The 126,310-nt window shown below is 42.2% G+C and overlaps 4 protein-coding genes and 5 non-coding genes across 11 annotated transcripts; 6 read left to right on the top strand and 3 right to left on the bottom strand.

The window, feature by feature from the left end:
- The first annotated feature begins 14,252 nt into the window (after positions 1–14,252).
- On the top strand, positions 14,253–36,920 carry PER1 (period circadian regulator 1). Of its 3 annotated transcripts, none has more exons than XM_074225558.1 (23): positions 14,253–14,357; positions 23,018–23,472; positions 23,705–23,803; positions 23,952–24,106; positions 24,378–24,499; positions 24,928–25,129; positions 25,385–25,436; positions 25,635–25,777; positions 26,488–26,566; positions 26,887–26,993; positions 27,269–27,422; positions 29,117–29,231; positions 29,355–29,486; positions 29,731–29,833; positions 29,928–30,096; positions 30,259–30,386; positions 30,891–31,067; positions 31,968–32,201; positions 33,854–34,461; positions 34,936–35,101; positions 35,302–35,503; positions 35,751–35,901; positions 36,011–36,920. In XM_074225558.1, the coding sequence occupies exons 2-23, from the start codon at positions 23,192–23,194 to the stop codon at positions 36,206–36,208; spliced, it is 3,777 nt and encodes a 1,258-aa protein (XP_074081659.1). In that variant the 5' UTR covers positions 14,253–14,357; positions 23,018–23,191; the 3' UTR covers positions 36,209–36,920. The 3 variants fall into 3 exon arrangements, with proteins under 3 accessions (XP_074081659.1, XP_074081658.1, XP_074081657.1); XM_074225557.1 differs by lacking the exon at positions 14,253–14,357 and adding an exon at positions 17,396–19,287; XM_074225556.1 differs by lacking the exon at positions 14,253–14,357 and having other exon boundaries at positions 17,396–23,472.
- Positions 36,921–39,084: 2,164 nt separating this feature from the next.
- TRNAS-CGA (transfer RNA serine (anticodon CGA)) lies at positions 39,085–39,166 on the top strand. The gene has a single exon. It is a non-coding gene; the product is annotated as a tRNA-Ser (tRNA).
- Positions 39,167–48,671: 9,505 nt separating this feature from the next.
- HES7 (hes family bHLH transcription factor 7) lies at positions 48,672–51,801 on the top strand. The gene is made up of 4 exons (XM_074221011.1): positions 48,672–48,713; positions 49,784–49,879; positions 50,203–50,299; positions 50,862–51,801. Exons 1-4 carry the CDS (start codon positions 48,672–48,674, stop codon positions 51,311–51,313), a joined length of 687 nt encoding a protein of 228 aa, XP_074077112.1. The 3' UTR covers positions 51,314–51,801.
- On the bottom strand, positions 51,721–51,807 carry TRNAR-UCU (transfer RNA arginine (anticodon UCU)). Its single transcript is given in 2 exon segments — positions 51,721–51,756; positions 51,771–51,807. It is a non-coding gene; the product is annotated as a tRNA-Arg (tRNA).
- Positions 51,808–52,390: 583 nt separating this feature from the next.
- On the top strand, positions 52,391–52,472 carry TRNAL-UAG (transfer RNA leucine (anticodon UAG)). Its single transcript has one exon. It is a non-coding gene; the product is annotated as a tRNA-Leu (tRNA).
- A 4,385-nt stretch (positions 52,473–56,857) lies between these two features.
- On the bottom strand, positions 56,858–56,929 carry TRNAQ-CUG (transfer RNA glutamine (anticodon CUG)). The gene has a single exon. It is a non-coding gene; the product is annotated as a tRNA-Gln (tRNA).
- A 479-nt stretch (positions 56,930–57,408) lies between these two features.
- TRNAK-UUU (transfer RNA lysine (anticodon UUU)) lies at positions 57,409–57,481 on the bottom strand. The gene has a single exon. It is a non-coding gene; the product is annotated as a tRNA-Lys (tRNA).
- Positions 57,482–57,621: 140 nt separating this feature from the next.
- Positions 57,622–82,165, top strand: ALOXE3 (arachidonate epidermal lipoxygenase 3). The gene is made up of 15 exons (XM_074225555.1): positions 57,622–58,955; positions 59,297–59,501; positions 62,338–62,419; positions 63,159–63,278; positions 63,847–63,972; positions 69,714–69,817; positions 70,358–70,530; positions 73,225–73,368; positions 73,580–73,783; positions 73,870–73,956; positions 74,397–74,566; positions 75,061–75,182; positions 78,946–79,046; positions 79,814–79,984; positions 80,258–82,165. The coding sequence occupies exons 1-15, from the start codon at positions 58,809–58,811 to the stop codon at positions 80,435–80,437; spliced, it is 2,136 nt and encodes a 711-aa protein (XP_074081656.1). The 5' UTR covers positions 57,622–58,808; the 3' UTR covers positions 80,438–82,165.
- A 6,498-nt stretch (positions 82,166–88,663) lies between these two features.
- Positions 88,664–111,043, top strand: ALOX12B (arachidonate 12-lipoxygenase, 12R type). The gene is made up of 15 exons (XM_074225554.1): positions 88,664–89,179; positions 90,030–90,234; positions 93,003–93,084; positions 93,245–93,334; positions 93,578–93,700; positions 94,021–94,124; positions 94,656–94,828; positions 95,162–95,305; positions 95,478–95,681; positions 101,538–101,624; positions 102,106–102,275; positions 103,467–103,588; positions 104,257–104,357; positions 104,535–104,705; positions 105,289–111,043. The coding sequence occupies exons 1-15, from the start codon at positions 89,033–89,035 to the stop codon at positions 105,466–105,468; spliced, it is 2,103 nt and encodes a 700-aa protein (XP_074081655.1). The 5' UTR covers positions 88,664–89,032; the 3' UTR covers positions 105,469–111,043.
- The last annotated feature ends 15,267 nt before the right edge of the window (positions 111,044–126,310 follow it).

The raw sequence follows: 126,310 nt of genomic DNA, 5'->3' as shown, positions 1-126,310 counted from the left end.
ATCTCACATAGTTTCTAAGTTTTGTTGTTCAGTTGTTTCCTGACCCCATTTGGAGTAGTTTGCCATTTCTTTCTCCAGCTCATTTTACTTGAGGAGACTTGGGTTCTGTGACTTGTCCAGGGTCACCCACCTGGTATCTAAGACCAGATTTGAACCCAGGAAGATGAATCTGACTTCAAATCGAGTATTTTATCCACCACTCCACCTAGCTGCCCAGTTTCTAGGTTATTGGGCCATACTATATAGATACATATTTATCTATTGTTGAGAGTATCTCAGGTCCATTTAGTTTACCTTTAGCAGACACCTATATGCACACTACTAGGTGGTCAGATACTTACCCTGTGTTCAAGGGCCTACTGATATCATCAGGGAGGCAACAGAAATCCAACTGACTTTAATACAAAACAATATAGCAAACACAATAAGGCAGAATATCACAGTGGATCAGAGGAGAGAACACTTTTTTGTTATTTGACTTAGGGAAGGGTTTGTGGCATCAGAGGAGTTAAAATTGGTAGAATTTTTACAAGCAGAAATTTGGGAGGGAAGGATGGGAAAGTGGGAAGAATGTTATAAGAGTAAGAAATCATTTAGCAAAGTTTTTTCTACACAGGTAGAAAAATGCTAAACCAGACTATATGTAAGTCCTGTTTCACTAATGCAAAGATATGGGAAAAGGAGGTCAGGTTGGAAAAATAGATTGGAGGTAAATAGTGATGGACCACAAATGTCACAAGGAGCTTAGGTTTGAATCTGTAGGCAATAGTGAGTCCAATGTTTTAATCAGTGGAGTGCTCTGATCAGAGCTCTGCACAAGGAAGACTAATGTATAGGCAACATAGGGTAAAGTGGAGCTAGTTTTGGTTCTGGAGTAAGAAGAGAAATAGTTTGGAATCCCATTCTCACACTAACTGTGTGACTATGGGCAAATAAATCACTTAACCTCTCATCTGCAAAATAGAAAATAATACTTATGGGGCTGTTGTGAAGATCAAATTATGCTTTATAAATATCAGTTTTTATCACTTTCTCCTTAGGATTGCCTCTTAGAATTCTTAGCTTTGTTATAAGAGATCTTTAGTGGAGTTGGAGTAATACATACATTTTTGTGTTGTAAAAACAAAATAAGACTCTCAAAAAAAAGAATTCTTGGCTTTCTTTGACCATTAACTCAGATACTATCTCCTTTGGAAATATTTCCTGATAATCCCAGTTAGTGTTCTTTTCCCTTCAAAAATTAATTTGTATTTACTTATCTATGTCCATGTTGAATAAATATGTGTTCATAAAACAAAATTCCTTGATGCACGAAAATTCATTGGGAAACAGGGAAACAGACATCTTTCCCCTCCTTTTCATGCTATGGCCACCAACCTAGTTCAAACCTTTATCACTTTTATCTCAGCCATATCCTTACTTGGGGGAAGGGGGGAAATCCCACCACAAGGAAACTATTCCACAGTATAATACTGTTTACATGTCTCAGATGAAACTCATTCACTCATTAAACATTAAACATTTACTATATATTCAGTGTGAGGCAATACAGCAAAAACAACATTCCTTGCTGTTGTTGTTAAGGAGCTTAGCATCCTATTCAACCTGGCTGCTTTTCTTTTTCTCCACAATGAATAATTTGCTTTTTCTATATAATTTTTTTCTATATAATCTTTTACATAGTTGAAGTTCCTACATATCATAACCTGTATGATAGAAACATTGTAGGGATGGGAGAGATATCTAAAGACCCCATTACAATTCTCTTCATTACAAGTATCTTAATCCAACTAGTCTCCCAAAGCACCCAAACAATATACAAAATGAATCAGGAACTAAGTGGATCTGGGAAAAAGGTTCAGGTTCTGGAGATCTTCTCCTATTAGATACAAAGCACTTTTTTTTTTTTTACTAAAGAGGTAAGAAAACCTCAAATAGGTGAATGAATGATATCAGCGGTTGAATTCTGCCTCAGAACTTCAAAGTTGTATGGGTAAGTCATTTAAATTCTCAGATTCTCAGTTTTGTCATCTGTAAACTGGAGAAAATGCTTGTACCCCTCTGGACTAGTGCTTGCACCAGATGACCAGATGATCAGCATCCTCCATAGTCCTTCCTCTATAGTTCAGGGTCTGAACCTATTATCATTATCTATGAAATCCCAAATCTCAGGGCATCAAAAGTATTATTGACTTGTATTTCTAGATTTAAATGGTGTAAGGGTGTACAGAGGTCATTTAATCCAACTCTTTGCATTTTGCAAATGAGGAAATTATATTACTAATGGTAAGTGATTTGCCCAATTTGATCATAAGTGGCAAAGCTTGGATTCCAACATGTTTTTTTATTCCAAATCCAATCCTGTTTTATATCCTGATATTTCAGAGTGATTGAGTTGTTAAGTTTGGTCTAGTTTTGGAACCCAATAACCATATCCATATTTGATGATATATGAGTCTCAACTAATAAGGAGATCTTAAGTCTCAAGGAGGACTTTCACTGAAGAGAAGTCATCCATTTGAAATATTTAACAGGTCCATCAAAGATACTGGCTCTTAGGGCATCAAAGATATTAGAGGATCACCAGAAAGAGATTCCAGGAGTACCTCATCTCTTTCACTTTAGGAATGAGGCTGTCAACTGAATTTATATTCAGTCTTCCCTGGGATACCCATATACCAATGATTTATTGTCACAGAGAATCAAAGAATCTTCTATTGTCTCTCATCACTTACAATACTGACTCCCCTGTGTCTGGGATAACTGATCTTGGAAGTAAATGCTGCTGTTTTCACACCGGAGTTAGGATCATCATAGGACCCTTGAGGATGATTAACTCAATTGCTGCTTCTCCAATCTTTTTTGGGGGGGCGGGGCTTGCAAGGCAAATGGGGTTAAGTGGCTTGCCCAAGGCCATACAGCTAGGTAACTATTAAATGTCTGAGACTGGATTTGAACCCAGGTACTCCTGGCTCCAAGGCCAGTGCTTTATCCACTACGCCACCTAGCTGTCCCTGAATCTCCAATCTTGAAGCAAGCAGACTCCAGTCTTCTGCTCCCTTTTGATTCTGAATTTGCTATTTGATGAGGAAATTACAACCTAGCTCTGTTTAGAAGACACTATATCTTTCAAAGAAATCTATCACCTTGAGAGCTTGAGAGCTCCCTAGGGCACTGTTCAGCAAATATTAGGTGCTTAATAAGTGTTTGTTGACTGATCCCTGACCATTCTTTCTAGTATCAAATGCACCTCTCATGTTGGCACAATGGGTCAAGAAGAACAAAGTGCATTATATACATGTTATCTCATTTGATCCTTATTCTACAAGGGAGGTGTTATTAAGAGAGGAAAATATGACTGAGAAAAGTTATTTTCCCAGGGAAACCGGTAATAAGCAACTAAGTCAGAATTTGAACTCAGATCTAGCGTGACTCCAAATTTAATGTTCAATGAAAGCCACCACTTTCTAATTCATTCTCTTTTCTCAAGGAACTTAGTCCCCGGCTCAGTCTTCCTCTTTATAATGACTACTGTTCTAATATTGGTGGCCTTCAATATACATGATGGTATCCTTCTAAACACCTCAGTCTTCCAGTTCATCAGGCTCTTCAACTTCTGTAACATAGATTAGACCCAATCTCCTATACATGATCATTTTCAATGTCACTATTAAGCATATCTGTGGTGCCATCATAATTATGAACTCTGAAAATCCTTGTGATCATAACATCCCATCTTTTTTTTTTTTTCCTCCCTTAACTGGCTTTTTAACTTCATTTAAACTTCTAGTCTCTCTGCCTCTCCCTCTTCTCTCAATCCATTACACTTGTTTTAACCTTTATCTCCTTCATAGACTTAAGGGTTTTAACTATTTGATGGCCTCTGTTTATAAATGCCTTGGGTCCTTCTTCCTGTTAATACACCTTGTCAATCCCTACCCCTAGGTTACCCCCACCTCCCCCAAACAACTCTTATCACAAATGGGTTCATTACAAATTTATGTTTATCTGATTTCATCTGGTCTCTCATTGCTTCATGGAAATCTTTTTATTCTTTCCTGGTTGAATGTCATAACTATTTCAAACCTCCTTTTAAGTCCCCAGTATCAACAATGTCCCCTCACTCCAAAAGGAGAGCTTCACATTACTGAAAAGTTTTAGATCTCAGGCCATTTTTCCTCATCTACCTTATCTCACATTATAAAACCTTTTTTACATCATACCTCATTCTTTCCTATTTTCCTGAATTTAGTCTTCTCCTTTTGTCTCCCCTTGCTGCCTATGAACATTTCATGTACCCCCCATTATTAGAAAAACAATAACGACTTCCCCTTGTATGTACGGTCAGACACTGTGTTTTGCTTTCCTCTTCTTTTTTTAGTCATTCCTTTTATTTTTTCTCAATTAAATGAAAGTCAATTTTTTAAATATTTGGTCTTTAAAACTTTTGAGTTCCAAATTCTCTTCCTCCTTTTCTCTATTTCCCCCACACTCCTCCCTGAGGAAGCAATTTGATTTAGACTGTACATGTATAGTCATGCAAAACATTTCCATATTAGTCACATTGAAAGAGAAAACATAGACCAAAATACTCAAAAATCATAAAATTTAAAAAGTATGCTTAAATATGCATTCAGACTCAATTAGATTTTTCTCTGGAGGTGGATAATATTTTTCATGACAAGTCCTGTAGCATTATCTTGGATCATTGTATTGTTCAGGATGGCTAAGTCATTCACAATTAGTCATTACACATCATTATTACTGTGTACACTCTTCTCATTCTGCTAACTCTGCTTTGTATCAGGTCATTTTAGTCTTTTCAGGTTTTTCTGAAAGCATCCTAATTATTTTTTTTTAGGTTTTTTGCAAGGCAAGTGGGGTTAAGTGGCTTGCCCAAGGCCACGCAGCTAGGTAATTAAGTGTCTGAGACCGAATTTGAACCCAGGCACTCCTGACTCCAGGGCCAGTGCTTTATCCACTATGCCACCTAGCTGTCCCCTGCTAATAATTTCTTATAGCGCAAAAGTATTCCATTATAATTACATTTCAAAACTTGTTCAGTCGTTTTCCAGGTAAAGTGCATCCCCTCAATTTCCAGTTCTTTGCCATCACAAAAAGAACTATTATAAATATTTTTGTATATATAGTACCTTTTCATTTTTTTTTTTATCTCTTTGGGGTATAGACCTAGTAGTAGTATTATTGGTTCAAAAGGGATGCATGGTTTTATAGCCCTTTGGACATAGTTCCAAATAGCTCTCCAGAATGGTTGGAACAGTTCATAATTCGAACAGTGCATTAGTGTCCCTATTTTTTCACATCTCCTCCAGCATTTGTCACTTCACTTTTCTGTCATATTAGGTAATCTGACAAGTGTGAAGTGGTACCTCAGAGTTGCTTTAATTTGCATTTCTCTAATCAATAACAATTTAGAGCATTTTCCCCATATTATAGCTTTGATTTGTTCTTCTGAAAATCACCTGTTAATATCCTTTGTCAATTGAAGAATAACTCTGTTCTTCTGAATTTGAGTCACTTCTCTCTCTGTATATTATATATATCTATATATACATATACATATATATGTATAATTTTTCCCTCAGTTTCTTGCTTTCCTTCTAATCTTGGCTGCAATGGTTTTGTTTAATTTGATATTATCAAAATCATCCACTTTACATTCCATAATGATCTCTATCTTGTTCACTCATAAATTCTTCCCAATTCATAAATCTGACAGGCATTCCATGATACCCCAATTTGCTTATATAACACTTTATTTTGATTTAATCTAGATATACAGGTGAGATGTTAGCCATAGTGCTTTCCTGTTCTCCCAGTAATTTTTGTCAAATAGTGACAAATCTTGAATCTTTGGGTCTGTCAAATACTAAAGTCATTTACTACAGTGTATTATATAGCTAATCTTTTTTTCTTTTTCAATATTTGTTTCAAAGGCTAGCTTGATACAGGTAAAAGAAGAAGAGAGCCATGTATTTGGGAAAGAATGTGCAAAAACAAAAGGGATTAATAAAAATAAGATAATTTAAAAAACCACTCTCCCTTTGAATCTATTATTGTTTGGTTGGTTCCAACTCATTGTGAACCCAAGTGGCAAACAGTGGAATGGTTTACCATTTCCTTCTCCAGCTCATTTTACAGACCAGAAAACTGAGGCAAACAGAGTTAATTGACATGCCAGGGTCACTTAATTAGTGACTGAATCAATTTTGAACTCAGGAAAATGAATCTTTCTGACTCCAGATCTGGCACTATAACCTGGGGTCCCACCTAGCTGCTCTAAATCTACAATTACCACAAAATATTGTCCTATATCTCTCCTCCCTTTAACAAACTCCTAAAAGTTCTTCATTGGCTTACACAGACCTTGCAATGTCTTCCAAACTTCACCACTCTACTGCAATTGCTTTTTCAAACTTAAAAATAATCTTTTTTCTCAGTCCTCATTCTACTTGACTTCTTAGAAGCATATGCCATTATTGACCATTTACTACCTCTCTTTCCTTGGTTTCAGTGACACTGCTCTCTTGCTTTTCTTGCTCAACTTCTTTTGCTGAATTATCATTCATTTCTTTCTGCCAAAGATTCTACCTTTGGTATATTTATCTAGGTGCTCTCTCAGTGATCTCATTAGCTTCCTTAGTTTCAAATATTTTCTCAAAAGGTTGACTCCTAAAGGTATATGTCCATTTTTTTTTTTTTGGTTTTTGCTAGGCAATGGGGTTAAGTGGCTTGCCCAAGGCCATACAGCTAGGTAATTATTGTCTGAGACTGGATTTGAACCCAGGTACTCCTGACTCCAAGTGCCTTATCCACTATGCCACCTAGCCACCCATCAGTTAACCAAATTTGTAACCTTGGAGTCATTCTTCACCTTTCTTTCTATCTCACTCAGAATACTCAATAAATTCTAATGACTTGTAGATTTTACTTTTACGTTTCTCCCCATCTCTCCTCTTCATTCATAGAACCAGCACCCTAGTGTCAGGCTTTTTATCACCCTTCACAAATCACCACCAGTATTTCCTTTCTTTATTCTATCTTCCAATCTATCCCTTATCTAATAAGTTAATGTTCTGTGAGGGAAATAATTTAAAATAGAGCACATTATTCTGTGGACAAGATACCAGAAGAGGATATAAGAGAAATATGTTGGAAAATTGTGGAAGGAGACCTTAAGATATTACCTACACTACTGAAGAATTGACTCAGAACTTACTATGTCTAACTTAACTAAGTCATTGGGAAGGAAAGTTACTGTAGTACAAAGTTAACTGAGAGGGGTTGAGTACACAAGAGATTGATAAGAATTTATAAAGCTGAAAGAATCAGTAAGTGGTTGAAAGAATCAGTTAGTGGCTAAATGGATTTTGGGAGAAAAATTTTGAGCAAGATAAAATTAATACTTATAGGGGCGGTTAGGTGGCGCAGTGGATAGAGCACCAGCCCTGGAGTCAGAAGTACTTGAGTTCAAATCCGGCCTCAAGACACTTAATTACCTAGCTGTGTGGCCTTGGGCAAGCAAACCACTTAACCCCATTGCCTTGCAAAAAAAAAAAACCCTAAAAAAAAACTTTTATAACAAGTTGATCAGGTGCTTTGTCATTTTCTGCCTAGAGTCTTAAGTTACTTTCCCATGAGAAATAAATTTCTCTTATTCATAGTTTCTTCAGCTTAGCAATGACTAGTCTACCCACAGGCCTTTACAGTTATATGGGGCTCTCTAGAGGAACATCAAAATAAGACAGGCCTAGCTCACTATTTCCATCCTTTGTTTGGAGACAAAAGATGAATGGATCATCATCCAGAAGAGGGGACGGAAGGTAAAACAAGACTAGAGCCACTGCAGAGGAGGAGAGAGCATTCAAGATCAATAAATGGACAGTAGTTCCAAAGCTTCTGTGGGGTCAATTCATCTTGATGATAGGCCTTTGAGGGCACTCTGAAGATCTCTCAATTTGACTCCTGTAGCTCACTTCCTGAGCGATAATATGATAAGGCCCCAGAACTGCTCCTTTTGCTTGTGTCACTGTTGATTCTCTTATTTTAGGTGAAGGAAGGTAGAGGCTATGATCTTTTGAGTTTCAAAATGTCAAGAAATTGAGTCTAAGAGGTTGAGAGTTCATAGTCCATGCTGGGTTTTTCAGCCAGCCTTCAGGACTTGCAGGGAAGCAATATTTATAGGTGAATTTAGTGGTCATTATACATAACTGCTATTACTGTGTACAATGTTCTTTTCATTCTGCTCACTTCACTTTGTATCAGGTATTTCCTGATAATCCCATGTAGTGGTCCCATATCTAGTAAGTGCAGAAACTGAATTAAGTTTGAGACTGTTCTCCCCTGAGAGCAACATAGCATGTGTTCCCTTAAGGGGTTGGGTAGAAATGTTTGCACTTATGTTTTTTTTTTCTCTATCTTCCAAGTTAATATCCTTTTGAAAAAAAATTAAGAAAAAAAAGATATCATGAATGAATTCAAACATCGATTAGGTTCAGCCATAAAGATGGGAGGCAAATATAATGATCATTAGACCATCCATCACCCTTTTACTTCAGAGGACAAATTATCTGTCACTTAGAGTTAACCAATTAGTATCAGTTTGAGATCTGATGCCCTAAGATTATGGTCTTTGAGTATAGATTCTCAGGTGCAGATAATTGTATAGGGAAAAGTTAAAAATTCAGATTTTCTAGGAGAATCTGAGAGTATAAATCTACATTTAGATTTTATTCAGTAATTAAATCCCAATATGCATAAACAAGCAATCTTAGCAAATCATTGGACCTTGGGAAGGAGATTCAAATCTCAACAAGATGGGGATAAATTTTCCACCTTCCTTCCCCTATTAGAACAAGTGAAAGTTCTCTGGAATATAGAAAGTACGGTCATCAGTGGATATCAGTGGATAGAGCACTTGCCTTGGAGGATGGGAGTTTGAATCTGACCTCAGATACTTAACACCTACTAGCTGTGTGACCTTGGGCAGGTCACTTAACTCTGATTGCCTTGCATACATGATCATTTCCAGCTGTCCTGATTCATGTCAGGCCACTGGATCCAGATGGCTCTAGAGAAGAAAGCAACTACCCTCTCTCACTAAAATCCAATTCATGTGCTGCTCCCTTGATATCATGGCCTTCTTTGAGAACAAAGGACAAACATCATCATCTATGAACCTGAGCCAAATACTACAAATTATTTTTATTTAATTCATACACTAAAACTAATCTGCATTGGAATAAGGACAGGAATTTGAAATCTGCCATCCCTATATGCAGACCAACTGAAAGGGTACCCTGCATCTAGAGTAGTGAGGTCCTAACTTTGGCCTGTACAGATTGAAGTCAGGAAGTCTAACCTTGGATTGTCATCTAGTGGCTGATGCAAATATAGCACATCTAGTAGCTTTTTGAACTTAGGTTCTTGCTATTATAATGCAGAGCACTTGAGGATAGAAATACCACTCTTTTGTAATTTTTCTGTTCCAATGGCCTATAGCATGCAACAATAAGGACTATATTTCTGTCACCTTTTTATCTGTACCTAAATGTTTTTGCATGATAAGCTATTGTTTTGTTTCCCACTAATATTGAGTACCTAGAACAAAATTCCCTTTCTTTTTGGGGGAAGGGAAGTCAGGTGGCTATATCCCTTTTTTGGAGTGTAAGCTCCTTGAGGGCAGGTTCTGTTGCACTTTTTAAAATTTCTACCCTACTCACTAACAGTGCTTTGGCACCCACAATATATGCGTACATTAACTTTCTTCCCTCTTTGGTTACTGTATTTTCTCATATAAATTCTTAAAAGATAATGCTACTGTCTCCCTTACACGTCCGCAATTTTAATAAAGTATGAGTCCACTAAGTTCTATTAATATTTTGTGCATTTACATATAGATATTTGATACTGAAGATTTTATTGCTTTCTAATTTTGTCTCCTGTGAACTTTTGCCTGTCTCTACTTTTTTTCTACATTGTGGCTTCTTTCTAGTTTGATAAGATTACATTAGAAGGTTTTCTATGTCACCTCCCTTTTCAATGTAAACACCTCCCCTTGGTTACTCCCTCAACTTGTACTCCCACTCAAGGCTGGGTCTTCAGGAAGTAGCTGCTATTTCAACTTATAGGGATAACCCTCTGGCATGACTATGCTCCTAACATCATAAGTCCCTTCTAGTGCGCTTCTAGTAACAATCAGCCAGTTAGTTCTTGGCAAAGATATTTATTCAGATGGCATGTAAATATTTCCCCTACAAATGGGGAATACTCTTTCACAAATACAAGAGAAGAGTGGACTCAAACTTCAGTACAATGGCAAGAAGCACACCTGCAGGATTCACATGTAGCAAATGTAACTCACAACTCCTGGTGTTGCAAGATTTGGAAAACCTTTTTTTTCTTCATAGAGTCCACATGACACAGCCAGTTTCTCTCTTCAGGTTGTTAGATGTCTTCCTGCTTGATGCTCTCTATATTTCTGTGGGTATGAAATATATTTCTTTGTTCTCTGACAGATGCAGAATTGAATTCATCCCTTCTTGACTTAGAGAGGCCTTGTTACCAACTAAAGGAACCAGAGTAAAAAGGAATCATTTACAGTTAAAACACCTCATTTATACCTTGTGAATACATTTTGGGCCTTCTCTGACTATACTAGTTGAAGAAGGGAGGTTTTATTTCCCTCTTCCTTAACATTAGTTTTAAACTCTTTTAATAGATGTTTAATGAATAAAAATGAATGATGAATAGAAATCCGGGCAAATATATCCTGAACATAACACTTGTTATGTGCACAAAATCCAATCATTTTTATAATAAATCTCCCAAGCTGTGCTTGTGTACCCTTTCATATTCTATCCTACTTACTCTTTTGTCTCATCACAAATTAATCAAATATTTGTTAAATGTCATACATATGTACACGCATATATCTGTGTGTGTATTCATAAACACCCATACTCTAATAAATGTGATAGAGACTGGAGATAGCTAAAAACAAAACAAAACAGACTCTGCCCTCATGTACCTTACATTCTATTAGGGCACATACTATGATAAACAAAAGGTAATGGGGAGAAGCACTAGAAACTGAAGTGGAAAAAAATCCATTCATTAATTGGTAATTATATGCCTGTCACTTTGCTATTATCCCCGTTTTTTATAATGAAGAAACTGAGGCAGATAGTGGGGAAGTGACTTACCTAGGGTCATACAACTATAGTGTCTGAGACTGGATTCCCAACTCTAGGTCCTGTGCTCTATCCAGTGTACAACCTAGCTGCCACTAAAAAAAATTTCATATAGAAGATAGCTTTCAAGCTGTTCTTTGAAAAAAGTTAGGAGGTGAAGCTCAAATAAAAAGACACTAGGTGTTCTTATCCCAACTCCCACTAACCAGGAAGCTAGCTAACATCTATTCTTTCAGAGTTTGAGAGCTACCTTGAAGAGAAATGAAATTTTTCGAAAATGTTATCAACTTAAATTCTAGGTTGTTTCTCCCTCTATCAATTTCCAGTTACAATGAACATCTTCCCTTTATCACTGGTTGACCCATTTATTAGCATCCCACAATTAATTTTTTAACAAAAGAATTATTTAATGAAAAGGTAATAACTGAATTTATAAAACATTTCCCCAAAACACCTGAGGAACACTTCTTCTAAGATTAGGGAGGAATATTCTTCCTTCTATTATCTCAGACCTTGAGGAAAATAAGTTCAACTCCAAGTTGCTATAAAGCATTGACCCCCATTACATTTATTTCTTAATTTGTCATCACTGTTCTAATTACTCTCTTGCTGTAGGATGGGACAAATCTTGAGTTGCTCCACTGCTGGGACTGAGTCAGACAGGTTGCTCCTCAGGGTGGTACTAGTATTTCATTAGATTCAGTTACTGGCAAACTCTGGACCTCTGGTGACTGCTCCAAAGGTTGTAGTCATCCCTGATATATATTTTTTTAAATCTAGGAACAGATAAAATTAGACACAAGACAGATGTGCTCCTGGCTTCTTAGCAGCTCCAGAGATACCTGAAGATTAGCAATCTCCAGCACCTGAAGCTGCCATGAAACCAGGACTTCCAAGGTAATTTATCTTCCTTGTTCATTGCCAGGTAAAAGAAAAAGATCAATTTGGCCAGATAGCATATTTTGCATAACTACCAAATTCTGGCACAGCACAAAATCAAAAGGCATCTCTCTTCACCATACAGTCAATGGAAAAAAAAAACATTCATGAAGATGCAGACATGATCTAGTATGGCCTTCCATTACAGATGCCCGAGAGCTGGTTCACTAAGCATCTACTCAGGTGATTTACATCAGGTATGCCATGCTCCTGATATATACAAATTTTTCTATCATGTACCAAAAGTTTAGTATTTTAAACACATTACAATCTGGCTCTAGCCAAAATCCCAAAATCACTATTGTTACTCCCTTTCCCTTGTCCTGTCAAACAGACATACTTGATATTCTTCACAACATCCTAAGCTCCTACCTCTGACCCTGGTGCCTCATTCGAGCTTTCTGATCAGAGTAACTTTGGCAGCTATGTGTAAAAATGGACTAGAAAGAGAAGAGACTTGAGGCAGGGAGACAAATCAAGTTATTTCAGTAGCCCAGGTAAGAGATAAGGAGAGACTAGAGTGGTTGTGGTATGAATGGGAATATTGATGAGACAAATTTTGTAGTAAAAATCAGGATTTGGCAAGTGATTGGGGATTGGGGAGAGTAAGAAGTTTAAATTAACAAGGTGACCTCAACACTCCAACCCCTTCTTCCTTGCACATCTTGGTCATTATCACTTTAGAATCTGATCTTTCCAAACTCCATATTCTGAGTTCCGATACCCCTCTTCAAAAATCCGGTTCAGCACATCTCACTCCAGCTTAATTATCACTCTGTAAAGGTAACACGCTTCTGACAAATACTGACTATATGACCCCTGGGCACAATCATATTTGTTTCAGCGTGGGCTGCTGTGCAATTCTGAGTCTATGATGCAGTTAAGTATTATTAGAAAGAAGTATTTTCATTAGTAAAGGGAATTTGCTCAATTACAGGTTAAAAAAAATTCTATTCCTAAAAACGTCATCACACTTTCCTAATAATCACATTGCTCCTACCAAGCCAGCGTCCCCCATTCCCCCCATATCCCTCAGGGTCCTATCGTCTCACTGCTTTATTCACACAGTTCTGGAGAGCTGCGACTTCTGTCTTTCCAATGTGAGGGAGTCACTTCATCTCAATGACAGTTGTGCTCTGAAGGTTTATAAGCGGTTTTTCTCAACTGTGAAGCATCCCTTCAAACTCGGGCCCTGACATGATCCTCAATTTATTTGAAGCGCATAGTCTGTGCTCCCGTGATTTGGAGCGGTGGAGTGGGGCGGCCCTGGCTTCTCCGCATCCTTAGTGCACAGCAGGCTGTGTGGCTCCACAGCAAGCACTTAATAAAGGCTCGTTCACTGACTGATCTATACGTGGCGGTCGCGGAATCCTCCACGACTTGCAAAGCGCTTGCCATCCAGTTCACCAGGCCTGGTCCTGTCTCCCATCTCTGCACCCTTGCCGCGGGTCGGGTCAGGGAGAAGCTGCCACGCCACGCCGCCAGCCGCCCGTCCCCTGTGCCGCCTCCCTCTATGCCCTTCCAATTATGCCACCAAATAGCTTTCTTCATCTAAAAACTTTCTGCCCGTCCCGTCCCGTCCTCTGGCTCCCCTTCCCTCCTCCACCCCTGCACTCCGAGCGGCTGCTTCGGCACCCATTCTAGCGCCAGTTGGTGCCGGTGACGTCACGGAAAAATTCAGCTGAGTACTGGTAAACAAGCGGCCGCGTGAGGCGCTCTGCACGTGTCCCCTCCAGCTCCTTCCACAGATGGCCAATGAGAATCGCCTGGGGGCGGGACAAGCTCACGCGGTAAGGGACAAGACTAGTCAAAGGAATGTCCATTTGCCAATGGCCATTGAGAAAGTAGAAACTACGCGATTTCCTGTCGGGAAACTAGCAATCAACGTGAGGGGGTGGGGCCCGACAGCACGTGGAGCCTACGCAGCTCGGCTTCTTCGGGACCAATGAGGAGTCGGTGGGGGCGGACGTGACCAAAGGAAAGCGGAGCGTGGACGAAACGGGGCGGGGGAGCGCTGGAGGGCGGGGCGGCGGCACGAGGACCGGGGCATGGCTGGGCCCTCCCCGGCCAATGAGCGCGGCGAGGGCGTGACGTCCGGCCGCGGGGCGGGGCCGTCCCGCGCCGGCTCGGGCAGGGGGGAAGCGCCCCGGACCGGACGGGCGGGAGTACTAGCCTCGGAGCGCCGGGGTCTGAAGGCGGGCAGCGGTGAGTGAGCGGGGCGCGGGCCGGCTGGGGGCGCAGAGAGGGAGGTCACGCTTCGGGAGCCCGTCCCCAGACCCGCGGAGTCCCCCGAGCCGCTCGGGGAGGGAGGAAGCCAGGCACCGAGCAGCCGAGCGACCTGTGGGGGGTAGCCGCAGCTTGGGGGGATGACTTGGGAGAAGGGGTGGCGGCGGGGAGAGAGGCGGGAGAAGGCGTCCAGAGCCGGACACCGCAGCCCCGGCCACCACCAGGCTGCAGCAAGGGGCAAGCCGGGCCAGGTGAGGAGCTGCTAGTGCCATAACACCGGCGGGGAAATCATTCCTGTCAGAAGCGAGGAAGCTGCGAGGAGCTGGTGAAGGGTGAGGGTGGGTGACCAGTTCTCTGGGATTTGGTGATTCAGGTGTGTGGCCCTGGTTTGGAGGAGCGCTTTTAGTACTTTGTTGAGAGAGGGAGAAGGGAAGGACTCGGGGCAGCTTGTGAACTGCATGCAAGACTGATTAAAGAAGAGATTTAGGAAATAGTGCCTTGTAGAGCTGGGCGAGTCAGCATCGAGCTGAAGGGTGTGATAATTATGGTAATTGAGTTCTGTAGGCTTTAAGGTTTGTGAATGAAAATTATCCCATTTGATAAAATAAAATATTTGAAAAGCACTTTGAAACGTTACAAATCACTATATAAATGCCAGCTAATATTCTCCCAACGGCTCCTTGTGATAGATGATATAGAAGAAATTATTCTCATTTTATTAACAAGGAAACTGAAGGTCAGAGACATTATGATTTTCCTAAATGATCACACACAGCTAAAAGCCTTGGGGATAGAATTCAAACCAAGGACTCTCCTGACTCCCAAGTCTAGTACTCTTTCCAGGAGATCATACTGTCTCATATATGTGTATAATCACATGTGTGTATTTGTATCATAGGAGGTAGGTAGCCCTTTAGTCATACACATGTATAAATGCATACACACCTCCTGTGCAATGAACAGATAATACTGAAACATGGAAAACGTGCTAATACATCATTAGATTTGGAACCATTGGAAATGATCTGATGGGATGCATGTTTGCATGCAAGCTTTAAATGAAATGGGGTTCTTGAGCAAGTATCAGGAACTGATTAGTATAATCTCAGGATCTTTGGGACCAAGTGGGGAAAAATGGGAATATGAAAGATATGATTAGAAAACAGAAGGAAAATACCTTTTCAGGTTAAATAATTTTTTTACCCCAATTCCCGGATAATTATGGAATTAGGAGAATTTGCCAGGTGAAATGTTGTGGTGTTTAGAAGCAAAGGTAATAATAGAGTCAATAGAATATAATACCTAGAAGGAGAATTAAAAATATTTCACTTATATATATATTTTATAGATCAGGAAATTGAGGCCTACAGAAAGTCACTTGACCCTGGCCACAAAACTGATTTTTGGCACTACTTTGGCTAAAAACCAGATCTTGACTCTTAATCCAATAAACTACTTTGCTTTTTTGGGGGGAGGGGTGATGATAAAGATATCAAGATCCCAGAGTTTGAGCATGCATTTGAAGGGGTCTAGACTTATTATCAATGTATAGAAAGTTATAATAATAGTTCTGGGTTACAGATAAAGGGGGAATAATGATTATAGATGTAGAGAAGAGACTGAACAGTTTAGTTCCTTAATAGAGTGGAGTCTGGTAGAAGGTAGCAGAAAATTTCTTGGGTCCTTTGGAACCTGATAAGGAAGAAATAGATGCTAAAGGACCAGATTTCTGAGTCTGAGGAAGAATGGAGGAAAAGTATCATATTGTACTGTCTTAGACTAGGAGGGACTGGATTCCAGGAATTAGGCCAAAAAATTAGGCAGGTGGTAAAGAGTCTCAGGTATAATATACCAGGGATAGAGTTGAGTGACATCTTCCATGGACACTAGAGCTGAGAACTTTTGTCCATAACAGAGAGTATTAGCTATGGAACTGAACCAAAGATAGGCTGGTAAAACTCCCTTTTGGCCCTCCACCTTGGAAGGAAATCCTCATTGTTTCCATTTATAAACAAACATGATAAAGGTGCAAAAGTGAGGAACTTAGTTCAAAGTATTTGTTTACTTTGATCCAAATGTCTAAAAGTCTGATGAACTCAGCCCCATTCCCAACTAATTGTCTTCTTCTAGGTTTCTAATTAACAGTTTCAATCTAACACTACCTTTGATCAAATCTCTCCTCCAGCATGGCCCAGCTTACTTCCAACTAGAATATTAAATGATCCTTCAGTCCTTCTCCTGGGTCCCTCCAATTGCTTTGTCTGCCCTTTGCTTTGGTTTTCTTATCTTGTACCTGTACCTCTGTTTTGTAACCTTTGATTGCCACTGTAACCAAGATGGGGGGGGGCATATTTGGAGGCCTTATTATAGGACCAGCTTTCCACACCCAAGCTTTTTATGACCATGTGAGCAAATTTGGGGTACAATTTAGAGGCAGTGATGAAAGAACTTGAAGGTTTAGAGCTGGGGTGTGTGTGGGGGGGAGGTTGGTATATTCAGTGGGAGAAAAAAGTTGGACTACTGGGTCCTGTAGCTGGCCTCCCATTTCTCCCAATTCTGTCTCTCCAGGAACACCTGGCTTTGGGACAGGAAGGGGGTGGGGTGAGGGTAGGGAGGGGTGAGGAGTGAGCCGAGCCGGGATGGTTGCATGTCCTAGGCTGACTGCCAAAAGAACAAGATGTTCTCACTGTGCTGGCCTCCACCCTCCTACTGGCTGCCTCCCAAACCGCTGCTTCTCCAGGCTTCCAGCTCCCTGCCCCACATTCTCCAAGCCTTCTTTGCCCCGCCTGCAGTCTGCCCCCCTTCCTCCACTTTGACGTCACTCCTTTACCTGCCCCTTCTCCTTCCATTGACGGCAGCAGGGCTCTGTTACTGTGGGAACAATGAGACTGAATAGAAGTAAAGGGGGTGTGGAGGAGGAGGAGGAGGAGGAGGAGGAGGAGGAGGAGGTGGGAAGAGAAGAGAATCAGCATTTATATATGTGCCTGCACTGTGCTAAGCACTTTACAAAAATTTGATAACAGTTGGGTCACTGAGGAGGCTATATTATTGGGGGTGGGGTGGGGAAATGTGTGGAGTGGGAATCTGGAATTCAATTTGGAAGGTATAGGATTCCTAAAATCAGTATTCCTGAAGAGAGCAGAGACAAGGAGGGAAGAAATAGAGACTCAGATTGGGATCAAAATACCTGGGTCTCAAGAGACAAGGAACAGTAATGAGGAATTGTTGTAGGGGATTTCTTTAAGAGGAGACCAAACCTCTAGGATCCTTAGTTCTCTTTGTTCTTTTCTGATCACAGGATTATTTCATAATTTATAAACCTCAGTTATTTTTTTTCTTAAAAGAGACCTCAAAACTCCTGTATCCCTTCTCACCATCATTATTAAAAAGGAGACCATTGTTAAGGAAAGCTCAGCACATGTGACAGGGAAGGATTGATGCACCCCAGGCTTAGTCATGTCAGCAATTATGAGGCCTTCTTCCCTTATGACTATGCTTCCATTGGGTAGGTGTGCTTTCAATCCTTAAAAGCAGATTTCCTAGCACTTGTAGTTATACTCATCTCCCCATCTTTACATCTGCATTTCTCACAACCTTTCAAATTCTGAATTCATTCCTTGTACCCTAAAAAACAGTATCTTCTATTTCTAGTATCCAAACTCCTGGTCTCTTTTTCTTGGGTCTTATTTAGTCTCCTCATTTTGTAGCTTCAAGGACCCAGACGTGTGTTGCCACTGACTTCTCCCCTTTTTTAAAAATTAAATATTGATATCTTTTTGTTTTCAATGTGTTTTGTATTCCTTTCCCCCTTCCCAGAGAACCATTCCATAAAGCAAAGAATATTTTTAAAAAGAGGAAGAGGGGGAAAAACACATCAATAAAACCAATCAATACATTTTTTAAAAAAATCTGAAAAGATGCAATATTTTCCCCTTCTTGGTTACTTCCAGTCCCTATTCACTCTCCCCTGTCCTGGATCCATTCTGTCAGATTTCACCCTGCTCTTAACCTGGAAGCCTCCATTTGGTATCCCAGGGAACCAAAGAACAGAAGTCACTGAGTGGGCAGCCAGAGAGACCTTTTCTCTGATTGGCCATTGGGACACTTGCCTTTCCTGGGGGGGGGGGGGGGGTTAGGGAGGGCTGGTTTTACCACATTATTCTGATTGGTTTTCATTGCCCCTCACCATTCACCTTTCTCCCCCTTCCACACACGTACAGTAAACTCTGATTGGTTCTATCCCCGATTGGCTTAAGATGCCCCTTACTTTGTGTCTGCTCTGCCCATGGCTATGCATCAGAATGGAGATGACTCAGGGGTCTCACTCCCCCAGGCCTCTCCAGTAGCTGAAACTGCTGGAAGAGTTCAGCCTTATTAGTACAACAAGGGATGTATTCTCTCCTATACTCCCCAGAATCAGTACCTTATCCTTTCTGATTCTGATTCTCTCTATTCCTCCCAAAGTGTCTAGCTAATCTTGTAAAACCACGATTATTTGTGCCTGTGTGTGCACACACATAAACACACACGCCTTGTTTTATAAAACCCTGTTATTCCCATGTACTGGGCCTGTCCACCCAAGCACCAGCGCCCAGATCCACGTGCAGCCGTGTGTGTAACAGCCCTGACCTCAGTGGGGGTGGCTGGCCAACCAGGCACCTTGCCGGGCTCCTCAGCCAATCAGAGGTAGGTCTTGTGCATCAGCAGGCAGGAAGCCAATGATGGCCAATGTCTGTCATTATGCAACCCGCCTCTCTGCTTCTAGAGAAGTTCTTCCCCCAGTCTGGGAAACCGCCTGGCCAGGTAGGGGCTCTAGAGATCAGACCCACCCAGAAGCACCCTTGCAGCCTCCCTCAGGGCCTCTGCTCCCAGGCTGCTTCCGGGATCTCTCAGGGTTTCTATCTCACAAGTAAGTCTTGATTTTTTTTTCTTTTTCTTCTCTGAACCCCTCGGCATCTCCCCGCTCCCAATCCCTGGCAAGCTTCCTTCACCCCCAGAACTTATGCATGACTCACCTGTGCCTAGTAGCCCTCATCCCCCCAACATTTTACTATCCTTCTGACTGACTATATCCCACATGTTCCTGCTAGACTCTTAAGACCGTGATATCCATTGCCCTCCAGCACCAGTTTTTTAGCAGTTACAACTCCTTTATTCAGGAATCTAGTCTCTCAGTCTCCACCGCATCCTCTTGACCCCCATCCCCGCCTTTTTCTTAATCACCCTTGTTACCCTGTAGGAAGCCCATTTATCCCAGGCTCACAGCTGTCTTTATGAGAGTCTCAGCTTTTCTGAGGACCCCCAGAAGTAGATTCCTCCATTGGATTCTTTCTCTTCTGCACCCTGGCTTTGTTACCACACCAGGAACTCCCTTTGGCAGTTTCTCCCCCATCCCTGGCCCAGTGCCGGTTGTGATGTCAGCCCAGGCTAAGGCAAGAACATCCCGTTCCCAGACCTAGTTCTTGCTGTTGGCTGCAGCCTTCTTCCTTCTCCTGGCTCTGGTTTCGAAAATACTTGGGGTTGAGAGAGAAACTTGGTTAGAAGACAAAAAGGTGGGGGCGGGGGAAGTGGGATTAGAGTGCAGAAAGGAAGGCTAGACAGACATGAACTTTGGCTATATTATTCCCCACCTCAGACTTAAAACCAAAATGACATTTAATGTCTTGGTTTTAAAAGAGGCTGAGAAATGTAAGAGGGGAAATTTGCAGGGGTAAGAAAATAGAAGCTGAATTCTTAGGAGATAGAAGAAAACCACAAACACATGAATCTATGGTGGTTTGGGATTGAGGATTTTGTGGAGGAGGGATAGGGGGTCATCTTCTTTAGGTCAAGATTAAACTCAGTTTCTTGGAACCCAAGAATTCATCCTGTCCCTTTCCACTCTTGTCCAAGTCTTTCCCTTCCAACCTGCATTATTTCTGCTTTATAGAGACTCAGGCAAGAGTCCGTCATAGTTCTTATTTCCCATTTGAAATGGTGTGTATGCTAAGGTGGTTTAGGGATTTGGGAAGAAAGGGTTGTGTTCAAGGTCCTTTCCTAATTGTTACTTGGGAATGCTTTGGGGTCTTATCTGTATTTGGATCACATCTCTTACTCGTGTTTCTACTCCTACACATGTTTGCAGCAGGCACATGGGTTGGGGGTGTGATCCCCTCTATCCCACAAAATGGGGGGGAAGAAGAAAAAGCAATCACCCTGATCTTCCTCCTCCCTTCCCTCTTCCAGTCCTTCTTCAGGGCCTCTGGGTTCCTCCAGCAACCGCTGAGCTCAGCCATTGACGTAGGTTGCCCCGGCTACAATAGAGCCTTTAGCTGAAGTATGTGGCTGGCGTAGTGAGCGCATGTGCAGTGGAGGTGGGCCCTCCTCCAGCCCCACCCCCAACCTCCTTCCCTCTCACAAGATAAAATTAGCCCATGAGTCCTATATATAGGAGCTATTCTCCCAGTTTCACTCCCCTTTCAAATAAAGGTGGATTCTTCTCCACAGGTAGCCCAGTCACAAAATCAGTACCTTAATGAGAATTGAAGGGAGAAGCTCACATTCAACTCCCTTATCTATGCCAGGCTTACTGTCTCAGGAAGCTCAGGAGAAGGGATCATAGGATCCCAGATTTGGGAATGGAAGGACTTAAGTGATCATCTGGTCCAACCCCCTCTACTCAGAAAACTGAGGCCTAAGGAGGTTAAATGGCTTGCCTTTAGCAAGTAATTTATGAAGTGCCTGCTATTTGCATGTCCTCCAGGAGCTCAGTCTTATGTGGAAGAAAATCTGTAAAGAACTGGATAGATATGAGATTATATAGAGTAGATGGAAGGGAATGTGAGTAGCCAGGAGGTGGGGGAGAGAGATCTCCCTCTGAAGGATTTGAGCTGAGCCTTGGAGGAGAAGAAAAAGAACATCCTTCTCATAGAGTAGATGGAAGGGAATATTGAATAGGCATGAGACAGCTAGTGCAAAGACCAGTACACTCACTAGGCCAGCATAGCTAGAGCATCAGGAAGAGTAACAAGACTAGGATGGGAGAAAGGAGCTTTGGGAGAGTTTTACATGTTGAACAGATAATTTTACATTGGTTTCAGGAGCTAATAGGAAGGGAGTAGAGCAGGGTAATAGGGTCAGGCTTATTTTTTAGAAGAATCACTTTTGGCAGCTGAATGGAAGGTGTCTTGGAGTGAGAAGAGGCTCAAGACAACTGAGTAGTCCAGAGAATTGGTGAAGAGAATGACTGCAGAATGAGTAGAGATTTTATGAAGATAAGAACAAAATTTAGCTATGGATTGTTTATGTGGGCTGAGTGTGAGTGAGGAGTTGAGAGTTATGAGAATTATGAACCTGGGTGATTGGGAAGATGATATTTCCCAAGATTGGAAAGAAGGGAGGATTTGGGGATAAAGAGAAGTCATTTAGTTTTGGACATATTAAGTTTGAAATGCCTGAGAAATACCAGTTCAGGATGACCAAAAGGTAGCTGAAGTTCAGGGAAAAGACTCAGCCTGGATATATGGATCTGGGAATCATCTTCATAGAAATGTTAATCAAACCCTTTGGAACTGATAAGATCCCTAAATAAGATAGTATAGAGGGAGAAGAAGAGATAATTGGGGGACATCTGTGATCAGCAGGAGTGACCTAGATGAATCTCTAGCAAAGGAGATGAGTAAGAGTTGTCAAAGAGGTCAGAGAAGAAGAAGAGCAGTATCAGGAAAACCTGGAGGAGAGAGTATTTAAGAGGAGGAGGGAATCATCAGTGTCAGTAAATGCAGAGAAGTAAGAGAAATGGAGGGGCAGTTAGTGGTGAAGTGAATAGAACACTGGCTCTAGAGTCAGGAGGACCTGAGTTCAAATCTGATCTCAGACACTTAAGACTTACTAGCAGTGTGACCTTGGGCAAGTCACTTAACTCCATTGCTTTGCAAATATACACATATAAATGTCATTCATACACAGGTTATAAGTGTCAGAGGTGAGGATCTGAAATCCAACTGCTCTAACTCCAGAGTCACTTTACATTGTGCCACACTGACTCCTTTCTGACACCTTTAACCCACCAGCTTTCTGCTTCCCTTCCCTGTCTCCCTTTGTCTCAGTCTGTTTTCAAGCATTACTGGAAATCAGGAGGGAAAGATTTGTATAGTATTTTATGGTTCACAAAATTAATTATGGTTAATAGAATCTTTCTTGGGGCATTATATACTTATGTGCATATGATAGTTTTATGTTGTATAGAATTTGGAGTTAGAAGACCTGTGTTCAAATATAGCCTGGAGCAAATTGTTTAAACTTTTCCATTTCCTCATTTATAAAATTAGGATATTGAATTAGTACTCTAAGGTTTTTTTTTCTAGTGATCTATATATGTTCAAAGAACCTTTCCTGGAATCCGGAGTGAAATCTGTTGCTATACTAGTAAAGAAAATAGAGTCAGAAGGGAAGACTAGGAGCTTGGGCCCCAGGTTTGTTGAGGAGGACCTGAGTTCATGTGTGGCTTAAGGGTAGCTACCCCAACTGAGGTTGACCTAAGTTTATGTGTTAGTGGTGGGAAGAGTGATCAGCGGCCAACAGAGTGGAAAAAAATAAATGCCAGAGAGTGAGAAGCCTTCTTTCTCTCCTTCTTTTCCCCTTCTTTCTCCATCCTCCAGGTTCCAGCAGTGATCCCTTCCCACAGTCCTCACTGACTTCACTTTTTTGCCACTTCTTCCCTCCTCTCTCCCTGACCAAGGAAACTCCTGCCCTTAAGGGCCTGGTTGTATTACCTCGTGGTGGCCTCTCCCCCTTCACTGATTTTCTCCCACTGTCCTCCCCATGGTACCACCATGAATGGCGCCGTTGAGGGAGGCAGTGGGGCAGGGGGTCCAGACCCTGGGCTTAGTGAAGGGTTTGATTCAGGGGGATCCCAATCCCTTGGGCCCCCCGAACACAGACCCTGCCCTGGTCCTGGCCTAGCGGATGATACGGATGCAAACAGCAATGGTTCAAGTGGCAATGAGTCCAATGGACCGGAGTCCCAGGGTACTTCCCAGCATAGTTCTCACAGCTCTTCTTCTGGCCATGGGAAGGACTCTGCCCTGCTGGAGACGACAGAAAGCAGCAAGAGGTAAGAGGAAGGGTGATGGGGTGATGGAATTTAGGAATAGGGAGAGATGTGAATGATGGATTTGGAAGCAGCTTAGGGGGTCTAGGGACTTGAAGTAATCAGAGAAAGTGGGAGTCAGATACCTTTGGGGGCAGAAGCTGACCATTGTTGGTATGTTCTTGAGATGCCAGGATGCTACCCACTGTGTAATGGTGACTGAATTCTTATTTTTATTTTCTTGATTTTTCTCCAGCACCAACTCTCAGAGCCTATCCCCTCCAAGCAGCTCCATTGCCTACAGCCTCCTGAGTGCCAGCTCGGAGCAGGATAATCCATCAACCAGTGGCTGCAGGTAATGGTGGGGAGAGGGTTGACTATATCTGGGTTCCTGGAGAACATTTGTCAGGAGGAAGAGCTTTATGTTTACTCGTGAAGATAATAGAGTGAATATTCTGGTAGCTGATATCTTGTTCCCTCTGCCACTTTTTCTCCCTCTGCAGCAGTGAGCAGTCAGCCCGAGCTCGCACACAGAAGGAGCTGATGACGGCACTCCGAGAGCTGAAGCGGAGACTTCCACCAGAACGTCGAGGGAAGGGCCGATCAGGGACTTTGGCCACCCTGCAGTATGCACTTGCCTGTGTTAAACAAGTCCAGGGTAAGCTCTTCCTTGGGGTGTAATGCTAGACTGGAAAGTAGTACTTGGGTTGTAAAGAGTCCTGGGCTTTGGAAGGAAGCCAGGGACATAGAGGGGAATAGAGAGAAAATGGGCTCAAGAGGAGCCTGGCTTGGAAAGAACGGGTTGGATGTCGGGGATAAGGGATTCAACAACAGTGTGGGGCCCATCTTGAGCACTGTATAAATGTCAGTAATTATTTTGTTACAATGGGAAGGGGGTGCTCTTAACCCTAACCCCACCTCCTCTACAGCCAATCAGGATTACTACCAGCAGTGGAGCTTAGAGGAGGGGCAGCCTTGTGCCATGGACATGTCCAGCTATACCTTGGAGGAGTTAGAACATATCACCTCTGAGTATACTCTCCGAAATCAGGTCAGCTCTGGACTCAGTTTTTTTCCTTCTCATTCTTCCCTCTGTCTTTCTTCCAGTCCTTTTTCCTCTCCTCTGACCTTCGTTTCTTTTTCTTTCTTCTACTTTTCTACCTTCCTTGCCTTGACTTTCTCTTTCTCACACAATTTTGTTCCCTTTTCTCTGGTATCTTTCATCATTATAAAGTGGGGATGACAACCCCCTATCACCCAGGTTTGTTATGAGGATCAGGTATGGCAACATTGGCACTATGCCTAGTACAGTGCTGGGCCCATAGTAGATGCTATAGGAATGCTTGTTTTCTCTGTCTTTCCCTTCCTTAGCTCTGCTCCCTACACTTTCTTCCCTTTATTGGGCAACTTTCTATTGATGACTGCTCAGACCAGCTCCTGACATTAGTCTTTTTTGTTTTTGCCCTCTTTTCTTCCCAGGATACCTTCTCTGTTGCTGTTTCTTTTCTCACCGGCCGGATTGTCTATATTTCGGATCAAGCAGCTGTTCTTTTGCGCTGTAAGAGAGAAGTTTTCCGGGGTGCCCGGTTCTCAGAGCTCTTGGCTCCCCAGGATGTGGCTGTCTTCTATGGCTCCACAACTCCCTCTCGTCTGCCCACATGGGGTTCCAGGGCCTCTGCTGGTGAGGACTGGGGAAAGAAAACTTGGAGGTTGGGCTGGTATGAGATGGGCAATAAAATAATAGAAAAGGGGTAAGAAATTATAGTAGGAGTGAGGGTGAATACCCTCTGATTTCTAGCCATGGAGGTAAGGAGCCTCAGACATGAAAGAACAATGGAGAACTCAGCATCCCTGGCCTTGGAGATCTCTTAATATAGGGAAATGGTCTAGAAGTTGGAGGCATGATGATACTGACCTACATCGTTGTCTTCCCCAGGTTCGGGCCCCATGGATTTCACACAAGAGAAATCAGTCTTCTGCAGGATCAGGTAAGCTGGAGGAAAAAAATAGAGCAAATTGGGAAGAACAGGAAGGTGTCTGTTTGTCTTTGCTTTAAGCATTCACTTCACATCTGTCTTGTGGTCTGAGGTGGTTGGGTAGACAAGTATCATGGATAGAGAGTAGGGAGAGAAAGGTATTCATTCATTCCCCCCTATTCCCTGTTACATCTCTCCTTCCAAAACCAGGGGTGGCCCAGATCGGGAACAAAGTCCCCGCTACCAGCCATTTCGACTGACTCCTTATGTGACTAAGATCCAGCTCTCAGATGGATCCCCTGCGCAGCCATGCTGTCTGCTAATTGCTGAACGCATTCACTCTGGCTACGAGGGTAAGTAGAAAGAAAAACTGAGGGGGTTGAAACAGGGAGGGAAAGAGGTAAAAGAATGGGGAAATCAAGAAAGAATTGGGTAATAAAGATGAGGAGCATAAAATATGACCAAGGAGATCCAGATATGCATGACAAAAGAAAATGAATCAGATTTTTACTAGTGAAGGAACCGTTGAAAATGGTGAATTTGGCTCCCAATAGTTATTTTCTTTTTCTTTAAGAGTGATTGGGGGGTGGCTAGGTGGTGTAGTGGATAAAGCACTGGCCTTGGAGTCAGGAGTAACTGGGTTCAAATCCGGTCTCAGACACTTAGTAATTACCTGTGTGGCCTTGGGCAAGCCACTTAACCCCATTTGCCTTGCAAAAAAAAAAACAACCTAAAAAAAAAGAATGATTGGAATACTGAATTAGAAGACTGGAGGTCTGGTTTTCTAATCTTCCTCTCTCGCTTATTAGCTTCTTTTAGACCTTGGGAAAGTTCCATAGCCTCTTGTATCTCAGTGGCCTCATCTATCCAGTGAGCATTCCTAGCTTCAAGGTAAAGGACTGGAACAGTTATCTTCTAGTTCTAAGATGTGATTCTAGTAAGAGAGAACAGAGACTAGAAGAGATAATATAGGATTAGCAAGGCTAGAGTTGTTTGGTAAGAGAGGTTGTTGTTGGAGTTATTGTCAAAGATTCCAAGTGATGATCACGCCTGCTTTTTCCAGCTCCCAGGATTCCCCCAGACAAGAGGATCTTCACAACACGGCACACACCCAGCTGTCTGTTCCAAGATGTAGATGAAAGGTGAAGCCTGAGAAGAGGGACTTTGTGCCAAGATTTTTTTAATAGTGTTTTATTTTTCCAATTACATATACAGATAGTTTTCAGTATTCATTTTCTTATAAGATTTTTTTCCAAAACTTTTTTTCCCCTCCCAACCCCTCTTGCCATGGTGGCAAACAATTTGATATAAAATGTTTGAAGATAAATGGGGCTAAAATGATAATGAAAGATTCTGGGGCTAAGAAGGATTGAACAGTAGGATCCTTTAGGAATATGGGAAATCAAGTGATTGGGAGCATGAGGTCTTGAGGACTGAGGTCTCTTTCAATGATATCTTCTAGGGCTGCCCCCTTGCTGGGATACTTGCCCCAGGACCTACTGGGGGCACCAGTGCTCCTTTTCTTGCACCCAGAAGACCGACCTCTCATGTTGGCAATCCACAAGAAGAGTAAGTCCCCTAAAGAGGGCTATCCCTTTCTTGCCCCTTGTTAGAGCTCTCCTGCATGATGCCATTTTTATTTCCTGTCTCCTTCAGACCTTATTCTCTGACTGCTTTGGCTGTTTGCTGCCTAGCTCTCTGCTTTTTCTTCTTTCTTCCAGCAGCTCCTCTCCCTGCATATCTCTGCTTCTGATGTACCTTTTCCCCCTAGACTGAAGTCCCCAGCTAACTATTTTCCTGTATTGCTTCCACTAACCTATTTTCCCCTCTTAATTATCCTACAGTATTGCAGCTATCGGGCCAACCTTTTGACCACTCCCCCATCCGCTTTTGTGCTCGAAATGGGGAATATGTCACCATGGATACCAGTTGGGCTGGCTTCGTCCATCCCTGGAGCCGAAAAGTGGCCTTCGTTTTGGGTAGACACAAAGTTAGAACGTGAGTATCCTGTTAGGGTGAAGGCTTGATGGAGTGGGGAGAGGGAGTTTAGAGAACTGGAGGGAGCAGTCTAGTAAACAGAAGATCCAAAAGTTTGCCAGGGTTGGAGAATTTGGGAAGCAAGGATTGAGAGGTGGAATCAAGAGAACTTCCCAGCATTCTAATATCATGATCTCTCCACCTTTCCCTGTCCTTCATCCTTTCTAAGATCAGTCTCTATCTACAACTTACTTCTAATGAGTATACCTCATGCTGTCATCCCTGCTCTAGTCTCACTTCCTCCTCTTCAAAATCTGGGCCACTTAATTTAGCAGTTCAACTTTATGATGACTTCTTTTTTTTTTTTAAAGATTTTATTTTAAGGGGCGGCTAGGTGGCATAGTGGATAAAGCACTGGCCTTGGAGTCAGGAGTACCTGGGTTCAAATCTGGCCTGAGGCACTTAATAATTACCTAGCTGTGTGGCCTTGGGCAAGCCACTTAACCCCATCTGCCTTGCAAAAACCTAAAAAAAAAAAAAGATTTTATTTTAAGTTTTACAATTTTGCCCCTAATCTTACTTCCCTCCCCCCACCCCCTACAGAAGGAAATTTGCCAGTTCTTACACTGTTTTCATGGTATACATTGATCTAAATTGAATGTGATGAGAGAGAAATCATGTCCTTAAGGAAGAAACATAAAGTAAAGAGATAGTAAGATCAGACAATAAGATATCAGGTTTTTTCCTAAATTAAAGGAGTTCTCTCTCTGGATACAGATGGTATTCTTCATATGATGACTTCTTGAATCTCTTGTAGATTATCCTATCACTCCCCATCCCCAACTCAAACTCTGCCAACTCTCATTATCAGTCCTCTTAATCTAGCATTCCTAATTTCCACATATCACATCAAGTGTACTATTATTTTCAATCTCTAGAAGTCATCCTTAACTCCTTTTTTTGTACTCATTCTCTCTCCATTTGCATCTGATCATTTACTAAATGTTTTTGATTTTATCTCTACAACATCTCTTTCATCCATCTCCTTTTCTCTACCTGTACCATAGCCACCCTAATTCAGACCCTCATCACTGGGACTAATCCTCCTGATTGACTTCCTTGTTTCCAAACACTTGTCAGATTAATATTTCTCAGATGAGGGGCTGACCATGTCACTCTCTTGCTTAATAAGCTTGTGACTGGTCCATTACCTATGGGGTCAAGTACGAATGCATTGGTTTTAAACCAAGGGTCTTAATCTCTAAAGCCTTTTTCATCCTATATCTACTTTATCTTTTCCATGATAATTGCACATTGTTCCCCTTCACATACCTGGTGCACTGGCAAAACTATTTGCTGTTCCCTCATTGTGACATTTCTATTTCCCATCTCTATGCCTGGGTTATCTTCCTTATCTGGAATCTAATCCTTCCTCATATGTGTCTGATTGCCATTTATTCTTTGTATTTGTGTATGTTTATAGATAGAATCTTCAAACTTGGGGTGGCTAGGTGGCGCAGTGGATAAAACACCGGCCCTGGAGTCAGGGGTACCTGGGTTCAAATCCGGTCTCAGACACTTGATAATTATCTAGCTGTGTGGCCTTGGGCAAGCCACTTAACCCCATTTGCCTTGCAAAAACCTTTAAAAAAAAAAAAGAATCTTCAAACTTGTATTTCCCCCAATAGGTTGATTCTCTGCTTACTCCTCCCTAGGGCTCCCCTAAATGAGGATGTATTCACTCCCCCAGCCCCTGTTCCAGTCCCCTCAAGAGCTATGGATCCAGACATCCAGGAGCTCTCAGAACAGATCCACCGGCTACTACTACAGGTGAGAGAAAATAGAAGGAATTATAATAAAAGGGCTGCCTCAGGCTTAGATTCCCATCCCCACCAATCAGTGGTTTGAAAATTTTAAGCTTTCTTATTATTTTATTCTCTTTTTCCTCTTCAGCCAGTCCATAGTGTGAGTCCCACAGGAATGTGTGGATTAGGTCCTCCAACCTCTCCAGGTCCTTTTTTAAGCCCTGGCTCATCCAGTGACAGCAATGGTGGAGATACTGACCATCCTGGACCACCTGCTCCAGTGAGTACCCTCCTTGCTCCTTTCTCAGTGTTGATGATGATGATGATGATGATGATGATATTGATAATAAAATCATTGGTGTTGCCATTCTTGTTTGGCCATTCCCTCTTTCTAGCCCTTTTCTGTTTTCTTATCAACTGCCTTTCCCGGGCTACCTTTCTTTATGTCACTCTCTTTTTTTCCACAGTGTATTTCTTCTTTTTTATACCTCAAATAATCCCAGTTCTATGATCCTCCCCTCCAGGTGACATTCCAGCAGATCTGTAAAGATGTGCATCTTGTGAAGCACCAGGGTCAGCAAGTTTTCATTGATTCTCGGTCCCAACCCAACTGGCCCCCATGCTCAGGTGAGAAAATGACTAGATAGGGCCCAGAAACCAAAAAGGAACAATATCCAAGGAACAATCACATCTCATAATATTCTACTTTTGCTGTTCCCAGCCCCAGATACTTTCAAGACCAGGAACCTCCCAGGCAGACCCTTGGAACCAGCCCCTAGGCTGAACCAGGTCCAGCCTCTTGTGGTCAATACTGCACCAGAGGATTCAGAGAGAAAAGAGCCATCCAATTGTTCCTACCAGCAGATCAATTGCCTGGACAGCATCATCCGGTATGGATACCACATGTCTTGGTTCTTCTACCTCCTCTGGGGTGATTTACCTTTTCCCATTTCCCCTTCCTCACTCTGTATCCTTATATCATTCTATTAAGTTGTTCATCAAGTTGTTCACTCCTCCAGTTTGGTTCATTTTCTCTCTCTCCATCTCCTCAGTTACCTGGAGAGCTGCAATGTCCCCAACACAGTAAAGAGGAAATGTGCCTCTTCTTCCCACACAGCATCCTCCACCTCCGATGATGACCGACACAAAGCAGGCCAGGGTTCTGGAGTGCCCAAGAAAGGTAAAGAAGCCAAATACTTAAGCTTTGCCCTTCCTCATGTCCCTTGCCATTCTCTTCCCTCCCCCATCCCCCAGTTTTCTCTTGGGGTTTTTCTTTCTACTTAGTGTTTCTCTATCTTGTTTCTTCTTATCTTCCCCTAACCCCAACCACTCACCTGTCCAATACTTGTCTCCCTGCCCAGTCTTTTTCTTTTTCTTACTCGCTTCCTAGCAGCATATTCTCTCTGATCCGTAGCCATGTTTTTTCCTTTTCTTTTCTTGCTCCTTTCCCTGGTTTCCCTTTCTGCTCCTTGATGTTCTTTACTTTCTTTATGGTCTACTTCTTTTCCCTTCCTCATATTCTCATGGAAATGGTTTTCCTGTATCCTTTTGTTGTTTCCTTTATATTTCTAGTTTTGGATCTACTCTCTAGTTCCTTTTTGCCTCTTCCATTAATGCATTTCCCTTTCCCATACTCACTTTCATCACACTGCACCTCCTAACTGGTGCTTGTCTCTTTGCACAGATCTACCAGAAGAGCTGTCTCGGGAGGGGGCCCCCCTCCAGAAGGAGCCAGTGGTGGGAGGTCCACTGACTCCGCTCACCCTTGCCAATAAGGCGGAGAGTGTGGTATCCATCACCAGTCAGTGTAGCTTCAGCTCTACTATCGTCCATGTAGGAGACAAGAAGCCCCCGGAGTCGGGTATGGGGGGTGTGTGGTATTGGAGGGAGGGGTGGGCTAAAGCCATGGGTTGGCTGGTCAAGTGCTGTTGCTTTTGGAGTGAAGTATTGCCCCCCCCTTTTTTTGGCCTTTTTCACCCTCATGTGTTTTGATAATCTCTAATACAATTTTGAGTCAATTTATTGGAATGGGGATCTTCTGGGGTTCTGACTGGCATTTCCCCTGAACTTTTACCTTTTTTTGAACCTCTCAGTTAATCCTTGCTCTTCCTTTCCTCTCATCAATTTAAAATTTCTCCTTCATTCTTTCAACCCCAGAACTTAACTGTGTTGTGCTGTGCTTCTTATCTGTGATCTCTTCCTCCTCCCAATCTTTTCCCCTTACCCATTGTATTTGCTATTCTCTTTTTTCCTGAATTTATTATCCATTAAAACTCCTGAGATAGAGAACAGGGAGAGGAAAGATCAGAGAAATAACAATGGTTAGAACTGGAGAGGAGATAATGGAATGATGATGTCCCTTCCAATGATGATCTGAAAAAATATATATAACTCCATAATGAGATGGAAAAAGAGGTCATAAGGAGGCCTTCTCAATAGGATAAAAACTGCTAGAATGGGTTAGAACATTTATTTTTCCCCTAAAGAGCTCTGCATGGGCAAGGAACCCTCCCCCACAGGACTATTCATTATCCCTCATATGACCAATATAAACACTCAGACTGAAACTATTTGGGGGAGGGAAGGTGATAATTTTTGTGGGTAAAGGAAGACTCTTTGAAGCAAGGAGGATGGACAGGTAAGAGGACTGGGACATATGAGAAATGAGGAGAGAGGGGGCTAATGTCAAAATGATGAATGAATATGTAAGGAATGAATCCTGTTTTAACTTTTTTCCTCTACTTCTTTTTACCTCTTACAGATATTGTCATGATGGAGGAGTTGCCTGGCCTAACCTCTATTCCAGTTCCCAGTCCAACGATGGTTACTCCTGACCCCATTCCTGATGCTTACCGCCCTGTGGGGTTGACCAAAGCTGTATTGTCACTTCATACACAGAAAGAGGAGCAGGCCTTTCTCACCCGATTTCGGGATCTCAGCAAACTCCGTGTCTTTGATACCCTTTCCATGGGACCTTCACCCCCTGTCAATCGAGGTAATTTCACCCCTAGGCCTCTCCCCACTACCAACTCTTGAATTTGTCCTAGAAAGAGGAGATATTTAAAATAGTGATGTTGCCTGTAGTAGTGGAGTAGGAAGAGAGACAGGGTTAGTTCAGGAAAAGAAGAAAAATGTTATATGGATTTGAAGGAGAAGTTAGGACTTCAACCTGTGAGAGTGTGTGGTTTGAGCAAAGAGCAATCCCACTCCCAGTCCTTTCCTGCCAGAGATAATGGAAGATTTTTTTATTAGTAGAGGAAAAACCCAAGAAGATGTATAAAATCCTTATTTAGTTTCCTTTGAACAATATTATTACTATTTACAGTATTTTTGCTCATTTTACTCTTCATTATTTTCTACAAGGCTTTCATGATTTTCTAAAATCAATCAATTCATCGTTTCTCATGGCACAATAGTATACCATTATATTAGTGATTTAGAGCATTTTTTTCATACAATTATAGATGACTGATTTCTTCATCCAGAAACATCCTGTTCATATCCTTTAATCATTTATCAACTGGGGAATGATTAATATTCTTATAAATTTGACAAAGTTCTCTGTATATTTGAGATATGAGCCCTTTATCCAAGAAACTGTCTATAACATTTTCTTTTTTTCTTCCAATCTTGGCTACATTGGTTTTATTTGTATATAAACTTTTCAATTTAATGTAATCAAAATTATCCATTTTAAATGGCTGAACAAATTGTGCTGTGTGATTATGATGAAATACTATTGTGCTATAAGAAATGACAAGCAGGATGCTCTAAGAAAAACCTGGAAAAATTTAACCTGAGCTGATGAAAAGTGAAATATACTGTATACAAAGTAACGGCAATATTGTAAAATGGTCAGCTGTGACTTAGCTATTCCCAGCAATACAATGATCCAAGACATCTCTGAAGGACTTAGGATGAAAAGTGCCATCCATCCCCAGAGAAAGAACTGATGGGGTCAGAATACAGATTGAAGCATAACTTTTTAAATTTTATCTTTGACTAATATGAAAATATGTTTTGCGTGACTATACATATATAATCTATATCAAATTGTTTGCCTCCTTCACTGGGGTGATGGGTTAGAAGGAAGGGAATGAATTAAGTTTTAAAAATGAATGTTAAAATTGTTTTTACATGTAACTGGGGAGAAATAAAATACTAAATAAATTTTTTAAAAACCCAAAAAAAATATCCATTTTACACCTCATAATTCTTACTCTTTCTTAATGAACCCCCATTCACGTCTCTCTTCCCTGCCTCCTGTGACTATTCCTGAAGCCTCCTCCTAATTCAGCCCCCTCATATCCCCAGAACTGCTCCCATCTATCTAGGCAAGAAAGTGATGTGTCTTTGAACTTTCCTAAGGTGTGTCCCCCATTGCATTTTTATGGCTTTAGTTTGTCAGACCAGTGGCAGTGGGTTATAGTGGAAAGAACACTGAACTTCAAGCTTGGAGATCAGTATCCACATAATGGATTTCAATATTTACTCCTCCTTAGCCTCAATTTCCCAATTCTGCACAAGTGCTTTGTAAACATCAAGTTCTGTATGAATGAATCGTCATTGTAATGGTGGTAGTGGGTGAGGGGGCATTTATTGGAAGATGTGGCCAAGTCCACTAACCTCTCTCTTGCCCTCTCACAGGCTGCTGCCATGGTCCCACTCCTTCTGGTCGCCGCCACCATGGCAAATCAAAAGCTAAACGTTCAAGGCACCATCAGCTTCCTCTGACTGAGGCCCCTGGTTATACCTCTCATCCTTCCCCAACCCCTACAACCACTCCATGGCCCCCTCAACCCAACCCACCCACCACTGCTGCTTTCCCAACAGTGGTGCCAACTTACCCTCTCCCCATTTTTTCAACCAGAGGTTGCCCTCAACCTTCAGCTCCTACTCCATCTCCTTCACCCTTTTCTTCTCCCTTGGTAACCCCTATGGTGGCCTTGGTCCTACCCAACTATTTGTTCCCTTCTCCCCCTACCAGTTATCCTTGTGGAGTTCCTCAGGCTCTATCAGATAGGCCTCTCACCCCTGTACCCTGTTCTCCTTCCCCAACTTTACCTCCTATACCTCCTAGCCCTCCCCAATGCCCTGATTCACCCCTGTTCAACTCACGCTGCAGTTCCCCACTCCAACTGAATCTGCTGCAGCTTGAGGAGACTTCCCGGGGCGAAGGAGGAGTTGGGGATCCTGGGAATAATTCTAGGCCCCCTCCTCCAGTAGAGGAGACCACACAGCCAGAGACTGGACTGGTAAGCATCTTCATACCCCCACAGACTTTCCACATTGTCCCTTTTAGTATTTCTATCTCCCTGCTGATAGCTAGCTCTTGGGGTTTTTGGATCTATTTCTATCTTTTGTTTTCCATCCTTCTTCCATTTTTTACCCCCTTCTACTCTTATGTCAGTCTGTAACTCCTCCTGTGTCTCTCCCACCATGCACCTCCTCTTTCTCAACCCTGTCTTTCTCCTCTTCCTCTGATTTCTGTTTCTTGTCTTTCTGCTCAGCCTGAGAATTTGAAGGAAGTAGACTACAGAGGGTCAATTCCTCAAGGCTGTGAACTATTTCTCTTTTATGACGTTAAGACAAGCTTCTTAATTGTGGAGGGGGCTACTGAGTTTGGGGACATGGGTATTCAGAGGGAGAGGAGCAGCATGAAGGGGAAGAGCTTGACTCTTTCCAAGCTTGAGCCTCTGATTCCCGGTCCCATCCTCATACCTGCCTAGGTGGAAATGAATGAATCTTCTAACCAAGATGCACTGTCAGGCTCCAGTGACCTTTTGGAGCTATTGCTCCAAGAGGACTCCAGATCTGGCACTGGCTCAGCTGCATCAGGCTCCCTGGCTTCTGGCTCTGGCTCCCATGGTGGAAGCACCTCGGCTAGCATCACTCGTGAGTACCTGGGGCTTCTTTTCCTACAAGTCCTTTTTTTAGGAGGAGGACATCATTTGATCATCTTCCTTTAAGATGAACAATCCTGGCTCCCCACCCACATCTCTCCACTTCCCCTGAAGCCATCTCTTCTTTTCTTTCCCTTTTAAAACAGGAAGACAGTTCTTTGACTCTTTTTTTTTTCCTCCTCTTTTCCTCAGGCAGCAGCCAAAGCAGCCACACCAGCAAGTACTTTGGGAGTATAGACTCCTCTGAGGCTGAGCCAACAGGGACCCAGGTTGGGGTGGACCCAGGGACAGGACCTGGGGAACAGGTCATTAAGTATGTGCTGCAGGATCCCATCTGGCTACTCATGGCTAATGCTGACCATAGGGTCATGATGACTTATCAAGTGCCCTCCAGGTAAGAAACCTGAAAGGAGGAAGGGTAGTGTCAGGATGAGTTGAGGAGAAAGAGTAAAAAGCTATGAAGAAGGAAAAGTTAAGAGGATGGTGAGGGCAGAGGCAAGTGGCATTTTATGATAGAAAGTTGGTAAGGTCCTAGGGGAGGGAATACCCACATATTCCTAAATACTGGAAACCGGGAATGAGGCTGGCTTCTAGACCCTCCACTTACAACCTACTCTGTCTATTCTTTCCTGTCCTTGTAGGGATATGGCTTCAGTGCTGCAACAGGACCGAGAGAGGCTGCGTGCCATGCAGAAACAGCAGCCTCGGTTTTCCGAAGAGCAGCGTCGGGAGCTGGGTGCTGTGCATTCCTGGGTGCGGAAGGGCCGGCTGCCCCAGGCCCTGGATGTGATGGTGAGTACTTCAGGGTTTAGGGAAATGGGTAATACCTCTAGGAGTGGGAAGTGAAGGAGACTAGTGAGTTGTTTTGGTAGATCCTGATGCTGTGTTCTTTCCTCTCCAGGCTTGTGTAGACTGTGGCAGCAGCACCCCAGATCCCCAGTTCCCGGACGACACACTCTTTCCTGAACTGGATGGACTGGGGTTAGAGCCAATGGAAGAGGATGGGGATGGGGCCTCCCCAGACACAGCCATGGAGGAAGAGGAGCAAGGTGGGGAGCTGTCTACTTCCGAATTACCTGCTCCAAAAACCACCAGCTAAACTCTCGCTTCGGAGTCATTCAAAGAGTCCTGGCCTTACCTCTGTCAATGAAATAGGGGAAGGAACAAATGAAAAGTTTCATCCTCTCAAGACAACAACAAATTCCAATTTTGAGATTTGCTTTTGCCTTTCAGGCAGCCAGGGACAGGTACCCCTGAGTATTGGCCCTTTCTAGTTGAACAATCACAATCCTGCCTCTTCCTTAGGGTACCTGAGGGTAAGCAGTTAAGCAGTCAGGGCTTCTTAGGGACCAACCAGAATAGGGGTCTCCCTCTTCATCTTCTTGGAGATGATTCTACCACCAAAAGATGAAATCCTACTTAAAGAGAAGAATAACTTTGTCAATTCCAACTGAGCAAGAACACTGCTGCTTCAGGTGTGGAAACTCTTAACAATACTTATTTATTGGGGAACTCTCCCTTTGTTTTTCTCCTCAAAGGTCTGATTCCCTTCTCATCTCCCATCCTTGGCAGGGAAGGGAAGAGGTTAGGCATCAGGGATTGTGTACCTGAGGTCCAAGCAGACCCTAGGTATCCAGATCCCTATCTCCTTTGGGTTGGGGAGAGTAGAGGACTATGGGTCCCTGGTGCTGCTGCCCCTTAGGGTGGGACTCGGGTGTCTTCAGCTATGCCCCACCATCTTTAGTAATATTTTTGTGTTTTTGATAGACGTGTCTTGTCTCTTTTGATATAAAACAGAAAACCTGAAACTAGACATTGTGGCATGAAGTCTGTTGGGAACCAGGGCTTTTCTGTTATCACTTTGGTTGTCTTCAAGATTGTTTCAGGATTTTAATCAAATTGGGGGAGGAGCGTATGCAGGGGTGCACCAGTCCTGGGCTGGGAGGCTTGTGGAGTTTAGCTGCACAGAGAAGCCTATTTTAATGGGAGGGGAAGAGGGGCCCAGTATGTGGAAAAGAGTGGATTCTAACATTCAGTGGGAAATTGGAAGAACCCTTGAGATGCCGCCTGTCTCTTTGCCCTCCTCTACTGAGACCCAGGGAGTGATTTCTTCAAGGCCATGTAGCTTATGAGGGGCAGAAGCAGAACTCGGTCCAACTGCCTTCATCCAGTGCCCCCTCCTCGCTCAGGCTGTTTGCTTTGCACGGGGTGCAATGTAGAAGAATAGGCACTGCAGGCCGCAAGAAGCTGGTGAGCTGGCCTGGCCTCAGGCGGCCTCCTACGGTCCTTCCCCATAGGACCTGGATTCTGGTGTTTAACGTCCTCCTTCCCAGAATCCGGGAAGTCAGGGTGCAGGTCTCTGTTATAAGGTGGAGGAAGTGCCCAGATTGTAGTCTCCACTGCTACGCCACGTGTCTCTCTGAATCAGTTGTGCAAATGTGAGAAGTGCATAATCCTCACTTCCTTGGCACCACCACCACCACCCTTGTCCTCTCAGGACTGGCACCTGCTGATGGTGGAGAGGAGCGGGGTGGACTTCAGGCTAGTGCCTGGACCAAAGGGGGGGAGGTTGGAGTCTGCCAGACTGCACAGTTTGTGGCTGTGAGCCTTGGAAGAGGAGAGCAGGGAGGGAAGAGAGGGTATGTATGTGTGTGTGTGTGTGTGTGTGTGTGCGTGTGCATGTGTCTGTGGTGTGTGCATGTGTGTGTGTAGAAGTTGGAGATACATGTGTGTGTAAGAGGGAGAAGTTGGAGATATGTGTGTGGTGTGTGTGTGTAGAAGTTGGAGGTACATGTGTGTGTGTAAGAGGGAGAAGTTGGAGATATGTGTGTGTAGCAGTTGGAGATACATGTGTGTGTGTAAGGGAGAAGTTGGAGATACATGTGTGGAGAAGTTGGAGATATGTGTATATGTGTGGTGTGCATCTAGAAGTTGGAGGTGTGTGTGTGTGTAAGAGGGAGAAGTTGGACATACGTGTGTGGTGTGTGTGTAGAAGCTGGAGGTATGTGTGTGTAAGAGGGAGAAGTTGGACATATGTGTGTGGCGTGTGTGTGTAGAAGTTGGAGGTACATGTATGTATGTAAGAGGGAGAAGTTGACATACGTGTGTGGTGTGTGTGTAGAAGCTGGAGGTACATGTGTGTGTAAGAGGGAGAAGTTGGACATACGTGTGTGGTGTGTGTGTAGAAGCTGGAGGTACATGTGTGTGTAAGAGGGAGAAGTTGGACATATGTGTGTGGTGTGTGTGTGTAGAAGTTGGAGGTACATGTATGTATGTAAGAGGGAGAAGTTGACATACGTGTGTGGTGTGTGTGTAGAAGCTGGAGGTACATGTGTGTGTGTAAGAGGGAGAAGTTGGACATACGTGTGTGGTGTGTGTGTAGAAGCTGGAGATCCATGACCTGTGGAGAGCTTGGGGCGGGCAGGGCGGGCCAGCTGCCCTCGAGGTCCCCAAATGCCCGGTGAATGCCGGCCGCGTGCCAGGCCTTCCGGACTCCCCGAGCCCTGCACCTCCTGCAGCTCAGCAGCCCCTAAGCACCCGGCCCTGGGCACGAGTTCGGTGCCGCCGCTGTGGCTTGTGGCGCGTGGCTAAGGATCCCGGCCTCGCTGCCCCGGGGCGGCGCGAGTGGGCAGGGCTCCCCGCGGGGGAGTTGGTCTGTGCCAAGTCCTGCCCTTCTCACGGCCCCGCGCCGGGCGGGGGGAAGAGGCGAGTGCAGGCGCCGTGCGTGTGTGTGTGTGTGTGTGTGTGTGTGTGTGTGTGTGTGTGTGTGTGTGTGTGTACGCGTGTGTCCGTGTGTGAGTGTGTGTGCGCGTGCATGTGTCCGTGCGTCCGTGCGTGCCAGCGAGCGGCGGGCAGGCGGGCGGGCGGGCGGGCGGGCGGGCGCTGCTGAGGCCCGGCGCCTGCGCGGAGCCGGCCGGGCCGGGCACTGAGGCTTGCGGAGAGCCTGGTAGGGCCGGGCGGGCGCGGCCCCGCGCAGCTGTGATGGCCGAGTGGTGAAGGCGTTGGACTCGAAATCCAATGGGGTCTCCCCGCGCAGGTTCGAATCCTGCTCACAGCGGCCGCCGCGCTTTTGGCGCTCCGCCCCGGGAGGCCCCGAGGCTGAAGGGTGGGCACCAAGCTTCTGCCGCACCCCTCCGTGCCCGCTCCGGGCCCCGCCGCCCCGACCACACCAAGACCTCGCACCACGCGAAAGCGTTTTATTGAAGCTCTCTGGTTGCTTTGTTCTTCACCACACGGTCATTGGCAGGTAAATGCTGTCACCCATCCCAGCCTTGGGGGAAAAAGTTATTAAACCAACCTCCGGGGTCACTAGATCAACGCCACATTTTGTTCCCGTAGTCCCCCACCTCTCTGCCAGGAGGATCATTCCCTTAGAGCCGGAAAGGACGCCCGGTCTCGTAGTCTGACCCTTATATTTGCCCAGAGGAAGATTTGAGGAATGAGGTTCACTCATTTGCCCGAGTCACGCAGGTTGTTGGTTGTACTTCGTCCTTGAAGAGGCCCATGACATCAGGAAGGTGATGCCCTGACATCCAAGTAAGTAACAAAGACACGAACCCCTGTCTTCCGAAAACAAATCTAGTATTTTCTTGTTCCTTTTTTTTTACAATTAAATTTTTTTCAAACAACAAAATTCTGCTTTCTCTCCCTCCTTTCTCTCTGAACCCTTGCAAAAAGAAAAAAACCTTATAACAAATATGCATAGTAAAACAATGCAAATCCCTCAATTGACATTAACAAAAAATACATATATCTCATTCTGAGCCCTGAGTCCATCATTCCTCTGTCAAGAAAGAGACAGTACGGGCGGCTAGGTGGCGCAGTGGATAGCGCACCGGCCCTGCAGTCAGGAGGACCTGAGTTCAAGTCGACCTCAAATAATAATTACCTAGCTGTGTGGCCTCGAGCAAACTACTTAACCCCATTTCCCTTACAAAAACCTAAAATAAAAAAAAAGTAGATGGCATGTTGCAGCATCAATCCTCAGGAATTACAATTGATCGTTGCATCACTCAGTTTTTAAGTCTTTCGATGTTGTCTGTCTTTACAATGTTTTCATTGCATTAATTGTTCTATTTTTGCCCACTTCACTCTGCATTTGATCGTATCAACCTACCCAGATTTCTGTGAAACCACCCCTTTCCTCGTTTTTTAAAATGTTTTTAAAATAGCATATATTACTTACACTCACATACCATAATTTGACCATTCCCTAGTTGATGAACACCCTTTTATTATCTCTCTGCCACTACCAAAAAAAAAAAGAGATGCTATATTTTTGCACAACCCTTTAATTTTACAAAGAAGGAAACTACATACCTAGTTCCTCAATCCATCTTCCCAGAGCCTTAGAATATCAGAGTTGGAAAGAATTCAGAATCTATCTTGTTTAACCTGGACATGAACAGGAATCCCTTCTACAAAGTTTACAAGTAGTTATCCAGTCTCAATTTGAAGTCTTCCAGTGGGGAGAACCTTCTGAGGGTCTGAGAAAGCCCCTTTTCCTCTCATGTAGCTATAATTGTTAGGAACTTTCCTCCAATAACTTGGAGTCCTCTGTGGATAAATTAGCCAAGTCTAATCCCTTTATTCCATAAAGGCCCATCAGATTTTTAAAGACAGCTATCATGTTCCCCCTAAATCATTGCTTCAATTTTTGTACCACTATACCAATTTCTCTCCTTTTAAAATGTGCTCCCCCAGAACTGAGGACAACAGTTCAAATATGATCTGATCCTAGAAGGCATGTTTGCCTTGACATAAAAGTGCAGTGTTTTTTTTTTTGTCCTATCACAATATTGACTCAGATCTTCATAGCCCTCTTAACTTTCTACCCTAATCTTTTCCATAGACCCTGTTCCTGTATATGTGACTGATATTCTGAATCCAAGATTTACTGGTTGGGTGGGAAGGGTTGGACTTGTGATTTCTTCAGTATAGAGACCTCTCATTGAGGAAACACCCTTTACCAATGTAGATTGGCAAGTAACCTGTGATTTATATCCTGCAGAGTTGTCTGATTTCATTGATTCGGATTTAGGTTATCAAGATAACTTTGGATCTGAATTGTCATTAAATGTGTTAGCTATTGTCAGTTTTCTGTGTCCTACAAATTTGACAAGCATCTAAGTCATTGTTAAAAATATTGAGCAACACCAGACCGATTCCTTGAGGCATATCATTATTTATACCTGCCTTTGATTAGGAATCTGTCCTGAATCTTAATTGTAATCTGGCCCATACTGCTCTAGCTTGTCCTTAAAGATAGTTTGAGAGATCAATTAATTAATTGTTTTTAAGTACTTTCCATGTGCTAAACACTGGGAATACAAACACAAAGTCAAAAACAGTCCCTGACCTCAAAAAGTATAATGAGGCAGAGAATACAAATAGGAGACTGGTAGGAAGAGGTTCCTATTTTTTTTTTGGGGGGGGGGACAGTTATAGAAATGGTAACTGGACCATAGGGGAGTAAAATGACAAACCACTTCCAAGATAAGATTTGATCTGATTATAGTCCAGGATTAAGAAAGCAGGGTGATGTGGTAGGGATTGGGGGTGTTTACTGGGCAGCAAGACATCTAGTGAGAAAATGGTCAGAGAGTAAAGTGGAACATTAAAAAAACACACAACAACAACAACAACAAAAGAATCTGTCTATAATTTCCTATTCTAGCAGCTTCTTGTGTATCAATATCTTGATTGTAGTCACATACATGCCAAATAAGTACAAAATTTGTGCAGTAGTCTTTTCAAAAAGATTTCTGGTCTTGGAGTGGCTAGGTGGCGTAGTGGATAAAGCACTAGCCCTCAATTCAAGAGTACCCGGGTTCAAATCTGATCCCAGACACTTAATAATTACCTAGCTGTGTGGCCTTGGGCAAGCCACTTAACCTTGTTTTCCGTGCAAAAACCTAAAAAAAGAGATCAAAGAAAGATATCTGATTTTGTTAGCAATCTGCAGATTTCATTGGAAAGAATGAGATTTTTAAATACCTGAGCTTTGTGCCAAGCTTCTAATCTTAGTAGAAGAGTATTAAGGATAAACTCTTATTTACTACTTTATTAACCCTGTTGGGTGGGGGGGTGGGGAGAGAGAAATCAGGCTACTCTAGCATTGACATTTAATGAAGCCAACTTTTAATGATTCCTGCTTCTGTTTCTAAATGCTTGTAACCATCTTTTTGATAATGTTCCAAAATTTTGCCAGAATCATTATCAGACTTTTGGGTCTTTTAGTTTCCAAATTACACCCTATTCCCTCTTTTGAAAATTTGGATATTTAACTTTATCTTTAAAGATATAGATTGTTAGATGGAGAAGTTGATAGGTCACTGGACCTGCAGTTAGGAAGACCTGAGTTTGAATCTGAATCTGAATCCTCACAGGTCATGAGCAAGTCACTTATTTGACACTGCCTGCCTTAGTTTCCTCATCTATAAAAATAGGGAAAATAACAGTACTTTACAACCTAGGGTTGTTGTGAGGATAAAATGGGATATTTGTAAAGTGCTATGAAAACTTTGAAACTTTCATTATCTTGTCTTTTAGTATTCTCCAGTCCAGTGATACCTCCATTCAGTGCCTACATTTCTGCCTTACTAACATATTGAATATAAAGTCTTCCCGTGTCCTATCCTCAAACTGTTACTTAAGTTACATTCTTCCAGATTCCAATTTCCTCCCTGCAATCCCACCAGGGTTGCTATCTCCTTGACTTTGATCTCACTCAGACCGTGGGAAATCCTTCTTCAAAGGCACAGGCCACCGAGTACTGGGCTCCCTCCCCCACTGTCGGTATCACCTCTTTCCTTTCCTTGGGCTTCGATGAGCCTTTGCCCTCCTGTACTAGCCCCTCCAAGTCTTAAGAACCTGCAAGTTCTTAAGTCTAAGGCACCCAAATACTATGTTCCTATTCCCCCAGCTCTGAATTTGCAGGTCCTTACTCTATAAGAGATGGGATGAAGAATCAAGGAAGATCCAAAACTATGACCACACGAGCATAATAGGGGATTGCAATGGGAGAGAGGGGGAGAACTGTCATATAGGGAGCATTTAGGTCTCAGCTGAAGTTCTCCTGCTTTTATTACTATCTTGGTGCTTTTGTTTTTATGTACCCCCTCCCCAAAATATTTTCACCGAGCCACTTACTAGCTGAGTCACTTTTAACTCTAAACATTCTATTCATTTAAGTGTAATAGGAGAAGCAATAAACTTGCTGAATTAATCACATCCCAGCTCACTGGCCCCACTGGATAGGACTATTTCTTTTATCTCCTTGCTCTATCCTTTCTTAAACCTTTCAGTCCTATGAGATTCCACAAGAAGGGGCTACCACAGAGAATTTAGAGGAGATTGTAGAGAGCCAGAGAAAGTTGGAGAATCATGGAGAAGAAGGAAGGGGAGAAGATTCTTCTCAGGCGATAGGGTAGGAAGGAGCACTTATTCTGCACTTTCCAACGTTTAAGAATGTGACACTAAATTTATAAGTTCCCATCCCTTGCCACCTACACCCTTCTAGCTCCCAAGACTTTCAGTAAAACCAGGACTCTAGGGACAGAAAAAGTAGGTCGCCTTAGCCTTGCATCTCCCCTTCCTTTGAAGAGCCGAAGCAGGAGGAGCAGCTAGGCATGGGAATTAAAGCATAAAGTTGTTGCACAGCTGGGGGGGATCAGTGACACCTGACCAGCTGTGCTCTGTTTCCGCCCCACAGGGTCCTACGCGTGGAGGACACGAGCTGACAGCCCTCCCCGTCCCCCCAGACGCTTGCCGGGTGTCTGGGAGCCAGAGAAGCTGGGATATATCCAGAGTGATTTGCATACAAGTCACTTGTGGCAGAATCCAAAAGCATTTTGGGGCTTGAAAGAGACCGTCAGAGACCATCCAGACCCTTTTTAGTCAGTTCCTACCTATCACAACCCCTCACTGACCCCAAGACGGTGACCTTTTTCTATCGTAGCTCTTCCAGGAAAAACCAAAGGGAGATATCAAAGGCAGTCCCCAAGATTTCACAGTCCAAAGCCATTGATTCAGGCCTTCACTGTCCCAGCACAGAAAATCTCCAGGTCCAGTTCCTCATCCAGTGGATTCCTTCCCAGAAGACCTCGTTAGGCTTTATGACTCCACTTGCCTAACCCATTTTCCATTTTTCTATTTTTGGTCTCCTTCCCTTTCATTCCACCTTTCCATTTTCTTCAACTAGTTTGTCCCATTTGTTTGTCCCCCATTTGTCTCCCCCACCACTTTCTCCCTTCCACCCTTTAGCAAAACCTCCTGTTTCACACCTTACTGCCCAAATAAGCTGTTCTCACAGCATGGAAAGACAGGAGTTTAGGGAGTAGCAGCAGCAGTAGCAGGGAAGACAGTCTGGGTGAAAGAGGAGCAGATGGGAAAGAAAAAAGACACAGGCTCAGAGACAGAGAAATAAGCAGTGGGAAACGGAGACACAAAGAGAGTACACTCTGGGCCCAAGGGTGTCTCTGCTCTCAGATCCTCCAAACTCTTCCTTCTTCCCTACAGGTATGCATGCTGGGTTCTCACAAGTGGCTGCTACATCTGGCCCGTGGGCCTCGGGCCCAGGCGCGTGCAGGATCAAAGAGATGTGGAAAACAGAGGGTAGGGAAGGTGTCAATAACTTCTCTGTGTCAATGATCTTCCCAGAGAAGCCAAGGGCTTGAGAGCCTGGGAGAGAGGGGTTGGGAGATAGATACCTGGAGAGAAAACAAAAGAGAAAGACAGGAGACACAGAGAAAATGGAATGGAAGACTGAGGGGGAAAATGCAGAGATAGTTGAGATGAAAAGGATATATAGAGAAGGAAAAGAGAAAATAAAAGATTAGGAGAAAAAAATTCTTAGAAAAGTCAGAATGAGAAGCTGTAGTATTCTGACCAAAGCTCCTCTTTGTCTGCTTCCATCAATAGTCAACTGTTCCTCTGCACCTTGGGACCATTCTCCTTAAGTCACCCTCCTCTCAACTCTTGTTTCACCCCTCTCCACCTCCACCCAGTTGCCCTCTTGCTTGGAATCAGAGGAGAAGGAATTTTCTCAGAATTGCACCTGAGGAAGGCATGAGGTGAAGATACGAGAAATGGGGAACTGAGATTGACAGGAAAGGAAGGAAAAGAAAATAAAGAGATGGAAGAGAAAAACAAGGGGCAGCTAGGTGGCATAGTGGGTAAAGCACCGGCCCTGGAGTCAGAAGTACCTGGGTTCAAATCTGGTCTCAGACACTTAATAATTACCTAGCTGTGTATCCCTGGGCAAGCCACTTAACCCCTTTTGCCTTGCCAAAGACCTAAGAAAAAGAGCCAAGGGTGATCATTGATATTTATTTACACTTCTTATCTCACAACTACCCTGTAAAGTTGGTTGCTTATCACTATCCCCACTTAATACTTGAGACTGTGGTAATTGATTTTCCTAGGGTCACACACAGTTCTTTCTAGTCATTACAATCTGGTGGTTAAAAGAGTATTCTTAACTTTTTTTTCAGGAACCTGATAGAAGTCTGGCTTTCATTTAAAAATGTTTTTTAATACTTATATTTTTTAGAAAGCTATCAAAAATGATATTCAAATGACATTTCTACCAGAACCAAAGCTAGCTCTCCTTCAAGGATAGAAGCCAATTGCCTACCAATTAACTAAGTGCCTGCCTACTACATATATGATTCCAAGGTTCCTCCAGTGTCACCTAGGCTGGAGGGGATTCACAGGCTATGGTGGGTCCAGGATGCAGGGTTCCTTCTGCAGGAGATAGGGGTGGATCTGGGAGATGCTTTGTTCATTCATTCAGTAAAGATTTGTTGTTAGGGATACAAAAAGAAGCAAAACATGGTTTCTACTCTTAAATCTAATAGAAAAAAATGCAAATGTATGCAAAGCAAACTATACATAGAAGCTACAGTCTGGGGTTGTAACATGTCAGAATTAGGGTTAGAATTGAGATGAAGGTAGATAGATATTCTGAAATCTTGACTCCATCCCTTTTGGGAGGATCCTGTACCAGCAGAAAAGTAGGACCTAGCTCAGCACAGATCAGAACTGGATCCTAGGCTGCAGAGAGAGACTTCTGGACACTTTGATAAGAGCCTTACTGATCTGGGAAGGAACTGATGATGAAGTATGGTGGGAGAGAGAGGAGGGACCCTTTCCTGGCCCCCTGCTCCCAACCCTGCCTGCTCTAGGTCATTAAGGCCACCCCATATGGCCAGGGGTTGGGCCCACACCTGGTTGTGAACAACTTTTCCCTCCTCTACCAGGGTCTGGTGAAAAGGAAGCCACAAATCTGACCCAAAATTCCCAGGGGGGGTGGGGAGGGTCTCAGGCTTCAGCAATGCTCCCCCTCAACATCTGTGCAGTCCCATTTGGCCTCACTAGGGAGTCTGTGCCTGTAGACCTGAGGGCACCCTGCCCTGATTATACTGGCTGAGATGTTTTCAAGAGAACAAATTTATGATCTTTGCAGAATTTACAAGGCTTTGGACCTTACCAGAACACAAGGAAAGACCTGGGAAAAACTGGCTTTCTACTTGCATTTCTCTCCTGTCTTTCTGAGTATTTCCCTGTTTATTTGTCTCTGTCTTTCTCTGCTTCTCTTTTTATCTTTCTACAAAGAGAGAGAATCAAAATTTTTCTTTTTTGGACAAAGGTGGGATGGACGGTAGTTACTGGAAAGTGGTAGTCAAAAGACCTAGGTTTGGCTTCTGGTTCTACCACTTACAAATTATATGACTCTGGTCAAGCCACTGTGCTTTTTTTTTGGGGGGGGGGGCTCAGTTTCTTCATATATAAAATGACCAGATTGGTCTAGATAAGATCTTAGATCTCCTTCAGCTCTGATATGTGCATGAAATGCCTTGTCTTAATTTTGTATTGGATGGACAGAGTGCCCAGGACAGAGTCAGGAAGTTCTAATCTGACCTCAGACACTTACTAGTTATGTGATGCTAGGCAAGTCACTGAACCTCTTTTTATTTCAGTTTCCCCCTCTGCAAAATGGGAAAAATAACACTTATCTCCTGGGTGATGGTGAGGATTGAATAAAATAATTAAAAAGCCCTTAGCAAAGAGCCTGCTAGTAAGCTATTATTCCTATCCTTTCCAGTGACATGTGTACATTGAAAAAGAGACAGGCCAAGGCAGTCCCTCTCCTGATATCATCTTGAAGGTTTAGAACACAATTCAGTTAACATCAAAACACAAGAAGAGATAGGAGAGGTTCAGGTTCAGATAAGATAGTCCCTTATGATAGATAAGCTATCATGGAGTTTACATGTGTACCATATTTACCCTCAGACAGTAAAGACACAATAAGCATTGTTTCTCTGTCCCCATCCCCAGAGTGGGTCTCCATCAACCCAGCTGTGTTCACATCCCTGTCCTGTGAAATCACTATGTAAGTGAGAAGCGTGGCTTGCTAATGGGAAAAGTAGGGAAGAAATACTTTTGAGGGATTGGAATGGGGAAGCAGGAATTTGTAGACACTTGATTTATAAACTATAAGGCACTATATTAAATGTGAGCTTTAAATAAAAGATCTAGGAAGGGAAACAGGGAAGGACTAGGGAGCAGGCACTAGAAAAGTTTGGTGTGAAGGACATGAAAGAGTTCACAGGGTTGCTGGCAGTATATTGCTATGGAAAAAGTGAAGTGTTAACATGTGAAATGCAGTAATATGTACTTATGTATGCTTATGTGTGTCGATTACTGGTATCTGGAGCTTCCAATTAAGAATTCCCCCTCCCAAATTAGAGCAACAGCCAGTAGTTCATTCAGGATCACATAGCCAATATGGGCAGGTCTTGAAGTCTTTCTGACTTTAAGTGTATCCAAGCTATCCAGCATAAAAAAAAGAAGAGCTCGACCTGTGATTCCGCTAATAAAGGGTAAATCCTCTTTGACTAGGAGAACTTTCTCTGCAATGTATGACCCCACCACATAGCTACTATTGTATAGGAGAGGAGACTTGAAGTCACAGTCTTGAGGTTCTTAGGCCAGTTCTCTGGCCATTACGGTACGTTGTCTCTCACCTGAGCACCACTACAGGTAAATAGAAGAGTTATAGCAGGATTGAGAACAGAAAAGAATAACAGCAGGATTGAGATATGTTCTTTTCTCTCTGAACTTCATCCAAAAAAGGATGAGATGATGATAATAATAATAATGGTATTTGCTAATAATCCATCCTTCACTTACAACCATAACACTACCCTGTGACCTATTTGTGAAGCCACTAACTTTCTGATTCTAACCCCAATCCTCCCCTCCCCACACAAATTCTCTTGGGGCAAACATCAGTCCCCAAAAAGCTGCCTTTCTCCTTTTAGCTCCGTTTGCCTCCCCTTCCTCACACCTCCCCTTTCCGGTAGGCTCGTGTCCTTAGACCAGGGAGTCTTGAGCTGGCCGTTCACACCTGGTCTGGCCGAAATAGGCTGTGGGAGGGGCGGGGAGGATGGGGTTCTGGAGGCGGTGCTGGAGAGAGGTGGTGCCCTGGGCCCCTTGGTGGTCTATAAAGCCCTGGGTGGGTGCTGACCAGCTCCACTCCAAGGTCCAGATGCGAGATGGTGACCCGGGATCGAGCAGAAAACAGGGATAGTCCCAAGGTAAGGGAGAGAGGGTGAAGAGAAGGCACCCATAAGTCAAGAGAAAAAACAAAGGGAGGACAGGAAAAGTTCTCCACTTTGGGGAAACTTTGGGGGAGGGACCAGAAGGACCCACAAGAGAAGGCTAAGGTGGTTGTAGTCAGAGACTGGGGCCAAATAATGGAAATGGAAAAGAGGAAGAAGGGGGGCAGAGGACAAAGAGAGGAAGGAAAGGGGGAAGTGGAATACAAGGAAGACATGAGAATCTAGGGAAGATTAGAGAATTGGGGTTGGAGGAAAAAGTGAGGGAACGAATCAAAACTAAAGTAGGAGGGAGAGAAAGGGACAATGGCTAGGGAGAGAGATGGTGGATAGAGGGCCTGGGTGAGAGGAGGGATTGGGATAAGAGAGATGGAAAACTCGGGGTAAGTTTTAGAGAAAGATCGATAAGGAGAGAGCAAGGAGAAGAGAAAAGGTTGGAGAAGGGGAAGGAAGGAGGCAATAAGATTAAATGGTTCCTGATCGATGGAGACATAATATACAGAATTTAAAAAGGGGGGGAGGGGAGAGGTAGAGAAAGATGGAGGAAGAAGAAAAATATCACCATTGTAAGGAAGGAAAAGACAGAGGGAGGAAGAGAGGTACAAGGAGACAAGAGAAAGGCATGTTAAAAAATAGAGATGGGGGAATTAAAAAGATGAGGCAGAAATAGAAACAGAGATGGGGGACAGGAAAATGAAAGGGACGGAGAAGCTAGAATCATGAAGGTAGGAAATATAGACAGGAAGCTCATAAATAAGGCACGAGTGGGGAGGAGAAAAATAGAAAAAGACCGGAGAAGAGAGGGAAGTAGGGAAACGTGAACCAAGGAGAAAATTCCTGAATCCTGGACTCGTAATGGGAGAGACTTTGGGGGAGGCAGGTGAACACCGCATGGGGAAGCAGGGGGTCTGGCATTATTCTGTGATTAGCTGTTTAGGAAGGTGGGGGGCCGATGGCCCCGCGGACGCTTTGCAGCGGGGAGCTGGGCAGCTGGTCTGTGGCTGAGTCTCGGGTATGGCTTGGTCCGGCCTCCCCCTTCCCGCCCACAGATGCTGAAGCCGCTGGTGGAGAAGCGGCGTCGGGATCGGATCAATCGGAGCTTGGAGGAGCTTAGGCTCTTGTTGCTGGAGAGGACCCGGGACCAGGTCAGTGAAGTCGCCCTCCTGGGTCAGCCCCTCCCGAGTGTCCGGTCCTTGGTGTCAGGGTGGAGACTTCCCAAGACCTAAGGGGCTGGTCCGTGTCCTAGGGGCCGAGGAGCCTCGAGGGGCCCCCACGTCCGTCCCCCCAGTTCCCCTCTCTCGGTAGCCCCGCACCCCCGGTCCCCTTCCCGTGGGGGCCTGCTTAGTCTGCCCCGGCCGGCCCGGGCCCCGCGGCCCGAGGGTGGGCTCCGCGCCCGGGCCCCGCTCCTTTTCCCCCTCCCACTTTCCCTCTCCCCCGTCTCTCTCCCCTCGCTCCGTCCCGCCTCCAGAACCTCCGGAACCCCAAGGTGGAGAAGGCTGAGATCCTGGAGTTCGCCGTGGGCTACCTGAGGGACCGCAGCCGGGCCGAGCCCCCGGGTACAGCGGGTACAGCGCGCGGGGCCGGGCCGCGGAGGCGCGGGGGTGGGGGGCGGCGTGGCCCCGGGGCGCCCCTCGCGAAGCTGCCGGCCGCGCGGCCGGCGTGTCTGTGTCCGGCCGGCCTCCGGCGCCCTCCGCTGCCCGCTGGGTCTCTCCCGCCCCGGGCCCGCCCCGGCCCGGCTCTCCGCGCCCCCGCGCCTCCTGCTCCTCCCGCGCCCGCGCCCCCGCTCCTCCCGCCCCCCCGCGTCTCCCCTCTCCTCCCGCCCCCGCGCCCCCGCGCCTCCTGCTCCTCCCGCGCCCGCGCCCCCTGCTCCTCCCGCCCCCCCGCGTCTCCCCTCTCCTCCCGCCCCCGCGCCCCCGCCCCGCCCCCGCTCCTCCGCGCCTCCCCGCCCCCGCGCCCCCGCCCCCGCGCCTCCCGCTCCTCCGCGCCTCCCCGCGCGTCCCCGCGCCCGCCCGCGTCCCCGCGCCCCCCCGCGCCCCCACGCACGCCGGCACGCGCCCCGGCTCCCCCACGCGCGCGCCGCCCCGCGCCCTGATTCCCGCCTCCCTGTCTCCCCCCGCCCCGCCGCAGGCGCCGCCCGATCGCCCAGCCCGGACTCCGAGGCGCTGACCAGCTGCTACCTGTCCGGCTTCCGCGAGTGCCTGCTGCGCCTGGCCACCTACGTGCACGAGGCCAGCCCGGTGACGCGGGCCCAGCTGCTCGGCACCCTGCACAGCTACCTGCGGCCCAAGCCCAGCCGGCCGGAGCCCGCGGAGCCCGGCTGCCCCGCTCCTCGGCCCACGCCGGACCCCGCCGCGCTGCCGCCCGGCTGCCTGCCCGCCCCCGCCCGCCAGCGCCCCCTCCTGCCCCCCGCCAGCCCCCGCTCCGCCTGGCCCCCGACGCTCCGCACCCCCTGGCAGAGGAACCTGGGCGCCGCGGCGCCGCACACAGGACTGCGCCCGGCTCACAGACAAGAGAGGGCGCCGCCGCGGGGCAAGTCCCCGGCGGCCCCGCCGCCCGCCTTCTGGAGACCTTGGCCCTGAGCGGGCGAGGGGCGTCGGAGGTGGGGGCGGGGGCGCGGGGGGCGGAGCCCCGAGAGACTGCGCGGGCGGCGGGGCGTGCGGAGAGCCGGGCTTATATTATATATAGTATCTATATGAATATATATTCCCCGTCCCCTCCCTCCAGGGCCCAGGGCGGCAGCCTCCCGCCCCGCCCCGCGCGCCCCTAGTGCATGGAATAAAGTGATGCTGGAATCCCTTGCTCTCCGCGTCCTTTCCCTCCCCCCAGGCGGCACGGCGGGCTGACAGGTAAGTGCGCCGAGGGGAGGAGCGGCACCGACGGGCCCCGGCCGGACGGCGAGGCGGGCGGGACGGGGAGAAACGCCTCCCGGGCCTCCCCGCTCCGCGTCCGCCCGGCTCGCCAAACACCTCCACGAAAAAAAATAAAACGACTCTGGTGGGATTCGAACCCACAACCTTTGAATGACTCTCTCGTCACTAGAAGTCCAATGCGCTATCCATTGCGCCACAGAGCCACCTGCCGGGCCCTCGCGGCTCGCGCCCTACAGCCGCCACCGCCGCCGCCCGGGGGAAGCGCGGAGCGGAGGGAGGGGAAGGGAGGGCGGCCGAGGCTGCCAGCGGGGGGGGGGGGGGCGGGGGGAGAGGGCGGGCCGGCGGCCCGAGGGCGCGCGCGGGGCGTGCGCGCGGCCGCGGCCGGGGGGGGGCGCGCCCCGGGCGTCGCGCTGCGCCCGGGCGGCGGCCTCGGGGTGCGCGGCGCATGCGTGTCCGCCCGCCGGCGCGTGTGCGTGCGCCGCGCGTCAGCCCGTCGGCGTGTCGGCGCCCGGCCGTGGGCTCCGGCGCTCCGGGGCCCCTCCTCCGCCGCCTCCCGCCCGCTCCCGCCCAGCCCGGGGGCTGTGTGCCGGGGGCCTCCCGCCCCGCTCCCCGCTCCCCGCGCCTAACAAACTGCTTTCCCCGGGGCCCCGCGGGCGCCGCCGCGCCCCTTCCCTGCCCGCGGCTGGCTCCCGGGCGCCTGGCCGGCGGCTCCGCCACGTCGCGGGACGGCGGCGCGCGGCCCGAAGCGAGAGCCAACAAGCTTCGGAGGAGCCGGCCCTGCGCGCAGGTAGCGTGGCCGAGCGGTCTAAGGCGCTGGATTTAGGCTCCAGTCTCCTCGGAGGCGTGGGTTCGAATCCCACCGCTGCCAAGGCGAGCTTAGTTTTGATAATGAAAAGACCTCGCTTATTCCACGGCGGAGAGATTTTGTGCTCGTCCTTCCCCGACCTCCTTCACTCCGCGGGGAGAGCTGTTGAGGCTCGCCTGACTTTGTAAAACCCGAGGACTTGGCTGCTGCGGACCCCGGCGCCGCGTGGAGCTGGCAGGCTGCAGCCCGCTGCCCCGCCCGCCCGAGCGGAGATCCCCACCGGCAGCGAGGGAATCCAGGGACGGGACGGAAACACACAAAACAAAACTTGTACCGGTCTTAGAGAAAAAGAAATCTGCGCCTTCAGTATCGAGAAATCTGTTTCTCATAGCACATTTAAATCTGCTTCATTTTAATGTCTGACCTCTTGGTGTGCCCAGCGTAGTAAATCTTCCAAAAGAACCAATACCTGAAGACAACTATGACATCCATCACCAATGTCTCCTACCGATTAAATATACGCAGTTCCACTTCCTTCAACCAGTTCTCATAGGATTTCACTATTTTGGTCTCCCTGCTCTGGATCTTTTCCAGATTATCACTATCCTTCCCAAAACATAAGCTCGGAACGAGTTATAGCTTTTCTAGATGTGACCTGACAAAGGCAGAGTACAAATAGTCTATTTCTTAGTCATTGAATGAAGAGACTATATATCTTTTGTGACTCCTAATATCCTATTAGCTTTTGGGGTTCTTTATACTGAATGGATGATTGATGACACAGAAACCCTAAACTATCTTTTAGACACCCTGAAGACTAGCCCCATCACCTCTAAAAAAAAATTCTGTTTAAAGGCCAGTTGTAAGATTTTTGATGCCAATTCCTCTTAAATTTAATTTGACTAATTTTAGCCACAGTTAGTAATGGGGGGGAGGTATCCCAACTTTGTCATCCAAAATACATTTTATTCATCCAAGTTTTCTGTTAATTCTGGATTTTGCAAGTATGTCATATGTAGCTTTATTCAAATCACTGATAAAATTAGTAAAATAATACTTTGGCATCAGAGTGGTCTGGCCATTCCACTGGTTCTGAATCCATGCACCTCCGCTAACACTCCTGTGATCCTCTCTTAAGTATTTCATTGTTTTATAGATAGATTGTTTGTACTTTGTCTTTTTCATTCGAGATTATTTTCAGGGCTTAGCTCAGTCTCTGAGACATTTGTTTTCGTTCAGTTGAACGCACCATACATTTGAACTGGGGTCCTCCTGACTCCAGGGTCAGGGCTCTATCCATTGCGTCACCTAGCTGCCCCTCATGGGCTTTTATTTGACAAAAGATAGGGTTTTTTTTCTGGGTTAAGGTAAATGGAGGTGACTTGTCCAGGGACACAGAGCTAGAGAATGTCTGAGACTAAATTTGAACTCAGGTCTTCCTGATTCTAAACTCTGCTCTATCCACTGATCCATCTTGATGCTTATGACTGGCACATAGTAGTAGGTACTTAATAAATGCTTGTTGACTGAATGATAAGAAAATGGACCTCAGATAGAATCCCATACTCAATTACTATAAGAATATAAATGCTAAAAGTGCAAAAAAAATCTTGAGAAACTGTATTGAATAATTTCAGCCCTGGAAATTGTATAAGAAACCTTTCAGTAGAAAGGTAGGAATTGTGGACTTGGAATTTAGTCTATACTTTTAGAGAAGGTAGATGTGTTGCCTTTGTTTAAATTTTTTTTCTTTGCTTAGAAGGAATGAGTCAGTGATGGAAGAAGGGGAGTGAAAAGCTTTATTTTTCTACCTGGTTATCATGTGTCCCTGAATGTATGACTCTTTTATTTTTGTAAAGTTTCTTTTTTTCCTGACCTTACATGAATGAATAAGTATTCTCAGGTGGGAGTGCCTGGATGCCTGGGAGACTGCCCATCAAAGCCAAAGTCCCATTAACAACTGGAGTCCCTTAATTAGTAGCAACAGCAAAAGCAACAAAGTCTGATAAAGACCTACAGAGGCACACCAGAGACCTACTCTTCATAGCCTAGCGCAGGAGATTGACCCCCAAGCTTGGGAAACAAATCCCCAGAGGAGCCCAGAACAAGGGAGCAAAGGAGTCATATGAAGATGTTATTCTTTGAAACTAACTTTGTGGAGACTCTGAGAAGAGAGAAAAGATATCCAGGGCCAGAAAACTAGAGGTTCCCTTCTCTTTCCTGTGTTACATAAAACATGTGCCTCATCAGTACAATTAGTTCATGATCCTTCCTTCTACAAGGTCAATGTGCAGGGGTGGAAGAGACAGAGCATGCCTCCAAGGTGGGACAAATCTTCTGTTCCAACTACTATAAGCCTAAGCCCACTTTCCTCGGGGACCTTCTGCTTAAGATAAAGATCCTGGTTTGGGGAGATGTTTTGGTAACATCTATTCTTTGTATAACAACTGATTGCTTGAGATGAAGGGACGAGACAGGGGCTCATTAACAATTATACTGAAAGCCACAATACCTCACCCCAAGAATTCTGAGATCTTTTCTCTCTTCTCAGAGTCCCCAAAATGTTAACTTCAGTGAATTGGAATCTTCATAAGAATCCTTTGCTCCCATTGCTCAGCTGGGCTGACTCCTTTTGGAATTTAATGTCTAAGCTTGGGGGGGTCAATCCCCTACTAGGCTGTGAAGAGCAGGTCTCTGTGGGCCTTATCAGACTTTGTTGTGGTTACTACTGCTAGTAATTATGGGATTCCAGTTATTAATGAGACTTTGTATAGATCTGATGCATTTCCCAGTCTTCTAGTCTTCCAGTCACCCAGGCACTTGCATCTCAGAATACTCATTCATTCATATAAGGTCATGAAAAAAAAAGAAATACGACACCCTCTGGGGACTCGACCACCCAGTGCAAGGATGATCACAGAGGATATGCTACAAATGCATCAGAGAGTTACAGAAAAAAAAAGTAAGCACTCTGTGAGGTCTGGGTGGGAGAGGGGAAGAGGGCTTCTTAGATGAGCTTCAATTGACCTAGTTTTAAAAGAAAGCTTAAGAATGCCTTTATTCAGAAAAGATATCCTTTGACTTTTTTTGGTAACAGGAATAGGATGAACCTTTTACTGGAGTTCAAAGCAGAGGTAGCGGCAAGCTAAACAATCCCTGAGCAGCATCCTTCTTGATCAGCATGAATTGGACTCAGGAGCTGGGGCACTGTTCTACAAGGAAAGGAGACATCACGTTCCTTCTGCAGGTTTTGCTTTTGTGGCTGCTTGTAAGCTCTGCTACAAATTCTCCGCTCCTTGGACCATTCACAACTCACCTTGGTTGATTCCATCTCCACACTGCAGGAAGCCAAATGGAAGTGGAACTTTTTAAAGGACTCTATGAAGGGAGAAAAGATTCTCTGCATTTGGTTATCCCATTATTACATGTGCTTCCTATACAGAGTACCTGCCACACTAGAGAGTCCTAAGGTTTGGGAGGAAAGTTGTATAGCAACTTCTCACTAAAAGCGAATTTATTCTACCAAAAGATTGTTAAAGATAACTATATAGATAGTGGCTAAAGAGTTACAGGGCCCTACAGGGCAATGCCTAGGACTGGAGGTGGTAGTCACCCTTTGGGGACCTCAGATCAAAAGCTGGAGTACAAATTGGGAGTGAGCCCAGAGTAGGTACTATGTAAAAATCTGATGATATCACTCCTCTTATTCAATCCAGTGGCCCTCTCTTCCCTCTAGGATAAAATTTAAGCTTTTTCGTTTTTTGACCCAGTCTGTCCTCAACCTATTTTTTTCTAATGTTCTTGTGTACTATTTATCCTCTGGGATTCTGTGACAAGGCCCAAGGGATCTTCTTGCTGTATATTGATTACCTCCATTTCTGAACCAGATTCATATTCTACTGTCTCATAGAATCATTATCTTCCTTCAAGACTTATTTCAGTCCTCTCCTTCTACTACAGTTCCTGATCCTTTCAATTGCTAGTATCTTCCCTTCCAAATCTCCTTAAATTAATTACTTTGTATTTTTGTATTTATTTGTATTTATTCTAAAAGTACATATATATACTTGTCCCTGGGCTAGATGTTAACTATTTGAAAGTAGGGATTGGTTGTTGTATAATATCCCCAGGGTCCGTTATATAGTAGGCAATTAATGAATATTTGTTTGTAACAGATAATTGCATTCTAAGGATAATAGATTCTAAATTTCTCAAAATAAAAAAATCCTCAAACTGTATTTTAGGCTTCACATTCCTCCCAATATCCTATTTCAAAACTCTTTCAGGTTCTTTCACGGGAGTTATTTCAATTTCAATATCAGTTCAGTTCCATTGAATTGGAAAGCTTTTGATTGAAAGGAAAATTGTTTTTTGAAATTTGGAATGTGGAAAAAACCTTGTTTATATCAACTTTTATCCCATTTTGAATATGAAAGTATGGCAAAAGTAGGTTCCACCGAGATTTGAACTCGGATCGCTGGATTCAGAGTCCAGAGTGCTAACCATTACACCATGGAACCACCCTTAAGTGTGGGCTTTCTTGTATCCCTTTTATAGGTACTTTAGCATCTATTTTTGTTTCTCCCCTCTTCTTCCGTCCCCTCTTTTCTCCTTCCTCTCCTGTTTCCCCTTCCCCTATTCCTTCCTCTATTTCGAAGACAAGCCAGAAGCTTTTCCTCTGAACAAAATGCTCTTCAGATGTCCACTCTTTCGTTTTCCTAAAAGGAAGTAATTTCCTTTGAAAATATAGCCACAAAATCTGGTTTGCTCGATTTATACTACAGAAGCTTTGTTTTTCTTTTTTTTTTTTCCTTAGAGGGGTAGGAGGGGTTAAGAGAAAATTAATGTTTGTTAATTGGAGAAAAAGAAAGTTCGCTCATATTTTTAAAATGATTAACCTTCGTGTTTTAACCTTGATCATTTTTCAAATGAAGAAATCAAAACGAGAAAGGAAAAGCTGATTTGTTTTAAAAATCAGTAAATAGTTTACAAAACGATTCGCCCGAACAGGGACTTGAACCCTGGACCCTCAGATTAAAAGTCTGATGCTCTACCGACTGAGCTATCCGGGCCCTGAGAGGACGTTGTGCCGGGAGCATACTAGAGGCTACGCCTGCGTCGCCCTCTCGCAAACGCAATAACACGCCTGCGCAGAGCAATGACACGTGCCTGCGCTCTGTTTACCCTCGCCGCTTCCGGCAGGACTCTCTCCAGCACGCGGCTCAGTCTGGCGCAGGCGCAGTGCACTCCTCGATGGGGCCCAGGCCCAGGGAGCTCCAGAGGAAGCGCTCGGAGGCGAGAAGGACCTAAAACCTCGAGGGACTGGGGCTGCAGTGCCGAGTGCGGCCGCAAGAGGCCGCCACAAGCCAAGTAGTGCTCCTCTCCTCGGCCGCATCTTCATGTATTTACTGACGTCAGAAGGGGCTGAGATTGAACTCCCGAAAAACCGCTGTTAGGGTTAGGGGCCGAGACCCTGGACGAACTGGCAGTTTTATAGACTCTTTGGGCTTCAGAAGAGAAGATTGGGCCAGATCTTTATGTCCCTTCCAGGCCCGGCATCCTGAGATTTCAATGACATTTGGGGTTCTCTCAAGAGGAGGCCTGGCGGGAAGGGTGGAGGAGCCCAGAAGGTGGGGGAGGGCAAGGGAGGGAGGAAGTCTGAGGGCAGGCGCTCCTGGGAGCTGGCTGGAGCGTCGCAAGCATTACCAGGAGATCCAGTTTCCTTCTTCCTCAGCTCTCTTGGGTGTTCATAAATGAAGGAGTCGGACCGGATGAACGCCATTCCAACCCCACAGTTCTGTGACAGCTTCTCACCATGCAGGTCCTAGCCTGAACGCCCCAACCCGAGCTTCATTTCTCTTTTTATCTCTTTCTTCTCTGTTCTCCTTTCCTCTCCCCACTTCTTTCTCCCTGTGTCTTCCTGTCCTTCTGCCCCTCTCTGTCTCTGTCTCTCTCCCTCCCTCTCTCTCTCTGTCTGTCTCTGCCTGTCTGCCTGTCTGTCTCTCCGTCTCTCTCTTTCACTGCCCTCCCCACCTCAGTGCTCAAGGTAGATCCTCGACGTCTCATATCAAATCGCAGCCTCCTTGGCCCTGTCATTTCACTGATAACCATCACTACCCGCCCCATAATGGGAATGGGCCCTCCCTCTGGGAGGCAGAGAGCAAAACAGGTGTCAGGAAACTGGCTAAGTGGGTGTGGAGTCATCTGGAGAAGACTCAAGAAGGGAGAGAGAGACTTCAAAATCCCAGTGCACTTCTTCCCGGAGCACTCCAAGGAATCTAATCCAAATCCCAAACTTAATCCTGACTTCAAAGCAAACCCTAAAACCAGTTATCCCTCTCTATTTCCACACCCAGCCATAATCTATCCTGCTTTCTGCCTCCAAGCTCTCCTTGAATCATGGTGCTATATCGAGTCCGGGTGGCCACAGGTCCCTACTTCTTGGCCGGGACCCTGGATTCCATCTCTGTCACCCTGGTTGGCACAAATGCTGAGAGCCCCAAGCAGCTTTTGGATCATATTGGCAGGGACTTCACCCCAGGGGCTGTAAGTACTGAGGGCTCAGGAGGTCGGATTGGTGATGGTGTTGTGAGGAAAGGGGAGGAGAATTTCTCCAAGATTTTAATCCAATTTTCTATGGCTTTTCCTTGACTTTAAAAGTTTACTTCATATCTGTCTTTGCCACCCATTCTTAACATCACTCCTAGTTTTAATCTACCCCGAGCTTGGATCCTCCATAATCTATGGTTGAACTCCGTGCTTGCCTTGTGTTAACATTGACACTGTGCCTGAACCCATCTGTATTATAACTAACCCCACTCTTATCTGTGCCTGACCTTATTCTGATCATAGTCTGTGATTCTGAATTTCCTCATGACTGCCCTCAGGTTCAAAAATACAAGGTAAACAGCACCTGTGAGCTAGGGGAGCTCCTTCTCGTTCGGCTACACAAAGAGAGATATTCCTTCTTCCCCAAAGACTCTTGGTACTGCAGCTACATCACAGTCACCGACCCCAGTGGAGCGGTCACCTGCTTTCCTTGCTACCAGTGGATTGAAGGTTACTGCATAGTGGAGCTTCGTCCTGGCACAGGTGAGCAAAGACAAAGAACCAAGATTCTTAGAGGAAGACAGGAGATTTTCCTTAACATCATATTACTCCTCTACCCAGTAAAACTGCAGTGACCCCCAATTGTTTCTAGAATAAAAATGTAACATTTTCTCTGTATGGTTTTTAATTTTAATCAATCATTCTCCAAACATTTATTATGTGCTAAGGGGATAAGGGTGCAAAAAAAGGTAAAGGGCTGTCTCTCTGTCCTCAAGTAGGTTACAATCTAATGGGAAAGAACAAACAAATATGAACAATGAGCTATATACAGGAAAAATTGGAAATAATTAAAAGAGACTTCTAGAATTGAGGAAATGGGAAAAGACTTCCTGTAGAAGAGGGGATTCTACCTGGTACTTTATTGAAGCCGGGAGATCCAGCTGGCTAAGAGGAAGAGAAAGAATATTGCAGGCATGGGTGACAGCCAGGAAAAAATTCAGGGAGCTGAGAGATGAAATGTCTTATTCTTGGAACAGCATAGAGGCCAGGGTCTTTGGATCACAGAGAACCTGTCAGGGAGTAAGGTATAAGAAGAATGGAAAGGTAGGAGGGGGCAAAGGGTCATGAATGCCAAATAGATAATTTTATATGTGATCCTAGAGGCAATAAGTAATCACTGGAGTTTACTGACTACACGGATGACATGGTCAAATCTTTAGAAAAATCAGTTTAAGCGACTGATTAGAGGATGGACTGAAGTGGGGAGAGGCAAAGCAGGATGATCTACTAGAGGGCTATTATGAGAGTCCAGGTGTGAGGTGATAAGAGTCTGAATTGTAGCAGAGTCAAAGGGGAGTAGGTTCCAGAGATGTTTCAAGGCGGAAATCTTGAGGTCTTAGGGTGAAATAGTGACTGAGGAACTATGGAGATGTTCTACAATAAGAAGCTAGGGAGGAATGGGTAGAATAGGGAGCAAGATAATAAATTCAGTTTGGGGCTTGTGGAGTTTAAGAAATCCATTGGACATCCAGTATGAGATATCTAAAAAACAGTTGAAGATGTGAAATTGGAGGTTAGCAGAGAAACTGGGACAAGACAGGTAGATTTAAAAATCATCAGCACAGAGATAGTAATTAAATACATGAAAGCTGATTAGATTATCAAATGATGTGATCTAAGAGGGAAAAGAGGGGCCCAGGATAGACAATTAGAAGATCTGACTTGGATGAGAATCCAGCAAAGGAGACAGTGAAGGATCTGTCAGATAGGTACAAGGGGAACCAGGAGAGTGTGTTGTCTCAAATACCTAGAGAATAGAAGATGATCAACAGGATCAAAAGAGATGTAAAGGGGAAATTAAGAAAAGGTTACTGGATTTGACAACTAAGAGATCATTTTAAAGTGCCTTTCAAATCTACCTTTACCTTCACTCTACCTCATTACACATTATACCTCTTCCCACAGATTTATCATCAAGCCAGAAAGACCTTTTACATAAGGCCTTCCATCTTCTATATCTGTTCCTTTGCACTGGCTGTTTCCTTCCTTATCACAGCTTCTGAGTTCCTACTCCCTTTTTCAAGGCTTAATTCAAATACCACTTTCTTTAAAACATACATTTTTTTCTAATTCCCCCAATAACTAGTACTCTTTCTCCCCCAAGAGTTTGATTTTTAAATTTATTTGGAATATACATATATGCCTATACACACACACACACACACACACACACACACACACACACACATATTTCAGCTCCTTTAAAGCAGGGACATTTTCATGTTTGTATTGCTATCTCTTGGCACTAAAAACAGTATACAATAGGTCTTTAAAAAGTGATAGTTGCTTGATTGGTTGAGGTATTAAGTTAGGGATAGGGTTAGGAGCAGGGACAAAGTTAATCAAATCATCATGGATTAGAGTTTGAACAATGAAAAACTCTAGGTCCCAGTACTAACTTCTCCAGAAAGGACATTTTTAATCTTTTACTAATGAAAAGATAGGTAGATTGCCAATCTCCTTGAAAGAGGGGAAAATAATGTCATTTAATCTGTTTTATTAATACTCTTAAGTCTAGACATTAAGCTCTGATTTGTAGGAATATTTGTGAGGTATAAGTGCTCACCCTGAAAAATTTAACTATCCTCTCTTTCAAGAGTTAGGATTGGTCCTCCTAGCAGAACACCTTTAACTAACAGGGAATAATCATTGGGCAAATATTCACTTCTCAAGAGGAAGAAATAGGGGAGGGGCAAAAGCTGGATCTCTCGTTGTGTTTGGCTTTGTCTGCCTGGCATTTTGCTTTCCTGGAGTAGATAAAAGCTTCATAAACAGAGTTTGATATCTGCAGCAGGTGGAGATTGCCTGTCCATTTGTAGAAGGTTTAGTTGACATAAGATTGCGTATCCACTGATAAGTTCTATGATATTTTCAAAGTGGATCTTATTCTGTAGAATTCTATGAGCTCAGGCAAATTGTTGGATGAGCCATATAAGTGTGTATATGCTAGATGAGCTCAGAGAAGTTATTATTCCTCCTTGGGCTGGTGGTGGGGGGAAGAGAGAAAGACTTGAACCACATGATTGCTATCCACCCATCTATGTGAGAATCCTCTTTGCTTTTTTTGAAGGACTATTGTTTCTGAATTGGCAAGTTAGGGCTTTGCAGCTGCAATCGTGGATGGGGGTTAAGGTCAGAGATAAGATTGAAAAAATGGTTGGTCAGTTTTAGGATTAGAGAGGAAGCTGAGTGAGAAAGTGCTATAATTTGGTCTTAATATTTGAGACCAAAGTTTGAAGTGAAGAAAGTCTTCACTTCAGACAATAGAGTTGATGTCATTGACTTGAAACACTTGATATCTGATATTTACTCCCTTCAGGAAAAATCATCTGCCATGACTCCCTCCCTTTGCTCTTGGATCATCGGAAAAAGGAGCTCAGGGCCAGGCAAGAATGTTATCGGTGAGAGCAGGCTTCCTTTGACATTAACATGATCCCAAATTTTGATCTTCATTTATGACCCATAGTTTTGGCATGGATTTTAACCCTAATGTATATTTCAACTTCAGTCTCTAATGCTGAAACCAAACTCAACTCTCACTTTGAAACCTACCCCTGACTTTTGCTTACTTTGATCCTAATACAGATCTTGACTGAAATCTGTCTCCAGTCTGACCCTTACTCTAAACCTTATCAAACTGTATAATAGTACAAGCCTTACTACAATCTTTTTTTATTTTATTTTTTTTTGGGGGGGGGGTTGCAAGACAATGGGGTTAAGTGGCTTGCCCAAGGCCACACAGCAAGGTAATTGTTAAGTGTCTGAGGTCGGATTTGAACTCAGGTACTCTGGACTGCAGGGTCAGTGCTCTATCCACTGTGCCACCTAGCCACCCCAACCTACTACAATTTTGACCCTCACTTTGAAGTCAGACAGGAGTTCAATCCCAACTGTAACTCTGATCTAAACACCTAATCTGAAAAACTTGCTTAGGGCAAGAAAAATGAGATCTTCATCCTATGAGTTGGGTTGTCTCTTGACTTCCCTAGAGCCTTGGTCTTCATTAATGCCAGAAATAGAGTACACAAAATATAAATTTTTGATATGTTTTGGGGTAGGATGAGGCTTAAAACGCTGCAAAGACTCCTCTTTATCCTAGCTTCAACCTTAACCCCTTATTCATCTTTCTTTTCTGGACAGTTGGAAAATCTACTCCCCTGGCTTTCCCAGAATGCTAGATGTCAGCAGCTTTGAGGAGATGGAATCAGACAGGAAATTTGCTTTGACAAAGATGACACCCTCTGCAGACCAGGATTCCAGGTGAAAGGACCAGTAGCAGGGTTAGTGGAGGGTGGGTAATGGAAGAGGAGGGTCTATAAGTAGTTAGTCCAGGAATGAATTCTCAACTGAATCTCTTCAGACTAAACTTACAGAAGAAGGAGGAGACTTGACCTCTTTCCTTAATAAACTTCTCAAATACAGAAGCTAGGAGTCACATTTAGGTTTAAGATAGTCATAGAATTAATTATAGGGGAATGATGAGGGAGTATGAGCACTGAGGGGCTCAGAACAGAGCAGTGATGAAAGCAGGGTGGAGCCAGCTAGGGAGAAATTTGTAGATGAACCAAATTGGGAAAGAGGGGAAGGATGGCATTGATTAGAGATTGGGGGAAACATTTCTCAAATAAAAATGTGAACCTGTCTCCAAATAGGGGAATACAGGATTAGGGGAAACACCTTAAGTAGAGGTGGAAGAGGGAGAGCAAGGGGATCCAGAGGTAATGAAAGAGGGAAATAAAAAGGATTTTGGGATACAGACCTATCTGACTCCTTCATTTCTCTTTATGCCCCTCATCATCTTCCTCTTCTCATGCTGGGACATTCACAGAAGTGGAAATCGTTATCTACTGGGCTTCCCCTCGAAGATAGACATCCCACCTTTGTTACACATGGATCCAAATATTCGATACTCATTCACCAAGACGGCATCTCTACTCTCCAATGCTATACCTGCGTGAGACTTTAGTTCCTCCATTATCATTCTTCTGTCAGCACCTCCCCTGTCCATTGAAACCCATCTTTTCAGTTTTCCCTCAAATTTCCTTCATTTCATCACTCAATTCTCTCTCTGTCCCTTAGTTTTCTGTCTGTTCTTCCACCTTTTCCTTCTTTCTTTGACCTTCCACCTTTTCTCAATTTTTCTTCTTTTCCTCTCAATTGTTCTTTCTGTTCTCATTGTCCTTCAATCTTTTTGTGTCCTAAACTCTCCCCCTCTCTATTTTCTTTGTTACTTTTATTTTTTTATTAAACTTAATTTTATTTATTTCAATTACCAAAAAAATCTACCTCTCTCCCCCCCATCTCTTCCTACCTCACCCTCCATTGAACCCCCCCCCACTAAATCCATGTTGAAAATACAAATAGTAAAGCAAAACAAATTCTTGGATAGGCCCTGTCCAGATAGTCTTACATATACATGTATATGTGTGTGTGTATATATAAAAGTATATATATATATATATTTATTTATATATACATTTGTAAATATGTATATTTATGTTCATATATCTCAGAATGTGTATATATACATATTTTTGAATATACACATAACATATACATATCAATATAATGCCTAAACCTACCATACCTCTGTCAGGAGGATAGCATGTTTCATCTTGAGTCCTCTGAAATTGTCATTAGAATTCACACTGAAGGGCAGCTAGGTGGCGCAGTGGATAGCGCACTGGTCCTGGAGTCAGGAGTACCTGGTTCAAATCTGGTCTCAGACACTTAATAATTACCTAGCTGTGTGGCCTTGGGCAAGCCACTTAACCCCATTGCCTTGCAAAAACCTTTAAAAAAAAAGAATTCACATTGATCAGGGGTGGATTGATTAGGGCCAGCTGGGTGGAACAGTAGCCTGGAGTCAAGAAGAATCATTTTCCAGAGTTCAAATTGGGCTTTTTTAGTTGGGCAAATCATTTGACCCTTTTTGCCTTTTTGCCAAAATAAACCCCAAAAGGGTTTGGGAAAAGTTGGAAATAACACTGATCAGAGAAGTCCTCACTGTTTATAAGGAAGAAGGTCATGAAAGAGGAGTGGGTCCAGCACAATGCTCTAGGTTTTTGTACAATCTTCTTCTACTCCACTGGCTTAAAGTCCAGCCACAGGCTGGACAATTCATACCTTCTTGTTTCTCACTCTTTGGCTATAGTTTGTTTTACTTCAGAATAATCTTTCCCTTTTGTTTTCCTTTCCTTTTCCCCTCTTCCCTCCTGTTTCCCTATTAAATGAAATGAATTTCATTCTTCTGTGTATATGGATATATATGTTTGTATCAAATTTTCCCTCCTTTGAACAATTAAAATGAATCGAGTTTCAAGTATCACATCTTGCTCAACTCCTTCCTTCTTGTTTGTATAATCTTCTGTTTGCCCACTCAAATTATGTAAGATAATTCTCTTTCCCATCTTTTGCTTTCCTACCCCCAAATATTCCTTCCCCCTCCCTTTCCTTTCTTTCAAGTTTATCAAAACATTAAAAAAAACTCCTAGGTCTTATTAGAGTCTTATTATACTTCCTCTGTGACCTCTGATAATGATAGAAGAACCATCTGTATCCTCTCTTCATATTAGAATGTAAATAGTTTATTCTTGTTTAGTCCTTTATGATTGCTCACTCATTTTCACCCTTTTATGTTGAGTCCTGTATTTATATCTCAAAGTTGCTATTCAATTCCATTCTTTTCAACTGGAATGCTCAGAAGTCCCCTATCTTATTAAAAATCCACCCCCCACATCCTTTAGGATCATACTCAATTTTGCTGGGTAAGTTTTTCTTGTTATGCTTTCTGGAATATCGTATTACAAACTCTCTTCTTTCTGGTGGAGGCTGCTAAATCTTGTAAGATTCCTGACTGTGCCTCCTTTCTTTTCCAGTTTTTTCTACTAGCACTCTAATTTCTTTTCCAATTGCTTTTTTATAGTATTCTCATTTATAAAATCAATTTTAACTTTTTTAAAAAAACCCTTCTTGATTCTAGGGATTCTAGTTGAACTTATATTCAAGCTGTGTGTGGTTTTTTTTAGGTTTTTGCAGGGCAAATGGGCTTGCAAAGTGGCTTGCCCAAGGTCACACAGCTAGGTAATTATTAAGTATCTGAGGTCAGATTTGAACTCAGGTGCCCTATCCACTGTACCACCTAGCCAGCCCTCCAGTAGACTGTTGCAGGATTTAGCCACCATTAGCCAATTGGAAACTTTGCAGGTTTAGTGTGATAGGACCATAGGATCCCTTTTGGTCTGGACTTCCTTTTCTGGTCATTCCACTTCAGGTTTCAGACTGGAGTGGTAAATGTATCTGAGACTCAACTGTATTCACATCAGCTTCTCACTCAGTATAAAATCACCCTGAGGTTCTTTCCTCAGTCGCCCTTAAGATTTGTGACCCAGCAATGTCTTATTCTGACAATAATGGCAACTATATCTGCTCTTTGCCTAAGGTCATAGACCAGCTGGCAAAAAACTCATACAGTTTCTGAGCTAGAATGCTTCAAGTTGCTGTGACCCCCATCTCCAGCGTCCCCAGACCTCTGTCTATGCTGATCTGTGCTTTCAAAAATGAGGGGGGTCTTTTTCTCATCATTTCCAGTTTAAGGACTCAGTTTTTCTAGATCTTTCTAGAGTAGTGGTTGACTGGATTAGTGGGTGATTGACTGGATTATTCTTTCTATTCTATCATCTTGGCTATAGTATACCTTATTTCTATCTGTGACTGTCTCTCCTTTTGTTTTACTTTTCTCTCTCATTATTTAAAGTTGAAAGAGACCTCAGAAACCAGAAAGTTGGAAGGGACCTCAGAAACCTTAATATTTTGCAGATGAAAAGAGCTTAACCTCTAATTTGCTAGTATGAGAAGAGATTAGAATCTAAATCTTTAGTCTTTCTAAGTCCCCCACTCCCACCTCTAGTTCTCCTTCACTTCCTCCAAAGCAAAATCAATCAACTTACTGAATATGTGCCAGGTTCAAAGCAATGTATTGGATACTTTATAGGCATGTATATATATATATACATGTATATATATACATACATATATATGTATGTGTATATATGTGTATATGTATATGTATATATATGTATATAATATTATAGAAATATAATACCTAAGACCTCTCAAGCTCACAATCTAGTTGGAGGATGCCCATTAGTAACAAAAAGTACTAGGTTTAGATAACAGCTCAAACCAGTAAAAGAGATCATAATTCCATTCCATTTATCAAGGATGAATTAAGATTAGGCAAAAGGATCAAAACAGTGTGAGACAGCAGCCTCAGAGCCAGAGATAATTTTGTTTGTGACACACATTGACTATATAACCTGGACAGGTCACTGAACTTTTCCATGTCCCAAGTATCTCTCTCTCAGCCTGTGAATCACAGAGCAGGCTTTGGGAGTGGAGTTTCCTCATTGGGAATTAAAGGTTTGGTGAGAGAAAGAAAGAGAAAAAAAGACAGACAAAAAGAAAGAAAATAATCAAATCCCAAACCTAGCAAGATTCTGTGCCACAACTGAAAAGTCCTTGCTCTCAAGGACTTATACTTGGAGGTTGAGATATGTATACAGATAATAAAATACAAAGTAATTTAAGAAGGGAGAAATTCCATGCTGGGGGTGGGGTTGGAAAGGGAGGAGAATTGGCAAGACTTCTCTTAGGAAGAGGCACCTCAGATGAACTTGAGATGGAGATAAGATTTGAAAGAATCCCAAAGGAGGAGGTGGGACATTCCTGACACTGAGAGTATGAGGGCAGTCTGTGCAAAGGTTTTTGCAAGGAAGGAGTCCAAATAGTAATGTGAATTAAGTCCAAAAAAATTAGAATGGAGTCTTGCTCTGAAGGACTTTAAAAATGCCAGACTGAGGATTTTGTATTTGGAAGCAAAAGAGCCACAGAGAAGACTTGAACAGGGGGAAATAGTTTGTGCTCAAATGGATGGTAGAGATAAAAAGCAGAGTATTGATTCAGACTTGGTAGGTTTGCAGGTCTAAGCTGGGTCTTGAAAAATGGTAGCATTTAGGCAAATGGGAAGAAGAGGGGAGAGCATTTCAGACTGTAGGGAAAATAAAGAAGGAATGGCATGGATAACACTGTAGGCAGAAAGCCCAAGAATTTTCAAGGTCGATAAAAGATCAGTTTGATTGAAGAAGGTTTGTGTAACAGGAATAACTAGAATTTCCATAACACATTATTTGGAAAGCACTTTACAAATATTATTTCAAAATATCACCAACAACCCTGTGAGGCAGTTGCTGCAGTTATCACCATTTTACAGAAGAAAAAAATGAGACTGAAAAAGGTTAAGTCACTTGTCCAGGGTGTCATACAGCTCTTTCCACTTTTTCTAACTAACTACTCATAAGAAATAAGTGAGACATAAAGCTTGAAAAACTGGTTGGGGGATATTATGTAGGGTGGGGAATGCCAGACTAACCATTTCAGGTTTCTGAGCAGTTAAATTTGTATCAAATTAGAGTGATGCAGTGGGGATGAGGATGATTATTCTGACAGGTTATACTGGAGGCAACAAGAATAGTTAGGTGGATGTTTGCAACATTCAGGCAAGAGGTAATGAAGACTTCAAATCAGGTGAGGACAAAGGGAAATGCAATGTGGGAGTGGGTTCAAGAGGCCATTTGAGAGGAATTTTATAGGACTTATTGAGTATTTGAATGTTTTTGAGGTGAAGGAAGTGAAGAATGAAGATTTGGATCGCCCAAGTTTTCAGTCTGGATTACTGGGAGAATGTCAATAACTTTCCTAGAAACAGGGAAGTCAGAAGAAGGAGCAGGTTTGGAGAATGAAGAAATAAGTAAGCGTGCTGGTTTTGAAATGTCAGAGAGATATCCAAATGGTGATATCCAGCATAAATTTGAAAATTGGGACTGAGGAGCAGGAGACATAACAGCTGGAAATTTGAGTCATAGAATCTAGATCATTGAGATCATCACAGTAGCAACACATCAGGTAGTAAGCAACACAGGTGGGGTTTGAACCTCTTTCCTCTGAATCAATTTGCTTCCCATCATACCATAGTGCCTCAGTGAAGGTAATTACTTAGAGGTAATAATTGAAACCATGCCCCTTTCTATCCATCTTCTCAGTTTATCTCTCCAACCTTGTCTCCCATCTTTCAGATCTCCTTTTTTTCAGACTTTTTCCTTTCTGATCCTGTCTCCCTTTCTCTCATCTTCACTTTCTTCCTTTTTCTAGCTTTCAGTATCTCCTGCCTTTTCCTCAGTTTCCCCTTCCCTTCTGCTTTCTCTTGCCCTTTCTCTTTTTTTTCCCATTTCTCCTTTCTTTGCCCTTCAGTCTTTCATTATCTGCCTCTTTTCTCTTATTTCTCCCTTCTTTATTCTCCACTCCACCCTTCAGGCTCCCTTTCTCTGTCCCTCAACCTTCCCTCTCTCTATCCTTTAGACTTCCATCTCTCTGAACCTTAGTCTCTTCCTTAAGCAGTTCCAAAGTAAATCTTCACAATAATAAAACTGCTGGGATTTTAGCTATCACAGCAAGGAGGGGGTGTTATAATAATTTAGGGAATGTCTTTCCTATATCCTTTAGATTATACCAGGACCATATTCTAGTTTATTCATAACTCCCCAAAAGCTTGTGCTCTCTGGTGACTATACCACATCCCATCCTCACCCTCTCTGCCTACTCCTAGACCTTCACATTCTTACATCTGCTTCTCCTTAGATCCTTGGGCATGAAGCTTCGTGGTCTCTTAGACCGACAGGGCTCTTGGAAGAAGCTGGATGACATCAGAAAGATTTTTTGGTGCCACAAGACACCTACCTCAGGTGAGAAAGGGAAATAGGGGATAAAATTCAATTTCTGCCTATGTCTCACTCTGTCTCTTCGTTCTGTCTCCTGCTTCTTTTTGTCTGGGAAAGTCCCTGATTTCTGTATTAAGATTTTTTTTCCAGCTCCTCTAGGCCCTTGAGAAGTCAACTTCCCCCTTTTCCTGCCTCAGGTTTCCCTCTTGGTAAAGAGTGGGGAGGTGTCCCAGCTCTTTCCTTATCCTCATATCCTCTTAGCTCCAATAATCTGACCAGTTACAGAGACATTCAAACCTCTTGGCACTCTCAGAGACCCAGGAATAGCATCAATAACCCTTCTGATACCTTCCCCTCCTAGTCAGAGAAGGAAAGACTGAGGAGCATTCACAATCTATGCATATTGTGGTTGGAGAAAAGAGGAAGACAATGAAAATGGAGATGGTCTTGTCCTGGAAGTCAAAAGAATTGGGATCAACTGAAGTTCAGCTCCCCTACTTTCTAGCTGTACTACCTTGGAAAATAATTAGCAGAAATGATTTTCTCACCTTTCTCAACCTACAGAATATGTAACAGAGCATTGGAAAGAGGATCACTTCTTTGGCTATCAGTACCTGAATGGCGTGAATCCTGTCATGATCCATCGACTCTCCAGTCTGCCCAGCAACTTCCCTGTCACTGACCCCATGGTGGCTCCCTCCCTAGGTCCCAGCACCTGTCTGCAGGCTGAGCTGGAGGCAAGGGATGGCTAGGGCCATCCTCCAGGACGGAGCCTGGGTTGGGGCTACCGAGGGGAGATGGGGTGAGGGAAAGAGTTAGGATTGTGGAGGAGAGAATTAGGAAGGACTTATAGAGATGGTCAAAGAAAGAGGGATGGAGGGGGGAAAATATGCTACAGATAAAGTAGGCAATAGGATATGAAGTAAGGTGAGGGTTAGTATAGAGTCCAGGTGGAGAGAGGTTAGGATTAATGTTGATGTTTGTCCTTTGATCTTGAAGATGATCTTGACATCATGGAGATGATGCTGTGACAAGCAAATGAATTGAGTTTGAGCAAGGGGGTGCTGTGCTAAGTCACCAGCCTCACTTTCTTCTCCAGAGCTATCTGGATCCAGTGACCAGATATAAATCAGGACAACTGGAGATGGCCTGGATTTGAGGCAATCAGGATTAAATTACCTTGCCCAAGATCACACAGTTAGTAAGTATCAAGTGTCTGAGACCAAACTTGAACTCAGGTCCTCCTGACTCCATGGTTGGTTCTCTACTCAAGTTACCATCTAACTTCCCCTAAGTATCTAGAGATATCTAGGAGAGAAATAGAATTAGGTGTAAACAAAAAAAGATCAAGCTTGGGTTTAACTTTTCAATTGGGACAAAGAAAAAATGAGATTATTTCTATAACCATAGAATCACTGTATTTAAAACAGGAAGGGATCTTAGAGGTCAAAAGTTTTGGGCACTATAATTTCAGAGAAAGGAATTTGAACAGTTCTGAAGATAATTTAAGGAATCTTTTGGTTTAGGGAGAAAAGTGAAAGTGAATAAGCACAAAACAGAGGGAGAAAGTGGCTTAATTCATCAGTTCCCTCTTCTCCTCAATCATAGGATGATCGATTTTGAGCTGGAAGTGATCTTAGAGTCCATCCCAGACATTTTACAGATTTGGAAACTTGAGATACAGAGAAGTTAAAGTAACTTGGCTATGGTCACACAGTTAGTAAGTATTTAAGATGAGATTTAAACTTTAAGTCTTTCTAACTCTGTCTAATGCTTTATCCACTTCAGCATACTACATCAGTAAAGAAGTCATCAACACTCACAAGATAAATATCTCTTTTTGGCAGGGGGGTGGGGTTTGCAAGGCAATGGTGACTTGCCCAAGGTCACACAACTAAGTAAGTATTAAATTTCTGAGGCTGGATTTGGACTCAGGTCCAGTGCTCAATCCACTGCGTCACCTAGCTGGAGAGATAGATAAAAAAGATTATTGTTGTTCAGTTGTGTCTGTCTCTTCATGACACCGTGGAAACCAGGCCCTTCTGCTTCCCACTATTTCTTGAAGTCTGTTCAAGTTCATATTCGTTGTTTGTATGATATGATCTATTTATCCCATCCTCTGCTTTCTTCTCCAGAGTCTTTTTCCTATTTGCCTTCAGTCTTGAAGAGAGTTATCTAGAAAGAAAGAGAGGGATGCAAACAGGCATAGTTGAGGATGTGGACATAATTTTAAAAAAAGACACCTTGTATTTGAAGAACTGAAGTTAGAAATAAGGAAGATCTCTCTTACCTAGCATATAGCATCAATTATTTCCCATTTATAGTTTAATGTGGTTCAGGCTGCACTTGCAGCCAGCCCCAATATGCCCAGCTGACCTCACATTTGACACCTAGTGTGGAGAAAAGATTACCTGAAACTAGAGAAGTTGTAGGTAAATCTTTATAGTGCTATTTTAAATGTGATTTAAAATTATGTGAATAAAGTGCTGGACTTGGAGTCAAGAAGTCTTGAGTTCACATCTTTACATCAGAGATTCACTAACTCTGTGCCTCTAAATTATTTAATCTCTGTGTGCCTCAGAGGTTTCCTTATCTCTAAAATGGAGTTAATAAGAGCCCCTACCAAGGTTTTTGTGAGAATCAAATGAGATAACATATGTAAAGCACTTCACAGGCTTTAATATGTTACATAAGCACTAGCTATTATTACATTAAGATGTGGTAAAGAGATAAGTGCATGGTAAGATATGGAAGAGAAAGGTAAGATATGGAAAGGTAATATGAGGGAAAGAGTGATCTTGAGGTTAAGGGATAGGAATAGAGGGTTGGAGCTAGATTAAGGGTTAGATTTAATTAAGGGATAAGTATGAAGTCAGGTTTAAGGTCAGAGTTATTTATTTTGTGTTGACTTGGCTGTTGCCTGGAAAGTTTGAGATAAGATTTTAGGCAGGATATCTCATTGAGGTAGCAAGGAGGTTAGTGGGTCATGTCTGTTACCATGAAACAGTGATCAGTGGATCAGAAGGGAAGCAAGTATGGATTAAGATGTATCCAGAAGCCTTTGGAATAGTAATTTGGGAATCTATGGCGTCACCTTTCTGGCATTGCAATGAGTGTGAAGTCATCAGAATGTCGATCTTTATTATCAGGGAACTAATATCTGAGGCTCCAAGTAGGGGAACGAATTCAGGAGTCTTTCGGGGAGAGAGAAGCTGGAGACTGATGGAAATAGGAAGGCTTGCAGATACAAAGTGAATGTGTTAAAGTTAAGGCAGTAAAGAAGTAGACCAGATTGGGTTGGTGTTTATAGTTTGGAAGCATTTAGGGGTAGGAGTTTGGAGGAAGTGAGTTGGAAAAGGGAGAAAGGGAAGTGTTGGGAGACTAAGGAAAATTCTTGCCCTAATTCTCCATGTGTGTTATATGTTAACTAGAAGGGATCAATTTTCCTGGCTGATTACTGGATTCTTGGGGAAGCTCCTGCAGGTCAATTGAATGGCAGGCCCCAGTTTGTGACTGCCCCACTCTGTCTGCTTTGGCTCAACCCTCAGGGTGCTCTTTTGCCCTTGGCCATCCAGGTGAACCTTTCTTGGGTTTGATCCATGGGGAGGGACTATGCTCTAGAGGGACTAAAGGAAGGAGAGGGGAAACTGGGAATTTGAAAGAAGGGGGGATGGTATTGGATGGTGAAGGAAAAACTTGAGAGGACTGGAGACAGAAGTGAGAATTGTATCCTCATCTCTGTTTCTGATTCCAATTCTATATCCTCCCTCCAATTCCTCCTCCCAGCTCAGCCAGACCCCTGGACCAGAAAGCCCCATATTCCTGCCCAGTGACTCAGAATGGGACTGGCTCTTGGCTAAGACCTGGGTACGGAACTCTGAGTTCCTCATCCATGAGAACAATACTCATTTCCTCTGCACCCATCTCCTCTGTGAGGCTTTTGCCATGGCTACTCTGCGCCAGCTTCCCCTCTGCCACCCAATCTACAAGGTGAGCCTATGGGAGACAAGCTTGACTCAAGTCAAGAGTGGGGATATAGATGTGAATTTCTCATTTACAAATCTGTCCTTGCCTAGCTCCTGCTCCCTCATACAAGATACACACTCCAAGTGAACACTATTGCCAGGGCTACCCTGCTGAACCCTGATGGTCTGGTGGACAAGGTATGGGCTTGAGTGTCTCAAGGTCTAAGATCTCCCTTGTGTATTCCTGCTGAGCTCACCAGTCAACTGCCTGGTGGCTAATTTCCAGGAACTCTTTCTCAGAATCCTGAAGTTAACTTGTTACTAACAAGAAAATATGAAACTCTATTCATTCAGAAATGCCCAGAGTACTCCTGTGCCAAATCACAGCTCCTTTCCCTATCTCTGACCCAAAGATCAGTGCAATATTAAACACTCACCTGTTGTGTGACACTGGCTACAACAATGCTAACTATTTCCTTACATGTTCCCTTATCATTATCTCTGGTCCTAACCTTTATTGATATTTCTAATCTTAATCTTTTACCTAACCCTCTACCTAAATCCAGGAAGCCTGAGGGTGATGCTTTTCCTGGAAGGGACTGACTAATTCAGGAAGATAACCTGTGTTTACTTCTTAGGTCACATCCATTGGAAGACAAGGCCTCCTATACCTGATGAGTACAGGCCTAGCACATTTCACCTACACCATGTTCTGCCTCCCAGACAACCTGAAGGCCCGGGGGGTCCAGTGCATCCCCAATTACTACTACCGAGATGATGGCATGAAGATATGGGAAGCCATTGAGAAGTAAGAAAACAGATTATAAAAGGTCCTGGCCATTGGAATGATGTATCTTTAAGTCTTTCTCTCCCATTAGGTGAATTGAAAGTCAAAGAACTAATCCCTTTTTCCTGGGGGTGGGGGATGATCCTTGAGGGTAGAAAAATGGTTAAGAAGGGGTTTCAAAGAGAAGGAATTTTAGGACTAAAGATGGTAGTAGGTAGGGAAATCCAACTATGCCTTCCAGGTAAGTGGGCATTTTGGTGGATAGAATGCTGGACCAAGAGTCAAGTAGAACTGAGTTGAAATTTTGCCCCTGACAGTTATTAGCTATGTCACTATAGGCATGTCATTTAACCTCTGCCTGCCTTTGTTTCCTCAATGTAAAATGGGAATAAATATAGCACCTGCCTACCCAGGGTTGTTGTGAAGATGAAATGAGATAACATTTGTTAAGTAAATATGTAAACTTTAGAGTACTATACATATAAGCTAGCTCTAAATATTATTTTCCCTCTCAGCTTCGTCAATGAAATTGTGAATTACTATTATCCCAGCGACATCTTTGTGCAACGTGATTCAGAGCTCCAGGCCTGGGTGGGCGAAATTTTTACCCAGGCATTCCTGGGCAGGAAAAGTTCAGGTATCCCCAGTGGTGGTTCTCATTCCTACCACATCTACAGAGGCTTTGTTCAAGGCCTAAATATAATTCCAGACTTGACCTTGGCCACACATCTGTCCCTTTTTCTCTCTAACTTGATCCTATCCCTTTTTCCATCTTTAACCCTGAACCTATTACTACCCTTAATTTTTATCCTTTTCCTGTCCTTATATTCACCATACCTTCTTCCTATATATCTATTACCTCTATCCTTTCTTTGTCCCTAATCTATGACCTATTGGTATCCCTAATTCAGATGGAACCAATGCCCCTTTATTTCAGTTCATTTCAACAACTATCGAAGGTAGGGGAAACAGAAATGTAAGACAGGGTCCTGTCTTTAGGGAATTTACAGCCTTATTAAGGAGACAAGGAACCTCACATGAAACAAGAGAATGTCAGGCCAAGTTGACTGCCTCTATCAGTTCTTTTATCTGTCTTTCTTTGATTCCCTGGCATACATCCCAGAGTATTTGTTTCATATTTTCCCTTCTCTCCTCCAGTTCTCTCCCTTCCCATCTCATGGTTCTTTTCCCAGTCCCTGCAAAAAAGGTTGCTACTTGACAGTAGGAGCTCTTCAGCTATCTTCATTCCCACCCTAGTATGTTTCTATCTAGTCTCCTCTCTTCTTTTAAGCCCTAAATCCCATGCCTTTCTTTTTTTCCAGAAGAAGGTTTGGTCCTTTGGTCATCCCCCTTTTCTCATCTGCATTCTTTTCCTTACTACAGATTCTTCTCTTGCCTTCAATTGCCTCAAGGCCTTCATTCCTAAAACAAACAAACAAACAAAAAACAAGACCCCTCCTTTGTCATATAGCTAGATGAGATGCAATTGTTGAAGTAGCAATCTCCTGAATCTTTGTCCAGTATACTTTCTGGGATATTTCACTGCCTTTGTGACTACCTCTTAAAGGAGTCTATACCCACTGCCTCTTATCTCCTTATTATTTCCTAGCAATATGGCACAATGCAAAGAGTTCCAGAATTGGAATTAGATGTGCAACTAAGGGTAAATTATTTTACCTCTTTGGGCCTTAACTCTCTCATCTATAAAATGAAGGGTTTGGAATGGATAATGTCTAATAACTTTTTCAATTCTAAAATCCTTTCATCTTAATCTCTAGCAAGCTGATTTCTATCCACCACATTCCAGAGAACCTTTTTCAAAAGTCACTAGTGAATCCGAAATTCAAAGACTATCTCCCAGTTGTTATTCAGTTTAAAGTCAACCTCCCTCTCCTTTTAAATGTTTGTTTCTTGGCTTTTCAAGTTCTTCTTTGTTCTGCTGCTTCTTTGTCTCCTACCTTGCTTCCTTTTCCTTCTCCTCCCTCAAACCTGTGATCTTCAATGGAGACTCTTGCTTATGACTCTCTCCTCTTACATCCTTTATAGAACTGATCCATTCAATTATCATTCAACTACCAGGAAATTAGTTATGTATCTGGGAGGTAGAAGGTGTAGTAGTAAAGAGAGCACTAGACTTAAAGCACCTGAAGACCAGCCTTGCCAAATTTCATGTTCCATTATCTTCAACTCAACCTGTTTGAAAGTGAGCTTATTTCCCTGCCAAACTAGCTCTTTCCAAACTTCCTTGCCATTTAAAGTGGTACCACTATTCTTTTAGTAGGCCAGATTTGAAATCTCAAGTCATCCATGATTCATCTTTCTCCCTCTTCCTTGAGCATCATTTCCAACTAGTTACCAAACCCTACTAATTCTTCCTTTGAAATGTCCCTCATTCCCTTCCCTTTTTAGTATCACTGTCACCAAGCTAGTCCAGGCCCTCATTACATCATCTTGAAATTAAGGTTGTTGCAAGAGGCTTCATACCACAGTCAGATTACTCTTTTTAACAAATAGATGCATTTTACTTTACATAGTAATTATTTCCCAATTAGTAACCTCTCCCCTTAAGTCCTCATAAAATCTTTTCCCCAAAAAAGTTAAGCAAAGTCATGTAGTATATTTATAGTGACAGTACGTATAACTCAATTTTTATCCTTTTGAATTTCTTAACAGAAAGAAGTGTATTTTATCCTTTAGTCATCTGAAATCAACCTACATCACTTTATTTGATCTGAGTAGTTTGTCTTTTAGAGTTGTCTTCATTTACATCATTGGGGTTATTGTATATGTTATCCTCTTTTCCTTGTTTCCTTTTCTTTGTTGTATACTACTAGTTCATATAAGCCTTCTAAGAGTTTTCTAAATTCTTTATAATTGTCATTGTTCATGGCACAATATTATTTTATCACATTCACTTACCAAATATTAGCATTCATCAGGTAATTTAATTCTAAAAAACAATTTGGGATTTCACGATGAAAGCTAAAAATTGTTTATACTTGATCCAGCAAACCCATCACTGGATTCATTCCCAAAAGGAAGCCAATAAGAAAAAGAAAAGTCCCACATGTACCAAAATTTTCATAGCAGCAGAAAGTGACAAAAAAGCTAAAAATCATTGATAAAGGAATGACTAAGCAAACTGTGGTATATTGATAGTGACTATATATATATATATATAAATATATATATATATATACATATATATTTATATATATATATATCAATTTTCATCATTTTTAATTTCTTCCCAGAAAGGAAAGAAATGTGATATCATAGTACTATTTTATAATTCCAGTTAGAATATCCTAAAATATTTTCTCTATCTTAGCATTTTCCAGGCATGTTGTAGTGGAATTAGAGAACTTAGATTCAAGTCTTGGCTCTACTTACAGCTCTGTGTTTTAGGGGATAGATTTCCAAAACTGTAGTCTTGAATATTCAACTTCCCTTGTTCAAATCTAGATTCAGACACTTACTACCTGTGTGACCTTGCACAAGTCACTTCAGAACTCATTTTTCCTCAGTAAAATGAAATACCTGGACCAGAGCATTTCTAAGGTCTCTTCCTATTTTAAATTTTATTTTTCTAGCATCTCCTAATTCTAATGGAATCAATTTAGGAGCCTGGCATTCAAAGTCCCCTGTACTCTAGATCTACTTTTCTTCCTCAACCTTATTCCTCACATGTCCTTCAACCTCTCCATTCCAATTAACCAATCTCCTTACCTTCCCCCAGCTCCCATTCTAGACACAGACACACTGCATCTGTTCCCCTTTCTTTACACTTTTTTGGTTCACATTCTTCTCCCTTCCTTTCCCCTCCCCTGAAATAAAATACCCCTCCTTTTCTCCTCTTGCTGTACAAATGCTCTACACCCTTTAGAACTTTTCTGTGAAATCTTTCTTGACCATTCCAGTTCATAATGCTCTCTGTATCCTCTATGTCAGTATGACATTCGAGGCCTCATTTATACATATACCTACATATATATATATATATATATATATATATATATATATATATACATACACATAAATACATACATACATACATACATACATATATATATATGTATGTATTCACTTGCTAGACCCTTAATATGGAGTATAATGACCTAAGTTTTAATTTTGTCTCCTTTTTCCTACTTGTGGATATATGTCATGCAAGTCACTTATCCCCTCTTGGGCTTAGTTTTCATATCTGTAAAATAAGGATTAGATCAGATGATTTTAAGAAAGGAAAGGTATTGTAGTGGCTAGAGTGTAAGAGTTGGAGGCAGGAAAACCTAGGATGAAATCATACTTCCAATACATACTATCTATGTGACCATGAGTTAAGTCACAAGTCTCTCCACCTGTTCCTTTCTCACCTATTTCCTTTCCAATTTCAACCCTAGGTTTCCCAAGCTGCCTGAGTACCACTGAAGAACTGGTGAAATTCCTCACTGCCATCATCTTCAACTGCTCTGCTCAGCATGCAGCTGTCAATAGTGGGCAGGTGAGGTGCCTGGAGAAGAATGAGTTTATGGTCAGTTTTGGAGAGTTGTGACTCTAGGGGTGTCAGGATTGAGGTGGAGACTGAGGTTGGGTGGTGATCAGGGTGGGGTTAGGGTTGGGTGGCAACTGGGGCTGAGGCTGCATTTGAAAGATTTATTGCAAGGCATTAGGGGAGGGATGGGAGTCTGGGTGGGGCTTCTGGTTCCTCTGCATGACAAGCCATTCCTGAAACCTTTCCCAATAACATCTCCTGTCAGGATGACTCCTCATTACCTAAATGACTCACTTCACTCAGCTGTAGATGCTGGTTAGGAAGAGTGGGGAGATATGAACTGGGCCCCTGACCCACTTCTCCCACTAACCCTATTCTTTCCCCTCCCTAACCCTTTTCTTGACTTACTCTTCCAAGGTGATTAGGAAAGATTCTTCCTTCTTTTTCTTCTTTTTCCTTCTCCCTTCTTTCCTCTTCCTTCTTTTACTTCCTTTTTCCTTCTTCTTTTTCCTGCTTCATCCACCTCCTTCTTCCTTTTTCCTCTTTCTTCATTCACCTCCTCCTTCTTCCTCCCCTTTCCTTCCTTCTTTTTCCTCTTCATCCTTCCTTCTTCTTTCTCTTCTTCCTCCTCCTCTTTTCCTTTTCCTTCTTTTTTCCTCCTTCATATTCTTCTCTTTCTCCTTCTCCTTCTCTCTTTTTTTCTTCTTCTTCTCCTCCTCCTAGTAGGAAGGGAGATGGTTTTTCCATCTGCTCAGGATATATCTATTCCTTTACAGCATGACTTTGGAGCCTGGATGCCTAATGCTCCATCATCTATGAGGAACCCTCCACCCCGAACCAAGGGTACAACCACTCTTCAGACTTACTTGGACACCATCCCTGAGGTGAACATTACTTGTAATAATCTCCTTCTCTTCTGGCTGGTCAGCCAAGAACCCAAGGACCAGGTACATATTTTGGTTGTGGCCATGTGGGTCTGTATTGTGGGATGAATTTTTGGTGAGGCATGGGGACCCAAGTTTGTTCCTATCAATAACTCCATCCTTGTCTCTTTTTTTTCCTTCTTCTTCTGACTCTAATTCTTCCCTACCTGTCTTTGTCCTTGTTCCTCCTTCCTGACTCCTGCCTTAACATTTACTGGTTTTCTTCCCCGTTCCCATCTCTTCCTCTTCTTGTCCCTCCTTGTCCATTTTCCTGATTCTTTGTTCTTTTTCTCCCAGAGACCCCTGGGCACATATCCGGATGAACATTTCACAGAAGAGGCCCCCAGGCAAAGCATTGCTGCCTTCCAAAATCACCTGGCCCAGATCTCCCAGGACATCCAGAATCGGAACCAGTCCTTAGCCCTACCTTATTGTTACCTAGACCCTCCCCTCATTGAGAACAGTGTTTCCATATAATGCACCCTACCTTTCTATGCCTCTAGTAGCAAAGAGGGTCTCTGAATGATAGTTTCCATCCTTTTTGAACCCTTCAGAGAGAAAGACACAAACTTGGGTATAGCAAGAACTATCTCCCAACCCCAGGTCTAGCAGATCTCTAAAGGATTTTTGGTCTATCCCCTTGCCTTTCTGACATTCAGTACTAGACCTCTTCTCATCACGCAAACACACACACACACACACACACACACACACACACACACACAGATGGGTAGTCTACCCTCTCAGAAAACCTCATCATCACTCCTATGAGTTGAATAGGAACAAAGGATCTCCTAGGCTGGAGGCTTCCCCTGAAATGTTCCCTTTCACAGCCTAATTCTCTGTGCCCACCACTATATCTCCTTTCCCTGCAATATTCTCCCTATATAACCCTCTACTCAAAGCTCTGGCCTCCTCAGGTGAGGTTCAGGTCAGTACTTGACAATACCCAGCATAACCACCACCAAGAGACAGAACATGAATTGTCTTTCTCTGGAATTTTATCAGGTGGTATACTTTGACCTTTGGATCTGCATAGGAGATCAAAGACTAGATAGTGCATTATCATTAAGTCCCTTGTCTTGATTGGTTCTTGGGATTCTTAGAAGGTCACAGTTATTTGGACTCTGGAGGAACAGTCAACCAGTTTTCATTTTCTCAGATTTTCTACCTATCAGCCCCTGATCCCAAGTGATTTAATAAACTCTATGTGATTAGATCCCATTTGGCTTTTGAGTTTTGGCATATCACTTTGACTAAAAAAAAAAAGTAGATCATACTTTCTTAGTTATCTCTTTAAAGTGCTAAATCCACTTTAATATCAGTACACAGTATATGTTCTTGGTAGGAAAAAGAAAGGAATGCTACATGGTCTCAGAATCCAGCACTGCTGAACTTGAGAATCCAGCTTCAAAATATTTTCAGAATGTGTTTTTAATATTCCAAAGATTAATTCCTTTAGTCACCTAGATATTAGGGGAATTGAAGCACTTTTTATTTGGGTTCAAGTTTCAACTGCTAAATTCAAGTCTTAACTTCCTTATATAAAAAATGATTTAAAATCCCATTTATTTATGTATTTTGTCTATTTCTTGTTATACTCCTTTCCTTCTCCACTACTCAGCTTGTCTTCCCTTATAACAAAGATTTTTTTTTAAGTTTAGTAAAAGTGGCCAATGCATCAGCCATATCTAACAGTACTTGCAACATTCCATATCTACAGTCCCCTACCTTTTTAGTGAAAGGAGGAAGGTGTATGTTTTAACTAATTTTCTGTGGACAAACTTGGTTATTATAATTATACAGTGTTTAGTTTCTTTTTATTTTAATAGACATCTGATACCTCATTGTCTCTCCATAGGACTCCATACTAGATCCTCCTTGGTCTCAGTCATTCATTTTTTGGGGCCCTCACTGGTCACAAAGAAGTTGTTTAGAAGGAAGTGAACATACTGGAATACAAAATGAGTATAATGGTTGATGTGGAAGTTGTTAACACTATTGACAATATCAAGTGATTTTTATAAAGGAATAGATGTAGCACCTCCTCATCTGAGAAGCAGAAAACCATATTGCTCTCTCATGATAAAATTTTCAATTGTCCCAGGTGGAAGAACTTTTGGAATCAATATTTGGAGATTTGAGAGCACAAATAGAAACTATTGACCTCAGGGTAGTTCCTCCAATCCTTTCATGCTGAATTAGAACCCCTTAAATTTTTTTCCTGCCCTTTTCTTTGAACTCTACCTCCATGGCACAGGAGGTATCCATATCTATATAAGTACTAGGGTTGCTTTTGAGAAAAATAAAATACATATTCTTTATCACTTTTAAGTTTTGCTATGCTTCTCCAATTCTTCATATCTGTTTTTTTTAATGGTAACATTAACTTATTTCAGTTTGTTTAGTCATTTCCCACTCAATGGGAACATTCACTCAATTTCCAATTCTTTGCCATCACAAACAGGACTGCTATGAATATTTTTGTACAAGTGATATTTTTACCCTTTTTCATAATCTCTTCAGGGTTTAGACCCAGCAGTGGAATTGCTGGATCAAAGAGTATGCACATTTTTATTGCCCTTTGGGTGTAATTCCAAATTGCTCTCCAGAAAGGTTGAATGAGTTCACAACTCTACCAACAATGTAGTAGTGTCCCAGATTTCCCACATCCCTTCCAACATTGATCATTGTCCTTTCTGGTCATATTGGCCAGTCTGAGAGTGTGAGGTGGTACCTCAGAGATGATCTAATTTGCATTTCTCCCTAAACTTTCTCAATGAAGTATAGTCCTGGCCTCTCAAAGTCTGGGATGGTCAAGAGCAAAGCTGGACATATCTTCCACAACTGGACTTGGAGTCCAAGAACCTGGTTTCAGACTCTGGATTTATACCCCTACAACTTTAAGCAATTTACTTGATACTTCTGGTCTCAGTTTCTTCACCTGTGTAATGAGGGGTTGATTACATGGGGTTTATTTGTTTTTTTTGTTTTTTGTTTAGGTTTTTTGCAAGGTAAATGGGGTTAAGTGGCTTGCCCAAGGCCACACAGCTAGGTAATTATTAAGTGTCTGAGGCCAGATTTGAACTCAGGTATTCCTGACTCCAGGGCTGGTGCTCTATCCACTGCACCACCTAGCTGCCCCCAATGAGACAATTTCTGAAGGGGAACACAGATCAATTTGTTATGATTTTGTTAAATAAATATATATTATTAATATAAATAATATTAAATAAATACATATGTTTCTTTTAAAAAGGAAGGAAACAAGCTTTCTTTAAACCTCTGTTCTGTGTCAGCACTATACCTTAGTACAAATTTTTACAAATTATCTCATTTAATCCCACAATAATCATAGGAGATATTATTATTCCCATTTTGCAATTGAGGAAATTGAGCTTTCCTTTATAATGAAGATTTTAAAAAAAAAAGAGAAAATAAATTGTTCAGCAAAATCAACCAACATAAGTTAATTTTTCAGTACCTATAGTCCCCTGTCTCTGAAATGAACTCTTTCCCAAGGTCAGATTTGGTCATTGTAGTCACACATAGCTCCATTTGATTTTATTGTTCCTTCAATTTATGTTATTGTAAACTACATGTATATATATAACAAAAATAGCTAGCATTTTGTAATGCTTTAATGTTTGCATAGCGCTTTATAAATATCATCTCATTTTATTCTCACAACAACGGGGAAGGAGGTATTATAATTACTCATTTGACAGATGAGAGAACTGAGGCAGAGACAAGTTAAGTGACTTGACTAGGGTCACTTAGTTGATTTTACTTACTTTATTTTTTATCACTTTTAAGTTTTACTATGCTTCTCCAATTCTTCATATCTGGTTTTTTTTCTTATGGTAATATTAACTTATTTCAGTTTGTTTAATCATTTCCCACTCAATGGGAATTTATTTTATTTCCAGTTCTTTGCTGTTAGAAATATTTTGCTGTATATGGGACCTTGCTTTCTATCAAAACCCAGTTTAAAATTTTATTCTGATAGATTAGGCCATTCCTAATTTTATCCCCAGCCCTATCTTCTAAGTCTAACAATTTAACACTAATTCAGTCTTTCATTCCGATCTCCAAATTGTATTCCAAAATGAACTGCAATTCAAGTCCTAACCCTACCATACCATTAATCCCATCTCTATGACCTTTTGAAGCAGAAAGAGATTCTCCATGACCTCTCTTCTGCCTTTCTTCTACTTACTCTTTCCTCTCTAGGTTTTTGGGACAATGTTCTTTTTTGGTTCTCCTACCTGTCAGACTGGTTCTCAACCTCCTTTGCTAGTTTCTGGTCTAGGTTACACCCACTAGCCAAAGATATCTCCCAAAAAATCTATCTTGTTCCTCTTCTCTTTTCCCTCTATACTATCTTGGTTGAGGATCTCATCAGCTCCCAAGGGTTCAATTATTATCTCTGCAAAGATTCCCATATCTGTATATCCTGCTGTAACTCCTCTCCTATGCTCAAGTATCACATCTTTTGTATATCTTGAACTGTATGTTCCCCAGTTATCTTAAATTCAATATGCCCCAAACAGAATTTTTTTTTTTACCTACAAACTCACCTCTTCTGAAATTCCCTATTACTTTTGAATGTACCAAACATCCTCTCAGTAACTTAGCCCCTAGCCTCATGCATTTATTGTCATCCTCAACTCTTTATTTAAACTCACCATATCCATCTTTTCCCAAGTCTTTCACTTTCTACTTTTTTAACATAAGCCTTCACCATCTCTCACCTAGACTATTATAATTGCCTTTTGATCATCCTCTCTGCCTCAAATTTCTATACACTCCTGTCCATTATTCATTAAAAGTGCTTTTTCCTAATGTGCAATTCTGATCATATTACTCCTTACACACACACACACACACACACACACACACACACACACACACACATTCAATAAATTCCCACATTTCACATACATAGAAAATCTGAGGAATAGGGAAGTAAACTATGTGATATTCCCTGATAATATCAACTTATAAATATCAGCAATAAACTCCAATGATTCCTTGCTAACTTTCAGGAGCAAACTTAAAGTCCTCTCATTTTGACATTTAATGTCTTTAGAACTTGATTCTTTCCTACTTTTCCAGTTTTCTTACCTTTACTCCTTTTAGCATCTAGAACCATATTCTTTCTTGTTCTTAGCACAATCTCACTTTCATCTCCTGTTTCTCTGGCTCTGTATTAGCTGTACTCTTTGCTTGAAATATCTTTCTTCTTTACATATATCTATTCTGACTTCCTTCCTTTTAAGTCATCTCAAATCCTACCTTTAGTAATAGATTTTTCTTCCTCCTCTCATGTTTCCCCAGGGGTGGTATCTTCCCTCTGATGTCACCTTCCAGCTGGTCACTATAGCTGACAACTTTTGCTGAGTTATTTCAAACATGTCCAACTCTTTGTGATCCAATTTAGGATTTCTTTGGCAGATACTGGTTTACTGTTTTTTTTCTCCAGTTTATTTTACAGATGAGTAAACTGAGGCAAGCATGGTTAGGTGACTTTCTCAAAGTCACATAGCTAGTAAATATCTAAGGTCAGATTTGAAATCATTCTTCATGAGTCTAAGACTGTCCCTCTATCTATTGAGTCACTTAGCCATCCTCTTTGTATATAGTTGTTTGCATGTTATCTCCTCCACTAGAATGGAAGTTATTGAGGGCAAGGAGCTTGAGTCTTTTGCCTTTCTTATAACCCTAGCACTTAAGCACATAACACACAATACACAAACATAGTAAGCCCTTAATAAATGCTTATTGATCAACTCAAATCTTATTCCTGTCCTGAACCGTTTTTGTTCTCCCTCTCTAACATTAATCTTATTCCTGATCTAAACACTAACTGTATATAGAAACTTTTCTAGATTATGTTGAATTGAATGGCCAGCCATCTATTCTTTGTTGAGTTCTGTGCTGGTATCTGTAGAATTCAGAGAGTTGGAGATATCTGTAAATGTCCCTTCCCCCATCAAAGAAAAAGAGTAGCATTTTCCCAGCATGTCCCCCCCCTTTTTAACTTTGATATTTAAAATTTTTTCCCCAATTACATGTAAAAGTAATTTTCTACATCCATTATTTTGCAAGCTTTTGAGTTCCGTATTTTTTTACCACACTCCTCTCCCTTTCCCCTCCCCATGGCAGCTACCAATCTGATATAGGTTGTACATGTACAATTGCGTTTAACGTATTTCCATATTAGTCACAGCATGTCCTTTAGTATGTTATCTTGTAACATTGTTTTTCCCTTCCCAGGACACCTTCAAGCTATTAACAAACACAGATTTTTGAAGAAGCTACTTTGGGTTTAGCATTGCAATAATAGAATCATAGATTTGGAGTTAAAACAGCCTTTTTACAGATGAGAAAGCCCAGAAGGGTTATGCCACATAGAAAGTGGAAGAGCTGGAATTTGAAACTCAGAATAATAAATTCTAGAAATTCTAAGTATTTCTCTTACCACTCTGCCACACTGTCTTCCTCAATATACAAAAATTTTAGGAAGAAGGGAGTATATGATTTGATCTGACAATCTCCACATCACTAACTCATTCTAAACATGCATATACTCCTTGACTATGACCTTCATAAGGAATCCTGTGTTGGCCTCAAGCTTTATTGAATGCAGAATATATGATGTTGGAAGGAAATTTCAAAGGCAGAGAAAAGTATGATAACATATACTTTACATAAAATTTGCATCTTGAAAAGTGAAATATGGTGCTAGTGCTTCAGGGCTTACTGGGGATCCCCAGGCTGTCAACATAAGTTATGGGGTGGATTGAATGCCATAGAGAGTGTAATTGACATGACTTGAGTTCCCTCCCTCTCTATCCTCTTCCATCTTTTCCCTCAAACTCCAGGGCCAGCCCCAAGAACGTAGCCAAATATGCAAGCATATGTTCTTATTCTATACTCTAAACCCTGCTTTCAATCTTGACCCAGATTCTTGGGTCCTAATCCTGAGCCAGAAGCAGAACCCTAATATTAATCATCTCCAACCTCTTCTCCCCATCTCAAATTTTTACCCTATTCTTAAAATTATCTTAATCTCAAAATTGCCTATTGCTGACCTTCCCTTTTATTTTTTTTCACTTTTATTTTGTTTTAAAGTACTGAATCTTCTCCCTCCTTCCTTTCTTCCAGCACAATGAGAAAGCAAAAAATAAAAACAAAAGCAAAAACAAAACCTATTGCAAATAGTCATGTGCAAAAAAAAAGAAAGTAAAAGAAAAAGAGAAAAAATTTGCTTCAATCTGTAAGGAGTCTATCAGCTATATATCTCTAATCTCTATCTCTGTCTCTATCTCTATCTCTATATCTATATATTTAAAGAGGGGGGGTGGGGGGGTAGAGAGCATGTTTCATCATGAATCCCTTGGAATTGTGCTTTAATCCAATATTTTAAATCCTAATCCTGACCCTTACTCCAAATGTCAACCCAGTCTTTCACTTTCATATAACAATAATTTTAAGCTTCACCTACTCCAAATCCCATTCCTTTCCTGAGTCCTGATCCATCACTATCCTTAATTTTATCCTTAAATTCTAATCCTAGCCCAATTCTTATTCTAACCTCAACCAGAACCTTAACCCAATCTCTTACCAGAGCCTCACACAGTTACTGTTGTAGAAGTGGGAGAAGCACAAGATGGCACTAGGGAAAGTCCTCAGCCTCTAGGGGGACTCTGCATTGGTAAAACCCCTCACTCCAGTGTGTTTCTCATAATGATGAAATTACATTGTCAAAGCAATCTAGCTCTGGCATTTTCTAGCTCTAAGGTATTGACCAGTAGTCACAGATGGAAGAAGTGACTACCCCTACCAGTAGGGCTCTATGATGGGTTTCTCTCTTCATCCTCCTTTGACTAAAATATTAACTTCCATCTAGGGAAAAAAACCCAGTAAATTCAGGCAGCTGAGGTACATTAGGACTGGATTTAGAGTCAATAAAACTGAGTACAGATCCTGACTCTGTTACTAGCAGTGTGACTTTGGGCAAATGTTTTCATCTCTTCCTCCTTTAAAATGAGCATTTGAGTTGATTCCAAAGGTCCCTTCCAGTTTTAAATCCTTTGATCCTTTCATTCCCTTTCCACCCTTTATTCACCCCATTCCTATCTGGTACTTTATTCTTTCCTCTTATCTTCTTTTTCCATTTCCAGTAAGGTTTCTTTACTATGGACACTTTCTCCACCTCACTTCTCTCACCTTTAGCTCAATTTTCTCCATCTCCTTTTACTGCGTTCCTCTCCAGCACTGGAGTATATAAACAGTCAGATGGATAGCAAGTTTTTGTCACATTTCTCTGCCCCACTCCCCAGAGGTACCCTTCAATTCAGTAATACTTCAGGCAAACTTCAGAGTCAATGCAGGTCACCTCTCCCTACTTCTTTCTCTCTTGATTGCCCAGGGCGGGCTAAGAAAGGAGGTTATTAGTCGGATAAAAATCGAAGTGCCCCACCCAGTCCCTACACCCCCTCCCCCAATAACACAGACACACACACACACACACACACACACACACACACACACACACACACAGACATTTCCCTGAAGGCCGAAGACTCAGGCCCAACTGGCTTACCCACCCACCCTGGAAGACATGGCAGCATAGGGAGGGGCTCCTGGTACCCATCCCTGCCCGCCCTCTGACTCCACCAGACAGAAAGACTCATAGCTTCCTTCAAACCACAACTCCCAAGGAGAGTTAGAGTTGAAGAGACTTTCCAAAACCCAGAGCTCTACTATCACCAGATTATAGGACTCCTCTACTGAGGAAATGTCTATTCAAATCTGAAGCATCAACGAACAACATCCCTGGATTCTGAGTCCTGCCAAGAAGACCATACTCCTTATTGAATTACCACCTCTTTGAGAAATCACCAAATCCTCTCTGTAGAGACAGAAGATTTCTTGACAGTTCTGAGAACGACACCACTCCAAGGAATCCTATTTTTCTCTTGGTTCCAGTCTGGATCCTACATTTCCAAGTAACTGAGGTCAATTCCTGCCCCTATTGTCCCTAGGACTGCTTCCATTTCCACTATGATCACCTATAAAGTCAGGGTGGCCACAGGCAAAGACATGATGTCTGGAACGTTTGATTGCATCTCACTGACCGTGGTGGGAACTCTGGGAGAGAGCCACAAGCAACGACTGGATCATTTTGGGAGAGACTTTGCCGCTGGATCAGTGAGTGGGGAGGTTGTTGTGGAGGAAAGAAGGAAGGAAGGAAGGAAGGAAGGAAGGAAGGAAGGAAGGAAGGAAGGAAGGAAGGGGAATTGTGAGGATAGGACTTTAATAACTTTATGTTCACTTTAAAATAGATTTTTGGTTTTTTGGTCTATTTTATATACTGAAAGTACAAGAAAATAAAATTGACTTTGTGAAGGATGAAGAGAGAATTAGATTGGAAAGGAAAGGAAGGAACAGAAATACAAAAAAAAAAGAATCTAGAAACTGATTGGGGAGGACTGTGGGGTTATTGGGGAGTGTGTTAATTTTGAACTACTCATTTGATACTAATAGTAGTCCTATCTCTTTCACTCTTCCCAAAAGGCTAACCAAGTCTTCTTCTCTCCCTGTTTTTTCCCATTCTTCGACCTTCTTTTCCCTCTTCTTCTCCCATTCACTTTCCTTAAACCTCTGCATTTCCCAAATTCTTTCCCTTTCCTCAGTTTTCTTCCTTTATTTAATTTTTTTCTCAATGTCTCTCATTTTCCTTCTCTCATACATCTTCCCCTCTTTTCCTTCTTCCAATTCTCTCTTTCTTCTTCATATTAAGAAGGTGCATCAGCAATGCTTTAAATGTAGAATTGGCTTTTTGGAACTGGGGATGGAGTTAAACACAACTCCTACTAGGCTGCTGGTCACTCTGAATGGGTTCTGAAGTCCTAGGGCACTCCTTCCCTCACCCCGTCTCTGATCGACCAGCAGGAAGGGAAAGAAATTCAAAGAAGCTGCTCTGAAAGAGGTGACAGAGTGGGAAGGTCCTGTGGCTGGGGGGGAAGTCCTCACAACCCTGCCTCCTCCTCCTCTCCAGATTGATAAGTACACTATCCAGTGTGACCAGGACCTGGGGGAGCTCATTCTCATCCGTCTGCACAAGGAACGTTCTACCTTCTTTCCCAAGAACTCCTGGTACTGCAACTATGTTCAGATCTTCACTCCTGGGTGCATCACCTACCACTTTCCAGTCTACCAATGGTTAGATGGCTATGAGACATTGGAGCTTCGAGAGGGCACAGGTGGGGGACAGCACACCCAACGGGACAACCCACTGCCCCTCCTTTGGGATACCCTGTGACTTTCCCATACCGAGAGGACCACATAGCGTGCTCTGTTACTCTTACAGGGTATGCTTTCATGGCTATAGGGAATCTTATTATGTAATTTGCTATATGACCTTGGGCAAGTTTCCTCCCTGCTTTGGGCCTGGAAAGGGGGAAGGTAGGGGAAGTGATAGAGGGACTGGGCTAAACACTTCACAAACATTATCTCACTGGATCCTCACAACAACCCTGGGAGGTAGGTACTATTATCCCTATTTTACAGTTAAGGGAACTGAGGCATACAGGGGTTAAGTGATTTACCTGGGGTCACACAACTGTTAGGTCTTCCTGACAGAGCCTAATGCTCAGTTCACTAAGCCACCTAGATGTCTGTAAAAATCAGGGATTATACCAGATGATTTTTAACATTTCTTTTACTCCTACTGCTTTTTGAGACTACACTATTCATTTGGTCCTAGGAAATGCCCTATACTTTCATAGGCCACTCTATTACTATTACGTAATCCTTAGTATTTCTAAATTATACTCAGATGGCCTGGCTCCAACAAACTCTCTCCTTCTTAATGTTGTTTAGACATAAAGGACATAGAGATCATAGAGAACTCTAGTTGGGGGAGCAAACCTGGAGTGAGGTCCCATTGGTGTTCTCTGTCAACATTCATTTTCCTATTCAGGTTGACTAGCCAGTTGGGGCATTTAGTATGGCTTATTCTTACCCAGATTCTGGGTAAGGCTGGTTTTCTTGGGGGGATATTCAGCTAATCTAGTTGCTATTCTCATATATCCCTCAAAGAGACTGATCAAGAGGACTCCCCAGAGATCTTATGGGGAACTCTTCATTGCTAGTTCCTATGATCTCTTCTCTCTCTTCAGAATCTAGCTCCCAAAATTCTTTGCTCTTTTTTTAGAAAAGCTTGGGTAAGAAAAGTTGATCCCAGATCATGGTACTGAGGGTTAGGGTCCTCTTTCAGTCCAAGCTGTGCTATTCCACTTAGAATTTTGGGAAAGCAAGGCCTAATCCGTAGCTCATTTTATTATTGCTGCTAGCTTGTCTCCCACTCTTGTCTGACTTGAAGCCCCTTGAGGAGAGGAGGCTATACTTGTTGGGGAATGGAAGAACTTCTTTGGTGACAAGAGCATAGGAAATCAGAAGAGTTGGGCTTTCGTGCTTATTCTTGGGAGTGATCTTGGTCAAGTAATTTCCCTGTTGGAGCTCAGTTTTCTAAAAAATGACTGGATTGGAGCAGACAATCTCTAAGTATCCCCCCTGAAACTGATGCTTTGCATGTCTATGATGGAACAAGATACATCCTGATCCTCCCACAGGCTCTCAGAAAGTAGGCTGGGTTGTAGTTCCTGAAGAGCTCCCAAAGAGTTGTGCTTGTTACTGTGAGATGCTTCATTTGGGAAGTAGAAGGATAAAGGCCCTTGGTCTTCTTACTTTTCATCTCCTGTCCCTGAAGGTCAAGAAGTTTTTTCAATGTTCCATCTTTGATTCCACTAGAACCTTTATCTTTCCCCCTGGGAAATAGATAGTAGGGTGGGAGGGAGTCTGGTAAAGGTAGGAGAAGGGTAAATTCCCAACACTAAAGAAGAAGAGAGAAGAGAAAGAGAATTGTGTTTTTGGGGGTGCAACTTTTCTAGAGATTTCCATTAGGATTAGAGATAAGGCAGCCAATCATGGAAGCAGGGTACTATACAAGATAAGTCCAGGAGCTAGGTGGCAGGGAAAGAATGAGACTTGGCAGGGCTGGCTCCTACAATACCAGGGCAAAGATATTTGAGTCATCAGCAGAGTACTCTGGCCAGCCTAGTTACTGTCCTAGGGAGGGAACAGAGAATGATGGGAGGGGATTTACTAGGGGAGTCCCTGTGCTGGAGGTGGGGTGACTCTTAGATAGCCTAAGGAAGAAAGGAAAACCCATCTATTCACCCCTATATCCCTTTAGAGGGAAAAAGGCAAAGTAACCTTTCTGGATTTCAGTGAAACTAGAAGAGGGAGTTAGCTTTGAGTAAGGGAGTTGTGGAATGGTAGTTTAATCTGATTTGAAAAAAGTCAGACAGAACCTCCCTTGAGGCCTCCTCCTTCATCCTCAGAACTCTCCTTCCAAACTAATGTCCCCATTAGTCTAGACCCCTTCCCACCCTTCCTCTGCCCAAGTCTAGAGTTACCAGAGAATAGAATGAATTGTCTCTCCTGAAGATTGTCCTCATTGTTGTAATGGGACATGCTATCAACACTTTTGACTAGGTGACACAGTGGATAGAATGCCAGGCCTAGAGTCAAGAAGACTCATTTTCCCTAATCCAGATCTCATCCCAGATACTTACTGTGTGATCCTGGGCAAGTCATTTAACCTTACTTGCCTCAATTTCCTCATCTGTAAAATGATTTGAAGAAGGAAATGGCAAATCATTTCAGTTTCTTTGTCAAGAAAACCCCAAGTAGGGTCCCAAAGGGTCAGATGTGCTTGAACAACAATAAAAATCACACTTCTGGGAAAATACATTTGACCAGCAAGTTGGCAAAACTCCTTCCCTAGTCTACCCCATTGTTCTACTTCAAAATGTCCTGTTCCCTAGAATCAGGACATTTCTTCCAAGGAATCAGTGCTTGTGTCTTATGTTGGAGGCAGAATTTTAAAGGAGCTAGATCCTTGTATTGGTTCGTGGAGAGGTTAGATGCCTGGATCTAAGCCAACCTCATTTCCATCTCCTTACAGGGAAGACAGTATTAAATGAAAACCTCCCTATCCTGTTGACCCATCGTCAAGAAGAGCTTAGAGCCAAACAAGACTTATATCGGTGAGAATATCATGGAGACTTAATTAGGACCCATGAGGGAGGAGGGGTAGGTAGGCACCATGGTCACATGGTTCCTTCCCTTATGATCAAACTAAATGCTTGTTGGCTCATAGTGATTAAATTCAAGGATTCTAAGTCCTGGTTTCTCTTCTCTTTTTAGCTGGAGAGTTTTTGTTCCTGGACTTCCAAATTATGTGCACATCCCCAGTTATCATCCCCCTGCTCGGCATCGCAATCCCAATAGACCAGAGTAAGGATCAGCATATCTCTCTCTTATGACCCATGCCCATGGCCCTATTCCAGGTCTGCCTTGGGAATCCTGTTGTCTGCCCCACTTGGCCCCTAGTCCTTTCTTTACCTGTGGCTCATGAAAATGATCCAAAATTCCATGCCCCATCCCAACTTTGACTTCTACCTCATGCTTGACTCTACCCCCACTCCAGAAACCCAGACATCTTGCCCTTCAGTCTTTGGCTCTCCTTTCTCTCCATAGATGGAATGGCTACATCCCAGGATTCCCGATTCTCATCAATATTAAAGCCACCAGGTTCCTGAACTCAAATCTAAGATTTTCAGTTATCAAGACAGCCTCATTTTTCCTCCGTTTGGGGCCCGCGTGAGTGGGGAAGGAAGGAGAGGAAAAACTTGGGTTGGGAAAGGATGGGAACTTCTAAAGGGGATCACCTCAGGTGCACTTTCTTGTTTTGTCATCTTGGCTCTCTCTCCTTTCAGAGACATCTTTAAAGAAACTCAAAAATAAGGAAAAGGAGAAAGAAAAATAGAGACAACTATAAAAACTAGGTCATAGAAAGGAAGGAGAAAGAGAATTGTGGGAATTGTATTTGTTGAGTTAGATGCTGGGGTGATTAAAAACCTGTTTAATGAGAAGGACCAATGTCCCAATGTTCTGTTCTATTTCTCCACTCCTTCTCCCAGGTCCCTAGGCATGAAACTTCGGGGACTGTTGGATGAGAAGAGGTCATGGAAAAGGCTAAAGGAAATCCGCAGGATCTTCCCTGCCACCAAGACTGCCATCTCTGGTATGGAAAGGATAAAAAAAACCTGAAACATAGAGATAAGATGAAAGGAAAGGCAGAGAGATATAAAGAGACACAGAGAAAGACAGAGACAGAGAACAAATAACAAGGGTTTTAAGCAGGGAGGGAGTTATGCCCTCCTAAATCTCAATAGTTTTAGGGTTTGACAGAGGAAGAAAACAGATGGAGTCAGGTCCTGGGGCATTAATTAGATGCAGGAATCCTTCACTCAGCTATAGTAGAAGAGGGCCCAGAGCTCTTGGTTAGAGGGTTGCCTCTGTGATTCCTTTGTCTCCTGTTCCTCTGTCCCATTCTCTTAGCCTCTGTATTAAGTGGTTCTGTGGCTCTTCCTTTTCTTCAGGATATGCTCTTTCTCTTTTGTTGTCTTTGTTCCATGTCCCTCTCTGATAGTCCTTATGCCTCTTCCTGCCCCAGATTCCTGTCTCTAAGCACATTTCTATTTTTTCTTTTTTTTTTTAAATTTTTCACTCTTTATTTTCAATTTATTATCTAAACACATTTCTGTTCCCCCAGAGTATGTATATAATCACTGGAAAGAGGATCAATTCTTTGGCTACCAGTACCTCAATGGCATTAATCCTGGCCTGTTGAAACGCTGTCTCTGCCTCCCAGAGAAATTCCCCGTGACTGATGACATGGTGGCTCCATCCCTAGGTGAAGGTACCTGCCTGCAGGCTGAATTGGAGGTGATCACTTCTTCATTCTTTTCCTTCATACCCTATGAAGAAACTGCCTCCCCTTTTATCTCACTTCCCTTCCTAATGCAGATGCCTCTTCCATTACTCCCCATCCCCTAGAATCTCTCCCATCTCTCTTTCTGCTCCCTAATTCAAAAATCACCAGTGTGGAAAGTAGAGAAATTTTCCTACTTATTCATTTAGATTTCTATCTCCAGAACCCTGTCTATCTTGCCTCCTATGGCTCCACTCTGAACCCTGGATCTCTTTGGATAGTCCCTCTCTAATCTCATTCCTCATACCTCTTAATCTAATCCTTTTCTCTCCTCTCTTTCCTAACAGAAGGGAAACATCTACCTGGCAGATTACAAAATCCTAGAAGGCATACCTACTGTACAACTTAATGGAAGGCAACAATACCATTGTGCCCCACTCTGCCTGTTGCACTGTGGACCAGAGGGGGACATGATGCCTATCGCTATTCAGGTACTTGATGGGATGGGGAGAAAAACATAATACTCAGCTCTTCCTGTCTGCCTGTCTGTCTCTTTCTCTGTCTTTCTTTCCCTATCTTTAAGTCTCTGTCTCTCTTTCTTTGTTTTTCTGCCTCAAGTTTTCTGGCCATGACTAATACCACTTTCTCATTCCTACTTCCCAGCTCAGTCAGACTCCTGGTCCCGACTGCCCCATTTTCCTGCCCACTGACCCTGAATGGGATTGGCTCCTTGCTAAGACCTGGGTGCGCTATGCTGAGTTCTACTGCCATGAAGCTATTTCTCACCTACTGGAGACTCATCTGATAGGAGAAGCTTTTTCTTTGGCCACTATTCGACAACTGCCCATGTGCCATCCACTTTACAAGGTTAGAAAAGACTTAGAACTAGATTGGATAGGTTGGGTGAATTTGAGTGAGGATGATATCAAGTTTGGGAGGGTAGAAGACTGGGAAGGTGGTGGTAATCTCAACAGTAATAGAGAATTCAGAAGAAGGAAGGGATTAAGTATTCATTAAATACCTATTATATGCCAGGAGATATGTTAACATTACAAACATTATCTCATTTGATCCTCACAACAACTCCCTCATTTTACAGTTGAAGAAAATGAGGCAGACAGAGGTTAAGTGACTAGCCCAGAGTCACACAAATAGTATCAGAGGCAGTGTTTGAATTCAGGAGTTCTGACTCCTAGTTAACTCTCTTTCCTCAAAGAGGAAAATTAAGGAGGTAAAGATAAGGAGTCCTATTTTTGTGCATGTCGAATTTGAACTACCTGGGAGACATTCAATTCAAGATAGCTAAAAGGTTGCTGGTGATGTGGAATTGAAGCTAAGGAGAGAAGTTAGGACTGGATATATTGATCTGTGAATCATCTGTCTAGAGATGATAATTGAATCCAGGAAAGTTGGTGAGATAACCAAACAAGGCAAGGCCAGGATAGATCTTTAGATGACATCCATGGGCAGTAGTCATAATCTAGATCAAGGACCAGAAAAACAGACTGAGGAATTGTCAGAAAGGTAGGAAGAGAATCATGAGCAAGCAATGTCAAAAACTACAGAGAGAAAAAAAGAAATGAGGAATGAGAAAAATCCATCAGATTTGACAATAAGAGATCCTTGGTAATGCTAGAAAGGGACCTTTAGCTGAACTATGAGGTTAGAAGTCAAATTGTAAAAGGTTCAGAATGGAATGTAAGAAAAGGAGGTAGCAGTACAAATATAAATGTCTTTTTTCAAAGAATTTAGACAGAAGAGAAGGAAAGATATTGGAATACAGCTTTATAGGGATGAGTCAATTAAGGGTTTTTTAAAGTAAAAGGGATATGTACATATTTATAGTCAACGAACAAGACAATATAAGGGAAAGAAGGAAGATTATTGAGAAAATGGGGATGATAATGGTGGCAAACTACTGAAGAAGACTGGTAGATATGGGATCATGGACAATAGAGAAGTAAGAGATAGGAAAGAAAGATGTCTGAGAGATGCAAGATGAAAAGGAGGGGAAAAGAAGAGCCCCTAGTTAATGACTTCATTTTTTTTTTAGTGAAGGGTAAGTCAAGTTCCTCAGCAGAGAAGATGGGAAATATATATGAAATAAAAAGGTTTAGAATATCTACTGTAGAGAATTGGGTAGTAAATTTATTAGCTGTAAAAGCATTTACATTTCTGAAGTGAGAATCCAGTTTATATTATGTAATATAAATTTGGAACAGACCTAATTAGCATGGTTTTATGATTTTTTTTCTATTTAGCACATGTGAAGAGTAGTAAAGAGTCATTTAACAGAAATAATCCAGAGTTGGGGGTTTAGCAAGGCATGATTAATGATAAAACTAAGAGAGTGGGAGATTAGGGAGCAGGAGAAAGTCTGCAGTAGACCTGGTTCATCAAGGGGGTTAGGATTAGGAAGAAAAAGTGTAGTCCATGCAATCGTGATGGTCTGGGAAAGAACTGAAGGGTGAGGAGTTGGAGGTCATGGAAAGGATGACAAATAGGAAGAAAGGGTCATAGAGTATAGGGAATGATAGAATGATGAAAGATTATGATCAGATAAAGGAATTCCAGAGTTCATGATCTTGGAAGACAGGATTCTGTGAGTGAGAGGTAAGGAAAGAATACATTCTAGGGAGGATGACCCATTCAAAAGCTATAGTTGGAAGATGATTGGAATGTTGTGCAGCAAGTTTGGCTAGATTGTTGAGTTTAGAAACCAGAATAATATATAATGATGTGTCAAAGTTAGATTTAGGTCAATATTTTTACGAATCTTAGAAATCACAAAAGAGAAGTTTATATCTATTCTATATAAGATTAGTTTCTATCCTATTGGCAATGGAGAGCCACTGGAATTTATTGAATAGAGGAGTGACATGATCAGCTTAAGGAAAATCAATTTGGCATGAAGGATGAAGTATTTGAGTGAAGAGATATTTAAAACAAGGGAACTAGTTAGGTTACTGAAGTATTGAGGTGAAAGGAGAACTAGGGAGCCATAAGAGGTGAACTAGGGTAGACAGAGGATTAGATGTGAGAAATGGGGAGGTGAAAATGGCTAGATTTGGTAACTGGATATGAGAGAGAGTGAGGAATTGAGATTCTAGCCAAAGTTGTGAATCTGGGACACTATAAGAATATTCATGTCTTTTATAAAAATAGATTAATTTGGAAGAGAAGTAGGTTTGGAGGGAAAGTTCTCTTTTGGGACATGTAGCTGATGATTTGGGATCAATACTTTTAGGAGAAATTGGTTGGGTACAGAGACCATATTATAGAGATAATAATTTCAAACCTTGGGAGCTGATAAAATCAGTAAAACAGTTTTGCACTAGGGAAAACATAGTTAGAGAGCATGATATAGATGATGAACCAGCAAAGGAGTCTGAGAAGGTGCAAACAGATAGGTAGCTAAACCATAGAATTGGGAAACAGGAAAGAAGAATCCCCAAAAAGAGAGAGTATTTAGGAGAATGCAATTAATAGTATCAAATGCTGCAGAGAGTTCAAGAATAAAGAGGATCAAGAGAAGACTATTAGATCTGGCAATAAATTTTTTTTGGTAACTTTGAAAAGAGCAGATTCATTTGAGTGATGAAAATGGAAGCCAGATTGCAAAGGGTTGAAGAATAAGTGAGAAGAGAAAGTGATAGCAATGACTATAGGCAACTCTTTCTAATAGTTTAATTGGGAGAGGAATGAGAAATATAGGATAATAGTCTGAGGGGATAGTAGAGCCCAATGATTTTTTTTTTTTAGGATGGAGAAAACTTGGGCATATTTAAAGATAGAACTACTAAACAGAGATTGTGTATTAGAAAGAAAAGGTGGGAAGAATGATTGAGTGGTCAATCTGCTAGAGATCTAAGAGGATGGAATCCAGAATACATGAAGGAAGGGTTGCTCTTAGTTGGAAAAGAGTCATCTCATTATCAGTGACATGAGGAAAGGAGAGAATGAGTGATTATGTGAAGTTTTAATATGAAGTCACAACTCATGATTTCAATTTTTTTCAATAAAGTAATAGTTGATATATTCAGAGAGGATGGGAAAATTCAAGAATTGATGAGATAAGAGATGAATTGAAATAGTTTCTGTGGAGAGTGAGGATCATACCAAAGTTGTGAATCTGTGAGACTGAAAGGATGGTGTTGCCATGGATAGAAACTTGGAAGTTCTGAAGTGGGTTGGGTTTAAGGGATAACTATAAAAATAATCAGTTGAGTATGTTGACATGTTTATGGGATATTAAACTTGAAATATTCAATAGGTATTTGAGATTGTGACTAGAACTAGGAAGGACACTGGGACAGAATATATAGCTCTGAAACTCACATTCCACTAATGTCTTTCTCTGACAATTCATCATGACAGAAGTGTCTCTAAATTCACACAGGTGATACAGAGGGTAAGTGAGCATTGGCCCAATTTCAGCTTAGCAAAACAGCTTATCATACAAGAACTAGCCTAGAGAGACTCATCATTGAAAGACTGGCATTGGATGATAAATTTTTTGGCTAACATAACTTATGAAGTCATATGTTAAAATTTTGAGGGATTGTGATATGTGCTAGTGGAGGAAATACCCACACTGATAAAAATCACAGAACCTGATATGGAGAAAGTTCATAAGCCTCACAATCTAATTGGAGAAATGGCCCATACATAAATAACAACAGCACAATATAGAGCATGCTAAGTGCATCAGAGAGGTACAAAATGCTGTGGGAGTCTGGAGAAAGAAAAGATAATTTCTAGTTGTGGTATCAGAAAAGGTTATAATGGGGGCAGCTAGGTGGCGCAGTGAATAGAGCAAGAGCCTTGGAGTCAGGAGTACCTGGGTTCAAATGTGACCTCAGACACTTAATAATTATCTAGCCGTGTGGCCTTGGGCAAGCCACTTAACCCCATTACCTTGAAAAAAAACTTTAAAAAGAAAAAGAAAAGGCTATAATGGGAGAAGTGGAATGTATTTAGGGCCTTAAAGGAGAAATAGGATTTCAAATGATGGAGACAGAAGGTGGGGGTGAGAAGGTGAGATGATGGGAATGTAAGAGCATTTCAGATTCCTGGCTTAGGGAACCATGTGAGCAGTATAGGGTCATCAAGGTCTATGATTTAGATAAAGTCCAGTTTGGTTAGATTAGTCCAGAGTGAGACCATATGTATATTGCTTAACAGAAATGTTTATTTGTGAAAAAGACTATTTTATGGAGAACTCACACAGGGCAAGTGCTCACAGGTGAGTCAGAAGAAATGATACAGAGACTCTCTGAAGTAATCTCTTAACTTTGGAAGTGATTTTGCAGCATGGGAGACACTGGCACAGGACCACCTGCATAGAGTGTCCTCATCAGAGAGGGAGCTGTTCTCTATGAGCATGGCAGAATGGAAGCATTACAAAGGAAATATGAGATGCTTAAGTTTAGAGAACCCAATCCAGGTGTTCAAATGAACTATTTATGTCTGAACTGTGGAAGTTGGAAGTATTCCAAGCTGTTAGTGATCTGATCAGCCACAGTTGAGCACACTGTAACTTGACTCCAACATAGTGATGCAATTTTGGTCTTTTTTTTTTAATTATAAAGATTTTATTTATTTTGAGTTTTACAATTTTTCCCCTAATCTTACTTCCCTCTCCCCATCCCCCACAGAAGGAAATTTGCCAGTCTTTACATTGTTTCCATGGTATATATACATTGATCCAAATTGAATGTGATGAGAAAGAAATCATATCCTTAAGGAAGAAACAAAGTATAAGAGATAGTAAGATCAGACAATAAAATATCAGGGTTTTTTCCTAAATTAAAGGTAATAGCCCTTGGTCTTTGTTTAAACTCCACAGTTCTTTCTCTGGATACAGATGGTATTCTCCATTGCAGACAGCCCCAAATTGTCCCTGATAGTTGCATTGATGGAATGAGCAAGTCCATCAAGGTTGATCATCACCCTCATGTTGCTGTTAGAATGTAAAGTGTTTTTCTGGTTCTGCTCATCTCACTCAGCATCAGTTCATACAAATCCCTCCAGGCTTCCCTGAATTCCCATCCCTCCTGGTTTCTAATAGAACAATAGTTTTCCATGGCATACATATAACCACAGTTTGCTAAGCCATTCCCCAATTGAAGGACATTTACTTGATTTCCAATTCTTTGTCACCACAAACAGGGCTGCTATGAATATTTTTGTACAAGTGATGCTTTTACCCTTTTTCATTATCTCTTCAGTGTATAGACCCAGTAGTGGTATTGCTGGATCAAAGAGTATGCACATTTTTGTTGCCCTTTGGGCATAGTTCCAAATAGCTTTCCAGAAAGGTTGGATGAATTCACAGCTCCACCAACAATGTAATAGTGTCCCAGACATTTTGGTCTTCTTTGATAACTAAACACAAAAACCAACCATCCTGGTTTATATAATAGGTGCATAATAAATAAATGCCAGTTCCCTTTCCCCTCCTCTTTCCTTTCCATGAGGTAACAAAAGAAAACAAGTGTCAGCTAGCTTTCAGAATAAGATATCCCAAAGGTAAAGGACAGGTCTCCAAGGATCTCCCTAGTGGTCAAGGGGAGTTGGAGTTAGAGAGAGAGAGATGCTCTAGTATTCTTGCAGTGTAGACACCAGCAGTGGCTGTCTGGGTGATATGAGTAATTCCAAATGGTTTATCTCCCAGTTCTTCCTCTAGTCTAGTCCCATCAACTCTACTCTCTCTCCCCTCAGCTCATCATACCCCATACTCGATACACCATCCAGATCAACAGCATCGGTCGTGCTCTCCTTCTGAATGAGGGTGGTCTGTCTGACAGGGTAAGGAGAAATTTCCTACCCAGCTTCCTAAATTTCTCTCCTACTTTTCTTCTACTCTGTCCCCCAAACCTTCCTGCATTAGATATCATTTCTTTGCTTCTGAGTCCCCAAACCCCATGCCTGCAGCAATTGAAGACATTAAAGTTAAACTGATAGAAAGACTTTTCACCTGTTTTGGGGAAGGGATGCCTGATCAGCAGGGAGAAGGTTCTGAATCTAGAAGTACAGAGAAAACAGGAGAATGGGTGAGATTGTGAGCAGGATCTGGAGAAGAACAGACTGGAGTTTTGTAGTGGGGGTGGGGGGGTGGCAAATTTTTGACTGAGGGCGGGTCCTGAGTTGAGGTCACTTGTTCCTTTCTCAGTGAGTTCCCTTCCCAATATTTTCTTTTGTCTGTTTCTCTGGGGAGGAGTGTGTTGGTATAATGGGAGGGATTGTTGAGTATGCCTCAGGTTCTCATATCTGGCTCCTTGTCCACCAGGCGATGTCTCTAGGACTAGCAGGTTTTGCTGAGGTAATGTGCAGAGCTCTAGCTGAACTAAAATATGAGGATCTCTACCTTCCTAATGACTTCATCCGTCGTGGAGTACAGGACCTTCCTGGATACTATTACCGAGATGACTGTCTAGCTGTGTGGGGGGCTCTTGAAGCGTGAGTGGATGGAGAATTAAGGGAATTGGAATAAAATTGAAAAGGAGTTGAAAGGATGAATAAGTAGAAGTTGATGACTGGGCATGTGGGCAGTAGAGGTGCTGGAAACAGCAGGAATATCAAGACTGATATTTTTGCCAGAATTTAATAAAAATGAAGAGTCAGTTGAATTATATTCTACACTATTATGCATAAATTTATATACATTGGGTCTTATCCTAGAGAAGATGTGGTAGAACAGAAAGAGCACTAGACTCTGAGGATGATATTATACACCTATAATTCCTGCTACTGGGGAGGTTGAGACTGAATCCTTAATCCAACATAATTATAGTGAGCTCCCAGAAAGTGGAGAGAAATGGGATAGTTATCAGTTGTCTAAGATCTGAAATAGAGTAGTTCAAGTTCTTATGCTTATCAGTATTTGGAATTGGATTTGCCAATGGCTCTTGTAAATCTAGTCTGAGTGAGATAGAGAGAGACTCAGTTTCAAAAGAAAGAAAAAAAGAAAAATAGTATTGGATTAGAAACCAGGAGTATTAGTCATTTATCTGTTATTAATTTCTTGTATGACTTTGGACAAGATCCTTCTCCTTTCTGGGCCCCTGATACCACATCTGTAAAATGATGAGGTTGGATTAGATGATCTTTGAGGGTTTCTCCCAGTTCCTTTTGCTGATAGTTCAAACTTCTCATTTTATAGAGCAGGAAACTGAGGTCCAGAGAAGCCTTGTTCAAGGTCACAGAAATAGAGTAACATCAGAACAGGGAACTGAACCCAAGTCCTTTGGACCCAATGGAGTCTTTCTCCTCTTGCAGAATACCGCACAATCAGGGACTGATACAAAACAGGATACTTTTTAATATAATTTTAAAAAATAGTTACTTTTTTATTATAGAAAATACTTCTCAAAAAAAAAAAGCTCAAAGCCTTCTCTTAGTGGACATTAACATCCAAAAGGGTAAACCTTGTCTGGGATTATGAAACAACTTCCACTATTGGTTCTAAGAATGTTAAAGAGGCAATCTTTGGAAAAATGAAGGGAAGACAGACAGAGCCAGAAAGAGTCAGAGAGAGACAGAGACAGAGAAATAGAGTCAGAGAGACAAAGAAAGAGACAGAGAGAAGCCCTAAGAGGAAGATAGAGAAGGGACTTTCCTTCTGGGATTGAATTTCTACCTGATTTATAGGTATGTGTCTGAGATCATCAATTACTACTACCAGAACGATGCTTCTGTGGAGGGAGACACGGAACTGCAAGCCTGGGTGCGGGAGATATTTACCGAATGCTTTCTGGGTCGGGAGAGCTCAGGTATTGGAATCCATTCCCAGTTTTCTCCCCAACTCAAGCTCTCCACTTTTATTTGGTCCAAGGATGTGAACATCCTTGGATGTTTATTTATTTATTTATTTTTGGTACACTGTATGCAGTTATTCTAGGCTATGAAGAGATACAGTTAAGCTAGGGAAGGAGTGTATAGTGCTGGTTTCAGAGTCAGGACCAAGCTCTGAATGCTGCTTTGAATACATACTATATGACCCATCTAAATTCCATTATCTCGCTGAGCCTCAGTTTCCTTGTCTGTATCTTACAGGGTTGTTGTGAAATTTAAATAAGATAAGCTATATAAAGTACTTTGCAAACCTTGAACTCTACATTAATTATTATTATTTCTACAGTCTGGTAGTGATTAGAGAAGTTCAGAACAAATTACTGTATGGTTCTGAGGTAAAAGATTGTTGCTGATAGGGTAGATCAACGAAGGCTTCCTGAAAAAGGATACATTTAAATTGGGTTTTAAAAGGATAGCAATCCAGGCATAGAGAACTTAGACCCCAATAAGAGACAGGGAGTAGTGCAGATAGATGTGCTGTATAGAATGCTCAGAGGGGAGAAGTATGAAATAAGGTTCAGAATGTAAGGTGGCATCAGATTGTAGAGGTTTATGAAAATGACCCTATATCTTTTCCAACCTCCAGGATTCCCCACCTGCATAAAGACAGTGCCTGAACTCATTCGTTATGTCACCATTGTCATCTATACTTGTTCAGCCAAGCATGCTGCTGTCAACACAGGACAGGTATTGTGGAGGGGACCTCCGAAATTTGTGTACTTCACCACTTTATTTCTGCTCCTAATCCCATGACCCTAACAGGTCATGTTAGGAATTTCTCTGGTACTGGGGGATAGCTGGGTCATCTGGAGGCTAGGCTTTCACTTTGATACCAGATTCTTCCTCTTTTCTCTTTACCTCCAGCTAGAGTACACATCCTGGATGCCCAATTTCCCATCATCCATGAGGTGTCCACCTATGCAGGAGAAGGGGCTGACCACTGAAGAGAGTTTTATGGAATCACTGCCTGATGTTAGAACCTCATGCATTGTTCTTCTTGTGCTCTGGACCCTTAGTAAGGAACCCGATGACAAGGTACCAGAGGGAAGAATGGGGGAATATTGGGTGGGAAGGTGATGTATAGATTCAAGGGGCTTTTAGAAGTTGAATTGGACCTCAGAGAGGGTGGCCAGAACTAGCAAGTTGAAGGAAGTTAGAGATTTGGAAGGAGAGTTGCAGAGAAAGAAACTTTTTATGGAGAAAACTTTGGAGGGGAAGAATGAAGGAAACAAGAAAGAGGAGCTGGGTGGGTGACACCTAGGGAACTCATAGGATACATGTATGTGTAGAACAGAATTGGAACCCAGGCAAGTTAAAAAAAATTGTGCCCTTTGTGTTACTATCTGCCTGGTTTTTACTTTCCTATAACAGACCTATTGATTATATGAAATAAGGTCACAAAGAAGATTTTCCATTTAAAAAATGCATTTATAAAAATGTTATACTTTTAGGTGTCACCATCTGAGTGTCTGCCTACCTTCTCTATCTCCCATCATGTTTCTGCCCAAGGTGTAGAGTTTAGGTGCTTTGTAGAGCATGAACCAACCTAGTCCAACCTGGAGTTAGGAGACTGTACCTTTGGGCCTCAGAATTGCCTTCTACTTTTCTCAACCCACAGAGACCCCTGGGTCACTTTCCAGACATTCACTTTGTAGAGGAAGCACCATGGAAGAGCATCCAGAATTTCAAAGAGCGTTTGGCCCAAATTTCATGTAACATCCGAGAGCGAAACAAGACTCTCCCCATTGGATACTACTATCTAGATCCAGCCTTAATTGAGAACAGCATTTCCATCTAGATGCCTTCTTCTGATCCCCTACTGTGATGCATACATATGTATGTATGTATGTATGTATGTATGTGAACACACATCCCAATCAGGGCCCCAAACAACTTTGACCTCAGCCCTGATTCCTCTTGAAGAGTTAGGAAACCATCTTCCACTCACTCACCTTGGAAGGAGAAACTATTTACCTTTCTGTGGATTCCTGCTTCCTACACCACCCAATGCACCTTGAACTCTGTTCTTAAAAAAACAAAAACAATAACCAAAAAAAACCCCAAAACCAAAAACACCCACACGTGCACTGGCAAACAACTCAAATACCTTCTAGTGGTGTCAAACGTGCATGATTTAGGGGTGAGGGAGGTTTGAGTTGTACAAAGCATACTGGGACAGGGCAAGGCATCATCTACTAGTAATCACCTGCATTTTTTAAGGCTATAGAACAAAGGAAAGCACAGGTTTGCTTTGAGGAGGTGGAAGAGGTGGAGTCTTGGGGCTTAGGACTGAGAGAAAAGGTGATAAGGGTTTGGAATCCCCAGATCCAAGACTGGAATTCTAAGGGTCCAGGGTTAGATTGGAAGTAGGCACCAGGATTTCTGGGTTTTCTGGTTCAACATACTATTATGATGCTCATCAGGTTGATATTTTCTCTTGGGTGGGAGTAGAGAGAGGACTCTTGCTACATGGCGACAATGTTCTCTAGATGGAGACGATCAAGGGAGATGTAAAGCAGGTGTAGACCCTTGTTCCAATCCTGGATGTCCCAGGAGATCTGGAGCAGGTGACTCTAGAAGGCAGCTATGCTTTGTCTGAGGGCCTCCTCCATGAAGTGCATGTCTAAGTGGGTACCCGGGGCATCTGAGGTTCTCCCTTCCTCCCCCAGCCTTGAACTCCCAACTCTCCCACACTTTGGCCTCACCCATCTGGGAATCAGGTCAGAACCAAATCTCTCAGTCCTGTCACTGAATCTGAGATCCTTCTGATTAGGTCCCAGCCCCAATAAGACACTTCATGACTCACCTTGTCTCTGTTCTGGTCCCTGATACCCCAGAAAAGTAATAGACTGCTGGTAAACTGTGATGACATTCCTGAGGGATCCCAGAGGGGCTGCAGTGCCCTTGGTTATGGGTGGGGGCAGCCTCGTAGTGGTGGTGGGAACATTGGGTATCCAGGCCCTGGAATCAAATTGACACCCTGACCCCAATCTTTACCTATAGACAGTTAAGTCAGGACCCAAGGTTTCCAGCTACTCTCAGGATAATCTAGGGAACCTCTTCCAGTTCCAAGTCACCAGTCTACTCCCACCCTCCTCCTAAGTCTTAGTTCTTAGAAGGCCAGGGCCTTACCCAGTCCTACATTACCACCCCTACTTTTCCAAGACCTGAACTCAAAGGAACTCTTAGTCTTCAGTTGGGCATTCTCATGGACTCAAAGAGAGGAAGAATTTTTATGGGTCACCTCATCTGTCCATTGTTGACTGCAGCATAGGGGGGTGGAACAGTTGAAAATAATCACAATAAGATATTGAACTAGGTCCTGCAGTATGTCTAGGCAAGTGGGAATACCTGGAGAGGTAGAACATGGAGGGAGCTAGAGAGGTTCCTGAGTCAAGGAACCAGATCTAGGGAGAAGGATGGGAGAACTGAGGTGCTAGAAGCAGAAACCCCTAAAGCCCTTCATGAAGATCTCCTAGACCCAGGCCTGGGGTTCTGAGTTCTGGAGGACAGATCTGTCCTGCTCTGGAGATACCGGTTCTGGTATGATATCCAGTGATATCTAAGACAAATCTGAAACAGTCAATAAATATTTACTAAACACCTACACATTTACTATGTGTACTCCTAATACAGGGAGGGCTGATCAGTCAATCAGTGAGGAAACTAATTTGGCCCTTATTCTATAGGTAAAAGAACTTACCCTTGGTCAATTGCTCAGCTGTTGTGAGGGAAAAGCATTATAAGGAAAAGTTGAGAGCTCGTGGTACTAATGACTGGAAAATGAGGAGAATGGTCCTGTAAGATTGGAACACAGATTACATATTGGTGGTAATGGGAGAAATGGTTGAAAGATGGTTGGGACCACTTACTTAATCATTCAACATTGATCAAGAGCCTACTGTATACTATGAACAACTATGTTCACTCTGCTAATTTCTGGGGGTATACAAAAAGAGGCAAAGGGTTTATAGTCTGCGCTCAAAGGGTTTATAATCTAATAGGAGAGATAATACACAAACAAATCTATACCAAGCAAGCTATATGCAGATTAAATAGTATGTAATTAACGGAAGAAAGGCACATGAATTTGGAAGGGCTGGGGAAAATTTCTTGTAGATTGTGGGATTTTAGTTGGGATCAGATTACAGAGGAACTTGAAAAATCATAAAAATGATATTTTTTGGACTGGTTATAGAAGGAACCCGGGGGCCTCTGCAGACTCTTGAGCAGCGCAACATGAAAATAATGCTTTAGGGAGACATATCTTACTACTACATACAAGAGGTAAGGCAGAAAGAAGAAACTGACAGGAGGGAAATCATTTATGAAATCATTACAACAGGTGAGGTGAGAGGGATGAATCTGAACTAGGGTACTAGCAGCAAGAAGGAGAAAGAAGGAAACCATTATGAAAGACATTTTAAAGGAAGAATCAAAGTGTTAGGTCTCTAATGGGATGTAGGGGAGTGAAGAAGGAAAAATCAAAAGATAATTGCCATTCCAAACCTGAATGACTGAAGGATGATTCCGCCACTAGAAATAGAGACCTTAAAAGAAACAGTTTGAAGAAAAGACTAGAACATATGATGAGTTTAAAAGGTAGAAAATAGTGCCAAAGTCTAAATCTCTAAGGGGAATTAGAGGTTGCAGAGTATAAAGGGTAGGTTGAAAGGTGGTGTAGAGAGACTTCTGGGGGTCTTGGACCCATTCATGGGTACTTATCCTCACCTTTTCATGGCATCCCAGATCTTCAGTCCATTACCATGTTAGTGATAATCAGCAAGACCTTGAATCTCTCAATCTATTAAGTTATGGGGAAAGCACTAGGTGAGAACTTTCTTCCCTCTGACCACCCAGTTCAAGACAGCCCAGGTATCCTAGAACTGTGTAGACTGCAATAAAGCAGAGACATCATCCCCACCTGGAAGAGAGGGCACCTATATTCCTTGCCTCTTCCTCCTACTTCCTCAAGGCTCCAAAGATTCTCACTCCCTACCTTTGCTTCTCTGCACCCTTTCATTCTATAAACATTCATTTAGAGCCCTGAGTTAGGGACTGAGAAGAATACAAACATACCCTCAAAGAAATGTAGGGGAGATAAGATAGGGACACGAAACTGTGTAGGAGAGAAAGAAATTTGGTGTTGGAAGTAGATTTGCTATGCTAAGCTACCAAAAGGAGATTTTCATGGGGTGGCTAAGGATAGGTTGGGAACATTTCTTTATATATCCTATCTTTATCAGAGAAACTTGTAAAGAGGTTTTTCCTCTGTTAACTGGGACAAGGAATTTTAGCTGCATTGATTTTGTAGGCACAAAACCTCTTCAATTTTATATAATCAAAATTGTTCATTTTATCTTTTAAGACTTTCTCTATTCCTTCTTTCTCTTACATTTAGTGGAAGGGGTCTAAATCTCAAAAAAATCTGAGATAGCCTCTGTGAGCTAAAAGAAGCAACCTCTACTCCAATGGCAGCTATTCTCTAAAGAGAATAATTCAGCCCAGACACCAGCAGATGGCATCATAGCAGAAAGAATAGACCTGTAGAGGACTCCCCTGCCCCCATCCCTTCCCCTCCAAATCCTGTGGAAGTAGAGAGGTCTTTATTTCAGTAGGGATGCCACTCTGAGAGGTCCTGGCCATGTGTCTCCTTCTCTCACTTTTGGGACATTGAACCCCTGTGTATAAAGGAGACATTACTCTGAACCTGCTGTGACTTAGAGGAGGGAGCCAGGATTGCAGAGGACTTGGAAAGTGTGTGATGCACAAAGGATTTACTGGGCTTTGCTATGGGTGAGGCAGAAAAGAGAGGGCTCCTGGGATCAGTAGGTTTGGACAGCTCAAACTCCAGGTCTCTCTCTTGGCATTCATTGGCAGATTCCCAAAGAGTCACCTCTCCTCTTGCTTGTTTCCTTTCCTCTCCTTGGCTATTGAACTTGTAACCCAGCTTCTGACATCACCACTCAGCTGAAACTGACAGAGTTGCAAAATCTGATATCTTTTCTCCATCTCATTTCTTTTTTGCAGTCTTTGACATTGTTGACCACCCTCCTGCCTATTCTTTCTTCTTGTTAATCACTGCTTTTCAGTCTTTTTTTCCTGGATATAATTTGCCCAAACCCAGCCCTCCTCCTCCAAAACTCCCTCTCTATTGAGGACAAATTGCAACCTACCAGTCATCAAAGTTCCATTCACTCTCCCTTGCCTTCCTTCTTTACATATGTAATCAGTTCTCAAGTCTTTTATAATCTCCCTAATATCTCTCAAGTCTTTCCCCTCTACATTGATATTCCCTGGACTATTCTAGCATTATTCCAGATTCCAGAGTTGATGTTTAAATTTTCAGTGAGTTTTTATACCTTGGAAAGTGACAAATGCTACAAAGCAGATTTTGATTTATTGTTTTGTTGATTGTCTAGACTTAATTTCTAGAGAAAATGCCAAAAATGCAAATAAAACTTTAAAATGTGTTATATGGATTATTTTTTTTTGTGGGGGCTAGCTGTTAAAATTTACTAACACAGACCTGTTTATTCATTATCCTGGTAATTTTGGTCTTCTTTACTTCCAGAAATCATTTTATTTGTATTTATCTGCATAAATGTAATCACCGAATAGAATGTAAGCTCCTTAAGGGCAGAGACTGTTTGATTTTGTCTTTGTGGCTATTTCCAGTGCCTGAAAGATAACATGGAATAGTGACTAGAAAGCTGGTCTGAATCTGACACATACTTGCTATGGAGTTCTGGCAAATCATAGGCCCCGACAAAATAATACCAATAATAATCCCCAGTACCTAGGAAGGCTCTTAATAAATTTATATTGAGGAAGAATTACAGGAATTGATGCTGAGTGAAGGCAGTAGAACCACAGGAGTATTGTACACATTAACACTAACATTGTGAGTTGATTAGTCTTTATGGATACAGCTTCTCTCAGCATTCAGCGCTTTAGGACAACCCTGGGAGATCTGTTATAGACAATGCCATCTACATCTGGGGGGGAAAAACCCTACTGAATCTGAAAGAATATTATGTTCACTTTTTAAAAACTTCTCATGTTTTCCTTCCTATCCCATGGTTTTCTTTCTATTCCTTCAATCCTAATTCCCCATGCTAATATATAAATATGTTAAACACAAATGTTCATGTATAACTTTTACCAGACTGTTTATCTTTTAAGACTTTCTCTATTCCTTCTTTCCCTTACATATAGTGGAAGGGGTCTAAGTCTCAAAAAATCTGAGATCGCCTCTGTGAGCTAAAAGAAGCAACAACTACTCCAATGGCAGCTACAATGCCATTCGAGGGTGGTAGAAAAATGTGTAACATAAATATGCAAGTGGATGAATTTTGAAAAAATTTCATAATATGTAGTTGGAAAAAATAAAGTATCATTAAAAATTAATAAAAGATGACAAACCCATTAAAAATAAATGTATATTGCACTGAATTACATCCCCCTGTGTCCTAAGAACTATTTCTCTCTCTTCCCTCTTTACTTCACCCCACCTCAGACCTGAATATCTGGGTGTATCTTTCCTGCTTCTTGCCCAGGTACTCACATCCTTTTTGTAGTTCTGCTGATTAGGGCTATTACAAAGAGTTATACAAAATTCTCTGAAAAAAGAGGCAGAATATATTCCTCCAGTCCCTGGATCTACTAGCATTCTACATTCCAATCGACAATACTCTTAATTTACTTATTTCCAGTTTCAGATATAGCTCTACTTCCAACTTTTTCTCCAAAAATGCCTCCAATCCTTAGCCATTTCCTTTTTCCTAGCTGGCAAAGCAGATAGAGTACAGACGCTGAAGTCAGGAGGAGCTGAATTCAAATCCAGCCACAGACACTAGCTGTGTGACCTTGGGCAAGTCACTTCATCCTGATTGCCTTGCATCCAGGAATATCTCCAGTCCTCCTGATTCATATCTGAACACTGGACCCAGATGGCTCTGGAGGAAAAAGAGAGACTGGTGACTTAACAGAGCACCCCATCATTCATGTGCTTGTCATGGCATCACCTTCCTGATGTCATGGTCTTCTTTGAAAAATGAAGGACATAACAACAGATTCTCTCTTATCCTTTAACTCTGCTTTAGCTTCCCCTATCCTATTCAGTTCTAAATCCTGAATATGTAGTTTATCTTTAGAGATTCTTCAAACCCTGATTTATTCCCCATTCTGACATCCCCAGCCTCTTTATTGTTCCCACAGGCCAGACACAGATTCCAAAGATTCTCCCCTCACATAGACACCCTATCCCTATCATTTTCCTTTCTCTGACCTTATTGATGAGCTCTCTTTCCCTGTCCCTCAGGTCTTAAGAGGGCCATGTATACTACTGTATTGATGTGAAATGTAGAATGAAAATGAGGGATGAATAACTACGGGAAGGAAAAGTGGGAAATAGTAGGAGTGTTTTTGTATCTCAAATTCCAGTGATATAGTAGAAGGTATTTTGGATTTGGAGACATAGGGGCAGGGTTCATATCTGGGTTTAGCCACTTTCTATCTAGGTGATTTTGATCTTTGGCACTGTTTCCTCATCTGTAAAACGAGGGATTTAGACTAAATGATTTCAGAGGTGTCTTCTAATTCTCAATCTATGATCCTCTGAATTCTCATGAAGGGTGAAATGGTTGGGACTTGGAGGGAATGTGGAAGGAGCTGTTAAATTCCTGACCTTGAAGAGGTCATGTATTGTGGCTGTGGTAAAAACTTCGGAAATTAAATGGATGCTGAATAGGTGAATGACCAAGTCATGGATGAAGAACTTTGAATTTTGGACCCAGATCTTGGCCAGAAGCCAGTCATCCTCTGAATCACTGGGCAAGAAGATAGGGTTGTTGGGGCCTGGAGTCTGGCTGAGCTAAAGAACAAAGGGGATGCCAGAGAGACAGAGACAGATGGGAAAAATGTTTTCTGAGCCTTTGATCATCACAAAAGGTCAACAAAGACACTTCCTGAGTCATAAATCTACATGGTATTCAAAGCTGAGAGAAATCTCAAAGATCCTTTAATCCACCCCCCTTATGGAACAGAGTATAGAGACTAGGGGAGGGGAAGTGATTAGTAGCAAGTCAGGAATAGGATTTAGGCCTTCTGGCTTCCAGTTCAGTGTTCCATAAAATGCAAAACAAAAAAAGTCATCACCATCTTTTTCCTTTCAAAAATATTTTTAAAATAGCTTTTCAGCAAAATGTTCAAATATATCCTTCACAATATTTTCCCAGGAAAGTCATTCCATGTAACAAAGAATTCCAAAAGAAAGTAAAAGGACTTTGATCTTAGGTGCCTTAGTAAGCAGTTTTTAAAAGTTGCTGTGATCTTCCCTCCCTCAAATTGTTTCCTGATGGTCCCTAACTTAGCTAGGATAAATATATTAATCGTGTTCCACTTTTATAGTCTTTGATATTCCAAGATCAAATCTATGCCTCTAAAGGATTTCAGGAGTTGATATCTGTAACATACTTATATAATGCATTCACACCATCATCTTCTCCCACTCCATCCTATGATACAACTTCTTTCCCCATGACCCCTCTCACCTGGATGGCAAGGGGCAGGAGTGGCCCATAGTCTAGTCTTTTGGTGTAGCAGAATCATTGGGGCAGCCACAAATTAGGTCTCCCATCAATGAAGGAAGGAGAAAATACTAAAAGAAAAAGAGCTAAGGATAGAACTTCCAACTGCATGAAGTTCAATTCTAGGAGATTCAGAAGGAAGAAATAAGTATACTTGGAACAAAGAGGTGCAAAGACCTGGAATCAGGAAAAACTGAGTTCAAATCTGACCTCAGATATTTATTAACTTAGTGACCTTGAACAAGTCACTTGATCCATTTGTCTCAGTTTCCTTATCTGTAAAATGAAGATAAATAATAGCACCTCTCTTCTAGAGTTATCAGATATGAAATAATCAATGAGATGATAATTTTAAAACCCTTGGGACTGTGCTTAGGTCAGTAATACATACTGTATAAATGTTTGCTATTATTATCTCAAATCCAATTTACTTGAAAATCATGACATCACCTTCCTAATGTCATGGTTCTCTTCAAGAATGGTAAACAAATAATACAAAGCAGCTAGATAGACCTGGAGTCAGGAAAATTTTTTTTTCTTTTTAGGTTTTTGCAAGGCAACAGGGTTAAGTGACTTGCCCAAGGCCATATAGCTAGGGAATTAAGTGTCTGAGGCCGGATTTGAACTGAGGTACTCCTGACTTAAGGGCCCATGTTCTCCACTGTGCCACCTAGCTGCCCCTGTGTCAGGGAGATTTGAGTTCAAATGTGATTGCAGACACTGTGTGACCCTGGGCAAATCACTTAACCTCTGTTTATCTTAATCCACTGTAGAAGAAAATGGCAAACCACTTCAGTATCTTTGTCAAGAGAAGCCCTTGGTCTACAGGAGTCAGGAAGAGTCAGACATGATTGAACAAAAATAATAATAATAATAATAATTATTATTATTATTACTAAAGTCATCTTAGTCATAGATTCCTATAACAGAGTAGCAGAGTCTGAAGTGAACTTTGGGATGACTCTCATTTTGTGGAGGAGAAAACTGAGGTTCAGAATGGGATAGGACTTGCCTGAAGTCATATATCTAATTAAAGTCAGGACTAAAGACCAATTCTCCTACCTTTTCCACAAATTAACCAGCCCATGGTGAATTTTAAAAGGACCAACCCCAGGCTATGACAATAGGTATTTGTGGAGAACCACAGTTGTAACTTCACAAATGTGGAGATCCCTCCATGGATGCAGGTCTGCAACTTGCAACTTATCCCACAGAGTTGCCTGCAGGCATCAGTGACTGGACTATGGTCATTATGTATGAGGAATAGAATTTGAACTTAGATTTCTTAACTCCAAGGCTAATCCTCTCTTCACTCTACCATGCATGCTGCCTCTCACAGGATCTCCAAATCAACTTCCTACACTATTTTGAATTGTTCAAATAAGCCGTTTGTTAGGTCAGCTCTGGACATCAGGAAAATCTTCAGCTCAAAACTGATGACAAATTGCTAAGACCCCTTAACGAGTTTGGGAATTGTTTCATCATCATAAATTTTTTTTTTTTTGGTTTTTATTACAAGGCAATGGGGTTAAATGACTTGTCCAAGATCACACAGGTAATTATTAAGTGTCTGAGGTTGAATTTGAACTCAGGTCCTCCTGAGCTCCAGGGCTGGAGCTTTATCCAATATGCCACCTAGCTGACCCCATCACCATAAAATTTTAAAAAATTATTCTCTTCACAATTTGTCTAAATGGGGATTACATATGAACTCCCAGACAACCTGGCCTTCTGCCTTGGATATTACAGATTAAAAATACCTATCAGATAAGAGTGAGATGTTCTCTGTGATAAGGCAACTGGCATTTAGCTGAGGACTAGATGTTCATATTCCTAAAGAGTTGTGGCAGGAAGAAGAGGTATAAGGATCTGAGTCCCTCACTTCCAGCTCCTCCTGCAGATTGGTATCTGGTCCCAACATGTAGGACACCATATCACGGTGACAAAGAAGTCCTCTGGGAGACTGTGACAGCACTGGATCAAGATAGTATTGAAACCATTCAAGAACTAACAAAACAAAACCCCATGTCTTCTTACAATGTTCAGCTGTTACAATATTCAGCTTCCATTCAGGGACATGGAAGACACTACAGTCACTACCCAACCTTCTTGGTTATCCAAGTTCCTGGCTTCTCAGCCTAGGATAAGAGGATAAGGTTTCTTCCCCTTACAAATGGGGGTGCTGATTTCCCTGGGAAAAAAATGAGGGAGTTGAATATTTTCTTTTTTCCTCCAAGTTTAAAAGTTTATTTTAAAAGTTCATTTAAAAAGTTTATTTGTGAGGGGGTAGAGCCAAGATGGCCACAAGAGCAGATCCTGTCTTAGGTGCTCTCTCATAAAACTTCTAAACTAAGGACTCTAATTAAATTTTTGAGAGACAGAACCCACAGAGGGACCCAGTTAGGCAGTTCTCCTACTCAAGGTAACCTGGAAAAGAGCAGAAAGGCTCTGTGCCCCAGGGTTGGAGGGGCGGCCCGCTAGAGGGGTGGCCCGCCAGAGCCAAAGAACTTCAGCCTCCCGGAGGCAGCCCCAGGGAACCATGGCTCACAGTAGTGGGGGAGTTTTCTGACTTATGCCCCAGGGAGCACTGGGCACAAATTGGGGGGACAGTGGGGGACCTCTGCCAGGGCGAGCAAGTGAAGCTCAGCCCTCAGGGCACACAGTGAGCAGTGTAGCTAAGGCAGTCCAGATCCAGGAAACAGAAGCAGGCAGAGCTGGTAAGCAGGAGCCCCCAGGGCATGAGCCCATTGAACCTAGGGAGGGGAGTGAAGAGAGAGAAACTGCAGAGCTTTGTCCTCTGCCCCTGGAACAGGAGGCTGGGGCTCTGACCACATTCAGATCCTGATGCTGTCTAGGCCCCCCCATAGAACAGCAGGGCCCCCCCCCACCTCAGCTCCGTGGCAGAGGGGTGGCGCATATGGTCATTCACAGACCAGGAGAGAGGACAGAGCCTCACACACTGAGACCCTTGTGGGAGTGTCCCAAAAGCTCAGGAAGCACCCCCAAAACAGGCTAAGACTGGGAAAATGAGCAAGCAGAGAAACAAGAGGAACACCATTGAGAAATATTTTGCCTGTGAGCCAAAAAAAGGATCAAAACACTCAGTCTGAAGATGAGGAAGCACAAGCTCCTGCATCTAAAGACTCCAAGAAAAACAGAAATTGGGCTCAGGCTATGACAGAGCTCAAAAAAGACTTTGAAAATCAAATGAGGGAGTTAGAAGAAAAACTGGGAAAAGAAATGAGAGAGATGCAAGAAAAACATGAAAATGAAGTCAGCAGCTTAGTCAAGGAAATCCAAAAAAATGCTGAAGAAAATAGCATGCTAAAAACCAGCTTAGGTTAAATGGATAAAACAGTTCAAAAAGTTATTGAGGAGAAGAATGCTTTAAAAAGCAGAATTGGCAAGATGGAAAAAGAGATAAGAAAACTCTCTGAGGAAAACAAATCCTTCAGACAAAGAATAGAATTCAGAGAGATTGATGAATTTATGAGAAATCAGGACTCAATACTTCAAAACCAAAAGAATGAAAAATTAGAAGAAAATGTGAAACATCTCATTGAAAAAACAACTGATATGGAAAACAGATTTAGGAAAGATAATTTAAAAATTATTGGAATATCTGAAAGTCATGATCAGGAAAAGAGCCTTGACATCATTTTCAAAGAATTACTACAGGAAAATTGCCCTGATATCCTAGAAGCAGAGGGCAAAATAGAAATGGAGAGAATCCATCAATCCCCCCCCCGAGAAAGAGATCCCAAAAAAACCAACCCCCAGGAATATTATAGCCAAGTTCCAGAACTCCCAAGTCAAAGAGAAAATATTACAAGCAGCTAGAAGGACACAATTCAAATACCATGGAGCTGCAATCAGGATCTCACAGGACTTAGCAGCAACTACATTAAAAGCTCTTAGGGCTTGGAATATAATATACCAGAAATCAAAAGAGCTTAGAATGCAACCAAGAATCAACTACCCAGCAAAACTGAAATTTCCTCTTCCAGGGAAAAAGATGGACTTTCAATGAACCAGGGGAATTTCAAATGTTCCTGTTGGAATGGCCAGAGCTGAACAGAAGGTTTGATCTTCAAATACAGGACTCAGGTGAAACATAGAGATTGGAGGAGAAGGGGAAAATATGAGGGACTTAATGATGATGAACTGCATATATTCCTGTATAGAAAAATGACACTGATAATACTCATATGAACCTTCTCAATTAACAGAGCAGGTAGAAGGAGCTTTCATAGATGAAGCACAGGAGAAAATTGAATTTGAAGATAACATAGGGTGTAAAAATGGAGTCAATAGAAAAAAAGGGAAATGTAATGGGAGAAAGAAAAAGGAGAAGGGGAATAGGCCAAGATATTTCATATAATAAGATTTTTCTTTATTACAATGAGCTATTGCAATGATATGGAAGGGGGGAAGGCAAGGGGGAATGAGGGAATCTTTGCTCTCATCAGAGGTGGCTAGGAGAGGAAACAGCATATATACTCAATGGGGTATAGACATCTGGAGTAAGAAGGAGAGAGGGGGGGACAGGGGGAAGGGGTGGGGATGTGAATGAAGGAGGAGAGGATGGACCCTGGGGCGAGAGTGGTCAGATATAACACATTTTCTTGTTTACTTCTTGCAAGGGGCTGGGATTGGATGGCCTGTCCGGGACCATAGGGACAGGTGGATGCTGGGCCTAAGGGGTGGTATGGGGGCTCAGGGCCTCTTGGCCCCAGAGCCAGAGATCTGTCTGCTGCACCACCTAGCTACCCTACAGCAGAGTCAGAGTGAAAGGAGAGAGAGAATATAGTGCATGGTAGTGGAGAAATACAAAAGGAGGGAGTTGTGATCAGCAATGGCAATGGTGGAAAAATATGGAAGTAACTTTTGTGATGGACTTATCATAAAGAATGTGATCCACCCATGACAGAGTTGGTGGTGTTGGAACACAGACTGAAGCACATTTATTATTATTATTATTTTTTGGGGGGTGTAGGGCAAATGGGGCTGGGTGGCCTGCCTGGGGCTGCATAGCAGAGTGATCATTGGGTGTCTGAGGCTGGATTTGGTGCTCCTGGCTCAAGGGCCAGTGCTCTGTCTGCCACCCAGCCACCCCTACTATTATTACTATTTCATTTTATTTTAGGTCTTTTTTTTTTTTTCATTTTTTGGTTTATGCAGGGCAGTGGGGTTGGGGTGGCTTGCATGTCACACAGCTGGGTGATTATTGGGTATACAGGGCTGGATATGGGCTTGGGTGTTCCTGGATCCAGGGCTGGTGCTCCATCTACTGCACCACTTGGCCATACCTACAATTATTACTATTATTTTTTTTAATTTTAATTTTAATTTTTTTCTCTCCCCTTTACTTTATAGCTCAAGTGAGTCTATATTTTTTGGGGGACCCCTCCCAGTATTTTGTTTACTCTTAAACAAGAATATTTTATTAATGTATAAAAAAATATTGTTTGTACAAAATGAGAATAAATAAATATTAAATAAAAAAATAAATATAAAAAGTTTATTTGTATTATAAGGAAAAAAATTAACTGGAGCACACAAATGAGCCAAGACATTCCCAGAACAGTGTTTAAAATGATTTGAATCTGGGACAGCTAGGTGGCACAGTAGATAGAGCACTGGCCCTAGAATCAGGAGGACTTGAGTTCAAATTTAACCTTCAGACACTTAATTATTATCTAGCTATGTGATCTTGGACAAATCACTTAACCCCATTGCCTTACAAAAACCTAAATAAATAAATAAAATGATTCAAATCTTTTCTGAGAATCCCAGTTCCCTTCTGGGATCTAAACAGTTCCAGTTATTCTAAGAAAATATAAATTGCTTGAGGCATGAACTGTTTCATTTTTATTTTTGAATCTCCAACACCTAGCTCAGCATATAGTAAGTTCTTAACAAATAATAGTTGATCCATGATGTAAAGTGATGACTTTTGCTGCAAACTTAGTCTGGGGTAGCAAGTTAAAAAAGGATGAGGAAGAAGGGAGTTGGGAGAGAATTCAACATGAATTCAAATTTAATTTTATCAAAGAACTAAAAAGGACAGAATTACTAACAAACATGGAAGAGGTAGGAAGTGAGAAGGGGAGTAGGAGTCTGGGGACCCAGGCTCCCTTTCTGACTCAGCTTCTTACTGATTCTATGAACTTGAGTACATGATTTTCCTTCTTCAGCGCCTAAAGTTTACTTTTCTGCAACTCACTGCTCCCAATTCAAAGTCGGTTCTTGATCTCATGTAATAACCTTTAAAATTCCTGAAGACAAGAATCAGGTTCCCTTCCTAAGTCTTCTCTTTTCTGGGTTAAAAATCCCAATTTCTTTCAATTAATGAACTATTTGAATGCTTTATTTTTCCGTGTTGCATCTTACACACTTTTTTTGTGTGAATGAAAGAAATAAAGGCTCTCATCCATTTGATACCTATGTTTTACATTATCTACAAATTATCTATCCATACATTATTCCTTGGTTATCTCATAAATTTTCATGATTTGATATCACTCTTATGTAAACAACTCATAAACTGTGATTCTTTTAGTTCCCTTGAATTCAAGTCTTCAGGCTTCTTGGAATGTCACTTCAAACTCAACATATGATTCTATCCTTGGGGATATTATGTAACTTCTCTAGGTACTAGGTTTTCTCAGTAACAAGTCTAAACACATCCTTCCAGCTCTGGCATTATCATTCTATTTACAAAACTGAACTCATTATTCTGCCTTCAAACATGCTCTTTCTCCTAACTACTCTGGCTCTATTCCCTCAGACATCTAGTCTTGAAACCCCCAAGCTATTTTCCCTTTCCCTCCCCTTATCTAATAAGTTACTAATTTGACCAATTTCATCTCTACAGCATTTCATCTAGATATTCTTTCCAGTAATGTAGTTACCAACCTCTGGGGCTTTCATTACCTCCTCTCTAGGTTATTGTAATAGTCTCATGCCTTTTAATTGCTCTCTTTGACTCCTGTTTCTTCCCTCCCCAGTAGATTCCCTACAGAGATAATCTTCCTAATGAATATATGATCACAACATTTTCCCTGCTCCAAAACCTTCCAGAGCTCCTGATTACCTATTGAATAAAGTTCAGACTCCTGAAAACTTAGTATGCAAAGGCCTACAACTAGTTCCAATCTACTTTTCCATTTTTACTTCACACTACTATCCTTTGCACATGGCATATAGCAGCCAAACTAGAATACTCAAACTATTCTAGTAATCTCATGTGTTTCTGCTGCTGTGCTCACTCCAATCTTCTGCCTGGAATAAACTCCTACCCTCTGTATTTCCATCCCCTACCTCCCCATCTCTAATCCCTAATATCTGCCTGTTGGAGGTTTATCAGTTTTTCAAGATCCATATCCCATGCTATGGCTCGGGCCCTAAGTGATCTTTCCCTGCTTAGGTCTCATACAACACCTTGTGTGTTTTTTTGTTCATTTGTATTACAGAAATTTTGTCAGAAACCTTTCAATTAACAGGCCTATGAGGGTGGGAGGGGGAGAGGAGGAGAGGGTTCAGTGAGGAAGGAGGAACAAGACTAAGACTATCTTTCTGGAAACTAGACCAGAGTGGGAACCTTGAAGTATGTGTTGGACAAGAAGTAAGTTAAGGTCAATTGGAAATGTTCTTGGTCACATAAGGAAATAAGCTCGTATGAGATAGGAAGTGATCATATACAGGACAGGGGTATCATATACATAGACCAAGGGAGTGCTCTTAGTCACATTAGGAAATAAGCTTGTTCCGGGGATTGAAAATAAATGTATACAGGACAGAAAATAAACCACTGAAAATAGGAAGTGAGTCCAGCTCCTTCAGATTATCAACATCCACAGTGACATAGAGATGGGAGAGAAGATAAATGGTCCATTCCAAGACCCATACTTGTGACAGATGTAGTGATGAAAAGCAGAATGGCAGGGACAGAGATAAAAGGATATGTATTTGGAACAGAAAAAATGAACATTTGGGTCAGGAAGAAATTGACAATGGAAATACGATGACAATATTTCTCAAAACAAAAGTTAGGAACAGGGTCTGACATTCCTTTGCAAAACTTTACTAAAAGTACATTCTATTTTTTTTTTAGAAAGACTTTATTTATTTTGAGTTTTACAATTTTTCCTCCATTCTTGTTTCCCTCCCCCACTCCCTACAGAAGGCATTCTGTTAGTCTTTTCATTGTTTCCATAGTATACATTGATCTCAGTTGAATGTGATGAGAGAGAAATCATATCTTTAAGGAAGAAAAATAAACTATAAGAGATAGCAAAATTACATAATAAGATAACATGTTTTTGGTTTTTTTTTCTAAATTGAAGGTAATAGTCTTTGGTCTTTGTTCAAACTCCACAATTCTTTCTCTGGATACAAATGGTATTCTCCATTGCAGATAGCTCAAAATTGTCCCTGTGTGTTGCACTGATGGAATGAGCAAGTCCATCAAGGTTGATCCTCACCCCCATGTTGCTGTACAATGTTTTTCTGGTTCTGCTCATCTCTCTCAGCATCAGTTCATGCAAATCCCTCCAGGCTTCCCTGAATTCCCATCCCTCCTGGTTTCTAACAGAGCAATAGTGTTCCATGACATACATATACTACAGTTTGCTATGCCATTTCCCAACTGAAGGACATTTACTTGATTTCCAATTCTTTGCCACCACAAACAGGACTGCTATGAATATTTTTGTACAAGTGATGCTTTTACCCTTTTTCATCATCTCTTCAGGGTATAGACCCAGTAGCTGGATCAAAGGATATGCACATTTTTGTTGCCCTTTGGGCATAGTTCCAATTTGCTCTCCAGAAAGATTGGATGCAATCACAGCTCCACCAACAATATATTAGTGTCCCAGATTTCACACAACCCCTCCAACATTTATCATTGTCCTTTCTGGTCATATTGGCCAGTCTGAGAGGTTTGAGGTGGTATCTCAGAGATGCTTTAATTTGCAAAAATACATTCTTTTTGAAAATGGGCAAGTCAAGGGGTGGCTAGGTGGGGCAGTGGATAGAGCGCTGGCCCTGGAGTCAGGAGTACCTGAATTCAAATATGACCTCAGACACTTAATAATTGCCTAGCTGTGTGACCTTGGGCAAGTCACTTAATCCTATTTGCCTTGTAAAAACCTAAAAAAAAAAAGAAATTGGGCAAGTCCAATATGTATGATTGATGTATGAGGTAGGTGGCTCAGTAGACCTGCAGTAAGGAAGGCTTATGTTTGAATATGACTTTAGACATTTACTGGGCAAGTTATTTAACCTCTGTCTTCCTTAATCTACTGGAGAAAGAAATGGCAAACTGATCCAGTATCTTTGCCAAGAAAACTGCATGGACAGTCCTGACGTACTATGGTTCACAGACTCCAAAAGTGTCCGACATGGCTGAACAACAACAACAATGTATATGTTAATACTCTTTCTCCTTGTTTTCTCATCTCAATTCACTTCAGCCTGCTCCTCCATAATATTCAATCTTCTTTTTCTATTATGCCCTCTGGAATTTTGCTTTATTAGTAACTTTCCTTTATCCTAGATTTCTTCATTTCATATCCTTTCTGTCATTGTGGGTAATAAGAAACATGGATCTGCCCAGAAGATACTGAATCCCTGACCACTCTCTCATGTATATAGTGCTCCTCTCCTCCTCAAGCACTTTGACAGGAAGAGGAAGTAAATATATTTTTGATTTCCCACTTTATTTCCAGACTCTCTGTCATTTTCACTCAATATCCTCTCCTTTGATGTTCATGCTAGAATCTAGTCTAACTTCTTGTTACACGCATGTATCTATATCAAGAACCTTCTCTTTATTTTCTCAAGGTATTCAGTACTTGATCCACAGTCTTCCTTTCTTCACTTGGGGACTTTAGCTAACATATTGCCATTCCTTAAATACCCTGGTGTCCCAATTTATCATCCTCAACTCCACTGACTTCCATCTTTACTTCACCTCAGGCACACATAGGATTGTTCATATCTTACTCTCATCACTCTTGTCTTTTAAAAATCTAGAAATTATCTAGATTTTTTTTATCTAGAAATCTGAATTTCTTTTATTTGAACATGTCTTATTCTTCCATTTCTCCCTCTCCTTCACCTCTCCTAAATACATTCATCCTTTGCCTTTACTGAAAAATCAGACCCCTCTATTCCTCCCTGTTCTCTCAGTCCATTACCCCTGTTCTGACTTCCTTCTACTACCTTTATAATGGTCATGACTTTGTGATACATCAGTGGACAGTATGGTTGAATCATAGATTATCAACTACCTTGGAATCCCTTGCCCTCCTTGCCTCCTAGTGTCAACCTTGTCTTGCTAAATGCCAAACCTGAGTTACTCCCATCATCAGCCTTCTCCATTCCCACTGCCTCCTTCCCTTTCATCTAAAAATATACCCAAATTTCTCCTATCTTTAAAAAAACAAAACAAAAACAAAACCTTATCTATTTGACCTTGCTATTCCTTCATGCTATCATCCTAGATCTGTTTTCAACAGGATATTCTTTTTTTAATGATAAAGATTTTATTTATTTTGAGTTTTACAATTTTTCCCCTAATCTTACTTCCCTCCCCCCACTCCCCACAGAAGGCAATTTGCCAGTCTTTACATTGTTTCTATGGTATACATTGATCCAAATTGAATGTGATAAGAGAGAAATCATATCCTAGATCAGACAATAAAATCTCAGGTTTTTTCCTTAAATTAAAGGTAATAATAGTCCTTGGTCTTTGTTCAAACTCCAGAGTTTTTCCTCTGGATACAGATGGTATTCTCCTTGCAGACACCCCAAATTTCAATAGGATATTCTATACTCATTCCCTTCATTTCCTTAATTCCCACTCATTTTTCTTAGTTTTTTATTTTTTTTGTTTGTTTGCAAGGCAAATGGATTTATTAAGTGGCTTGCCCAAGGCTACACAGCTAGGTAATTATTAAGTGTCTGAGGCTGAATTTGAACTCAGGGACTCCTGACTCCAGGGTCGGTGCTCTATCCACTGTGCCACCTAGCTGCCCCAAATTCCCACTCAAGATTTCTTAATTCTTTTTTTTTTTTCCTGAAACTACTCTCTCCAAAGTTGACAGTGGTCTTTTGATTGCTAAATCTAATGAATTTTTCTCAGGTCTTATTCATCTATACCTTTCTGAAACCTCATAATATCTCTTCCTTGGCTTCTGTGACACACCTCTTGTTTGAAAATTCTCCAATCATCTGTGCACTCATTCTCAATCTTTGCTAAATCTGACCCCTTTATCATGGGTGTCCTCAAAAGCCCCAAAGGCCCTCATCCATTCCCTTTCTACTTTCTCTCCCTTTGTGTTCATATCATCTTCCACAGGTTCAATTATCATCACTGTGCAGATGACCTACAAATCTATATATCCATTCCTAATCTCTCTCCTGAATTCCATCTGGTTCTTGTCCTGTACTGCCTACTGGACATCTTGAATATCTCAAAGGCATCTCAAATGCCCATATGCAAAAAGGATCTCATTATATTTTTTCTAAAATCTATCTCACTTCCAAACTCTGTTTATATTATTACCATCCCTTCTGTTATCTCAATTCTAAAACTTGACTCTTTCTCCCTCATTTCCCACATTCGTCATCATCATCATTATTATTATTCATTTTATTTCTATATCTCTCAATTATTTCCATCTATCCCTTTCTCTTCACTTAAGCAACCTCTTAGAGGCAGTTTGGAGGCACAATGTAATAAGGAAGACCTGAGTTCAAATTCAATCTCTCAGAAATTTACTATTTATTTGATCTTGGACAAGTCACTTAACCTCTGACTCAGTTTTCTCAATTGTAAAATGGGGACAATAATAGAATCTATTTCACAGGAATGCCATGAGTTCAAATAAAATATTATTTGTAAAGCCCTTAGCATAGTGCTTGGTACACACTTAATAAATGCTTGTTCCATTCCTATTCCATCTCTTCCCATGAGAGGTTGGACTTTGGACTTTAGAGAAGCATGGAAAGAATCATATGATTTAATGTTGAGCAAAGGGAGCAGAACCAAGAGAACACATTGTACACATTAACACCAACACTGTGAGTTGATCAACTATGAAGACTGAAACTCTCTCAACAGTTCAGGGATCTAGGACTACCCTAGGAGACCTGTTATGGACAATACCTTCCAGAAAACACACACACACACACACACACACACACACACACACACACACACACACAATCTGAATGGATACTATGTTCATCTTTCTAAAACTTTTTTTTATGTTTTTCCTCCTATATCATGACTTTCTTTTCCGTTAATACTAATTCTTCTTGCACAAAATGACTAATAAGTAAATGTGTTGAACCAAGTGAACAAGTATACAACTTTTATCATATGGTTCACTTCCAGGGGGAGGGGAGGGAAGGGAAGGTGGTAGAAAAAAATGTAACTTATAAATTTGCAAATGGATGAATAATGAAAAATAACCATAGTATGTAATTGGAAAAATAAAATAAAATATCAATTAAAACCTAATCCATCTCCTCTCTAGTTCCCTCCTGCTTCAAGGATGTTCTGTCTTGATTTGTGAGTGTTAACACACCTCAGCCCCTATCCCTAGACCAGAACATTGTTCTTATTCCATCTAGCCATTTACCCTGGGTCATCTTATCACTCCCATCCCCCTGCTTTCCATTTTCAGTTGAGCAGGCAGGGAGGTAAAACTAAAGGACAGAGAGAAAAGAAATAAATTTATAGGGAAATTTTGAGGGAGATAAATAGTTAAAAACTAAAGGCCCTGGAAAAAGGTTAAAAGGAAAAAGAATAAGGGTAAAAGAAAGGTAAAGGAGGGAAGTTGTTGAAAGGTGACATGTATCCCCTCTACTGTTACATCCCCCTTTAATGCTCACTGATATTCTCTATGATTCTTCCCCCTATTGAGGCCCTCAGAGTACTCAAGGACCTGCACACACAGGCGTATTGGGGAGTCCCAAACACCTCTCCGATTCTTGTTCTGTTTGTTTGCTTTTAGATTCTGCAGGTGATTTCAC

This window comes from Macrotis lagotis, chromosome 2, assembly GCF_037893015.1.
Source record: "Macrotis lagotis isolate mMagLag1 chromosome 2, bilby.v1.9.chrom.fasta, whole genome shotgun sequence".
Classification (NCBI taxonomy): Eukaryota; Metazoa; Chordata; class Mammalia; order Peramelemorphia; family Peramelidae; genus Macrotis; species Macrotis lagotis.
The sequence above is the reverse complement of the archived record's forward strand: the minus strand, read 5'-3'. Positions and strand labels throughout refer to the sequence as shown.

Coding starts and splice junctions, on each gene's coding strand:
- PER1 (XM_074225558.1), top strand. CDS start 23,192: ATGAATGGCGCCGTTGAGGGAGGCAGTGGGGCAGGGGGTCCAGACCCT. Junction 25,437..25,634: donor TCAGTCTTCTGCAGGATCAG/GTAAGCTGGAGG, acceptor TTCCAAAACCAG/GGGTGGCCCAGATCGGGAAC. Junction 30,387..30,890: donor TTCTGGAGTGCCCAAGAAAG/GTAAAGAAGCCA, acceptor CTCTTTGCACAG/ATCTACCAGAAGAGCTGTCT.
- HES7 (XM_074221011.1), top strand. CDS start 48,672: ATGGTGACCCGGGATCGAGCAGAAAACAGGGATAGTCCCAAG. Junction 48,714..49,783: donor AAAACAGGGATAGTCCCAAG/GTAAGGGAGAGA, acceptor TCCCGCCCACAG/ATGCTGAAGCCGCTGGTGGA. Junction 49,880..50,202: donor TGGAGAGGACCCGGGACCAG/GTCAGTGAAGTC, acceptor TCCCGCCTCCAG/AACCTCCGGAACCCCAAGGT.
- ALOXE3 (XM_074225555.1), top strand. CDS start 58,809: ATGGTGCTATATCGAGTCCGGGTGGCCACAGGTCCCTACTTCTTGGCC. Junction 70,531..73,224: donor GTCTGCAGGCTGAGCTGGAG/GCAAGGGATGGC, acceptor TATGTTAACTAG/AAGGGATCAATTTTCCTGGC. Junction 74,567..75,060: donor ATATGGGAAGCCATTGAGAA/GTAAGAAAACAG, acceptor TTTCCCTCTCAG/CTTCGTCAATGAAATTGTGA.
- ALOX12B (XM_074225554.1), top strand. CDS start 89,033: ATGATCACCTATAAAGTCAGGGTGGCCACAGGCAAAGACATGATGTCT. Junction 93,335..93,577: donor CGCAATCCCAATAGACCAGA/GTAAGGATCAGC, acceptor TTCTCTCCATAG/ATGGAATGGCTACATCCCAG. Junction 104,358..104,534: donor CTGCTGTCAACACAGGACAG/GTATTGTGGAGG, acceptor CTTTACCTCCAG/CTAGAGTACACATCCTGGAT.